At 44.4% G+C, this 144,179-nt stretch overlaps 2 protein-coding genes across 2 annotated transcripts; one reads left to right on the forward strand and one right to left on the reverse strand.

Annotated features, from left to right (window-relative positions):
* The first annotated feature begins 3,617 nt into the window (after positions 1-3,617).
* Positions 3,618-77,148, forward strand: STK4 (serine/threonine kinase 4). Its single transcript, XM_054045501.1, has 11 exons — positions 3,618-3,743; positions 8,599-8,679; positions 11,624-11,752; positions 12,607-12,721; positions 13,282-13,446; positions 13,897-14,064; positions 15,162-15,299; positions 22,265-22,393; positions 25,879-26,065; positions 43,206-43,363; positions 74,918-77,148. The coding sequence occupies exons 1-11, from the start codon at positions 3,712-3,714 to the stop codon at positions 75,074-75,076; spliced, it is 1,461 nt and encodes a 486-aa protein (XP_053901476.1). The 5' UTR covers positions 3,618-3,711; the 3' UTR covers positions 75,077-77,148.
* An 18,880-nt stretch (positions 77,149-96,028) lies between these two features.
* Positions 96,029-120,982, reverse strand: KCNS1 (potassium voltage-gated channel modifier subfamily S member 1). Its single transcript, XM_054045831.1, has 3 exons — positions 120,700-120,982; positions 113,221-114,213; positions 96,029-97,193 (listed from the first exon to the last, which is right to left on the reverse strand). Exons 2-3 carry the CDS (start codon positions 114,184-114,186, stop codon positions 96,741-96,743), a joined length of 1,419 nt encoding a protein of 472 aa, XP_053901806.1. The 5' UTR covers positions 114,187-114,213; positions 120,700-120,982; the 3' UTR covers positions 96,029-96,740.
* Between the last annotated feature and the right edge of the window lie 23,197 nt (positions 120,983-144,179).

Raw genomic sequence — 144,179 nt, forward strand, 5'->3', positions numbered from 1 at the left:
CCAGCTCTGCGCCGTCACCCCCCAGCTCCGCGCTGTCACCCCGAGCCCCACAGCTTCCCCGAGCCCCCAGCTCCGCGCTGTCATCCCTCACGCCATGGCTTCCCCGAGCCCCCAGCTCCGCGCTGTCACCCCTCGCCCCACGGCTTCCCCGACCCCCCAGCTCCGCGTTGTCATCCCTCACGCCATGGCTTCCCCGACCCCCCAGCTCCGTGCTGTCACTCCTCACTCTACAGCTTCCCTGAGCCCCCTGCCTCCAGCTCCATATCTGTCACTCCTCACCCTGAACCCCTATCTCCATGCCTCCCACCCCCTTACCACAGCTCCCCAGCACCCTCTGGCCCCTCACTGTAATCCCTTGGACTCCAAAACATACTTGCACACTCTCCACAGCCCGACACCCACCAGCCCCTCGCGTCATCCCCCTGACACCCTGACACCCATCAGCCCCTTTGCCGCATCCCCCTGGTGCCCAGCACCCACTAACCCCCCGCCACATCCGTGTGGTGCCCAACACTCACCAGCCCTTTCACCGCATCCCACCAGTGCCCAATGCCCACCAGCCCCTTCACTGCATCCAATGGGAGCCCAATGCCCACCAGCCCCTTCATCACAAAACCCTGGTGCCCAACACCCAGCAGCCCCTTCACCTCATCCCATGGGTGCCCAACATCCACTAGCCCCAGGCTGCATCCCCCTGGTGCTCAGCACCAACAACCCCCTTGCCAAATCCCTGTGGAGTTCAAAGTCCACCAGCTCATTCATACCAGCCCCTTCAAGCCAACTAACTATCTTGCTGCAGCTCCTGGAGCCCCTCACTCTCAAGTGTAATCATTATTCAATGGAAGTGCCCCCTTTCTGTGGCCCCTACAACCTGTGCCAACCAGTTCCCTTGCTGCAGCCCCCTGAGGCTCAACACTCACCAGCCCCCACCCTGCAGTCTACAAACCAAGGACTATTTGCAGAATGATTTTGAATAGTGAATAAAATTTGAACAATGTGGTGAATTCTCCATCTCTTGAAGTCTTTATAGCAAGACTGGCTACTTTTCTAATTGAGATGCTATAGCTCTGACAGAAGTTATGGCTTGATGCAGAAATTATTGGGTGAGGTTCTTTGTGTAATGCAGGTCAGATTAGATAATGATTCCTTTTGGCTTTAACAATCTATGAATATCTTAATCTTATCTATAGCAGAGCTGGTATTGTACTATAATTGGAAATGACTGTCTAGGGAAGAGTACTGCAGAAAGGGATCTGAAGGTCATAGTGGATCACAAGCTAAATATGAGTCAACAGTAAGCAAGACACGGGAAGTAATTCTTCTGCTCTACTCTGTGCTGATTAGGCCTAAACTGGAGTATTGTGTCCAGTTCTGGGTACCACATTTCAGGGAAGAGGTGGACAAATTGGAGAAAGCCCAAAGCAGAGCAACAAAAAAAATTAAAGGTCTAGAAAACATGACCTATGAAAGGAAGATTGAAAAAATTGGGTTTGTTTAGTCTGGAGAAGAGAAGACGGAGAGGGGACATGATAACAAAAGTTTTCAAGTACATAAAAGGTTGTTACAGGGAGGATGGAGAAAAATTGTTCTCTTTAACCTCTGTGGATAGGACAAGAAGCAAGCGGCTTAAATTGTAGCAAGGGAGGTTTAGGTTGGACATTAGGAAAAACTTCTGTCAGGGTGGTTAAACACTGGAATGAATTGCCTAAGGAAGTTGTGGAATCTCCATCACAGAGATTTTAAAGAGCAGGTTAGACAAACACCTGTCAGGGATGGTCTAGACTCTAGATAATACTTAGTCCTGCCAGAAGTACAGGGGACTGGACTAAATGACCTCTCAAGGTCCCTCCAGTCCTATGATTCTATCATTATATAAATATGGGGTAAGGAGCAATCTTTGTTACTGCTGTATGCCGTAAACAGGAACCTGGTATTATTCATTTCTTGGGGCTAACTTTGTAATGCAAGAATCAGAGCCAATCAAGGATTAAAGGAAGGGAGAACAGAGAGTAAATATCTCTCTTCTGACTCCCTATTCTACTAATAACAGGGGAGCTCCCACTTCTCCTGGGCTGACATGGTGAGCCTTCCCCCTCCTCTTGCAATTAGCTTTAGCCTCTGGAGCTAGTGTTCATGAACTACACCAGTCACACTGGTTCTCTAGTGTGAATAATTGAGCATCTTCCCCAGTGGCATTTGAAGCACATTCACCCCTGTACTCCACTCTGGTTCCATGGCCTGCTGGAGAGCTGGTGGCTCCTACATAGGGACATGAGCCCAAGTATGTACCTGGTGCAGTTCACAAACTCCCCTGCTACCTGTCCTTTGTGCAGCAAGAGGGAGATCCTGGTGCACATTTATGTAGGGTGCCTCAGGTGCCCTTCTTCCAGCTTCTCCAGTACCTCTTACTGAGGTTCTAGCTCCACTTTTCCCTACACCTCCTCATTTATGCACACACCCCATCCATGGGCCCACAAAGTCGTGAGACTTCCTTGCCAACTTTGTCCTGGCGCTGGCTAAGATGGCCATCCATCACACCAGAAGAAGGAAGCTGGATGGTGGGGTGCTCTGCGACTGTGAGGCCTGTTTCTGATCCCTTGTTATGTCATGCCTGCGAGCAGAGGTCTTCTGGGCAGCATCCACCGACTCCTTAGACACCTTTAAGGAGCAGTGGGTGCTGTTGGGAGTTCTCTGCTCAGGCTGCCCTTCCAGTTCCCTGATTTTTAACCTTTAATCATAACTCCTGGCCCCAAAATTTACTTGGGTTCAATGGCCCCTCGCCACTAGTTAAGGGCCATTAGCTTTGGGCAGTCTAAGGTCCTCTTTCCAGGGCCGCCCAGAGGATTCAGGGAGCCTGGGGCAAAGCGGGTGAGTTTGTACTCACTGGGCAGCGCTCTGAGTCTGCAGCGGGGGGGGGCCCTTCACTCACTCCGCGTCTTCTGCAGCACTGAAGGGCCCCCAGCCGCCGAAGACCCAGAACGACCGAAGGGCCCCCTGCTGCCAAAATGCCGCCGCCAGGTGAGGAAAGAGATTCTTGGCCAGGGCTCACGGGGCCTGGGGCAAATTGCCCCACTTAGTATTCTCCCCCAGGCAGCCCTGCCTCTGCCCCCCAGTAGCCATAATAGGTTGGAGCGCATTCTGGATGAGGTTGACTGGGCAGAGGGCTGGGAAACAGGGCTGCTGGGCTCTACTTCCAACTCCCAGAGCACAGCCTGAAGGGATGGGGGTGGTTCCTAGGGCAGAGACCAAGGAGCTTTGGCACCCATACTTCCGAGTTTGGGGCCGCAAAGTGACTGCCTAATGGAATCAGGATGATACCCATCCAATTGAATATTTAAATATATGTAAACTAGTATGCAAAATAGGTGGCGGCGGTGGGGCTGCTGGGAAATTGTTGCTCCAGTCCTCAATACACTGCCCTGTCCTAGGGGCTGACTCTAAACCAGCCCGGATGGATGAGCAAGAAAACTGCCCGCACCTCCTCTTGAGTGGGGAGCGGGAGCCAGTGGAAGGACCACGCCCCTGCGGCCGCGGAAGGCGGGCAGCGCCTCCCTTTCTATAAGACCATGTGACGATGACCCCGCCCCTTGTTTCCGGTGGGTAGCGAGGAGGCGGAAGTGAAGCGGAAGTGGCCTTGGGAAAGCGCCGGGAGTGAGCGGCTGGAGTCATGGAAGAATGAGCGCGCCCCCTGCCCTGCTGCTCTAGGGCGCCATGGAGACCGTGCAGCTGCGCAACCCGCGCCGGTGAGGGGCTTGGGGTGTCGGGACTAGGGGTTGGGTCATGGGAGGTTGGGGGGTGAAGGAGGTTGGGTCGGTCTGTGGGAGGCGGCGGGGACAAGGGGGTGGGTCGGTCGGTCTGTGGGGGGATGAGGGGATGAAGGAGGGTGGGTCGGTCTGTGGGAGGCTGGGGACGAGGGGGGTGGGTCGGTCTGTGGGAGGCTGGGGACGAGGGGGGGTGGGTCGGTCTGTGGGAGGCTGGGGACGAGGGGGGGTGGGTCGGTCTGTGGGAGGCTGGGGACGAGGGGGGGTGGGTCGGTCTGTGGGAGGCTGGGGACGAGGGGGGGTGGGTCGGTCTGTGGGAGGCTGGGGACGAGGGGGGGTGGGTCGGTCTGTGGGAGGCTGGGGACGAGGGGGGGTGGGTCGGTCTGTGGGAGGCTGGGGACGACGGGGGTGGATCTGTCTGTGGGAGGCTGGGGATGAGGGGGGTGGGACGGTCTGGGGGGGATGAAGGGTTTGGGTCGGGATGAGGGGATGTATGGGTCGGTCTGTGGGAGGTGGGGGAGGGAGATGAAGGCGGTGGTGCTGTGGGAAATATAAATAAAACACCTGCCCACTGAAAGGTTAAATCATCTAAAATCAGCCCAGGTTCGTAAGTGACTCATCCTTTAGATATACCACGTTTTCCCAGGGAGAGCAGGGAGCCGTGGGATGGGTGACATAGCAACCAGCATCACAGGACTTTTCTCTTCAGGCTAAAAATCCTCTGAGGCAGCATGTGTCACTTCAGCTTCACTAATATTGGTGCGTGGACCATGCTGCAGTGGGAGTGTTAGAAATTCATCAAGAAGGGATAAAAACAACTGAAGGGAAATAAATGTAATATGTACAGAGCCCAAGTATAATAATTATGTGAATAAATGATAAAGGACTGGGGTTATTAAATACATGGCAGGGTAATAAACCTTGCATCCATTAGGGATAGAAGAAAAAGAATTTGATAGTGGAGTGGTAAATTCTTATGTTTGCTCCTAAGGTAAAGTTTGCAGTGGCTAGGGCAAGGTGTAGGCGTTTGTTCCTTACATATCTGTGGAAAGAGGTGTCTGTTTTATCAAGTAGGCTGTGTGTGGTTGCATTATGGTAACAAGTTTTCTTAAAGAGGGATTAGATAAATTTAAGAGTAAACATGTGCTGCATCACATTTGCAATTTGTTCAGGCTAGTAATTGTGTTATTTTAGGAACCTTAGTGAAACCCCAAGTCATAGAAAGCTAAGAATAGGATGAAGCTAAGAGACTTCAAGACTTTTCAGTAGGTTAAATATTACACAAGAAAGATGCAACCTGGAGTAATTGCAAACTACTTAATGTAAGTGTGGTAAGTAGAACATAAAAATGGCCATAGTGGGTCCATCTAGCCCAATATCCTGTCTTCTGACAGTGGTCAACGCCATGTGCTACAGAGGGAATGAACAGAACAGGTGATCCTCAAGTGATCCATCCCCTGTTGCCTATTCCCAGCTTCTGGCAAACAGGGTTTAGGGACACCAAATCTTGAAAACAAAAGTTAAGCCACATGTCTTTCAGCAATGATACTGCTATATAAGGCATCTGTCTTATGACCATCAAAAGGGTATGTTAAAATTGTGACTATGTTCAGGGTGGTAGAAGATTCAGAAAGTAGTCGTCTTGCCCTGAGGCATTTACAATCTAAATAGACAACCAAAAACACAGTGGGAGACCCAAAGAAATGTTCTATAAGCCCCTTTTAAGAATAAGCACTTAGAGCTCAAGAAGGTAGGCACTTTAAAAATACCTTAGAAACAATTCTGCCACACTTGTGGTGGCCGTTGCGGGTGATTGTTGTGGTAACTTTCTGTTTCCATTAATGTACATCTCTTGTGAGATTGCACACAGCTTTATCTTTTAGGTTAGATCTGCTTGGTCCACATATTCTTAGAATTTTTCAGTGTTCTTATGTCCATTTGTAAGATGAGGACCTTGGACAAAAGAGGGGGAGAGATGGAGACTAGCTGTAGAAGAACACAACCAATGGCAACACTTTGAATGAATGAGGAACATCAAATTGCTTTAAAGAGAACCCTAGGGGGTAGAAACCTGGAATATTAAAACATTAACTGTTTTTTGTTTTTTTGCCACTAGATTAGTTTAACAGTGGGATCAGGCTTGCAGAGAAGAGAATTTGCAAAAACAACTTTAGCATAATCAGGCCTCCACCCTTTGACGCAACCCTGTCAAGTTGTGGAAAAACAAATGGCTCAAACCTTTTCTATTGAAAAATGGAAGCACAAGTCTTGCACTCAAAAAACAAAACAAAAAACCCCACCTTTTGTACTAAGAGATGTCAAGTCTGCTGTCAGGTTGCTTTTTTAATTGGTTGGGGGGGGAAATCAGATGTTTAATTGCTAACGTCTCCTCTTAATAATAAGTTATATATCAGTAAAGGTCACTATTGCATGTATATTTGGCAAAAAGTGAAATTATGTTAGTTCTTTGCACTCCTGGCTCTTCCATTAAATGGTCAAAATGTTTAGTTGTAGTGCAAACTAATTAGCATGACAAGATGTTTATTCTTAACAGCTATGCACAGAACCGTGTATACTGTTACTTATGTTCCTCAGTGTTCTTTATCTTCTTTGTGTCAGGTACAGCAATGTCTGTTGGGTGTGAAGACGAGTTATATCTTGGGATTTCAGTGAAACCTTTGAATAAACCTGTTGCCTTCCTATCATTTCACTGCAGGCTGTACTTGAGCAACCCGAGATAGGGGATGTTTTAGAGGCATCTCTTCAATTGAATGAAGTTTCAGTTTGTCAAAATGCTATCGGTAGCTTGCAGCTGCTTCTAACGGTATATTTGAATGATGAACTGAAGAGGCAGCTTCCTTTGTTCTGTGGCGTAGATAGCAGTTGTTTTTTTAAATGATGGAGTAACATTTCTACTAGTAGAAATGTGTGCATTTATTTTATAACTCTTTATGCAAACGTTTAACTATACTTGACCCATATTGCAGTGTTCATGTCCATACAGTAATGCTGGTTTTATGGCTTCAACTCTCTCTAAAAATGTACACCGATTTTAAATGATTCGGCTCACTCATCATTGATTCAGAGCTTTTTAGTTAATGATTAAATAAAACTTGAATTTCTGAATTTGTTCGGAATCTGAGTATTCTGGTGGTGTCAGTAGAAACAGAAGTTAAGTTGGCTTCTAATTAACTTGTGTAGTGCTTGGATTTTCTAAAATTCTATCTTGATACTTAATGGTTGGGTCTCATACTAGATGCTTTTTTTAGTATAGTATCTGTCCTTTAGATTTCCACATTTCACACTGCTTGGAAATTGTGACTTATATGGTGATTATCTACTGATTTTTTTTTCTTTCAAACAAGTAACATTCTGTTGGTTCAATGCTTATCTTTGCAGAGAAGCTAGTGACTACTTTCAGTATTTCGCCATTTCCTGAGTCTGCTTGTTTGTAATATTTTCTTCATTTCAGGAAGCCATTGTACATAACGCATGTGTGTACTGCTTCTGCTATATTGCTTTTGTATATAAACATAACAGAAAATGAGCACAGCGTGGCTTCTATTCCTGGTTTACAAAATCTTAATCAAAACTTCTTACATTTTTTAATAGCATCTGATGAGCCACCTTAGTATCACAAATACAAAATCTATATTTGCTGTCTTGATGTTTAGTAACTCCAGCCCATAGAAGCCATCAGATATTTATTTGTAAGTTGTAAGCATACACACGTGCTTCATCTTAACCTGGCTCAAGTGTGGGAATCAAAATTGACTGATAGTGGGGGATCATGCTTGTCTTTTGGATCCACAACTGAGCTCTTTTGGGTTCAAATGGAGGCCATGTATCTTTTCTTGTGTCTATTATATGTCACTTAGTGGATTGTAAAGGATAGGTTTTGAGAGCTTATGTCCTTAAGGACTGTTTAGAACCTTGTAGTGATTGTATGTAACGTACATTAAAGGTAACCTACAAAGACTAGCTTTGTGCTTTTCTTGCTGCTTTGTGATGAGTGAGAAGTTTGTTTGTTTGTTTGTTTTTTCTTCAAATTGAATGAGCATAGGAATCTTTAACAAAGGCAACCTTGCTCCTAAGTGTTTCAACTATAGGAGACTTAAGCAGTCTGACTAAAAATCACTTTCTATCTTGGTTAATGAGATTTCAGTTTCATTGTTGTTGGGTTTTTTTATGCCATTATCCTACCAGTTCTCCAATCATTCATAGTCTTCCAAGATGTACAAAATCTGAATTTCAAGTGTGAAAAATAAGCAAGGAAAAAACCTCCCCCAAACAAACCTTTTCTTTATGCATCACAAAGCATCAAAAAAAAAACAAAAAAAAAAACATGAAAATAAATTTAACAAAATGTTTGTGTGGGTTCTTGGTACAAGCTTTTTCTAAACTATCTTATGCCACAAGACTTCGAGCTTGTTGAAGATTTGTTCAATAAGTGTAAACATCATGATGTTCAAATGGTGTGGAAATGATCCTGAATATATTCTGATACTACTTACTGTTTCCTGCCACTGAGAGGAAATGTAGATCTTTGTGCTTGATAAAACGCTGCCCTCCTGTAAGACTTAGACCTTTTGTAGTAGTAAGAAATAGCAGTACCTGGCGGTCTGATTGTGCTAAATGCAGTTTACTTCACACTACATCTAACCGCTGTATTTTACTCCTCAAGCAGATTAAATTTTATATTAAGATAAAATGTATTTTTGTCAAATTGTCAGAGTTGCATGGTTTAAAATGAGTTTTACTTAAAGTTCTGTTCTCAGAAATAACCAAATTACAGAATCTTAAACTCTTTCATTTCTACATCTCTGTATATATCCAGGCAGCTGAAGAAATTAGATGAAGATAGTTTGACTAAGCAGCCAGAAGAAGTATTCGATGTACTGGAGAAGCTGGGAGAAGGGTGAGTGTCTTATACAATGTGCAGAATGTAAACTTGTCCAAGAACATATACACATAATGGCTGACTATTTGTGAAGACCTGTGGTGTGTTTTTTTTTAACAGAGAACTTTTTGTGAGGCAGGTGGCATTTTGAATATAGTGCTTGTCATTGGAACACCTACATCTAAGCTCCGAGTTGTGTAAACACCAATTTTAAATTGAGGAACTTTTAAATTTAAAAATGCTTGAATGGACACTGGAAATAAAATGTACATTTTTCTAGCTTAAATGTAATGTGTCTCATTTGATGACAGAGCCCTAATATAAACAAACTTTTTACTAGATAAAACAATAAAGACCGTATCAAAACTGTTTTATAGACATACCTACTGCTATTTCAGTGTCTCCATTCAGTGAATGGGACTGTTGGCTTTGGAGCTGCATTTTTAAGGATACTTTTTAGCAGGGATCTCATTGTGAATCAAGTAGACAGAAAGAATCAGCATTCTCACTTGAAAGTATTGGGAATCGGAAAACATAAGTAGTTGTAAATTGTCTAACTTTTTTATCCATTCTTAATCCAAATATTAAAATGTAGAACATAAAATAAGTAATAGAAGAATTAAATTGTTGAGAATAAAAATGACCATTTCAATTGTTGGGCGTTACACACAGTAACCCTTTCATTTTCCTGGTTTTTAATGTACAGGCTATAGCTAGAAAACATCACCTCCTTACTGAAGTATAAAAAGCCGAAATTAATTGTAAATCCAGACAAAGAGGCAAGCAAAAAATATCTAGCGCTAGAATAGCAAGAGTGGGAGGCATATTTCCCCACAAAGTGTAGGAGGGAAAAAAACATACTTCCCTACTCCTAAGTGGAGAACTTGAAGAACTGTATTAACATTGCTGAACATTGAAAACTGAAATTAAATGTTCTCCTTTTCATCTTAGAACCTCTTGTTGGAAGTTCAGTGTGGTGTAGGAGGAAGATGCTAACTAGAAGAAACATAAAAGTTGAGGTTAGCTTGCATTCTGATACTCAGGCACTTCTTTTTAATCCTATCCTGTGCCTGAATAAGATACTTTGAACAAATCATGAGACTGACAACTTCTGTAAACTCAGTAGTCTATTTCAAATGAACCCATGAAACTGACACTGCACTTGTGCCCAGTAACAATATCTAGTTCTGGCAAAATGGATGGACTGTAAATTCTTACTAACTGGCATCCAGTTAAACAGTTAAGTGCTGTGTGAAATTCTGAAACTACAATAACTGAATACAATGTTGAATTCTAAACCTCTGACAATGTACAGACTTATGCTGGAAAAGTATTTTTTTCCATCAAGATAGCTGGAACATATTTGGTCTATTTGAATTACAGTATACCAGTGGAGACAGACAACTGTGTTTGAGACAAGATTTAGGAATAGTTATAGTAAACACTAATGCTGGCGGAAAAGTTGGTGATAAAAAATTGAAAGCCTCAGAAAAGTTAATTCTTATGGCTCTTTTTATTTATTTATAATTTTATAAGAAATTAAAACTTATTTATTCTAAGCCCTTCTGTCTCAAAGTAAATTTCTTATTCCGATCCTCTTGTTCATTGAAGCAATAACTGATTTAATTTTGGGGGTGAGAGGGTTATCCAAATACCTTGATTTTGTAGAAAAACATAATATTGGAATGTAGGGGCAAACATCTTATTTCTTTTTGTCTTTCTAATTTGCTTATCTTGGAACAGCTTGTACAGTGTTTATTGTGTAGTGCTGTGAAATACAGAGACTTTCTTGGCTACGTCTCCACCAAGCCCTGCAGATTTCTCTACTTTAGGGTCAGAACCGTGTCTTGTGAAAAGCCCCTATGTTACCCTATTTTTTCCTGCATCTTTGAAACGATTGCAGTGCTTTACTTCAGTCTGAGATAATCTGGACACCATCACTGTACTTCATGAATTAGATGGATATAAGTGACGGTTTGGTTTACTTCCCTGTTGCCTGCAAGTTTGCCATGACATCCATTCGTTTCTCAAGAGTTATTGTGTATGCATTATAGGAAATCGTTGCTGTACCTTATTTGCAAATGGATGAAAACATAATTTTAAGCATGCAAAATATGAAGCTTCTATACCATGTGCCTATATATAAAAGTATATAGTATTGCCCAAGATGGTCTAAAGCTTTGGGATGAGGACTGTGGTTGACAGCTTCACTCCTCTGGCACAATGAAACTCTCAACAATAAGAATAAAATTCGTTGTGTGGGAGATAGAACTTTCTCAGGCACCGGTCCAAGACGCTGGAATGAACTTGCTCAGACGCTAAGGACCATCATAAACCTCACCACCGTCCATTCCAACATCAAGGCTCACATTTTTTCACTTTGCCTTCTCTAACATAAACATATATCAACAGATATATCTTATATTCGAACAAACAGACAGAAAAATCTACCAAAACAAGACACTCCACTGCATATATTTCTCCCTCTGGGGAGAGGATGAGAGAACAAACAAGTGGCAGATGTATAGTCATGTTGTTCAGTTACTATGGTGATGAGCATGATATAAAAACCTATATAGACCAGTTTTTACTGCACTTCAGTTAAATGTATATTGAAAATAGTTTAGAGAAATGAGTTTGCTGGAGTTTGGGTAAAAAGGTATTTTTAAGGTTATTGGGAATGTGGTGATTAGCATCTTTTCTATGTATTTCTCATTGTTACTATAGCACCAGGAGCCTGTAGATTAACTGAAGTTTTGCAAATACTCCTGTTTTATTATGTCCAAGTTGTATGTGGTGTTCAAAAAATCAACTATTAAGATATTCGTAGTAGGAGAGGTCATTAAACAATGTTCCTTTTTTCCCAGATTATGATGCACCTCTAAGTGTAAACCAAAAAGTGTGCCAGTTTTTAACCTGTTGTATTGCTTGTATTTAGTATTTCACATTTTGATTGTTACAGATCCTATGGCAGTGTATTCAAAGCTATTCATAAAGAAACAGGTCAAGTTGTTGCAATTAAACAGGTTCCTGTTGAGTCTGACCTCCAGGAGATCATAAAGGAAATATCCATAATGCAGCAATGTGATAGGTAAGTGCCTGCAATGAATCCCACCTGCAACCCCTTAAGAAAAGTATTGCATGGGATCTGCTTAGCAGTTGAATCTAGGAAACACTGTGCTGTTGCACTGTCTGAGGTGGACTAGCCAACATTTATCAAAGAAACATGATTTACATTGAGTTTTTTTTTTTTAAATGTTCTTAAACTGGCCTCTCCTCAGTCTAGTTTAATAGACTTTGTTTACAATAAGTGCTATTTGGAAAACCGAAAGAGAGCAGGCGATGTATGCATGATTTTTCTCTCTCTCTCTCTCTCCCCTCGCCCCTCACCTTAGTGTGCCTCCACCAGAGTTCCACTTGTGTGTTTCACTTTGCATATGCACAGGCTAGTGAATTCTTACATAAGAGAGATTCATTCATAGAGCAGAGAGTTTATTTTTGTTCCTTTTATAACTGGTCCATTTTTGACAGCCTTTGGCTTCTTTCTAAAGGACAGAGGGTCATTCTGATGATCTGATACATTAATATATAGAGTAGGTTATTGCTTCTTGGGCAGCCAGGCAGCAACTGTAGATAAGATAAACTGACCTATTGTACTGTAAAGACTTAACTCTTATTAGATAAGTAAAATGCATTATGTCTCAGCATTAAATTGCAGAACTGGGAGGAATGGTTGTTATGGTATTTCAGAGGAAATCCCCAAATGGAGGATCTGAGCATTTCCTGCAAACTCTTAATCTTGTAATATATTCAGCCTTAAGTCTGGGATCCCAAGTCTAACCCTGAACTCTTAGCATCTTTTTTGGTTGTGCTTTATATTGTGCTCCTATTTATAAAATTGCTTTCATCAACAGTATCTGACTCGTTTTCTCTAATTTTCCATAGTCCCCATGTAGTCAAGTATTATGGCAGCTATTTTAAGAACACGGACCTGTGGATAGTCATGGAGTACTGTGGAGCTGGATCTGTGTCTGATATAATTCGATTACGAAATAAAACAGTAAGTCCTTTCCCCTTACAATCCATATTTATACAATGTCAAGCTTTAAGTATCCAGTCTTAAATATTACATATTTTATATTACATTAAGTAGCTTTGTAGTAGTCTCTGCATAGTTCTTTGGCCTGATTTTTTCAGAGCATCCAGAGCTCTCATTAGCTGTCCTGTGAGCTGCAAGCACCCAGAACTCCTGGAAACCACAATGTTTAACTAGGTAGCTAACTTGATCATTCAAGATAATGTAATTGCAGTTTGAGTAAGTTTTCTGATTAAAATGATCTGTATGTCTGAAAAAATAGAATCCTGATTTTCAGTGCTGGGCTTTTTATAGCTGACCTTGTCTAGTTACAGTGGTGGTGTAATAGCAAGTTACCTGTGAAAGGGCCATGTACACACAATACATGAAGGGAGACTGTACTGTGTATAGATAATACTGTATCTTGGTAACTGAAACTGCATAGAATTTTCTGCTAGTTGGTATGGGAATCTTGTATTTGTATTTCAAGGAAATGTTGGTCTTCGGCATGAGATACCAATCTAACTGCTTTTTTTTTTCTTTAGTTGACAGAAGAGGAAATAGCTACAATAGTACAAGCAACCCTCAAAGGACTAGAATATCTGCATTTTATGAGGAAAATACACAGAGATATCAAAGCTGGAAATATATTACTAAATACAGAAGGACATGCTAAACTTGCAGATTTTGGGGTAGCAGGCCAACTTACAGTGAGTAAAATTGTTACTTGGGTTGTGTATGTACAAATTTCTCATTCAGCCTGCAGGTACAAGTGAAACACTTACTGGAGAGAGTATGCTAAATTCAATTGTTTGGCACTTACATGAATGCAGTGCACATGCACTACAATGGGGCCCAGAGGAGGGACAGGCAAGCTGACACTCTGGCTTTCTTGTTCACAGAACTAAAGCACCAAAACAGTTGTGTGTAGAAGCACATACTGTAGTAACACCTACTGTTTTCTACTGAGTCCCCACACAGTTCTGCCAATACATCTCAATCCTAATGTGCAAAATTCCTTATTTCAGTCTTACTGAGTAACTTTTGTGTATAATCTTTAGGGACAGTGTTATTTATTAATGAATAGCTGGCAAACTTGTTTCTTCTGCTTGCCAAATAGTCTGTTCTTCTGCTCCCCCCCACCCCCCCTTCCATTTTAGGATACCATGGCAAAACGGAACACAGTTATAGGAACCCCATTTTGGATGGCTCCAGAAGTGATCCAAGAAATAGGGTATAACTGTGTAGCAGATATCTGGTCACTGGGAATCACTTCAATAGAAATGGCTGAAGGAAAACCACCATATGCAGATATTCATCCAATGAGGGTAAGGACTGAGGCTTCTTCAGATATAACTCTCTCGCAGAATGCAGGTAGCCTCTGTTGGCAGTTAGCTGAATAAACATTTTACAAGATGCTATCTAGCTTTTTAACCTAGAGAAAATGAGCAAGCTTTTTTTAATCTGTGCTTTTTAATATTTAGTAAAATGAAAAGAAAAAAATCTTCAAAGGAAAATCTGCCAACTTGATTCTTTTATGTCAAGGCATGTGAAATGACCAGGTTTGTTCAGAATATGCATGTGTGGAAATGGGTAGTCTTGAGTTTGATCCAAAGTGAATCTTTTTATCACAGCCACCAGTAAACACTATTTTTCATGGTCATCATCATAGCTTATTGGTCCAAAATCTCAGCCAAGATCTAGTGTTATCACTTATCTCAAATAGTTCCTCGGGAGTACAGCACGTTGCTAGAGGGTGCTGTGTCAGTCGGTGCTCCAGTCTTTGCTTAGGGTCTCCACATTCACCTGTGGGGGGGAGGGGGTCCATTCCTCTGCTTTCACTTGGTCATATTGTTTCCAGTCTTTGCCATCCTAAATTTTACTAGATTTAGAGTACACCAATGTTTTTGTTTGAGGTCAGTTCCTGTAAGGAGATGTTCTGAAGGAACCAGGTTCTCAGAGATCATTGGTAATTCCCACCATTTTGTTACTCCATTGCTTTCCACTGTGGTATTTTAGGTAAGGGATTTTTCAGAGGCAAAGCTCTTTTGGGAGTTCCACCTCTTGAGTGGTGGAATGTGTCCATACAGTGGGTATCCTGTATTATGCACCTGTTTTTCTCTTTCCTTTTTAGTAAAGGACTTTTAATGGTTTAAAATGGCAAATGTCCCCCTCTACGCAAAATAGTGGCTTTGCCATAGGAGGAAACGCCGGTGCGGTGTACAAATCTCTTGCCCTCTTTGGAGGGGAATATACATAGCATTGGCATAAAGACTTGAGAAGCCACAGAGGGTTTTGGTACAACAACTTTGCAAGTGTCTGTCCCTATGCTTTGATCAAATGTTTGTCTGTTCTGTGTTTTTATCTTAAAGATTTCCAAAATCAATGAACACTAGAACAATACTTATTTTATTTTTATTATCAGGCAATTTTCATGATTCCTACAAATCCTCCTCCAACATTCCGGAAGCTGGAAGTCTGGTCAGACAACTTTACAGACTTTGTAAAACAGTGTCTTGTGAAAAGTCCGGAACAAAGAGCCACTGCCACACAGCTTCTCCAGGTCTGGTATTTGTTACCCGGGGTGCTCTCAGAGGGTATCAGAGGGAGTTCTTAACTAAACAAACTGCGGTGCAGGCAATGAGTATTTGTGCAATTTGAAATGTTGGGTTTCCCTTCATGCTTCCCCTGTACAACTTCTACAGTGTAAGATCAAGTTGTGTGAGGTTTTTAAACCTTTAGTTTTTTCCCTAGAAATTAGAACATCTCTTGCTTTCTGTTCCCATACTCATACACCCATAATCTTTGTGCCCCCAGGCTTTTGTCAGTGTTTCAAGATTTTGAGAGAGAAATCCTGGCACTTAACTATTAAGCCATACAGTTTATCCCTTAACTGACCCTATGCTTAGAAAAGAGCCACATCTGATTATGTTAATGTCAAAGTCCTCCATTTCCTAGCTATCCCAATTTGCCTCTAGTTGTTCGGTGACCTCAGAGGCTACTACTTAGTGATAAAGCAAAGCTAGTCAATTTCTAAAGCACACTCTGGATTTTAATAACTAACCTTCCCTTTGCTGTCTTTGAGCTGATGGAGGTTACCTGCCCTCTGCACCATGTTAGAGAAGCCTCAGTTCTTTCTTCTAAAGTACCTCTTCCTTTCCCTGACAGAGGTGCATCTTGGGTTCTGAAGCATTGTCAAGGGATTATCTCTGACTTTTGAGTTAATCCTTAGAATGTCAGAAGCAGGTGGCAAATAACGAAGGCAGACTGTTGGCCTCTTACTGGAAAGTGATAACCATAGTGTTTTTCTTCGAGAGATGTCCCTGTGGGTGCTCCACTACAGGTGTTGGTGCGTCCCTGCGCCTTCGCCCGGAGATTTTTGCAGCAGTACTCATAGCGGCCACGCATGCTCAGAATCTGCCCCCCCGCTGTGACTCTAGGGTAATAGAACGCATGCGTGGCCGGTCTCCTCAGTTCCTTCTCAACCGTCCCCGGCCTGAGACGGAGCTCAGCAGACTCATTAGAGAATCCTTCACTATTGCCTTAATTATCCTTTAGAAACCATTTTTTTCTGTCAGTTTTCTCTGTTAAAATAGTTACTTACCCAGTTTATCTTAAAAAAAAAAAAAAAAAAAAAAAAAAAAAAAAAAAAAAAAAAAAAAAAAAAATATTTTCCTGTCAGCCGCGGCTATGCCGGGCTCCACCGGTTTCAAGCGCTGTGCTATTTGTAAGGAAGCTATCCCGTCATCGGACGGGCACTCAAAGTGTATAAAATGTTTGGGGGAAGCTCACATTCCCCAAAAATGTGCCCACTGCTGTAAACTCAGCTCCAGGGCACGGAAAGATAGGGAGCTTAAACTCAAACTGCTCCTGCTTCAAAAATCTATCGGGTCAGTTTCAGACCCAGGCATTGAAGCCGGCTCCGCTACCCGACACAGCCCCCCCCCCTCAAAAAAGCTCAAGAAGTCTACGAAAAAGGGGCACCTTTCCTCACCGAGCAAGACTATGAGGCATAAAGTTTCTCCAGGCAGATCAACGATCTCTCTGCCTGTGATTCCTCGCCTCAGCAATTTTCACGAGCCAGGCTCCTCCGGAACAGCGCAAAAGCCGCCTGAGGCTTCAGCGCCGCCGAGAAGCTCCGGTGCCGAGGCATCAGGCTTCCAGTTGCCTGCCTCAGGGACGGCACCGTTCAGCACCGCGAATGAGACGGTGCCGACATTCTACAGCACGCCTCACCCGAGGCAGCCCGACATTTCTCGCCCGGCACCGACCGCGGCACCGACGCCTGCGGGGCATTCTGACACACAGATCACAGCCAGAAGCCCCGATCGCAGGAATGCTCTTGTGCAGCAGCCTCTGTCGGCTCAGCTTTCATCTCCCGCAGGAGCTGCTTTCACTCATTTTACCCAGACAGCTGATCTGCTAGTATCACCTACCTTGCAGTCTCCGCTCATGAATGCATATTCTGTTTCGATGCCTGAGTCAGGATCTGAGCAGTTTTCCTCCAGTGAGGAGGAAGCAGATCCACAGGGAGTTTTTTCCCCATATCATGACTCACAGCCCCGGACCCAGAGCAATAAGGGCTATGGAAATACTACCTCATCCCACTCTCAGGACCCTGCCCCTTGGGGGATGAACCCCTGGATGGCACCACCTATGCCCTACCCGCCACCATGGCAATACTGGACACCATGGACCTCATACCCTCGGGAAAACATGCCCCGTGGCCATTCGACCAGGCGCAACACTGATCCAGTGCCGTCTCCTAATGCATATGCTAGTGACACGAGACGCCTGGCAACACAGCCACGTTCCCAGGATAAACCTAGCCCTTCTCCTGGTCCAACAGATCCGGAGTTAGCACCGGAGGAAGCATTACTTCCCCTTCCTCCCACTCCCTCTGATGAATATACAAAATTCCAGGACCTCTTTAAGAGAGTTGCTAGTGACCTGAACATTAACTTGGAAGTGGTTCCCGAACAACAGCATGAGCTAACGAACATCCTACAGCCCCCTTCTTCCTCCAGCGTGGCACTTCCAATTAACGCAGCCCTTTTAGAACCCGCTAAGTCCATCTGGCAGACTCCAGCGGCAAGCCTACCTATCTGCAAGCAAGCGGACAAGAAGTATTTTATTTCTCCAAAGGACTCTGAATTCCTTTTTACCCACCCAGCACCAAACTCATTGGTAGTGGACGCTGCGAACCAGAGGGCCAGACAACAGTATTCTCGTTCTGCCCCACCTAACAAGGATAGCAAACGACTGGACCTGTTTGGTCGCAAGGTCTATGCATCCTCCACCCTCCAATTTCGCATAGCTAATTATACTGCAGTCCTGGCAAAATACGACCATAAAAACTATAATAAGTTAATGGACTTTATTGATGACATTCCAGAACAAAGAAAACAACAGTTCAGAGCTATAGTTTCTGAGGGCCAAGCCATTTCACGCACCGCTCTCCAAGCAGCCCTCGATGTAGCCAACACAGCGGCAAGATCTACCGCTACAGCGATAGTCATGCGACGGGGCTCATGGCTCTCCTCTTCCTTTTTTCCTCGCGAAGTTCAGAACATAATTGAAGATCTTCCCTTCGACGGTGACAAACTCTTTGCTGCTAACACGAATGAAGTGCTTCATTCAATGAAAGACTCCAGAACAACCCTCCGGTCTTTAGGTCTCCAGACACCTACGGCAAGAAGACGACAATATCGATACCAACCATACCACCGGCCACGTTATCCCGCATTTACACAACCTTCCCATAGACCGCAGGAACAGCAACAGCCGCAACGTCCACGACCAAGATTCCAGCGACGTCGCCCAAACTCTACAGGGGCGCCTCAACCCCCACCAGCTAATAGACAGATTTGAAAACTTGGTCGAGGGTTTAGAAAGCAATGCCCTCACTTCAGCCGGCACACCAATCTTTGGACACCGCCTACGACCTTTTTTCCAACAATGGAGGAAGATTACCTCCGACAAGTGGGTCTTAGAGGTAGTTACAATTGGATACGTCATCCCCTTCCTCTCCTTACCTCCCACCCACCCACCCTCCCCGTCCCTCTTCAGGGACCCTTCTCATGAGCAGCTACTCCTCCAAGAGGTGCAACATCTCCTTCATCTGGGAGCAGTAGAAATCGTGCCAGAGCGACACAGAGGGAAGGGTTTTTACTCCCATTATTTCTTAACGGAGAAGAAAAATGGGGGATGGCGACCAATCCTCGATCTCAGGCGGCTCAACAGATTCATCAAAAAGCAAAAGTTCAAGATGGTGACCCTCAATACCATAATCCCAGCGCTGGAGCAGGGCGACTGGTTTTCTGCCCTCGACCTACAAGATGCCTATTTCCACGTCACTATACATCCGGCCCACAGACGTTTCCTCCGATTTACCCTTGGTTCCACACATTTCCAATACAGGGTACTCCCCTTCGGACTATCTACAGCCCCCCGTGCTTTTTCCAAACTTCTAGCTGTAGTCACTGCTCACCTCAGGAGACAAGGGGTAATAATATTTCCGTACCTCGACGATTGCCTCCTCAAAGCTTCAACATTCGACGAGGCGCTCCGGTTCACACGACTCACAGTCGAGTGCTTTCTTTCTCTCGGCCTACAAATAAACAGAGACAAATCCACATTACGCCCCACCCAGCACCTTCAGTTCATAGGCGCAGACCTCGACTCTCGGACCGGGCTAGCATCGCTCCCACCCGATCGCTACAATTCCATAAAACAACTGACCACAACTATTCGCAACAGCCCTCAGGTAACTGCCCGAGACTGCCTGCAACTACTAGGTCACATGGCCTCGTGCACTTTTGTCGTCCAGAATGCACGCCTACACATGAGGTGCTTCCAAGCGTGGCTGGCAACGGTTTACAAACCGAATATGCATTCTTTAAACAAGACTCTCTCCCTGCCTACTCCAGTCAAAGACTCGCTACGTTGGTGGACCGTCCACTCCAACCTTTGTTCTGGAGTCCCGTTTCTTCAACAGGCTCCATCACGCATTCTGACCACCGATGCATGTATGACAGGGTGGGGTGCACATATGTCTCATCACACAGTACAGGGACTATGGTCACCAACCGAGACCTCCCTGCACATAAATGTACTAGAACTTCGAGCCATTCGCAACGCGTGCCGTCACTTCCTGCCACTAATCAAACATCATCACGTACGCATAATGACGGACAACATTGCTTGCATGTTTTACGTAAACAGGCAGGGCGGAGCTCGTTCCCATTCGCTGTGCACAGAGGCTATGAAGCTCTGGAATTGGTGCATTGTGAACAACATCCGGGTATCAGCTGCTTATCTTCCCGGAATCATGAACACCACAGCGGACGAACTGAGCAGACGCTTCCCATGGGACCACGAGTGGGAGATAGACGAGAAAACCATTCACAACGTATTCAGCATCTGGGGTTACCCAACAATAGACCTCTTTGCAACTGCAAAGAACAAGAAATGTCTCAATTTCTGCTCCAGAGCAGGACTGGGCAAACATTCCCTGGGGGACGCATTCATGATCTCATGGCACCGAAACCTATTCTATGCGTTTCCCCCGATACCAGTTCTCAACAGGGTTCTGATAAAAATACGAACGGATCGAGCCAAGGTGATCCTCATTGCCCCATCGTGGCCCAGACAACCATGGTTTCCCTTCCTCACCAGAATGTCAATCCAACCACCAATCTCCCTGCCGCTTATTCCGAACCTTCTATCTCAGCAGCACGGTCGTTTTCTCCACCCCAACCTGTCCATGCTTCACCTCAAGGCCTGGTTCCTACGTGGTTCTCCCAACGCGAATTAGATTGCTCCGAACAAGTTCAGGAGGTGCTCCTACATAGCAGAACGCAAGCTACTCGCAAGACCTATCTTCAAAAGTGGAAACGATTCACACATTGGTGTTCTGCCAAACATCTTTCTCCTACCTCGGTACCTCTTCCGTTTATATTGGACTATCTCTTGGGCCTTAAGCGATCCGGCCTTTCTTTCAGCTCCATCAGGGTCCATTTAGCTGCTATTACGACTTTCCACGACAAAATTGATGATACGTCTGTCTTTGCTCACGCTACTACGAAGCGTTTCCTCAAGGGCCTACAAACCTTATATCCAGACATTAAACAACCGACCACCCCCTGGGACCTTCATCTGGTACTGTCTGCCCTAACTCAGCAACCCTTCGAACCCCTAGCCACGTGCTCCCTTTTACACCTCTCCATGAAAACAGCGTTTCTAGTGGCAATTACTTCTGCCAGACGGGCAGGAGAAATAGCAGCTCTCATGGCTCATCCACCATATACGATATTTTTTAAAGACAAGGTTACCCTCAGATTGCATCCCAAATTTCTTCCAAAGGTTCACTCATCATTCCATATTAATGAACCCATACACCTCCCGACTTTTTTCCCGAAACCACATGCAAACTCCTTTGAAGCCTCAATGCATACACTAGATGTTCGCAGAGCCTTGTCATTCTATTTGGATAGAACCAAACCCTTTAGAACCTCCTCTAGACTTTTTGTCTCTGTTGCAGAGCGCTCCAAGGGCATGCCTATTTCTACCCAGAGACTCTCGAACTGGATCTCCCAGTGTATCCGACTGTGCTATCAGATGAAAGGGGTTGCACCTCCAGATGGCATTAGAACACACTCCACTAGATCTCTGGCTTTCTCCATCGCGTTCTTACGCAAAGTCCCCTTGGCTGACATTTGTAAAGCAGCCACCTGGTCATCTGACCATACTTTTGTTAACACTATGCCCTTATTCAAGGCCCTTTATCTGACATACGCTTGGGCAGGGCGGTACTCTCGACGGCGTTCCTACCAGATCCGAAGTCCCTACCTCCTTAAGATACACTGCTTTTAAGTCACCTGTAGTGGAGCACCCACAGGGACATCTCTCGAAGAAGAAGAGGAGGTTACTCACCCTGTGCAGTAACTGACGTTCTTCGAGATGAGTGTCCCTGTGGGTGCTCCACTACCCACCCTCCTCCCCTCTACTTCGGAGTTGGGGGGCCTCCGTGGTAGAGAAGGAACTGAGGAGACCGGCCACGCATGCGTTCTATTACCCTAGAGTCACAGCGGGGGGGGCAGATTCTGAGCATGCGTGGCCGCTATGAGTACCGCTGCAAAAATCTCCGGGCGAAGGCGCAGGGACGCACCAACACCTGTAGTGGAGCACCCACAGGGACACTCATCTCGAAGAACGTCAGTTACTGCACAGGGTGAGTAACCTCCTCTTATCTTAAGTGTTATGAATTACTTCATTTCTAGATATGACAGTTCAGAAATAAAGTAGGAATGCAGGGTCATGCAGAAATGCCCCTGTAGTATGACTCAGTACGGATCTCTCATTCTCCATCACTAAAAAGGTAAATTATGAAATAAAAATTTATTATAAAGTTTTTACTTGGTTGTGTACCCCAACTGTAATTCAGCAGGGATAGGCATAACTCTGGTAACAGCATTTTACTGCTTTGTCTTCATATCTGCTGCTTATAAAATATATCTACTTTTTTAGCATCCATTTGTTAAAAGTGCCAAAGGAGCGTCAATCCTGCGGGACTTGATTAATGAAGCAATGGATGTGAAACTGAAACGTCAGGAAGCACAACAGCGTGAATTGGATCAAGATGATGAGGAAAATTCAGTGAGTGTTTAATGGACACAATAACTTTAAAATATTGATGCTGATATATGTACAAATAGGTGTCTTTCTCAAACTGCTCTAAAGTAGTCCACATATTTGGTAGAGTCTAAAATTCCTCCCTCCTGATTATTGTCGTTGTTTGTATTATTGTAATACCTAGGAGCCCTAGTCTTGGATTAGGACCCCACTGGCTGCTTTAATACAGAAATTAACAATAATACTACATAATGTTCAGCTCAGTCTCTGATCCCAGCGTTGATTTGTTCCTGGGGTTTCTAGCTTAGGACTGCTCAACTCATGTCCTGTAGCTGCTCTCTCTTAGCCCGCTCCGACCTCCTTTATATTCAACCGTAGTGAGCTACATGCCTTAGTGAGTCAGCAGAACATAGACACAACACCTACTACAGGACAATTACTAGCCAAGCAAAATACTTTAAAGATATGTAATAAATTTGTAGAAGACTTCAAATACATTTTCCTAGCTGGATCAAGTTTTTCCTGTAGTAGAGAGGCCTTTTGTTTGTAGTCTTCAGTGTTTTCTATTTTGCCATATAACATAAGTATGTTGTTTTCTTCATACCATTTTCCTGATTTAGAAACCCCTTTATAGAAACTTCATACTGTACAATAGAAACAGACACAAATTTAAGGTGAGGGGATGTGTGCTTAGACTTCTTTGATGGTGTAGTGCTGTGAGCTTGAGTTCTGCGCTTTTTTCAGTTGAGGGAGTGAGATTCCAGAGTTGCAGACCAAGTAATTGCTTGTTCATATGCTATGTTTTGACTTTTGAATAAGTGGTGTTGTGTGAGTGGTGGTTTTTTCAAAAGCATGTCAAAAGCCAACTTGAAGCATGCTCCGTCAGTTTCAACCTGACTGAATAAAATGGACAACAGACGGCAAGCCTCTTCTGAAGCTAGATTTGAATAGCATGATTTGCAGTGAAATATAGGCATGTTAAATGCAGTGTTTCCTCACTGTGACGTTAGGGCTGCATTGTGCTTTGGGATGGAAGTAATCTTTACTCACCGTGTCACCATGATATTGACTCTAAGGTATGTGCAGCTGCTTATATGCCTGAATTGTGATCGCATCACTGACAGCTGGTGCCAGATAGTTGGAGGTGGAGAGATTCCTCTAGTGTAAATGTTTTCCTGTGGCCTCTCTGCCCTGCCACGTTACTGCTGCTAGAGGGAAAGAGTTACCAAGAGCTTCCATGGTGCTGTAGGTTTTCTGCTGCAGCTTCTCACAGTGCTGGAGGGGGAGTTTATTGCCCACCTGCAGTAAAACTTCACACCCCCCCTCCCCCACATTAACTTTTGTAGTTCATCCTTTCCCCAGTCTTCTTGGTTTGGTGTTCAGGGGGTTTGGCTGTGAACTACCGGCACCCTTAGTGGGACAGAGGCCTCAGACATGGAGGCACTAGAGGAGGGCAGGGTGCGCTACCACATATTGACAGTGGTGAGACCTTGTATTGTAGCTCTGTGAGAAGTATGCACATTAGCCCTGTGACACTAGCTCAGATCACAAAGACCACAATCACGTATACAAAGCAACTGGGGGCTTACCACTTATAACAAATGACCTGTGAACATCATGGATGATTTTTTTTTATGTAATTCATGGCAGTGTCAAGTATTGATTTATTTTTTTCCCCACAGAATATGCATGACTGCTGAGTCCTCTCCTCCATTTTCCCCACCAAACTGCTGCAATTTTTTCCAATAGTAGGGAGATAGAAGCGGGCATCTGCATGCGCTTGTCTCTTGCTTAGTGCAGCTCATAGCACTTGGCAGGCATTGTGTTGGAGCAGTAGTTTGGGGATGGGACTGGATTTGGTGACCAGTTTTATGCAAGGAACAGTAGTTGGCACCACAACTGCTTGGAACATGTGCTACGAGCCACACTGAGCACAAAACTGTACATGCCCACTTCTGCCTCCTTGCTATTGGAAAAATTGAAGCAATTTGTCCTTGTCGTGCTCCCTTCTGACCAGTGGCTTTAAAGCTGTACAGCTCCCGGCCTTATATTGTGATATACCCAGCAAGCCAGCCTGCCTAAAGGCCAGTGCCTGAGTGTTGCTTTCTCTCCAAGGGCTGTGAACAGCATATTGCCAGCAGTTGCAAGTTACCACACAACTCTTTCTAAGCAACCACCTTTATTCTTAAGGTAAAGGCATTACAGAGAAAACAGAAGTTTATACACGTGCTCAAAGCTTACCAGAGGTCACCCATCAGTCTTTCTGTTTTAGCAGGGCCCCCATGTCTTTCTACAGACTTTCTACAAGGTTTGGGATCCCTCTTGCTCAGAAGGTCCTGTCCATTTGCTGGATCAGAGAGAAGGCCAAGAGTCAGTTTAAATGCAGTGTTTTTATACCAAAAGCTCTTTCTTTGTCTGTTGGCCTCTGGAGTGCCCACTTTTGAACTAGTATGTGCAAGCCTCCCCAGGGTTGGTATCTCTTTAGTGTTTACAATCTGAGTGATTCACCTTAATCACCCACCACTATTTTTAGTTCCTGATGAAGCTGTGCAACCCTCCCTCCCTCCCTCTGGAGTTGTGTACAGTCCCTGGCCCACAATGATACATGACCAATCATACAGTATGTTCTCCCAAAGATACTGCATGGGATTGCAATATCTGTCACAATGTTAATGTGTGGTAACAAATGGAAAAAAATATTCTCTGGCATTATCTCTTTTGAGCTTCAGCATGCACATACACACTATAGACTGAATACTGCTGCCATCTAATAACTGTTCAGTGATCTCTAGATCATTTCAGAATGGGGTTTTAGTTCAACTATCATATCTGGCAATCTTAGGGCTTGTCTCCACTTACTGTGGATCGACGCTGTGGCAATCAATCCACCGGGGGGTCGATTTAGCGGGTCTAGTGAAGACCTGCTAACTTGACCACCAATTGCTCCCCCATCGACTCCGGTACTCCACCGGAATGAGAAGTATAAGGTAAGTCGATGGGAGAGTTTCTCCCATCGACCCAACGAGGTATAGACACCACAATAAGTCGACCTAAGTTCATGTAGCTGGAGTTGCGTAACTTAGGTCGACTTAACCCCATAGTGTAGACCTGCCCTTAGAAATAGTAAGGGCTGAATGAGTATTGCAACTTAATTACTCCTAGTGATAGGCCATTGGGTCAGGGCTCAGATGCCAGTTGGCTGTGTTGGGACGCTTGTATTGCTAATATCTCTCTTCTGTAGTTAAGTGGAAGACTTCAGTCCCAGCATATTTCTAACAATAGATAAAGCTAGAGGAAAAGGAATGGAGAAGATCTTTCATTACCCATTTGGGAATAGGAAGGAGAGAAGAAAAGGCATAACTTGTTACATCTTGCTGACCTTACAAAATTTTTGTGAGACTCTGATACCAAAGAAATATTGGAAGTTGGTACCAATTCCCTTTGAATGTTGCCACTCTTTTAATAAGATTACTTTGATCAGTAAATGCATGTCTTGCATCCTCCTACAGGAAGAAGATGAAACAGATTCAGGTACCATGGTCCGGACAAGTGGAGATGAGACTGGTACTATAAGAGCTGCCAGTACAATGAGTGATGGAGCCAATACTATGATAGAACATGATGGAACGCTGGAATCCCAGCTGGGTACAATGGTAATAAATACGGAAGAAGAGGAAGAAGAGGGGACCATGAAGAGTAAGAACTCATTTTTTAATGATTATATAGTCCCTAATTCACACAGAGATTAAAATACAAAAATTGAAGTGGGGAAAAACACATTAATGTATGTGGTCAAAAAGTACAATGAGGCCATAGTAGGATGAAATGTCAGCAGAAAGGAGAAAGCTAAATGTAATGGAAAGTTAAGATTATTACAATAAATGTCGTATGTATGGCAGCTAAGGATGTTTTAATTAAAAGTGAGTAGCTTTCAGCAAGCTGCTCTGCCAATGGAAGATATTAGTTTTATGGTAATTTATGTACTTTCACTATACTATTTATTGTAGATACTCTTAGTGTTGCTCTAACTTCCCTTGACAAAACATACAAAATAATTATAAATTACCAGTTAAGCCCCAATCTGGGTTTTCTAATTTTGAATTCAGTTAATAGTTTTTCTATTATGGCATGTCTGCCTCACTTCCTGTTTCTAAGGAGATGTGCTGTCTGAAGTTACTAGATGCTCTGTGTTGTCATGGTTCCACTCAGTAGATGCAAGCATTTTTATTAGAGCGATTTTACTTCTAAAAAGTAAAGTAGTATTGGCTATTTGTATTGTGATTGTGCCTTGGGTTTCCAATCATGAATCAGAGCCCATTGTGCTAATACTGAACAAAAAAGATGATGCCTGCCCTGAAGAGCTTTCAATCTGAGTATAAAATGAGACAACCGGTGTATGTAGCTTACAGGGAGAACACAAGGTAACAACAAAACAGGTCACTGTGACAAGTAGCGGTCACAGCACACCAGCTGTCTAGCACTGTCTGGGAGGGTGGGAGTCAGATGGTGTTTTTTGTAGGCATCATGGTAGAGGAGAGATTTAAGGAGGGACAATGCAGTGGCTTTGCAGATGTTTACAGGAAGTTCCTCCCTGGCATTGAGGTGACAAGGGAGAAAGTGCGACAGTATTATTTTTTTTTAATATAAAAAATAAGCAGTGAAGGTTGGCGTTGATGGAAGAGCAGAGGTGTGGGGGTCTATACCTCAATAGTGTACGGAATGACAGGTAGTATGGGAATAGGTCATAAGGGCCTTAAGTAAAGATGGGTAGCTTGTTTCAGCAGGGAGAGCCAGTGGACAGGAGCAAAGCGGTATATGTGATGTAGGAAAAGCAACAAACCAAGAAAACTACCTTTGCATTGACTTTTTCTGTGGGTATAAGTGGGCCAAGTTTGCATTGACCTAGGCTGGAAAGGAGGTGGTTGCAATAATTGAGATGCAAGATGTGGATCTGGATGGGGAGATTTAGCTGACGGATTGGAGAGGAAAGGCTACATCTTAATGATGTAAAGCAGTAAGACGTGGTAGTCTTTTAAGGCTTACCTTTTAAGCTGATATGGTGGTACAGACTAATGGTTAATTTCTTCTACGATTGTATTTAAAACATGATGGTTTGGAGAAATGCTGGTTCAAATGTGCACCTCTTTCAGCATAATCAGGAGTTGGGGAGATTCAGCCTCAGCCTGACCTGTGAAAGTTTTCCCTGTTGTGGGATTTTCATGACCCAAGTAGAGACCTGGGCTCCATCAGCTGGAAAACGCTTGCTAAGCATAGTAAACATTCTGGGGAGTGGCAAGTCAGTCCTTGAAGGAACACGTCCAAGCCTGTTTGTGGCTTTAAAAATGAACTAGATAATGGAATCTGACTAATTGGTGTGACTTATATTTGCACCAGTCAGTTCTTAGGAGGCGCTACTGCATGCTGCGTGAGCAACAGGTACAGTGGGTTGCAGTTAAATAACACTGATACAAGTGTTCTGGGGAAATGGCCTCCTCTTTCAATAGGCGTGATGAGATTTGTTCAAAATGGAATCATCTTTGTAACACTCAAATGTCTTGTGATTCATTGTCACTTATTCATGAGAGTAATGTGACTATTTACCATTAAAAATGCTGGAGGTCTATTTACTATGGAATCAGTTGTTGTCCAGACAGTAGTGTGGAGCATCAAACCATAAACTTGGTTGCTGCAGGACCTATACTTCAGTCCTCTGGTTGTGTTGTCATTCTTAAGCTCTCTGTTGCATGTTATCTGGTTGCACACATTTTGTAGAAAATTTAACTATAGTGTATATAATCCATGTGGCATAGCTGGTGCTGGAGGCTGAAACTTTTACAAATAATTAGGCATGATGTGGTGGACCCACTGTCAACTTTACTGAATTTTAGTTTGCCCTGGTAATCTTGCGTGGGGAAACAGGTGGTGCAGCTCCAACTCCAACAATTGTGACGGGGACATACGGTCCAGCACTTCCTTCCTTACTGTTCTTCAATAGCTATTCCCTCTAGTTTGAGTGATTTTGACTGCTACTATTTAACCTATAACACTGCATTTGAACCAATTTGGGAGTCTGATTTGTTTAGTTTTGAGAGGTTCATCAGCTGATCTGTCTTATTTCACCACAATTGGAAAAACCTTGGTCAGCATACGAAGTACCTGTTCGGAGAACTGTATCTCTTAGCAGCAGCTTCACTTAAGCTAAGCTATAGATTGGCTTCATTAGTCTGGGTGATGTGCTGCTTACCACACAACCTTTGCCTTTCAACAGCTGACCCTTCATTTCTGGCCTAAAATGCCTCTCTGGGAAAGGTGAAGTGCTTTGTTACATGTGGCAGGCAGTGCTCTCTCTACTGGTTTCATCAAATGTTAGTCTCAGCAAACAGGAAACAACAAGACTGCAAGACAAAATTAGCACTAGCCATACTAGAAATGACTCCTAGTTGAAAAGGTTTAGATGTGGAGTATTTGCATGAAAGAAATGTAGATGATACAGTGACCTTGGGACATAGACTATAAAATGTATCCAAAACTGGGAAGTGAGTCCATGCGTAGCTTAAATGCTTTAGTATTTAGGAGGCTGTTCAAGTATTAGTGATAATCTAGCTCTTATCACTCAGGCTATAGAGAATCCAGTGATGAACAGAGGGACAGTGTTAACGCTTGTCCAAGGATAAAAGGTGTGAGTAAAAATCCTTCATATACTCATATAGCATAGAGTATATTTGATTAGCTTAAGCAATTTTGCAGTCTTAAAAGATGGGTACATGGAATAAATTGGGTTCATTTCCCCCAGAATTCCAGGAGAAACCTGGTCTCATTCTAGCTAGGATTTTTCAGAGTTTGAGGGGAATTAAAAATTGTTTGCAGGATTAGTCCAAAAATCCTTTGATGCCTTAATATAGTGGTCCCCAACCTTTTTGTGGCCAGTAGCACATTCATGTTTTCAGAAGAGTGTGGCGGGCGCCAACAATTTTTCAAGGCTTATTTTGTATTTGTACATTAAATAATACGAAAAATATATTTAATATTACATAATATATGAATCCAGAGAAGCCGCGAGGACAGAGAACACCAGCGCCTGCAGCCCTGGAGTTCTCTGTCCCCGGCAGGCGCAGGGCCCTGGCTTCTCTCCCCTGCTGGGCACTAGGTGGGCCCCGCGCCTGCCGGGAATAGAGAACACCGCGCCTGCAGCCTGAGTTCTTTGTCCCCATCAGACGCGGGGCTGTGGCTTCTCTCCCCTGCTGGGCACTAGGCGGGTGCACATAAATGCCCCTGCGGGCGCCATGGCACCCACATGCACCACATTGGGGACCACTGCCTTAAGATGACCTTGCTGTTGCCATTTTCAGATGTTAGACAAGTCTCTTTTGGAGCTGATGCCTGAGATAAAGGGGCATGTTTGTAAGACAGCAAGTGTCTTGAACGCCTGGTATACAGCTGTGCATGCAAAAATAGTTACCCAGCATTTACATCTCATTGAAGGATGCAGAGTTTAAAATGATGGGTAAAGTTTGACTCTGCAGGAGGCTATACGCTTCTCTACTCCTCACAGATTGACCTGGAAAAGGGTCACTTTGGATGAAGCAGGGGACTGTGACAGTGCTGAATTAGAAAAGTGTGAAGAAAGAGAAAAATCACTTCCTTCCTCCCCCAATTAAGAATTTTTTCTCATGGAAATCCATTCCTGCAGACTTGGAGTTTTGACAATACTGGAAATATTTTATAGATGCTTCAGTTGGCTACAGTGAACATCTTCAGACTCCATGGTTGTCTTGCTCCTTAATCTCTCTCCCATTTGCGCTACCAGCGTGGTCATGGCTAGATTGTTTGTTTTTTTTTATAGGGAAGGTTTGTTCCTTTTTCAAAAGTAAGTGTTTCCTTCCTTCCTTGCATCTTCGCATTGTTTCCAAGAGCTGCACTGGTGATCTGAGTTTAAGTCCTCAGTTACTGAACTCCCATGGAAATGATCAATACAAAGATTTGTGACTTTAGTAGGGGGTGCACTGGCCCCTTCCGGGGCGGCATGGAGCTGGGGCAGGCAGGGAGCCTTCCTTAGCCTCGCTGCGCTGCTGCCCGGGAGCCACCTGAGGTAAGTGCTGCCTGGTGGGAAGGCAAATCCTAGCCCTGAGCCCCCTTGCAGAACCAGCACCCCAATCCCCCTGCCCCAGCCCTGACCTCCCCTCCCAGAGCCACACTTCTCATGCATCCCAAAACTCTGCCCCAGCTCGGATCCCTGCACCCAAACTGCTTCCCAGAGCCTGCACCCCAACCCTCTGCCCCAGGCTCAGTCAGAGCCCTTTCCCACACTGTGAACCTCTCGGCCCCAGCCCAAAGCCCAGACTCCTTCCTGAACCCCAACTCCTCTGCCCCAGCCAGGTGAAAGTGAGTGAGGATGGGGGAGGGTGAGCAAAGGAGGGGGGGTGGAATGAGCGGGGTTTCAGGGAAGGAGTGGGGCTTTAGGGAAGGGGCAGGTAGATCCTGGATTGCCCTTAAATTCAAAAAGTGATCTTGGGTGTAAAAAGGTTGGAGACCACTGGATTAGACCAACTAAGAATAATTGGGTATAAGCATTATACAAATCACTTAGGAAAAGTACGTTTATAGGACTTTTCCCAGGAATTCCTTAGTTCTGTCAAATGAAAACTCTTTTCCACTTGATGGCTTTTTAGACTCACCATCTTCTCTCGGTGAAGACAGTTTTTTCTAACAGTAGAGGGAGCACGTTACAAATTGATATAGAGCTCTGCAAACGCTGGCTTTTCTGCAGAAATTTCAAACTTTGGCAAATATTGATTAGCCATAAGTAATGGGGGAAGTCTGCTTTTATAACAATGGGAAGAAAGGAGACTGCTTTCAAAGCTGACTTGCATTTCAGAGTTAGCATGAATGAAACAGGATAATAATCTGTGACAAGGAGAGAGATGGCAAATCAGGCATCTATGTACAGTAGTTTACTATAATTTAAATGGCTGCCCCAAGAGGATGCGGGCAAGGGCTATTTAAGTTGAGAATACCAGTTGTTTACAAACAGAAAACATATTGAGTTTGTCCTTTTAAAGAATCTGAGTAATATGGCTTCTCAAGTTTTAAAGGGAGCAGAAATCTAAAGGGTTTTTGTTTTTTGTTATAAGAAAAAAGCCTATGATCATTCTTTCACTTTTGAGTATTTTCCCAAACCTCTGCTATCACTTTTTAACTATTCACTAACTTCACACTAAGGGAAGAATGCTACCAAAATTCTGTTTAAACTTGGATGGGAGAGGGAATTGCTCGTTGATGTAATTGATACATTAACTCACAAAGTTGAACAATGCTAAACCCCTTCATTTTTGGCCTCCTTCAGTTCACTTACTTTCACTTACATCGCCTCCTCAAAACTTTGTGGTCCTTACAAACTGAAAGTAAATAGTTCTGTCCTCCAGTTACTCTCCGTATAGAAGATGCACGTGGTAATTTTACTTTTACAGATGAAACACCCAACTTTAAAACCAGCATTTATTTTGTGGTTAGGGACATCCTACAATGGCTACTGCAGTTGTTGGATATGTCTTAGCATCTAACCAGAAGAGGGAGCTCCAGAATGGGCTGCTGGTAGATGCTGTTTGAATTGGAAGCTCATCTTCCAAACACTTGGAATTGTCAGAGGACTTCCTCAGTCTGAGGAATGAATTTGAGGTTCCCGATGCAAGTGCTGTGGCAACATCACTCTTGTGCACACTACTTTCATGTACATGTACATTTAATGCCATAATTTCAAGAGGACCCAGAGCTGCTTGGTTTCATTCAACTCTTGCTGTCAAAGGAGTACCTACTTAAAAAAATTGTCTTCAACACAGTTGGTTTATTGATTTAATCATTTGGAAAATTACCATATCAGGTTTAAAATTTAGCTTAAACTCCTTTTCCTTTCCTCTCCACCTCCTCCAATAGAACAATATTGAATTCCTAAGTGCAGCCCAGTGCACTGTCCATATTAATATTCCTTTGTATAACTGTTTCTTGGGGAGATGGCTAGGCCGCAGTCTCTTAGGAGTTTGCAAATGCCTTTCCTGTGAATTGCCTCAAATGCTCCATTTTTTTTTTTTCAACTTATTTCCATGTTAATGTTCTCTTGATGTTCAGTTAAATTGATTGAGCTGTAAAAAGTCATCAAACCAGCAGCAGAACTCTTTTGAGGAAGGATTTTTTTAAATCTTAAATAGGTGAAATAATGGTATTTTTAATGCATTGGAATTGGAGAATTTTCATTAATTCATATATTAAGTGATCTATCTTTCAAATGATAACTGGTATAGCAATTCATGGTAAAGAGTGTTCAGGTGAATACAGTACGAAGTTCTAAATTCTTTTACATAGCAGCGGTGGTAGAGTAGAATCTTTCCAGGAGCCTGAAACTCCTGGGTGCTTATATTTTTGAGTAACTGCAAAATTGCATCAAAACTGGTTCTCGCCACTCACTCCCCCCCCTTTTTTTTTTTTGCTGTCTTGTACCATTTAGAAGAAACAAAACAAAACAAACCTGCCTTTTAAATGAAATATTGAAATGTCATATTTCAGACTAGGATTTCTATGGAAGTTCTGGGAAACAGTTTCCTCTAGCAACTCATACGATATGTGATGAAACTTTCAGAGAGCCATACCTTCTATTCTTAAATGAATTGGTTTGTTTTTTAGGATTTGATCACTTAAATATACTAGATTTAAAGTGTACTTGTTATGTAATATACAGAAGTACCAAAATCCATCATGTACTAATTTTGGCTGCTTAAATATTTTACAATTGTTTGGTTTTGGTTTTCCAAAGAGATACTCAAAACAAAATATTCAAACATTTGCAAAAAGCAACCTCCCGCCCTTGCCCCAACACTAGATATCCTAGTCCAGGGGTCGGCAACCTTTCAGAAGTGGTGTACCGAGTCTTCATTTATTCACTCTAATTAAAGGTTTCGCGTGCCAGTAATACATTTTAACATTTTTAGAAGGTCTTTTTCTATAAGTCTATAATCTATAACGAAACTATTGTTGTATGTAAAGTAAATAAGGTTTTTAAAATGTTTAAGAAGCTTCATTTAAAATTAAATTAAAATGCAGAGCTCCCTGGACCAGTGGCCAGGACCCAGGCAGTGTGAGTGCCACTGAAAATCAGCTTGCGTGCCGCCTTTGGCACCCATGCCATAGGTTGCGTGCCCCTGTCCTAGTCTGTTGTGCACTAACCCCTGAGTCTTTGATTTTTCTGAGAACTGCAACTATTTAAACTGCACTGCTACACATCTTTTTTTGTTGTTGTTGTAAATCCATTGGTAACCGCTTACTTGATGAGAGTTTAACTGCTTTGGAAAAACATTTAATATTAACATTTAAAAGCTAGCCTTCTGAAGCACTAAGGAAGGGCACTCATTTGTAATATTAGGAACTCTTGTTCTGCTCAGAGACCAGAATAATTATTTCAGTATAGCCACAACAAATCTTTTTATTGTCCTTTCTTGTTAAAACATCTGCTAAACTACACTTCAGCCAGCCATGAGCTCGGATTGCTAGTGGGGAAAAAAAGTTGGTATTTCCTCTTTAAAGATAAATGTCACTAATATTGATGCAATTGATAAGTGTTTGTATTTACTTATTAAAATTTCTTCTCTTATCTCCCAGCCTATTTGTGTGCGTATGTTTGTTAGTAGACGTATTTCCTGCTATTTGCTAATATTCATAGTGCTGGTAGACACTATTGAAAATCTTGTCTTATCCACATCTTGCTTTTATTACTTGCCCATAGAATGGGTAGCACTTGAGATGAGGAAAACTGATACCTTGGATCTTTTAGAACTAAAGAGTAGAAGCATACCTGATGTGGCAGGTAAGATAACTATACTGCCTTCTTGGGCTATAATCGGATCTCTTCCTTCCTCTCACCTTCCATCCTAGAGATGGCAGCATTTCATTAATGAGTGAAAGGTGTGTGTGTGCGCTCTGCAATTTTTTAGGTGAGAAGAGGCATCTGACCTACCTGTCTCCTATAAGAATAATTAGGAGTTTATTTCCTGTGAGGACCAGAATAAACTGTGCAGGAAATGTCCTCCTCCTGAGAACAAATAGTTTCTCAAATAAAATCTTTAAACTTCTTTGATCAAAGAGAGTGCCACTTCTAAATCGGAATTCTTCATACCAGCAATTACTTATGCTATTGAGGCTTTTTCTCCCCCCCAAAAAAAGCAAACAATGTGGTGTATGCATATCAGCTTCCGTCTTAAGCACTGGTAAGTTTTTATGGCCACAAACAAGTAGAGACATTAAAAAATGGAGTTGTTGACACATCTGTATTCTCATTCAGTTTTATACCAATCAGAATTCTTAGATTGTTGTGTGCGAGACCCTGGATATGAGAGATTGCAACACATCCAAGTAAAGTTGCTTCTGGGTAAGATTATGATATGGGCTAGGAATGAGTTATCCAATCAGAACTTGTCACTGTTTTCCCCTTTTTCTGCTTTTGTCTCCAATGCTAATACCTTCAAGTATTTAGTCCAATGACTAAAGCAAACAAGCTGAGAGAGAAGAATTCCTTGTCAGAAAATCCTGTGGTGATGGATGGGGAGGAAAGCAGCCTCTGTCCATTCATTTGCTTGTGGGCTAGTACAATATTATCATAGTTCTTTATAAAACATAGTAAAAGAACATGTCAAAAAGGGTAGTCGTCAGTTTAACTAGCTTTCTTGCATCACAGAAAATGTACAGAGAAACATGTACCATAGACTTTTTATTCTTAATGACACATAAAATATTCTTTCTTTGAATGAATATAAGATACTTAATAGTTTACAAAATAAATTAGTTTGGATGCTTTAAATTAATTGTAATGGTCTTCTGTTGCTTTGCAGTGGTGGCAGGACCCACCAGGCACGGTTTAGATTTCATCTGGGATTGAGAAAACGTTCCTCATAGTCGTGGGAAGATTTATCAGTGTAAATTTAAGGAGTTGTGAAATGCGTGCCTTGTGCTTCATGTGGGTGAATTCCAGTTCATGTTACTAACGGGTAGGAAATTAATAGTGGAATACTTTTTGCTGTAGTTGAATAAATTTACCTCTTTCTGCTATGCTATATGAAATGATGCAGTTCTGCTAATCTTTATTAGTTTCTGTACAAATTATCCCGAGTGGCTTTTAAACTTCAGGTATTGGGGGTAGCCGGGTTAGTCTGTATCCACAAAAACAAACCTTAATTGAATGGGCCCTGTTAACACTGGTTCTCCATTTGTGAGATAACTCCCTTCTCTTCATGTGTCAGTATAATAATGCCTGCATCTGTAATTTTTACTCCATGCATCTGAAGAAGTGGGTTTTTTATCCATGAAAGCTTATGCCCAAATAAATCTGTTAGTCTTTAAGGTGTCACCGGACTCCTTGTTGTTTTAAACTTCAGTTATGGCTCTCTGAGGAAAAGCTTGATGCAAACAGAACTACAAATTCCATTTGAAATTTGCATATTAGGCATTTATTGTATGTAGTCATTGGGCACTATATTGTTAAATGCTTAGCTTAGACCTTTGAGTTAAACTATAAAAGACAGCAATGGCTTTTCTGATTTTTAAAGTTAGGGTTACCATACGTCCGGATTTTCCCAGACATGTCTGGCTTTTTGGGCCTCAAATCCCCGTCCGGGGGGAAATCCTAAAAAGCCGGCCATGTTCGGGAAAATAGGGAGGGCCCGGTGGGGCTCAGCCGGGGTCCGGGGCCAGGAGTGCAGAGCCGGGGCCGCTCGGCCAGGGGCCGGCGGTGCGGGGCCGGGCCGGGCGGGGGCCGGCGGTGCAGGGCCAGGGCCGGGGGTGTTGGGCCTGTGGCTGGCGGTGCTCGGCCGGGGGCCGACGCTGCTCGGCCGGCGCTGCTTGCCCGCGAGCCGGGGCCGGCGCCCCAGGGCCCGAGCCGAGCCGGGCAGGAGACGCTGGGGCCAGAGCCTCTTGGCCTGGACTGCTCGGCCCCGGCCCCAGCCCCAGCTTACCTGTTGCCTCCTTGTTTCAGGCTTCCCGCGAACATTTGATTCGCGGGAAGCAGGGGAGGGGGAGGAGCAGGGGGCGGAGCATTCAGGGGAGGGAGCAGAGTTGGGGTGGGGACTTTTGGGGAAGGGGCGGAGTTGGGGTGGGGCCGGGGCAGAGTTGGGGTGGGCCCCGGGCCCCATGGAGTGTCCTCCTTTTTTAAAATGAAAATATGGTAACCCTATTAAAGTTAAAACTAACGTCACTTGATACATCCTTGAAAGTTTGATCAGGAGCTTTTCTGTACAGGGATGTGTAGCACCATGATCCTTATTTTGGGTCTCTGCATGCTACTACAGAACAATGTTATTTCCAGAGTCCTTGGTGTACATGCTCCTCCTATATGCACCCTATACCCCATTGTCACAAATGCATGCACTCTCTGGAACTTAATTGTAGTCCGCTAGTAGCTTGTCTAGATACTGCAGCTTACTAGGACCATGAGCAAACTAAAGTCTAACAAAGTCAGTCAAGTTCTTTCCTAGTATTCTAGTATGGAATTCCAGAAAGTGTGCCCAGCTACTCAGATTTTGTCAAACTTTTTCTCATTCTTAGTGCATAGGCATATCCAATAGTTTGTTACAAGGCTAAGCCATGATGAAAGACAGAGTACAACAAAAATATTTTGCATTTACAATCTTTTATCCAAGGATTTCAAAGCATTTACCTGAGTGTAGTTGGTGGGAAAACTCCAAGATAATCCTATTTTGATAGGTTCCTCATATAGAAGTTTGTAGTCTAATTAATTAACCACTGGTGATATCATTTGTCACCAAAAAATACTGTCTGACTTAACAAAAACAATTCATGTCCTGGCAGTTTATGCACTAGTGCAACGTTTGTGCATTTGGGCTTTCAGCACTTCATGGTAATGTTTAAAATGAAATAGCTAGTTTTTATCTTCAACATTTTTAATTGAAAACCTTTCTATTAAGTTTAGAGGAAAGAACCAAATTTTTGTTTTGATAAACTTTAGTCTTCCTATCAGGAAAATATACACATGCTCAATATCTAACTTCTCGAATATAATATTGCTAACTTCATAAGCCAGCATTTTATGGTTTTAGATAGAATTATGGTTCTGCATATGAACATGTTCATTAGCAAACTGGCAGGGCTGCAGGTTAAACATTTAATTTTAAAATTTTAATGTACTTGCAATGCTGTTTCCCCGGATCTGATTTGGAATGAGGAACATCTATATGCTTCAGGCATAGGTCTCTTTAAAACAGAACACAGATTTAAAGAAAACGAAAGAGGTTATGTGGTCTTGAAGGAATGTGTGTACTTCTATCATAGCCAATAACAGCTCTGGAACTTGCTTTCGGTGATGGGGGGGAATAACTATAAAGAGGGGGAAATAGTAAAACAAGGATTTTTTTTTCCTAGTGCATTGGTTTCTATTTCCCATTTATTTTAGTAGGAGGGAAACATTCTTGTTATGTTCATAGTTTTACTACTCAGCAGACTTGCTTGAATAATAGGGTGGAATTTTCAAAAGCATTCTATCTTGTCCTATTTCTACTCCCATTGAAGTCTTTTGGTTTTGGAAAATCCTATCCATCAAGTCCAAATGCTATTAGAGTTTATCGGGCAATTCTAATGAAGATTCAAAGCAGTGGCTATTTACCGGACACAAGGCTATATTTAACAGTAATTCTGAAATTAATGTTAATATGGAGTACTTGGTATAGCACTGCTTTGGAATTCACACCTTTGGGTGTGAGGGGAGGTACTTGCCATACATGCTTTGTGATCTGCCCTTCACCTGAGCAGCCAGGGCAGTGACATTTCACTGTTCTGTTTTAACATCTGTCCCAAAATAGATTTTAAACATTAATATTTCTCAGTTTTCAAATAAATTATACCAACAGCCCATTTGAGCGTTTTCTTTTTTCAGAGTTCTTTTTGGGTAGAGATTCTGATCTTTATTCTTCATTTGGCACACTTTACAATAATGTGCTATGAGCACTTATGGTGCTAAATAAATATCCTAAACATGTAATAGACTGGGAAGGCTCCAACAGAGCTGTGGTGTTCCATTTTGTAATTAATATGGCTCCTAAAATGATGACTATATATTTAAATGATGGAACCAGAGGAGCTATATTGATTCATCTCCATAAGAGGCTTTCTTTTTTTTTTTTAAAGGTCCTAAGTACATGCTTACATAAGAAGTTATTCCAGTCTGACATGCATAATGTCCACAGTATAACAAGTAGTGATTCTCTATCTCTCTGCACTTTTACTTCTGTTAAACAATAATATTTTGATATCACCCTGTAATACTAGGAAATGTCTACTTGGCATAAATTGTCAGACCCATCTAGTCTGGTGTCTTTCTCCAGCAGTGGCCAGTATCTGACACCCTTCTTTACAGAACCAGACTTAGTTTTTAGTTTCTTCTTTGATTTCTATCAAAACCGTAAATGGAATTAAACAGGTGAACTTTGTATTGAATTAATAGCAGATGACCTTTCTTCAAAGCTGGTACTGATGTAAGTCAGGATTATAAAAATAAATCTAGCATGCCGGAATGACATTGATTTGGTGTATTGTCTTTCCTTCTCAAGGAGCATTTCTGTCAATCTTGCTAAATAAGCAACCTGACTGAAATTCTAGTAGCAATTAAAATTTATAAAAATCCCCAGAGCTGTGCTAGATTTGTCATTTTACAGTCTTTTTCCGTTCATCATTTCCTTGTCAATTAGTAAATCTACATCTTAATCAGTTTAATAAATTATTCCAGTAAATCAATATTTAAGGTTAAAATATATCCTGTACAAATGTACTTAATTGGTGGCCATTATAGGCTGAAGGTTATTGTGTCCCTCAAAGGACAAAGCTGACTTGATGGCTACTGGTGTCCGGTATAATGTGGATGAGAAGTACAGTACATGTTTTCTTTTAACTATTGTAGAGTTATCAACATTTAACCCAGAAGCTGCTTGTTGTCATTTGCCTTTTATTTGTATCCTTATGTTGCTCTTCTGTGTGGAAAGAAAATGTAGTTGACTAAACATTAGAAATTTGTAATTTGGTTTCACTGAAGTTACCAAAGGACCCTTCAATGACTGGATTAACTAGTGATGTGATTGACTGCACCTACCCACGGATGTTACTGTGAGCGACAGTTGGTGAAGAATAAAATTTTACTGTTCTGGGAAGAGGGGGACGTTTTTTTGTTGTTGTTTTTTTTTAAGGTTACTTTCTGAATTAATCCCTGCAGCACAGCAACTACATCTAAGCAAAATTATCTTTCAGTAAGTATATAAGCTCATGAAAATCAAGTAGTACTCTGTGAAGGAGCATTTAAAAATGACTTTTTCAAACCACTCAGCACTAATTTGTCTGTTCATTATAATATAGATTTTTTTTAAAAAAGAGATCCAGATTACCCAGTATAGTGTGTGTATACACAAATGAGTTCATGCTGCTGCCTCTTCTTTCCTGACACTTCCCTTATTCGGGGTTGGCGACTCTTGTAGCCTTCTTCTAGGCTGTCATGCCGATTGGTCTCTCTGGGAGTCCACTGATACCCGGTCTGTGTACTGAGTCTTTGGTCTCCCCATTAGCCATCTTTCGTCAAGAGCCATCCTACTGATATAACTCTTGGGTCTCCGCTGGATATGCCCATACTAGTGTAGCCCAACCTCCTTCAACTTGTCCTCAATTGGAATTACTCACATTAGGCCCCTTAAACCTCATTTCGATTACTATCCTGGACTGTCCAACATGAGTTCATACCTATTCTACAAAATTCTACCGCATAAAACATTTCTCTATATTCATTGACTATAACATTTATAATGTGCCTCTTGCTTCTAACAGTATCTCGCAGTTGCATAGAATGAGTATGCATAGAGTATCTTCACTCTCTAAATAAATGTTTTGTCACCGCAGTGGTAATTAGATTTCTATACTGCTTCAGTAATTTATCCCCAATATCACAGTATTTCTTAACTTTGCAAACACGTTTCCAGACTCTGAACTTCATGCAGTCTGTCTGAAGGTGGCTTTGTTGATCTCATTCTGTACAATGAGGCTTTTAAAAAATGGAAACTATTGCCAGCAGTAGAATAAAATAATTTGTCTTAACATCTGTTGTTATGATGCAGATGTGTAAGCATTTATTTTCATCCTTCAGCTGTTTGCTGGCTCAGGAAAGACTACAAGATATCCGATGCAGTGATGCCTAGAGTTCTAATGATATTTTCATACTATTTATACAGCCACCCCTTTGTCTCTTTCAGTATCTGAAGCCAAGGATCATGCTAAAATATCTTATTGCTTTATGGAAGTTCACTTTACTCTATATTTAACATTTCTGTAAACACACAAGATGTCCTTGAACTATCAAGTTGGTACAAGAATTCAAACCATTATATCTATTAATAATCAGATAAAATCTGGAAATGAAGTTCTACAATATAATATGTTAGTTTTACTTTAAAGAATAATATCCTGTGACTAAACATGTATGGATTTCCAGATATCAGAAATAAAGCACTAATTAATAGCATACAGTCTCTTGGAAAATTTAGACAAGCTTATGTCTGCATATCTCCTAAATGTGAAACTCTTTGCCAGAAATTGTCTTATGGACATTTGGCAAATCACTTGAGACTATTTTATGTATTTTAAACCCAATTTTTTTAGTTTTGGCAATTATACTTTATTCACTTGTATGGCACTTGATGGTGTACCCTTAACTACTCAGTCTAGACCTGGCTTATGTTTGGCTAATTTTGGTGCCATTTATACTGGCACTTGACCTGGGGTAACTGTTGTGGGAAAGTGAATTTATGAGTTGCTGGCTTTTATGGATATGAGACTTGACCTCTGTAATGGCTAAAAATGTATTTAGACATGATAGATTTATTGCATTGTGTAGAAAACTGTTTTTATCACAATGAAATAACATTCCCTTTTGAAAACGGTATTCAAAATAGGTTAGTTGGCCTGCCCTTACAGAACTAAGTCATATGTAATGTGCACAAAAACCATATGCAGCAATTTATCATAAATGAAAGCAATATTGCATTTAGCTGTGAGTAATCTTTGTAAATACAGTTTGTTTTCATGATCCTAAGATGTAGCTTGCTGCAACAATACATCTTCAGTACAAGCATATTTTTATTCTTATGCTGAGACTCTATATAAAGTATTATCTGCATTATGTCCAGCATGACAAGTTAGATTTAAATTTGAATACATATTAGACAACATCTGAAACTGCACCAATTGCACTAGCAGGTAAGTCTTAAATTTGACAGTGATATCCTTTTATACTGTCAAGAATCCACATTGAAACTTTCAATATTTTGTTACTTCTAACAGTTCTTATATTGTCTGGATTTTTTTTTTTCCTGAGGTGCTTTGAGGCTACAGTCTGTTCACTTTGTCTCTTTTCCCCTGATCCATAACCCCCCATATGGCATCCTAATGATCCTTCAACTGAGGAAGGCTGGGCTCCTCCTAGATCCCATCTCATCTATACCTCAAATATCATCTGTGTTTCAAACCGCATCAGTGTCCTAATTGAATGTATGGCCACACACTTCCACTTTTGACATAAGATGAACAGGTGTGATGGGGATTGGTTGGGTGAATTCATGCTTAAATGTACATGGATCTAGGGGTGCTGTAAGAATTTTTATAGTGGGGGTGCTGATGATGGAAACCATGTATCTGGTGGTGTTAATACTTTAAGCCAAGGGGTGCGGGAGTACCTCTAGTTCCAGCACCACTGCACAGTTCACATTAAACCACAATCCAAATGTAATTGTGGCTGAAGGAAGGCAGGGCATGTTACCGTCCTTATTTCTAATCCAATCTAACGAAACAGCCCATCTGGTCTTTTCCTTGGCAAAACTGGACTCCTACTGCATCATGTCCTCCATAAGTCCACAGTGTTCTCCCTGCCTTTCCTTTTACTTAGATTGTGATTCCTCTAAAGAATGTATAATGGAACTGAGAGGGTCTTAGTAATGGAGAGTTTGAGGTGCATGGCATGTACTTAGTTTTTTGAAATATGAAAAATTTGATGACAAAAAGATGAGGCACTTGTGTGACTCAGTAGGAGAACCTGTATTTGACTAAGGGAAATCTCCTAGCAAAAGAATCTGATAGAATAAGTGTTGATTTTAAAATCCATTTCTCCCCGGCCCCATGCATACCTTAGAAAATTAATAGTCTCTCCCCATGCCTTCAGACAAGGACAGGATATGTAACCTTTATACAAAGGAGCTTACAGGGGCTTTCTTGGAGTGTGGTGGCAGCTGGCCTTCTGTACTGTTACAGTCAAATGGAAAATGTAGCATGTTCTCACTTGTAAAACAAATTTTGGTTCTGGTCTCATTAGTTGTTGAACTTTAATTGATATCCTTTTTTCATATTTTGTAATGAATAAATAAGCTGGCATCCAGCTGGCTGAAGTTTGTATGCGGCTTCTAGTACATGTGGCTGTCACTTAGCAGTTTGGTCTGATGGATTCAGCACAGGTCTAACAATCAGAACCTCTGGACTTCTAATTCTGGCTCTGATGCAACTTGCTTTGTGGTCTCTTAACCTCTCTTACAGATGGGGAAACTGAGGCAAATAGGGATAATACTTCTCTCACAGTAATGGTGTGAGGATTAGCTTTTTGTCTAGTGCTTTCCAAATAGATAGTACTTGGTCAGCACCAAGTACTATTGTTATTAGTGATCTAATTGCTTGAGATAGATTCTGTTTGGTGTAATATAAAATGCTCTAGTTTCCGATTTTTACAGAAGTGACAATTGTTTTACCATTTTTTAAATATTTCCAGGGAGGGATGAAACGATGCAGCCAGCCAAACCATCATTCCTGGAATATTTTGAACAAAAAGAAAAGGAGAATCAGATCAATAGCTTTGGGAAGAATGCATCTGGCCAGACAAAAAATTCCTCTGATTGGAAGGTACCACAGGATGGAGACTACGAATGTGTAAGCATATACTTTGAAATGTATTACGGCCATTTTAAAGGTTTTCTGTTAGTCTTATTATAATAGCTTTCTTATTTGGACAAAGTACAGTAGAACCTCAAAGATACAAACACCAGAGTTACAGACATACTGGTCAACTTGCCACCCTGTGGAACCGGAAGTAATCCTGCAGCAGCAGTGGGGGGGGACAGAGACGGAGACGGACACACCCACACCCCCTTCACTGCCTCGGGGCTTTAGTCCTTAGGCTTTGGGCGAGGCTTGAGGCCGCAGGGGGAGGGGGGTCAGGGCTCCAGGCAGGGAGTGGTGGTCAGGCCTTCTGATTCTTGGGAGCACCAGGGGATTGGGGCTTCAGCCCTGTGGCTCCTTTCCTGGCTTCAGACCTGCAGGGGGTGTAGGGGCTTAGGACTTAACTATGAGGGGAGCGCTGGTTTCAGCCCCATCATGCACCCTCTTTCTGAGTCCCAGCACTCCCCCAAGGTCTAAAGCCCTGAGCCCTAGTGCTCCCAAGAGGCAGAAGCAGTCACCCACTCCCCACCTGGAGCTCTGATTACCCTCCATACCACCCTGCAGCTGCCTATGCATCAAAGAGCACTCCAGCCACAGGATTCTAACTACTCTCTACAGGATTACACTCTGTAGGCCATCTGCCTGGGAGTCAGGGCGAGCCTGTCTGTTCCCTTTTCCTTCCTAGCCTGTTCTTTGCAGATTATGCTCTGTAGGCCATCTGCCTGAGAGTTTTATATAAAATGGGCTCTTCTCCTGAACTGTGGACTACTGCAGGAGCCTTCCTACTCCCTGCAGCTCTCCAGCTAACCTGAGTTATTTGTTGATTTTTATGAGGACCAGGTGATCTTCAAGCTGTCACCTGAATCCTGGCCTCACAGCCTCAGCTGGGCGGTGGCTAATTAGTCACAGGTAGGGTTAGGCTCAACTCCTTTTAAAAGAGTCATCTACCCTCTGACATAATATAACTCTCTCACTCTTACTTTAGGGGGTGCAGCATAACTTCTCTCCTCCATGTGTGCATGCTGTCATTGAATGGGAGTTCGTATTACCCAACAATGTAAGGCTAGACACTTTAGAGTAGTAAGGGATACACATTCCTTTTGAAAAGAGTTGTGGAGGAAAAATTGCTTTCTTCTGTTTTAATTCGAATAGGTTGATGCCAAAATCCATCTAAAAATTTCATATAAACATTTTGGGACTTTATTGAAAACTGTGAAGACACCAATTTATTACCATAGAATGGGGTGTCCTCTTATGGATCAGGGCACATCTAGTTCAATGGGAGTGTGCACACAGTGAGGGAAGTGTGCAGTGTAGAAGGCACAAGGTAAAGGGGAAAGTTGTGTGACATAAGAACAACTATACTGCGTCAGACCAATGGTCCAGCTAGCCCGGTATCCTGTCTTCTGACAGTGGCCAATGCCAGGTGCTTCAGAGGGAATGAACAGAGCAGGTAATCATCACCTGTCGCCCATTCCCAGCTTCTGGCAAACAGAGGCTCAGAACATTGCAGCTTACAGAGAAGAAATATTTTTAGACCTGTGATGAGTAGCTGTTTTGACTCAGTTATATGACCTTCTTTACTGCCTTCTGTTATTACTCAAGTATTGCTGTTTACATAGATTACCAGTTTGGTGAAAACACAAAAAGGAAGCCTTTTGAAAGCAATAAATCAAACATTATTTAAATGTGCTTGGGTCACCCTCCTACATTAATTTGTAAAAATCTCACTTCCAAGCAGTGTACACTTCCTTAGCTCTGTTTTCCTGCCGTGCATGAATATGCCACAGTCTTGCCTTTTAATTCTATAATTGAGCTGACTCTCCAGTTAATTTTCTTTTATGTAGGATAAGTACTTGAAAGCAACAAACATTAATGTTGAATAGACACAAGGGTATTCCCTGCAGCCCTTAAATGAGGGTTATTAACAGTAACATGTTATGTAATCCAATCAAAGACCTAATGCTGAATACCTCTCCTGTTTTGGTTAAAAAAATTGAATAGACTAACCTAATGATGGGCTTTAGGCAAAACTCATCTGTTAAACTGCTTAGTAATTGAATGCCCCAATGTCATAAACTGCTTGAAGTAAGAGTACTTTCACTAGCAATATCAAGCACATTCAAGACTGAACCCAGCACTGGATTAATTCTGCTTTGTCAGAGGGGGTGGACAGGAGCATGCTTTTAATCTTAACTTCTATGGTTCCAAGTAGAGACCAGATCAGTCAGCTTGGAGATAAATATTGGTTTCTCTGAGCCTCAAGAAATGTGATTTGAAATACTGTTTGGTTTGTTAGCACAGTTTAGTTTAACAGTTCTCTCACCATAAGTCCTATATGCTTTCTCCCTCATAGCTTCTATAAACTGGAGACTCCTGGTTTACAAGCAAGCAACATTTAATTACAAAAGAGATTTTTCCCCTTTCCCTTGTGGAAAAACATTTGACCTTTTCCTGGTTAGAACTGTTCCTGTGAAGCCTCTGAAGCAGGCAAATATGAAGTTATTTATACACCACAGCAATGTGATGTTGGATTAGGGTTCCATTATTTTCATCCAGACTTCCTGTTACTTGTTAAGTGTTGATAATGTGCAAGGCACTGTACAAAAAATGAAGGCATTCCTGTCACCCAAGGAACTGGAAAAACTGGGGGAAGGGAGGAAAACTTGCTTTAAAAATGCTGTGAACTCCAGTCACCAAAATGTGCTGTCAACCACGCTACCTGTGCCATGGCAGTGGTCTGGGATATCATAAAGCATCTGTATTTCTAGCCTTGTAATTTTTAAGTGTCCGTCACTACTTCCATAGTCATTGCATGCTGGTGCTACTATTTATCCTCATACATTTCAATGAAGACAAGACAAAAAAAACTTTTGAAACTTGTTCTGCTCTTTTAAAAACCAAAATAACTTTTTTCTTTACTTTGGTTTAAAGAGTGTTTGGGTTTTGTTGGTTTTTTTTTCTCTATCTAAGTAGACCAACGTTTTCATCTCATTTGTGACTGAAGTGGGAGAAGTTTGAAGAGATTAAAATGAAGTTAGAATGGCAACTATCTGACCAAATCTACCACTATGGGCACTTTGATAGAATCTTCTATGACTATTCAGTGTATATTGTAGATCTACTGGGAGTTGTTTCATAGATTCTAAGGCCAGGAGGGACCATTGGCATCATTGTCTGACCTCCTGTGTATGACAGGCCACAGAATGTCCCCAAAATAATTCCTAGACTCTAGAGCGTATCTTTGAGGAAAACATCCAATCTTGATTTAAAAATTGCAGGTGATTGGGAATCTACCACAACCCTTCATAATTCACCATTGGAACAATTTACTCTCCTTGTTAAAAACGTATGTCTTATTTCCAGTCGGAATTTGTCTAGCTTCAACTTCCAGCAATTGAATCGTGGCTAGATTGAAGAGCCTATTATTAAATATTTGTTCCTCGTGTAGGTACTTATAGACTGTAATCAAGTCACCCTATAACCTTCTCTTTGTTAAACTAAATAGATTGAGTGCCTATAAGCAAGGCCGGCTCCAGGGTTTTTGCCACCCCAAGCGGCTGGGAGGGGGGGAAAAGCCGCGATCGGCAGCAGCTCCACTGCACCGCTTTCTTCTTCGGCAGCAATTCGGCAGCAGGTTCTTCCCTCTGAGAGCATCATTCCCACCAAAGAGCCCGATATGCCACCCCTTCCCCTTGGCGGCTTGCTGGGCTGGTGCCTGGAGCCGGCCCTGCCTATAAGGCATGCTTTCTAATCCTTTAATCCTTCTCGTGTCTCTTCTCTGAACCTTCTCTAGTTTATCAACATTCTTCTTGAATTGTTGGCACAGAACTGTACACAGTATTCCAGTAGTGGTTGCACCCGTGCCAAATATGAGTTAAAATAAACTCTCTACTCTTAATCGAGATTCCCCTGTTCGTGCGTCCTAGGGTTGCATTAGCTCTTTTAGTCACAGTATCACAATGGGAGCTCATATTCAGTTGATAATCCTCCATGATAGCCAAATCTTTTCCAGAGTGTCTGCTTCCCAGGATGGAGTCCCCCATTCTGTAAGAATTTCCTGTATTCTTTGTTCCTAACCATATTAAAATGCATATTGTTTGTTTGCTTGCTCCTAGTTTATCAGGTGATTCAGATCACTCTGAATCAATGACCTGTCCTCTTCATTATTTACCACTCCTCCAGTTTTTGTTTACCAAGTCAAATGCCTTACAGAAGTCTAAGTATATTACATTAACATTATTACCTTTATCATCCAAACTTGTAATCATAAAAAAAACATCAGTTTAGTTTGACGGGATCTATTTGTTGATTTGCATTTATTACATTATCCTCCTTTAGTTCTTTATTAATCGAGTCCTGTATCAGCTGCTCCATTGTCTTGTCCGGTATTAGTGTCAGGCTGACAGGCCTATAATTACCCAGGTCATCTTGTTTACCCTTTTTTTTAAAATTGGGACAACATTAGCTTTCTTCCAGTCTTCTGGAACTTCCCCAGTGCTCCAAGATTTACTGAAAATACACATTAACAGTCCAGCGAACTCCTCAGCCAGCTCTTTTAAAACTCTTGCATCCAAGAGTTATCTGGACCTGCTGACTTAAAAAATCTAACTTTTAAATCACTGAAAACCTGTCTTTTTATGTTAACACAATAATGAATTCCTGATCCATGCTTTCTTGGCATCATTACAATACTGAAAGCTGTTCCAGATTCCATGGGAAAGTGATGAGAATGAGATGGGAATAACTTCCCCCACACGCACACTTTTTTAAGTTAATCTGCGTCCTTTTGCTGTAATGTGATTTTCTGTCTAATTCTAAATGTCTCTATATAGCAATGCTGAGCTTTTGCTTAAGATAATATATTACTACTTTGTCTCACTAATCAAAAGGTTGGCCACAAATTCTAGGTAATTTCTTGGAAGTGAGTCAAATTTCACCAATACTTAGTGTTGGACACTATTGCAAAAGCATTTGGATATCATCTTATGTTTCCCTACAGGCACCTGTAGCTATGTCACTTCTACTACAGAAAGTTAGGATAGAAGCAGATTGTCTCAGTACTTAACGCAGGTAATTGTATCTCTCGGAATGTATTTATTAGCACTAGGGTCAATCCCTGATGCCTTAAAGTCTCAAATAAGCATTTTGGGTTTGTTTGAAGCCACCTGCACAATATCTGTGCTTTTAGAGGCCTGTTAGGGGTGCTTCTCTTAAGAATTATGTTAGTTGCCCAGCTGTATTTAGCTATTTATGTTGCTTCTGATTTCCAGAGCTGCCAGTGAATACCTGGCAGAAATCCAGTTGATGAAAATGGGTATGCTTTTTTGTTCAAGGGATCCCAGGAGAGCTTTACTCATTGCCTGTTAGCCCTCATTAAAATCCTCTAAATTCTCTTAAACTAGCAGGAATTCCTGTATTGGCAAGTTTTAGCTCTGTGGCGGGGCAAGGAGACAGCCATCTAGAAACAAAATTCATGGCTCTTCCTTTCAAATAATCCACCTTCTTTGGGAACAGTCTGATTTTGGTTCATGCCTAGGTATTGGTGAATAAGCCCTTTCCCTTCCCTGCAATTACTGAAAGCCAATGTCTGCCTGTCATATTCCATGCTCCACCCCTTGAGCCTAATGATGAGTGTCTTCCTTGATAATCTCCAAGTTTTCCTGTAAACTCTGTGTGTGTGTGTCATTCCTTTCATAAACCAAGTCAGTTATAAAACTGCTGTAGATCACTCTGGAGCATAAATGCCTGGTGCGAGGCAGCAGAGATGACTTTTAATAATCCTCCCTTTGGCCTCCTGTAGAGATGTTTGTGCAAGGACAGTAAGAAGCTGCTACTATACACAGCATTTGCTCACACTAGGGATGTAAAAGGTTAACAGGTTAACCAAAGTTAACTGTTAACCCCAGCAGCCCCACATCGGGCCGGTCCCCAGCAACGGCTGTGCCAACAAGGCCACACCGTGCCGGTCAGCCAGACCCTGGCCATGCTGCGCCTAACCGGGTGGACAGACACCAGCCCCGGCTGTGCCACACCGAGTCAGGCAGCTGGCCGCGCCCCAGCCCTGGCCGCGCCAGCCGGACCCCAGCTACCTCAGGTAACGGTTAGCCAGTTAAATGAAATAATTTTAATCGTTTAACAGGTTAACTTTTTTAACCGATATTTACATGCCTAGCTCACATGTTCACTGTACTCAGTTTTGCATTAGACAGACACAACTTTTAGCCACGTAGCACTCCTATGGAGAAAATATTGTTCTCCATAGTAAATGTTCTCTATCTAGTTCCATCTGAGACGTGTTTTGCAATTAGCTGCTAATAAAACCCCTGCTATGTCTCAGTCATAGAAGATAAGAATTAATTTTTGCCTGTTTAATTGTTGGACTCAGCAAGTCCAGCATAGATTCTATCTCCTCTCTACTTCAGGCTGTCATGTTTCATTTCTGTATGTCTCTTGGGGGGTTTATGCATTGCAATTATTAGGACTCTTCAGAAATTCTAGAAGTAACATGAGAAGACACTAATCACCATTGAGGTGGAAAAATTCCAAGATACAGCTTGATTTCCACATGGCTGACAAAGGGTCAGACTCTCCTCCTAGCCTGCTTCGGCTAGATGGTTATTTTGTATTCCAATAGCACCTACAGGCCCTAACGAAAATCAGGGACCTGCTGTGCTAGATACTGTACAAACACAAAATAAGCAACAGTCCCTGCCTCAGAGTTCACAGTCTAAATAGATGAGATAAAGGGTGGGAGGAGAAATGGAGGCACAGAGGTGAAGAGACATGCCCAAAATCACACAGCAAGTCAGTGATAGAGCTAGAATTTGCTTCCATGTCTCTGAGCCCCAGTAAAGTGCTCAGTTCTTTAGCCCATGTTTCCTCTTTGCTTTTGTCAGGCTGACCCCAGGGATTGTAACTTGGACCAGAAAGCTGCATAAATTGAAAGAGTCACAAAAAAATACAGATGAGTGAGCCTTAGAAAGACACATTCATGTGCTGGATTTTCCTTTGTTCGGATAATTCACAAAGTGATGAAGGAAAAACTGGCAAACAGTTGAAGGAAAAATTACTGTAAAATATATTTGCTTTAACTAATTTAACAAATGTACCCACATCTGTTGTGTCTCTTAAAAATTCCCTGCAATGCATTGGAAATGCAGTTGGTATCAGTACTGTAATTAACAGATGTATCCTGAAAGCAATTAATGGTGCCATCTCAGTTTCCTCATTTAAATTACTTTAAAGGGTGCATATTTAGACAAGACTATTTCCACAGGGCAATATTAACAATCTTCTGTTAGTTTTAGAAGCCATCATCTCCATTTAGGTGTACCTGGATAGAAGTTGTTGTAATTGTGCACGTCTGTAAGCTAGTTCTGGTCCAGAGCTTTTAATGGCCATTGTCCAGGTCAGTTCCCTTCTGCAATATAATGTAACCCAAAGTGAGCCCTTTTTCTTTCTTGAATAGGAATGTAACACTTTTTTTCCTGAGCTGTTATACTGAGAACATCTCAACATGTTTTAAAAACAAAGCATTTCCCCCACTCCCCCTTGCTGTGTCAGGATCCCTTTATAGCAGTGTAGTCTTGGATCCGTTGTATTTAGTATCTCCCTAATTTCTGGGATCTTTAAGTCAAAACAAACATAAAAGAATAGTTGTAATTTTACTAGCAGGGAAGAAGAGAAGGAAAAGCATTTTAAAGATTAGTAGTAGCTTCCTCCTGCAGAATTGTTGATGAAATGCCACTGTGGATTCCCCTCCCCTTTGTCTAGACATACTAATTTTGATTCTATGATATACCGAGCTCTGAACTTAACTCTTACTGAAACATCTGCAAATAATATTGTGAATGGAGAAGAAAAGTTTCTTGTTTTCAGAACAAGCTAAATCAGTATACTGTATTTTAGTTCTGGTGAAACTGAGAGCATCTGCAGGCTGGAATCCACTAGTTATTTAGTTTAGGTACATCCTGGGCAGTGTAAGGTCCAGTCACATTGGCCCATTAGTGTATGGGGTGAGGGGTGAATTGAGGCCCCATAGCCCATTCAGTCCTGGTCTCTCCACAAAAGCTACTGTTAGCATCCTAACATAGTGGCATGTCACTCACAACCCAGTGCAGTTTCTTCTGCAGTGGTAGAATGATAAATTTCAAGTTTTAAGAGTATTTTTATTAATTAAAACTTCAAGCTGTATTACATATTCCTTTCTGATGCACTGGCAACTTCATGGCTTGCAGAAGAATGTTAATGATCTGCTGGTTGTATAGTGAAACCATCCATTTATTTCACTGCAAATGATCTATAAGAGGACCTGTTAGAGGCCAAGTGATTTATTGCTGATCGATCATTGTAAACATGCTTTTCTTTACAATGACCAGAGTGTCTGATACATTATAGTGCTTTGTGCGGGTGTAATTTGTCTTATGAACACATTGGTGTCTACCAATACCTGGTACGTTCAGTTTGCTTTCTGTCTTTCTAAACACTGATGTTGGATGGAATTTATTTGCAACTTCTTGTTGACACTTATGGCTTTCCTGCCTTTTGCCTGACTTTGTGGAAGTTGAGCTAATCAAAGGCGTGGGAATATAGGAAAGAAGGAAGGTGGGTTTTTTGTACACTTTGACACCCCGAGGACGGTAGATAACTGGCTCCACTTCATTACTTAGGGTTTGTCTTCACATACAGTGGTGCAGTGGCGCTGCTCTAGTGCTTTAGTGAAGACACTACTACAGCGATAGAAGTAAGGTGTAGTTAATCCACTTCCTTGAGAGTCCATAGCTGCTGTGATGGGAGAAGCTCTTCCGTTGACATGGCGCTGTTTATATGGGAGGTTAGATTGGTGTAACTACATCACTTGGTGTGGATTTTTCACACCCCTGAGCAATGTAGTTATACTGATATAGGTCTGTAGTGTAGACCTGGCCTTAGGAGATCTGAAGAGCCATCTCAAATGGTGAAAAACCACACCAAGGATGCATTGTGGAGCTGATTGTACAGACAAGGTTTTTTAATTACATTGTTATATGGAGTTTCTGCTATAGCAATCTAGGGACACACTCTGACATTGTGTGAGATGTTTTTGAGCTTGTTTACCACTTAGTTTTCTGCCTCTGATATGGCTCTCTAAATTTTAATTCACTTGTGTTTATGAAATTGCTTGGAAAATAGAAGTCAAGGTTCCAGAGACAGAAAAATACAGAAGGCCCCAAAGAAGTCTTATTTTGTTGGTTCTTCCCCATGACATGGCTTGAATGGATATTCTGGGCTGATGGCTGAAGTATCAAAATCCAATTTGGTGGTAGGAGGACAAAAAATCCCTTCTAGAACAAAAAATCCATCTTGCACATTTACAGGTCTTTTATATGACTTTTAGTATTCTTAAATTAAATTGAATCGTGAAAAGCATATGTGTTAAAATAACATTCACTCTGATTTTTTTAAATGTACTTTTTCTGACCCAGAGCCTTATGCAATGAATTAAGGTTGTTTGTCTCAAGAATTCACTTGAATATCTACAGTTTTTTGAATGGGGCAAAAGGAAGCTTCCATTAAAACACTGCTTTCTTCAACTGCACTGAATGTTTCATGACTAGACCAAATGCTTTCAGTGAATCTAGAGGGATTTCTCTGTCCAAAAATTTCTCTTCTCCATCTATCATGTACTCCCCTTTCCCACTGGCAGTGGCTGGAATAGAAAATACAGCTTAGGCTCTAACTTTTAAAATAATCATACTTTGATCATAAAATGAATTTATGTGGCAAGGTATTCATTGTTTTAACTAGTCATGTCTGGAAACAGTGATGGATATTTCTATCTAGATCAGGGATAGGCAACCTATGGCACGCGTGCCGAAGGTGGCATGTGAGCTGATTTTCAGTGGCACTCGCACTGCCCAGGTCCTGGCCACCGGTCCGGGGGGCTCTGCATTTTAATTTAATTTTAAATTAAGCTTCTTAAACATTTTAAAAACCTTATTTGCTTTACATACAACAATAGTTTAGTTATATATTATAGACTTGTAGAAAGAGACCTTCTAAAAATGTTAAAATATATTATTGGCACGTGAAACCTTAAATTAGAGTGAATAAATGAAGACTCGGCACACCACTTCTGAAAGGTTGTCGACCCCTGATCTAAATTATGCATTACTTCGGCCCTATTCATAGCTGGAAAAAATAACCCTACAGATTATACTGTATTGAATCCATAATGCAAAAGCTGCTTTTGATGGGAAAACACTAGTGCTACAACCTTTCTTAGAAGGAGAGGATTTAAGTTTAAAAAAAAAAAAAAAATCTTGTTTCTTAAGACTGCAGAGGCAGGAAGGAACTGTCATTAATTCCCAAGATTGAAATTCTACCCCTCTGATGGGTCCCTGCTAATCGAAGGAGACCTTTCAGTAAAGCATACTATCTAGATCAGGGGTTCTCAAACTTATTGCACTGCGACCCCCTTCTGACAAGAAAAATTACTACATGACCCCAGGAGGGGGGACTGAAGCCTGAGCCTGTCAGAGTCCTGACGCCCTGGGTGGGGGGGAGGGCAAAGCCCAAGGGATTCAGCCCCAGGTAGGAGTCCTGTAACCTGAGCCCTGCCACCCAGAGCTAGAGCCCCAGGGCTTTGGCCCCGGGCGATGGAACTTTGGCCCCAACAAGTCTAATGCCAGCCCTGGCGACCTCATTAAAACGGAGTTGCAATCTACTTTAGGGTCTTGACCCACAGTTCGATAACCGCTGATCTAGATGTAATCTTCAGTGTGAAAGTTTGATTATAAGATGAGACTTCTTTCTATTGAGGCACTGTTTTATTCATTGGTTTTAAATGTCACGTCTTGGCTCATAAAATTAGCCATTTCCATTTACCTGCCCAGCCCTCCTTATCCAGCAATCCCTGCTCATTGCGTACGATTCTTTTAAGCAAGTGCTGCTGCTACCTTTCTGCATATTTGTCACATCCTTTCCAGCAGTAGTTTTAATCAGTGATGCTTTTATTAAAAGTTGAATATCTTGTTATCTATTAATCAAATGCTCTCCTATTAAAAATGAGCTTTGGCGTAAGAACATAAAAATGACCATATGGGGTCAGACCAATGGTCCATCTAGCCCAGTATCCTGTCTTCCAACAGTGGCCAGTGCCGAATGCTTCAGAGGCAATGAACAGAACTGGGCAAATATCATGTGATCCGTTACCCTGACTGCCAGAAGCTAGGACTGGATATGTCTACACTGTAATTAGACATCTGCAGCTAGGGGCTCGGGCTAAGAGGCTGTTTAATTGCTGTGTAGATAACCAGACTCTGGCCGCAGCCCAGGCTCTGGGACCCTCCCACCTCACTGGGTCTTAGAGCCCGGGCTCCAGCCTAAGCCCAGATGTCTACACTGCAATTAAACAGCCCCTTAGATCGAGCCCCACAAGCCAGAGTCAGCTGGCATGGGCCAGCTGTGGGATTTTAATTGCACTGTAGACATACCCTCAGAGGCTTAGGGACACCCAGAGCATGGGGTTACCAATTGATGCTTTCATATGAGCAATAATGGCCAATACAAAGTGCTGTACATGTGAACAGTTCTGAATCTCCATCACAAATCTATCAGTTCGTTACAAATATGTGAAAACTCAGTAGTGTTACCAGATTGATTCTGCAATAGTTTGCATCTACTGTCTGCACTAATTCAATCCTTTGTTGATATCTTCTGCTCCTGCCTATTCAAAAGATTCCTAACTTCATTATTGCTTATAATCAATCTCTTGTTTGTTTGCTAAATGTGACCAAAGTTTCAAGGCCATTTGTACTGGGAAGGTCATCTTGAACCTGCATTGGAAACCGCATAAACAAATTCATGGTTGCTCCAAATTGCTGATCTGATTTACAGCTAGCTCCTTGTGTGTAGGCTTTATAAAAAAAAAAATTGAGCTCTGAATTCCATTTTAACACAAAATAGGACACATCACATTTTGGATTGAAAACCTTATGGTGACAACATTTGAAATGGAAAAAGTCAAGTAGTTCAGTGGCTTGAATATTTTTTAATATCTGCCATGGAAGATAATCATTTTTTGCTTCCCCCCCCCCTTCCCCCATTGGGAGGAAAACATTTTGTAAAATAGGAGTCATCATTCATTCATGCTTTTTCACTTTGGCACAAACTGACATTGATTTGATTGCAGAGCACTCACTGTTATAACTTGCTGCCAAAGTTACATTTTTGTTGCTGTATCATATATAGCAGTCTGTGCTTGATATATAGCTTAATTTAAAAAGTATCCTTTGGGAGAATTAAAAATTGCATGTAAAATATATAAGCTGCTGTTATGGTTTGCAATGAAGTCTTTTTAGATAGGCTACAGTACAGCCATAATCAGCCCTATTAAATGGAAGTATTCTGAATCTAACACAGTCCTATAACGTTGTTTACAGGACTAAACCTACAAAGCTATAAATGGATTGGCTCCTGGTTACCTTAGAGATGCCTCTTTCCCATGTGACATTGTAACAGTTGATCAGCTGAGGTGGTCAAGTTGAAAATTCCTTAGATCAACCATGAGGGGCTGGGCTAGTGTATTTTCAGGGAGGGGTCCTTTAGTGAAGAATTTGTTTCCTCAGAGCCCAGACTTACTGACCTTAAAGTCATACAAGGTCCACTTGTTCTCTTGGGCTTTTGTGAGTCGTGAGGGATAAGTAGCTAGGTGGGAGTTTTGAAGACTTTGGGTTTGGGACACTTGGCCCTATTTGTGAATTTTCTATGAAGAAGGTAGTTGGCACAAGTGCTTTTTAAATTTATTTTGATTTAAGTGCTAAAACTGTTTGGTGCTGTACAAATCAAAGGAAGAGACAGTCACTGCCTAAGGAGCTTAGTCTAAAATATTTATAAAACATTTCTTGGCTGCAGTCTATAAGTAGCACATGGTTTAGTTTGGACAAATATCTGAATTTCTGTGTAAGGCTGGTCAAAATGTAGTTGTGTCTCATTTCAATGCCTCTCTTCTTCCTTTTGTGTTTGATTCCTCATGATATGTTTATTTCTTCAGTTTTGACATATGAATAGAAAAGTCTAACTCGTGCTCATTCTCAATGATGTATTACAGTGGTTCTCAAACTTTTGTACTGGTGACCCCTTTCACATAGCAAGCCTCTGAGTGCGACCCCCCCCCCCCATAAATTAAAAACACTTTTAAATATAATTAACACCATTATAAATGCTGGAGGCAAAGCGGGCTTTGGGGTGGAGGCTGACAGCTCGCGACCCCCCATGTAATCACCTCGCAAGGGGTCTCGACCCCAGTTTGAGAACCCCTGCTGTACTATATGTGTAATTATTCAGTAGTCTTCCCTGTTTATCTCTCTAAAGCCCCTTTGCTAAGGTTTTATGCTGTTATCTGTAGTAGCGTAGTAGGTATCCTTCAGTCTTGAGACACCACGGGTATGCACCCCTGAGAGGTAAAGAATTTACTCAGTTGGTTTTATGGCAGCCATGGTTGTGGCTGAAGAAACCCAATCAAGAGAGACCATCTCTGCCATATCTGTCACATTTAAAGGTGATGTTTTGACCCTATGGGCTCTGCCTTCTGTGAGCTCTTTTCTCCTTTGCTAAGCTGGATGGCTTCCTCTCATATCTCCATAGGCCTTTAAATTCTTGTTCCCAAAGGCTGCGGTCCTGAGTATGATCTTCCCAGTTGTCCACATTTTTTTTTTTTTTTTTTTTTTTTGAGGTCTCACTTGCACACATCCTTGAAACACAATTTTGGGCGTCCTTTGGGTCTTACCAATTCACCATAGAGAATGTCCTTTGGGATGCACCCATCATTCATTTGGCACACATGCCCAAGCCAGCAGAGGCGTCTCTGAGGAGTGTTTGCATACTGGGTATACTGGCCCACTTGAGCACCTCAGTGTTGGTGACTGTTCCTCCAGGAGATTCCAAAGATTTGACAAAGGCAACACATAGGAAAGCTGTTGAGCCTCTTTTCCTGATGAGACTATAAAGCATATGTCTTGGTCACGTACAAAAGTGTGCTGATAACACATACATGATACACACCAATCTTTGTGTGTTCTGTCAGTTTGTTGTTTTGCCATACCCTCTTGCTCAGTCTAGACATTGTTGTGGTGGCTTTTCCAATGCGGCTGTTGAGTTCTGTTTCAAGTGAGAGGTTGACTGCGATAGTGGACCCCAGGTATGTGAACTCGTTCACCACTTCAAGTTCATAGTTGTTGATCTTGATGGAGGATGCTTCTTCAACTCCTTGGCACATTAGGTTAGTCTTTTTTAGGCTTCTGGTAAGCCCGAAGTCTTGGCAGGCTCTGAAAAAAACTGTCCATGAGGTTTTGGAGACGGGCTCTGTGTGGGTTGTCACTGCTGTGTCATCAGCAAAGAGGCGGTGTTGGATGAGGGTCTCCCGAGTCTTTGGTTTAGATCTGAGTCTTGCAAGATTGAACAGTTTTCCATCAGATCTGTGTTTTTTAGGATATTACTTATGGAGGAGTTAATACAGTTGTTGAATATTTCCAATTAGCAGTGGTGGAATAAAACAGCTAGTGGGATCCTTAAAAGGCTTGACCTGTCATCTTTCATACTGAACTCAGTGAGCAGCTGTTTTAAAAAATTGATTTATTATGCCCTTAGAGTAGAAAGAAAAATGTAGATCCATATAGAACCTATTGAGGTAAAAAACTGTTGGAAGTATTTAAAGTCCCTGAAAACTAACATTCTCTAACGAAACAAATAGTGTTTGCAAGTGGCTAGTCTAGTTCCTTTGTGTTTTGTGTATACCCACAGTGCCATAATAAATAGTTAGATGGATGACTACTAGGAATCAAAAATAAAATTATGAAAATCTGGCTTGACAAAATAGTCATTAACTAGACATAGGTTTCTAGGAGGCCTCACATGGTGATATTGCACTGAAAGGTCATCTGAATCTTTGGCTGAAATCTCAAAGATTTGGCCCCTATTTCAATGAAGAGCACCATCTCTCTCATTCCCGCAAGCTCAAGCTGTTCCTTTGAAAATACCCTATACACTTTGTTTTCAGTGCTCCTTCACAGGATTTTCAAGCAACTCTCATCTCTTTTGCACTCAGATGAAACAATTTTATTACCTTAAATTGACTGAGTGTTGTAGTGGATAGGGGACCCATCAGACTCGCATTTCCAGCAGTACTCCAGAATTGCCCCTTTACTACAAAATGGCCCCATGGGTACAATCCTTCCTCTATAGTACTCCAGGCCTAGGGAGCAAATAGGAGACAGAGATCTAAATTGCAATGATTGTCTCTAATCTATTACCGGCACTTAAGAGTAAGCTTGGAAAAACCACAAGCAGATCCAACTCAGGCCCATCTCTAATAGACATTAAGCTGCCTTGTTTAACTCAATTGTCAGTCTTTATGGGGGGGGGAAAATTCTGTGGAAATTGCAGTGTACTGCAGCTTTAAAGTGTATCAAGTCTTTGGACAAATGACCATAATTCATTGAAGTTATCCCTTGGGCCTTACGCCTTTTACTAAATAGAATTGATTCCAAGCCTATCAGAAGCTCAGCACAATTAGAGTGGGTCAGAGAACTGCAGAATCTATCTGTCCATTGGGAGTGGACTGTAGCTGGTCAAGTGGTTCAGCTCTTGTAGTTCTTGTTTGTGAACTTCTGTTCTCTCCTTTTTTCCTTTAACTAGCTAGGCATTGAGCTTTTGAACAAATTTTCCAATGTTGCCTGTCTTCCAGTAGCATTTTCACAGCAGGGTATAATAAGTATTAATGGAAGCTGTGTGTAAACCTCAGCAGAATGCAAACCGTTGCATTACCACTTAATTATAACACTTCTTCGGTAGTAAAAGCTTGCGGAGTACTTTTCTCAAGCAGTGTTGTGTGGAAGGCATGACGTGAACTTTACTCCATGTTTAATTTTACTGGTAGCAGAAACTTCTGTAATTTATTCTAATGTGTAAAAAGACTTAGAGGATTCTATTTAAGGAAATCCGGCAAATCATAATCACTTTGCAGGGGGAACACATCTGAAATTGCAAGAGAAATCTATCCTTGTGTAAGCACTTTTTCTTAGTGCTGTCTCCAGAAAACAAATCTTCTGGATAAGCAAGAGAGGCTGAGCTCTCCTGTTGGTCCAGACAAAATGACCTTCGCCTGGTTTCTAATTCAGATACTGAAAAAATAGTGAGAACTTCTCTTTGTGGTTTTTAGGATTAGTCAGCTACTTTCTAGGTCCCTGAAGGAGCTTAGATTTTAAAATGCTTGAAATTCAGTGCTACAAAACAAAACTATTGAGTTTGTCACTTTCTTTGTTTAGATGAAGTGGTCTGGTGTGTGTTTTCAGATACAAAATAGGTTACTTGCGCTGATACTTGCTCAGACTAAAAAAGGAAATGGTCCTGGATCTCGTATGATTAAAATGTACTGATCAAATCTGTGTTTAAAAATATCTTTTTGATAATTTCATAGCAGAGAATAGAGTTTTGGAGGCAATTTCCCCTGTCATGTAACTCCTGTACATTACTGACAGTAGTAACAATATGGAACAGCTGTATGAAAGCACTGATGGTAGACCCTCTCCTTTCTCAACCGTTTCAGGAATTATTATAAGCAATATTGAAATGGAATTCTCAGCTAATAAGAGCTAGTCAGTGATGCTCTAGTTATTGATGTGGAGCTGCATGGTGTTTCCTCAGTTTGCAGTTCCCTACAATCTGGATGTGGGTGTCTGATTTGCATAATGACTGTACAGTCACTTCACAATAACTGTGTCGTGAATGTACAGATCTCTACTACTGGCCTCTATGATCCGTCTGTAATTGCTTCCTGTATTTGGAATTTTCTGACTGTTTGCCAGCAACAAAGATGCCATTTTAGCTTCTCATTCCCTTCAGAGGAAATAGAACAATTTCCAATTGGTGAAAAGCAAAGAAAATAAAGCTGTCACAAAGGTGAAAAGGAAATTGTGTTTATAAAGCTACAAATGCTTTTGACTTTTGATCCTCTCATTTTTCTCCCCACCATCCTCCCTGCCAGCTGGCAGGGCCTCTGTATTATTACAGTGAATGACAGGGAGGGGCTGGAATATTCCCATAATGACTGAAAATAATCCAGGAGAGAAGGGCCTTGCTGACCTGTAAGGAGAGAATGGATGTGTATAGATAGGAGGGACAATAGAAATGTGGTGAGCGCTAAAGTTATTGCTGTCCTTGATACAGAAAACATGAAGCCTGAACATAAACTGGCATATACTACTAATCCCTTCAGATAACAAGGGGTCAGAAGGTCAGATAGCTAAGTGGTGAAAATGTAGTGAATATAAAGGAAGATTGAAGTCATTTGGTTGTGGTGTCCGAGTACCTTCACAAGGGGCAAATAGCTTGTACTAAAGGGCTCTTTGATTCTTGTTACGCCTTTCTCAGCTAGATTAATGGCTGAAAGTAAAACCAGAGAAATTCAGATTAGAAATATAAAGCTTTTTTCGTTTTAAACAGTGGAAGGTGATTGTTCCAACTGTTCAAATTACTAAGGGAGGTCATAGGATCTCCATCTTTTGATGTCTTCAGATCAAGACTGGATGCCTTTCTGGAAGATGTGCTTTGGGGCATGTCTTCACTGCAGTTAACCCAAGAAAATGGTTTTCAGTTCTAAGCACCTGGTTAGCCTAGCCTGGATGTGAGCAGCCACACTGCAAAGTTGTGCTGGCTAGAAAACACTAATTCAGTTTTGTGAAAAAATTTTAAGGTCACAAGGGATCCTCCCCCCTTCCATTCTAATGTGAAACAAACAACGAGACCTTTCCAATTTTTTTGTAACACAGGAAGACACAAACACTGGAGAATGGATATCATAGGCTGGCTGACTCTACAGCATATATCTACACTGCAAAGAAAAACCTGTGGCACTTAGTCTCAGAGCTCAGGTCAATTGATTCCGGCTCACGGGACTTGGGCTCTGGGGCTAAAAATATCAGTGTAGATGTTACCGCTTGGTCTGGAGTCTGAGACTCGATTCCATGGGCTTTCTTTGCAGTGTAGACATGTCGCAGGTGGGCTGGAACGCAGCTCACTTTAAGCAACTGCATTTCCACTGAGGTTGTGAGGGAAAGGATCAGGTGATAGCTTGAAGCTTGGTAACTTGAAGTAGCTCAGTTGAGCTGGAGACATGCCAGGAGTTGGTAGACTTCTTCAGGAGACCATGCAGCAGGGGAAAGAGCCCAAATTACATAGGATTATCAGGCAGATGGCTTGCAAAATGTAGTCTACGGGGAGCAGGTTAGGAAAAAGGGAGAAGAGATGGTTGCCTAGACTCCCAGGCAGATGGCCTGTGGACTGGCTACCTGTAGGGAGTAGATAGACCCCTGCAGAAGACCCTGGGAGGTGAAAGGACATGATTGTGTTGAATGTGTTAAATAGCTTTAATTTGAAGAAATAGTACTGAATCCCTGAAGAAAAGGGGTTGGAATCCTGTGGCTGGAGAATGTTCTTTGGTACCTGAGCCAGTGAGGAAGCCCACTGGCTTACAGTGGAGAGGTAGAAAATTTTAGATGATTCCCCAGTCCCCAGGTTTCATGATGGATTTGGGCCCTGGAAGATAGATGCTTTGTTGTGTAGCCCTGATACAGTGAGATGATTCAGCTGCAGTGGCAAAAAGCCCATATTCATGAACAGGAGAGTAGAACTGACATAAATGTACAAGTCCCAAGTGTCCTGGGTCTGTTGTAACATAACCAGTCTGTCTTAAATACCATCACTTGATTCAGCTGGGAGTAGGATTCCAAGTATGCTGAGCTATGTCTTTTCTTTCCTTCATAGCCAGTAAGGTTTGGTCTACACCCAGGTTTTGGGGTGAGGTTTTTTGGGGGGTAGACTCATCTAACTTCAGTTAGGGGTGTCATTGTTATACCAATATAGTTAAACTGGTATGACTCCTAGTGTGGACACAGTTATGCTGGTGTAAAAGTGCTTATTTCCATGATGGGAAATCAGTTTCTAAACCACTATAGTTAAAGCAATACAAAAACTGTGTGTAGAGATGTCTATGCCTACTGTTCAGCGTCAGCCCTCTCTCCCTCGTGGAAATTCTGGCACAAGTGATGTTATGAATCACACCACATGCTACAGCCTACAGTGTGTGTAGCCAGAACACTACCTAAATAATTAAGTTACATTAAAAGCAGAAGCTTGTGCTGTTGAGATTTTTATTTTTCAAATCCTTTGAAAAATTAATATCTGTATTTTAATCTTACAAGAAATCCCACAGTGTTTGCATTCACCCATTGCCTTCACATTATTGAGAAACTTCACTGACATTCTAAGGCTTAAAAAAAAATTGAGATAATTAGTATTTAGCAGAGTACTATGGTTTCTGCTTATTAACTGTAATATCTTTTCATGACTTAATTTAGCATGTTTAAAATAATATACATACAATCAAGCCCTGTGGTATTTAAGGCAAGCTGAGTAAGATTGACTGCAGATGTTTGACCATGTTTATAATTAAATCTATTAGTTGTCCTAGTTCTGTGATTTCTAAAACAATTACTTGCATTGGGCAACTTGTTCTAGAGTGATAAAATATTTAATGCCTGTTTTCATGGGCCTTCATGTAGTTGAGAATGAGTCCTTAATTTTTATGTTAGTGTTTAATATATGCAGGTGATGTTGAGCCAGCATTTCAAGGGAAAGTGCTAGAGAGGAAAAATAGTTGTTTTTAACAAAGCCAAAAACTTGCCAGATTCAAGATCTGAATTCTGTACCACTGTTCAGCATAGGAAATTCCTCTCTGCGTTTACTTTATTTTTGCCAGAAGAATTACAGACTTTTTGCTGGTTGATTGGGACCTCAGAAAACAAGCTGGTAGCATTGTTCAATAATTTGCTGTACTCAAGGACTCTTATTTTAAAAAAAAAAAAAAAAAAAAAAAAAAAGTTCATATATTTGGCATGATGCTTAACCATTGTTTCAGGTTGCAAAAGACTTGTACCAAGAATGGCCTCGGCTTTTACATCTGTCACAGGTCTTATACTTGAATTTTTGAGACTTTACATACTATCTATCTTAGTGTCTGCTATCGTAACACACTGACGTTTGGACTCTTGTTACAGTTTGTTGGGTTGCAAATAACCTGTGTACAAATAGCTTCAAATCAGCGATTGTGGCCCAGAAATAAAATTCATGGTTTACAAATGAAGAATGAAAAGTGCAAAAATTTAGGTGGATAAGCATCGAAAACAGATTAGTAAATTTCTAGGTATTGACCTAGGTTTCATTAAAGAGAAAACATCCTGATAGTATTGATGATCTAGCTCTCTGAGCCAAGGTCATTGAAACACAAGTGCACATAGTCTCTTACATGAAATGCCTTCCATCCCAAAGGATCTCTAAGCACTTAACACACTATTTATAGGAATCCCTTCACCCACCACTGAAATGTAGCCACTTCTGGAGTGAAATGTGGCAACTCTATGCAGCTTGATCTGTATTGTTATGTACAAGAGGCTTAGATACTTTGAGATTCACTTATTTTATGGTATTGCAAATTGTTGCAAAATATCCAGTTCCTGAAGACCTGAAATTTGAGGCAAATAGTTTGGTAACAATTAAAACGTATGCCAAGTTTTATTTTGAATGTGTTCATATGTCTGTCCATCTACATTTAAGGTTCTTTATCTGTTCGCTATGAAGACACAATGTGAACTGGGGTATGTTGTGACTTCTATATAACGTATACGCATTGTATTTATAACCTGCATCCTATGACCCCTCCTGCCTCTCCGGCTACTGTCATATCTCTCTTCACATCCAAGCTCCTTGAGCATCCTGTCTGCTCCTAATACTTCAACTTCCTCTCCTTTCTCAGGCTGTTCTGCAACCAAACTTCTGCCCATCCACTGAGTCTCGCTAATGTCACTTAAGGTGAATGGCACTTGGCTTTGTACAAGTATCTCTTCTCAGTTCTCACCCTGCTCAATCTGTCCACTGTCTTCGAAACAATCAATCACTCTTCCCTTCTTAGGGTATCAGAGTTCTGTGCCCAATTTGTTTCTCTTCAATAATTAATGCAGCATCTGCCTTTGCAGATGGTGACCCTTAACACCATTCTTATTTGCTGCTTGCCCTTCTGCACCCTACATCTGGGTAACCTCTTTATAGTGTAACACTCCTTAGGCAAGATTTTTTTCAAAAGTGACTAATGATTTTGGGTTCCTGAATTTTTGGGTGTCCATTCCAATGATCAGTTCCTTAAAGGGGTTTGATTTGCAACCGATGCACTCGCAGCACTTTTCTGAAAATCAGGAACCCTTTAATGTGTGTCAGCTCAGGCACCCAAAAACAGGAGCAGCCAAAATCACTAATGGGTCTCAAATCTTAGCTTCCTATTCTAGTTTATAGCATGCCATTTTTGTGTAATTGTGTTAGATTTTAATGGAACAAATATAGGAAACAATACTTAATCTGAAAATCCATATCAGTCCTAAAACATGTTGTAATAACATTTTCAAGATACTGTATCTCTAGTAGCATATCACATTTTGGCATTTAATGAGTTAGAATAGCTTGAGTAACTTTTTTTCCCCCAAGTCATATCTAAATTTCTCCTGTCTAATACCCACAAGCAAATAATCAGTTTAGTACCCTGCTGACATAAAAATCTAAGCTGTTTTGAATTTCCTTGGGGCATTTTAGATGGTTGACAGGCATTCAAAGGTTGTTAAATTTGGTGTGTGAAACTGAGCATAAATGGAAAATACATTTGATAAAAGTTTAAAAAATGTGATTTTGTTAGCTTGACTTGTCTGGCTCAGACGTATCTCTACCATCAGGAGCTTCTTTCCCCATGAAGCTTCAACTTTATTCCTTTTGTATTTTAATCTTGGAAACTCCCAATTCTCCTGATGAAATTATTTGGCAAAACCTATTTTCTACAGACAACAGAAATGGAGGTTTGACACTGAGGCTCAGGCCCAGTAAAAGCCAGTCAGACTATGTGGGCAAAAGGTGGTAGGTGAGAATTGGGCACATGAGAGAGAAAACCAGTTGAGAACAAAAAAGTGTGTATGGAAAGATGGAAGAGTAACTGGGGAAGGAAAGGGGACTCCCCTCTGTGTACTAGGTACAAGTACCTTTTCACTGAAGTCCCACTAAAATCCTGTGTTTTTTCTGCTAACAACATTTAAGTTTTGTTGTATTTTCCTGACAAAAATGAATCTTATTAGCAATTAAGTTCTAGCTGTGGCTACTGGGGTTGGCTTTGTAAATGCTATTGGGAACTTCCTGTTTCTTACCTCATGATACTGGCATGAGATGTTAATAGCGCCCTGTTTCTGGCAAGAGGTTTTGCATGACTGCCACCCTTTCGGATTTGTTATTTAAATCTTACCTATCGCTTTCCTCCCACAGCAACTTTGGGATATGTTTTGAGCACAGGTTCGCTGCTTGAAACTAGGTTTAAGCTGCTTGAAGATCAGATGGAGAAACTGTAAATCTGCCTCTCTGATACCTAAGAATAATGGTCAGGTTAACAAGAGTGGCAGCCTGCTGGGTGGTTAATAAAACTGCAAAATCCTTACAATTTCTAACAAATCTTTCTGTGGTTTCATAGTGTCTTGACTTTAGGAATTAATTTATCTTTTTGAAGAGCATTTTGTTTATTTATGGCTTCCTATTCTTAATGCTATCTGTTCTATCATATTTGTGTACAATTCATCTTTGTGTTTGGCTGAGATGCACTGTATGTAGGATGCACTTCAGAGATGAATAACACCTTATTTTGAAAACTCAACTGTTTAGTCAATAGAGACAAAGCACAGAGCTAAGTAATCAAATGAAAACTCTCTAACCAATTTTGAAAGGAATTAAACTGTGTCTTTTCTGCTAGAAATAAAGCACTCCTGTATTAATCACCTTTAGCCAGGATGAAAGACAGTTGGTTATGATGTAACTGCTTCAAACTCTATCATGTTCCATTCATTTGTGACAGGCTGGAAAGTTTATTTTCTAAAATGAATTTTACAGCTCAGTTAAGAATTTTACACTGTAGTTTAGAGGTTAATATAGTTAATAAAACATGAATTTGTTTTGCTACTAAGGACTAAGCATTTTTTATTTTCTGCTATAAAACTGATTATTCAGCAATTGTCAGTTACTGAAAATATGTGTGTGGGGAGCGTGGAATGATTGTTTTTTAACCTTAGTAGTCTGCTTATGTTCCAAAAATCAGTACCTGGTTGTGAATTTGAACTATGATGCTAAAAGAACCACCTGCCCTTATTGGCAATGGAGGACTGGCTGTGCTCTTGTGGAGAAAATGCAACACCAGCTTGTGTAAGGATTTGTGGGACTTGAACCTGGGTCTGTGGGGTTCCAAGTGGGCAGCGCTTCCACCAGGCGACCTTGGCAGAGACACTGTCAACACACTATACATCCTGGAAAACCAGTCACTGCAGGAAGGGCTGCCCACAGTAGAGGTGAGTGGCAACTCCTCCCGTAACCTCTGATTGGTCCAGACCTACTATTTAAGCCTGGAGAGAGTGCCAGGAAGTCATATATGTAAAAAGGTAGATCCCTGACCTGCTGCTGGGAGACACCCCCACCTTGCTTCTGATTCCTGCCACCTCATCTGGCCCCCCAGTTCCTGACCATTGACTCTGGTTCAATTTGCCTACAGCTCTAACCACTGGACCTGACTTCCGATACCTGAGTTCCTTACAGCCTGCTGGCTTTAGAGAGTATTTAAAAAAAAAAAATCCTAAACTGTATGAGACATGGCAAAGATGCTAAGAAAGGGCTTTGTGCTAACTGGAGGATGAGGTTCAATGTTAGCAGATAACGAGAATTGCAAGAAGAATTGGGATTCGAAGCTTTGGCTGCCCTCAGAGACCATTCTGTGTGGCTCCTTGTGCAGTTTGGTGTGAATCTGATTTCATACACTGGAGACAGAGAACTGGCTTGTAGAAATCTTGGCCTGTAGGGGAAATGTATGAATGCTGCTGGTAAATTGCAGTTGCATCTTTTCTATTCCTAACTTTTATTTATTTATATATAATTAGTCACAAGATATGGAGCCTTTTTACATCTGTCACTAGTTCAGATCTGGTCCAGATCCGTAGTGACTTCAGGCTGCTAAAGGGCTGTTGGCAAAAGTCATGTAAAATAAAATTGGTCTCAGACCAGCTCCTAGTAGGCAATGTCAGCCCAACTCAGTTGACACCATCAGTGGCATTCTTGTCACAAATGAGACATGACTCTTTCCCCTTGCTCCTAGAAATGGTCCCTGAAGACCAGGATTAAGGTCAATTGCCAGGGAAAGCTTTCACTATCACTGCTGTACCTGTTCTCTGGATAATAAAAGGACTTCACTGTGCTATTTAATACAGCTCCTGCTTGCTTGCTTCTTTCTTTGGATTTTGATTAATTTATATTGGAATACTTGCACTCTAGTGTTCCCTGTTTTTACTTATTTAGAGCAGTGGGGAAGGGTGGTAATTTTCCACCCTTAATTTGTGTTTTTAAGGTAAATTGCACAAAAGATTTAAATCTGGCATAGTCTGGCAAGAAAGAATGTAGCTGTTATAGACTGTCTCTGGAGCTGACAGAATTGTGGAGGTATAAATTACAGAGCACTCTGCCCTTGGATATATAACCGGTGGCTGTGTCTAACGTGTCTGCTTAGATCCATTATTTATTCTCTTTTTTTCTGTTTAGGATCTTTTACATTCAATAAAATTAAACATTGCAGTGACACCTCACTTGACTAACAAATGAGTCTGTTAATCTTTTTCCTATTTTTTAAGGATTGAAATGAAAAAACAGTAACTCAGCGAAGCAGATTGATGGTGTAAACATTACATGGCATCAGGTAGAGAGTTATCCATAAGTCTTCCTGATCTGACTGCAAAGGGATGCCATGGATGGTTTTCTTCAGCAAGTGAGGGCGTGGGTATAATCTATCTCTAAGGTGCCGGTCACCTTATTTAATATAGAGATGCAGAGATATTGAAAGGCAATGTAGTCACCTTTATTCTGCAATTTGAAGGACAAATGTATAAATATACAATTGGTTGGGCTGGAGAGACTTCCTCATGAGCAGTTGCATCACTGATCAGACGGTTTGTCTCCTGTTGTGTATCAATGTGATATAATAAGGTCATTTGAAATATCCGCAGGAAAAATAAAGTTGTTAATTCTGAGTAGTTATAAACTAGATCAGAGAACTGCTAGGTAAGCTCCCACAGGAAGAAAATATAAGGAAGAAAGGAGTTCAGGAGAGCTGGTGGTTTTTCAAAGACACAATATTAAAGGCAAAACAGCAAACTATCCTGATGTGACAGAAAGATAGCAAGAATAGTAAGAGGCCAATATGGCTCGATCAAGAGTTCTTTAATGACCTAAAAATCAAAAAGGACTCCTACAAGAAATGGAAACATGGACAAATTGCTAAGGATGAGTATAAAAGACTAGCACAAGCATGTAGGGACATGGCACAAATGAGGTGCATCTAGCAAGGGATGTAAAAGGCAATGTAGTTTCCTAAATATGTTAGGAGTAAGAGAGAGACAAAGCAAGGTGTAGGTCTACTACATAACGGGGAAGAAGATGACATCAAGAAAATCAAGGGGTTTAAAATCTGTTTTTCTTCAGCCTTCAGTAAAAGGTTAATGGAAACCAGCTACTCAACATAATTAATACTAACAACAAGGGGGACGGTAACACAAGCCAGAATAGGGAAAGAACGGGTTAAAGAATATTTAGATAAATTAGCTGTATTCAAGTCAGCAGGACCTGATGAAATTAATCCGAAGGTACTTAAGGAACTAGTTGAAGCAATCTCAGAATCATTAATTGTCTGAGAGCTCACGGAGGACGGGTGAGCTCCCAAAGAACTGGAGAAAGCTACTATATTTGCCTATCTTTAAAAAGCAGAGGAAAACAGACCTGGGGAATTTATAGACCAGTCAGCCTAACTTCAATACAGGAACACATTATTAAAAAGTTTGTAAGCACTTAGAGGATAATAGGGTTATAAGGAATAGTCAGCATGGATTTGTCAAGGACAAATCATGCTAGACCAACCTCATTTCCTCCTTTGACAGGGTCACTGGCTAAGGGGTGAGGAGAAGCTGTAGATGTGATGTGTCTAGATTTTCAGTAAGGCTTTTGACACAGTCCCACATGACATTCTCATAAACAAACCAGAGAAATGTTGTTGTCTAGATGAAATTACTATCCAGTGTGTACACAACTTGTTGAATGACCATACTCAGAGTGTAGTTATCAATGGTTTGCTGTTAAACTTGGAGGATGCATCTAGTGGGGTCCTAGTCAATATTTGTACTAATGACTTGGATAATGGAGTAGAGAGTATGTTTATAAAATGGGTAGATGACACCAAGCGGGGAGGGGTTGCAAGCACATTAGAGGACAGGATTAAAATTCAAAATGACCTTGATAAATTGGAATATTGGTCTGAAATCAACAAGATGTAATTCACTAAAGACAAGTGTAAAGTACTACACATAAGAAGGAAAAATGGAGTAATTAGGTAGTAGTACTGCTGAAATAGATCTGGAGTATGTTCAATTTGTGAGCCAATGTGATGCAGTTGCGAAAAAGCCTAATATAATTCTGCTGTGTATTAATAAGTGCCATATGTAAGACATGGGAGGTAATTGTCCCGCTCTGCTCAGCACTGGTGAGGCCTCAGCTGGAGCACTGTGTCCAGTTCTGGGCACCACGCTTTTAGGAAAGATTGTGAACAAATTGGAGAGAGTCCAGAGGAGAGCAACAAAAATGATAAAAGATTTAGAAAACCTGGCCTATGAATAAAGGTTAAAAACGATCCTGGACTTGTTTAGTCTTGAGAAAAGAAGACTGAGGAGAGGGACCTGATAAGTCTTCAAATATTTGAACGGTTGTTATAAAAAGAATAGCGATCAATTGTTCTCCATGTCCAGTGAAGGTAGGACAAGACGCAGTCAGCTTAGTCTGCAGCAAGGGAGCTGTAGGTTAGAAATTAGAAAGTTTTTCTAACTATAAGGATAGTGAAGTACTAGAATAGGCTTCCAAAGGAAGCTGTAGAATCCCTGTTATTGGGGGTTTTTAAGAACAGGTTAGACACACACCTGTCATGGATGGGCAAGATACACGTGGTCCTGTTTTAGCACAGGGGACTGGACGAGACGACCTCTACCCCCAAATATCTGCATTGTGAGACAATTTTTCCTTTCTTTCCTATCATGTTGCCTCTGGCATTTTTTCCTAAAGAAAAATAAATTCCAGTAAGAATAAATTCGTGGGATACTGAAGTTTGTGACACTGCTCCATGACAGATATGTAGAAGGTAAAAATGTAATATATTGTAGAAAATAATGGTCTGTATGGTTTGTATTGGAGCCCCAATTACCCAAACAGGGGCCATGACATTTTTTAGGCAAAAGAAGAGTTTATTTTGGTAGAGACACACTTTGGGGGTAGGGGACAACCTTAATAAAATGACCTTTCAGATTACAGGACTTGTAGTGGATTTGAAATCCATTATAATTACTTGTGATTACTGACATATGAAAAGGATTTACACTAACCACATAGGGTCTCAGCAAAGATCTGCATCTTATATTGATAGCTCCATTTCATTTTATTTTAAATGAAAGTGAAGGACTCGTAGCCCTAGCTCTGGGTAGGTGTGATTTTTGTATCCTTCCCACCACTCCACCAATGCATCTCTCGATACTGACCCACAACACCTTTGCTGTTCCAATTTTTCACCTCTTTTCAGGTTCTTGTACCCTACCCAGCAGCATGGTGTCTGAGCATCTTCCAGAGATGCATTAAGCAATATGTGCTGTATAGGGTACCTTCTCCATGTCTCTCCTCTCACTGAGGGGAGAAATAGTCTATGGATTTTATTTTGTTATGAAGTGCTATGTGCTTTCATTTGTGAAAGCCAAGTCAAAAGCACACCCTGCACTTGGCTGGAGGCAGGTCAGGTGTGTTCTTGGTTTCTGAAAGTGAGAGTTCTGGTCCTAGATTGGCTCCAGCACAAACAAGTATTATGCTTGCAATAGATAGTTGCTTTGTGCATAGTTGACAATTGTGGTCTTCATCCCAGATCGAGGTTATTTAAGTGTCAGTAAGAGCCTTGAAGATGAGGACTGAGACTTCCCATGTACTGTGTTGTTGGGAACATAGAAAGTGCCATTCTGAATGGTAGTCCACCTATTTTAGCATCCTGTCTCAGGCAGTGGCCAGCATCAGCTGCTTCAGAGAAGGTGCAAGAAACCCTGCAATAAGCAGATAGAGAATACTCTCCTCAGGGAAACCCCCTAACCCCTAGTAGTTAGTTTGGCGTAAGCCCTGAACCATGAAGTGTCATATCATTTCTAAAACTTTCGTTTTGTAGTATTAATGCTGGCTGGTCTGTGGGGAATGACAGCCATTTCAAGGTTTTCCCTCTTTGTCTGACTTTACTTGACTACGTTATAGTCCCCAGACTCCTAAGGGGGAGAATATTGAATAATTATCTTCTCTAAAACAAATTATTAAATCAGCATGAAAAGTTAAGAGGTGCCTTACATCCGCTTTAGACTGCTGTCTAATAAAGTTGTATTAATGTGTTTAAAGTATATCTTATGGAGAAAACACCTTGTCTTTCTAGTGAACAATTTTTATACTAGATAAGCAAAATCACTCTGTATCCTTGCCAAAAAGCTTTCTTGTGCTAGGATCGTTATAATGTATGTATTAATAATCTTAAAGTAGCTCCTGGTGGGAAATAATATCTTGCACAAAAACACTAATGAAATTCCAAAATCTGAGTCCTGCTGGATGTACTAACAGATAACCTTGTGACTTCCAGGAAATCTCACTCTACAATCTAAGACAAGTCTAGCAAAGGAGTACTTCATTTGCTAAACACTTAAATAACTACCTGGATTTCTTTTAATATTTTAGTACATTGAGGACTCTGAAATTACAGCAATTGTCATTCAATAATAATTTGCCAACAGTACCCTTATACTTCTGATAGGAAATAATTGTGTAGTATTGGTTGGTAAATGACTAAAAACAACCACTGTAGCTGCATAATTAAAAATTAAACATTTGGAGCAGTGCCATTTGCATTTAACAGAAGTAAAGAGAAATACTCTAATTCAAATGTTAATTAAACCTCTAAAAATCAGTTTTGTTCACATAAAACCACAAATTCTATTGCATATTTTATTTGCTCTTCCATACCTTCCTACAAGAAGTTCTGCAGCAAGAGTGTTGTCAATCGTTGTGCAAATATTTATAGAGGTAATTGCACACAAGTGTGTGGCCGTTTTGGGGAGATGGAGTTGGTAAATATTTTTTGAACAATCCACAGGCTGAAAGGATCACCAAAACCATTTATTTAACAGATTTAAATAATAAATAAATCAAGTCTGTGTGTAACTTATGAACAATTTGCAACATGGTAGACCAGTGTTGGGGCACAGGAGTTATACCAAGGAACAATGCATATCACCAAGATTTCTTATTACATTCAGTTACCATAATCACAATTCTTTAGTACCTCAGATACATTCATCATGTTTCCAGTACTCCAAGGATTAAAAGCATGTACTAGTCTTCAGACCCTTTGAAGAGTGCTATCCCTGATAGTTGAATACTTTGGTGTGAAAGGGACAAACTTAAAATATCGAAAGTAATTGCTTAAAGTTATTTCTTACGTCACTTTTTGGCTAGTTTGTTTGGCCTTACAAAGGAGAACACGCAAGTAGCATTACTTATTTAAAATCCAAAATATGGTTACTTGAGGTCTCACTCAACAATGTAGACTCAACAAGACAACTTTCGATTATTTATACGGAATTATTCTTTCTGTTCTTTACTTTCTAAAACAAACTCTCACCACTTCTTAGCCCTGTGTAATCTTGGAGGAGGGAAGTGCTGTTCATAAGGCTGGTCCGATTTCTGAAGCTTGCTTGAGGGTCCAGTTAACTCTGCTTCATCCTGTAACCCTGGAGGAAGGGAGAGGCTGGCTGTGGAGTTTCAGCAAACTTTGCAGTCCCTGCAGTGGCATCAAGTTTATAAACCCTGTTTCCAGGTTCTTGGAGGAGGGCACTTCTCTTACTTTCTGTTGGGCACTGGTCACCTGGACACTCAGATTGCAGTTTCTCTCTTGCTTCTGCCAGTATCCAGTAGATGGCGTCAGTGTACAACAAATTTCTTCAGTGCTTCTCTTGGACGGAGGGTTTTTATGTTTGATTTGCTTCATGGATTGTATTTCAATATTAGCCCAAACTAATGGGAAGTTTCCCCATTTTATGAAATTTCTTCTAATATTTCAAAGTTAAACCCTGATTAGGTGCTTATCTTTTCCCTTCTTATGCTATACAATTCCTATCATTTTACAAAGAAAAAAAAATCCCTTTGGTCCTCTAAATCCGGTGGACACATGGTCCATACATACTTTTTCATTTCACGTCTTTCAGGGCTTATCAAATACATGAGAAGCTACACTAGAGGAACAAGACACATTATTCAGATAGAGAGATGTATATCTGATAACACTCTTTCCATTCCACTAGTAAAATCATCACTGAGAAAGTTTGCAGATTACAAAAATTGGAGGAGTGATAAATCGGGTTGCCACCCATCCAGATTTTACCCAGACAATCTGGTTTCTGGCTTCTGTGTCCAGGTGCCATGACGGGTTGCCAAGAGCCTGGTTTTTGAGTGGAAAGTCCGGTCAAAAAGGGGTCCTGGCAGTCTCCAGTCAGATGTACTGACCGAACACCAAAAGCCTGGTTCCCAAGATTATCACAATGGTCCCTCCTGGCCTTGGAATCTGACTTGATTCATAAGGAAGATGAATGTACTATTTCTGATTTGGAATGAAAGATATATGTTGGACATTGTAGGGTATCACTAAGTTTGACCTCTGGGACTTCTGGCTTTTTGGGTCTATTCCTAGCTGGTTTTAACTTACATTTTCTAAACTTCTCTCTGGTTCTTAATTCCTTGTAGCTAGACAATCAGGTGGGAATTCTTGCCACATACACCTCATGAAAGGTTCCTTTCTAAGGGTTTATTATAGCTTGAAGCCGACTCTTTGCTTTCCTGGGAATTGTGTAATTCAGCTTTAACTTAATTGATGCTCCCCAGTCAAGATGGCCCACCTGTTGTGATGTGCATCTTGAGTCCCACTCTCCTGCTCCAAGAAGCAGCTTAATTTTGGAACGTGCGTGGGGGGTGATTGGCAGTAATCCTGGTTATGAAGAGAGAAAGGTGCTTGCTTCCAGGTTATGTAAATGGAGAGGGTTATAGTAATCCACATTTGGGCATATTTGACATGTATACATTTTACAAGCATGTCACTTGTCCTTTTGTTTCTCAATTAACCCCTTACTGCTTTTTTCCTTGGTTAGTTCAGAACCATTATACTGTTATGATGCTGTGTGAATGTTTATAATCTGTCAGAGCAGAATTCCCTGCAGAAGTGTTGATCTTTTCTGTCAAGTATCTGCACAGGCTCTGACGTTGGTACGCATTCTGTTTCCTTTCTGCTAGTTAAAGAGCTGGGGCGTAGAGGAACTTCAGAGGAGACTCTCAGCACTCGATCCCATGATGGAACAGGAAATTGAAGAGATCCGCCAGAAGTATCAGTCTAAACGGCAGCCAATCCTTGATGCCATCGAAGCCAAGAAACGTCGGCAACAGAACTTTTGAGAGCGCCACTGGTAGAATAAATGTCCACCCTCTGAAACAATCAGAACCTTGCTTTTATGACTACTACGCAGATTGATTTCTATTGAAATGTGTTAGCAAAGTAGGGAGCAAAACTTCTGCTCACTTATTTTTCCATAGCACCTTTCTGAACTCAGGAATGCCATTAAGTGGGACATCCTGATGGATGGATAATGGTATGTTTTAATGTTGGATATATTTAAAATAGAAAGTGTATTATTTCAGTTGTTACTGTTTTTAGATTAAACTTGTTTTAAAGCAGGGGAACAGATACAAATAAGACTAATGTTGGTTCATTTTCTTAATGTAACTTTCAATAGTCCATTTTCTTCCTTTTGAATTTAATATGTACTGTGGTGTTTAATGGCTGCATCTCTTTTTTTTGTACAGGCTCAGTTTCAAACATTTTAACTGTGTCTTACTACTGTTAAGGTACCGTGGAAAGTGTTAGCAAATTGGAGAGGTCACTGAAAAGAGTAGACAAGAAGATGCAGAAACTATTCCCACCTTTGGAAAGGAACAAATCTTACTTTTTAAAAGCCTGTAATAAGCCCTATGCCTTACCCTGTGCGCTTTAAGCAAGTGTTTTTTGAGCCCGTAGCGTTGTCTTGTGTGTACTGTATAAATTAATACTGGTAGATTAAGCATGTTGCTGTGCTTCCATCAAATGCTATTCTGCAGTTTAAAAGCCTCACTGACTTAAACCAAAAACCAAGCAGAGTTCCAATGTAAAACACAGCAGATGTTCCTTCATCTGCATCCTGGGAAATATCCTTCATTTAGTTCCTACTAGCATTGGAGTGCTAAAAAGTTGTGTGTGAACCCTCTCTTGGGAAATTAGATAGTTTTTGCTCCACGAAGGAGAGGATTTAAAAATATTTCACTAATTATGGTGATTTACAGGGGTTTAAAATTTCAAGCTTCCATCTTTAGATGAAAAATTAATTGCATAATGTTTTACTTAGGGGTCAAGTACAGCAGAAAAGCTAAGCTGAAAATAAAGATAGGTTACACAAAAGATTAAACAACAATATATTGACGCCAGATGAGTTGGGCGACTGAAGTTCCAACTTAACCTGTTCTGCATTTAATATGGCTAAGATCAACCTCTTCCAGTTTTTCTGAACACACTGATAAATAGTGTGTTTTCTGTCTGGGATAACTATGTAAAGTCTGCCTTTTTCATGGTATTAACGGGTTCTGGAAAATCACCAGACTGTGCATTTATCGTCAGTGTGAGTCAAGTTACCTTGAAATGATTTAATAAACTTACACTGACATGATAAAGAGCAAAACAGAAAAAGTAATCCAGGTATCTCCAGTTATAGATGCAAAGACCTAACAGTGAGTGTGCTGTGCATTGGCAGCAGTAGAGCAAAGCTAATGTTGGATTCGATTTTAGGATCCCCGTGTAGTTGTATCTAGTTATTCCACATAAGATGAAATGTTTGTAAAGAGCAACTATGTCAATTATTTTCTTTCTCTGATAGAGGGACTAGTTTTCATGTCATCCTTCTGAAACAGACCTTGGTACGACACACACAATTAAATATCAATGTCTCCTGAAATCAAATGCGTCTAGTAACAAGAGAGGTTCCTGTCATAGCTGGTAGAAGCATTATAGTTTTAGACCCGTTGTTTCTTGGGATTGTACCCTCAGCTGCTGTAAATCAGTGAGCTCCGTTGGCATAGAAGGAGTCGTGCCAATTTACACCCCTGAGGATCTGGCTTTTAACATCTTCAGTTTATTCCTCAGCTGCAAATAGACAGAGCTATTATAACTGACTGCAAGAGCTCAGCAGCCTAGTCAGGCAGACTCTGGAAAGAAAGGGAGGCAGTCGGCAATGTGTTCTGGTACAACATGGGAACAATATTCCATACGTACCCACATTAACCAGCTGTGGGGAAGTCATGATTTTTGATAGCCTCTAATATTGCAAAAGTTTCTAGCATGAAGATCTTGAAAGAAACCAAGTAAATTGAGTTAAAAATCACTTCCACAGCACAAGCTAAATAATTTAAACCTCTGTTTTTGTTAGTAGATGACAATCTCTGGCAATTTAAATGAACCATGCAGGCTAGTAAGCGCCTGTGTTGACAATACAGCACACTAATAATGCTGGACACAAACACACCATCTGCAGTACTTATTAAAAATTCATCCAATGTGTGTGTTTTCTCACTTAAAAATATTTATTAAAGATGCTCAAATGTTTTTTTTTTTTAGGGCTAGTGTTCATTACATTCCCTTGCTTAAATGAAGCTTCCAGTAACAAGATGCAATTTTTTAATTTTAAATACTGGATCATGGCTTAGTTACTTCTAGTACGTACGGATTTTGCCTCTAGCATGATTCACATGTACAATACGAGTGACTTGGTAGCAAGCTAAGTGCATTGCTTACATGTCAAGTAGACCATTCTGTTAGGAATGGTTTGTCTTTGTACCATATTTACCACTGATAGACAAAACTTCTTTTAGCAACAGGAAGACATTGAGAAGCCCATGTTTTACTTAAAACACTGAAGTTGGGTGCTTGACTTCAATTTTCACTTTACTGAGTGCATAACTTGATTGCTATAATTGGTGCTTACAGCCTAATATAGTGTTAGTGAAATAACTTTCAAATATTTGGGTTCTTTTGCTGTGATTTTTTTCATAGCCAACCATTTCAGTGAACGTAAGAAGTGGTCCAATGGTTTAATTTTCTCTTAAATCTGCCTTTAATGCCCATAAGAGTTGAGGCCTACAACTAGATTTGCTACTCTGAGTTTGAACAAAAATGGGAATTTTTTCACCTTCAAGAATTTGTAATCTTAACTAGAGAAAACATTTCCCTTTTCAGATCCCCTGCAGGAGCCTCTCCTATGCTCACTCCTTAAATTCCTCCAGCTTGTGACAACTGAGGCTTATATCCTGAGGGAAGGCAATTCAGGCAACGTTTTTAAGCAAAATGTTCATTTAATTGTAAAATTATATTCACCTGCTTTATGGGTCCATATGCATTACTGAAAAGTGTTCTGGACAAACTGTCATCTTCACTTTCCAACCTGCAAAGATGCTGATGATGTCAGTTACGTGAGACTTAATAATGTGAAGTTTGTAGCTTTAACTTTTTGTAACAAATTAGTGACACTGGCATAAAGTGCTGACTTGAAATGCTATTTTGTAAGAGCTGACTGTTTGTATATATTAGTATTGTCATTAGTTTGTATATGTATGAAATAGTGACTTATTGCATTTCCTTAAAGTTTGATACAGGAGATCTTGTTTGAATGATCTTGCTCAAATATCTTGCCTTATTTGTTCAAAATGACAAATAAACTGCCCTACATGAAAGTCACAATGCCTGGACTATTTATGGGGAATTTAAGTCTTAATAGTACAGTATTTTCTTGCTTGAGTCATAAGCACCAGAAACATTGAAAAATCCTCAGATCTTTCAGAGCAGTTTTCTTAAGGGCAGGTTGTTTCAGAAATTGGTAACAAGATGTAGAACCTGTTGCCACTAGAGAACTGGTTCCAATCTATTCCTGTTCAGCAGTGGGTCCATAAATTAACCAGTGGATGACTCTTCGGTGACCTAGGAATTGGGAGTTGAGTCCAGTTTCTATTGGACATTTTCTACAGAAATCAGTTAGCACCTTTTGTCAGTAGTCTCTACAGAAGTCAAGTGCGTATGGAGACAGAACTCGTTCACTCTGAGGGGTACCTTACACTGTCCCAGCTGCTTGCTGTACTTGTTCTGTGCCTAGGACTTCACTCTTCAAACTACTTTCCCTTTGTGAAAGTAGACATAGGTGCTGGGGACTTAAGTGCTTGAAGCCCAGATTTTCAGTGCTACAAAACCCTGGCTCATCTGGCACCTAAACACTCTCCACCTGCATTTTTGCTGTACAAGTCCCATAGGCACCTAAATTTCTGCCTCTGGGCATGCAAACTACTGCTTCCCTCAAGTCATCTGGGCACCTCTCTCACGCTGTAGCTCCAGCATGATCCTCAAACCAGGTGAAGATGAGCACTCACCCAGACTGTGGAAGAAGCAGGGGAATGCTTTAGCCAGGTAAAGTTATAACGGAAGCAGCATGGGGACCACCACTGCCTCAAATGCCTTAGATGTCTAATCTGCCTGACTCCAGGAGAAGGATTCATGGCTATGGTTTGCAAGCAAAACTAGGTGCCTCCCTCCAGCCCAGATTTAGATGCTTAGCTCCTTGAGAGGGGCAGGGTTCAGGATACACTTCATCAGCACCTCCCCCTGGTTAATTTAGGCAGCTGCCTGCTAAGTATGTTGGGTTTCTCAGACACCGCTCGCCAGTGAAGAGGGGGTAGGGGGAGAATAGGGCACCTAGGCACAAACGCAGCTTTTGGGCATCTTAACTCGATGGAATCCATAAAGCCTGGGTATGGCCATGCTCAGCATCCCCGTGCTTGTTCTTTTGTGGTTCTGGGCCATTGGTGAGCGAGGGAAGAGTTTCTTTATCCAGCTTTATACTTTGTCCCCTGCGGAAGACCTGGGTCTGCCCTCCTTAGTTTTGTTTTACAGTTTCTGGGGATGGAAGATGGACATGTTAGATATACAGAGTTTATAAACTACACACTGACCAAGTGGATCCTCTGTCTCTGTAGAGCTGAATGAAATAATTGTTGGGGGGAGGGGAAGGGTTGTATCTGAATATTGGGTCATTTAAAAACACGGGGAGCTAACTCATAATTCCTGAGAGCTTGAAATTTGAGTTAGCAGTAAATTAAAGAAACAGTGCCATGCTTCTCTGCCAGTGCACTCTGTATTCTACACTATTTCCTTGAACTGCTGCTGCAGTTGGAAAATCTATACTGGAAGGATGACAAAGTGAAGCAGAAGAAATTAAATTAGGTCAGAGCATTTAAACACAATTCCTGAATTAAAGAAGAGTGGGGGACACTGTAGGTATTACAGCAAAATGACTAATGCCTGGAAATGGGGTATAGCATTGGCCTATTCAGAACACAGGTTACTGGCACATTTTGGAAGGGCAGAATGAAGATAGGAGTTGTGTAACTTCTGCTGTAGCACTGACATCACCTTTGAACTGTTGTGTGTCTCAAATACTGACTAGTTCATGTGCATAGAGTTAATCTAGGAGCATCATGCGCATTGGAAAAATAGCTATGGATGGCAAAGTATATAGCTAGCAAAGGTTCAAGAGTGCACAAGAAGCTGCATGAGCCAGGGGCTGGTACTTCGACCATCTGCCCCTGAGCTTTGTCCCATGTAAATGGGAAATATCTAGCAAGGTAGGTAGTTATAACACCTGCAGGGGGGGCCCTCTCTCCCCCTCCTGTGCATATAAAACAAATAGCACAACCTAGCAGTTTAGTGAGACTTGGAGATGTAAATTAAATGTAAACTCCCAGAACTGTTAATGCTGCCCTAACAGGAAAACCGTCGTTTTCTTTAACCTTTCGATAAGTTCCTGAGGCCACATTCGAATAGTGAGCTGGGAAGTCTTGCACATGAGTTCTGTGAAGGGATGAGAGCACAGGTCTCCTGGTTCAAATACTGACCTGGGTAGTTCAGCATTTCATTGGGTGTCACAGGAGGAAAGGGCCACAGGATGGTCCTATTCCCAGTCATCCCTCCAGTCTCACTTCATCCCTTTTGCTCTTGTTTACCAGCCCGAAGGCTAGAATCTGGCTATAGAAACAATGTTTGACAACGCTTCCATCTTCCTCTTGGATCCAGCTATTTTTGTGCCAGAAGGAGAACAAAACCCACCTTTGCTCTGGTGAACAAACACAAAAAGCACAATCAGCAGAAACATCCTCAACCTCCCAAAATGCCAGTCAGCTACTTCGAAGCACAAATTGATTTAATCCCTGTTAAGTGGTTAAAGTCCAAGCAGACAGCCAGTTTTTGTTTCAAATATGAATGGAATTTGGCTCCCCCTGCACTCCCAGCCCATTCCACTTCACCACTCTCCCCATAAAATAAATATGCTACGGCTGCATGGACACCAGAAGCCCCATCACCATCCTTTATTGCAGCATCCTTTGCAGGTTACTTGATTGGTCAATGCAGCTGAATGGCATAACCCTGAGCCTCCCTCCTTTTAATAAGTGGCGTGTTAAAGTGGGGGATGTCCTGATCACTGAAAAAGTTGAACTATAAGAATTACTTATGTTCCACCACCGCAGCCACTTAGCTACCATTCACGGAATATAGGAATGATCCTGCTACAAATAAGCCAAAGACTTACCAACTTTTCCCTTTATTAATAAGTAAAAGTTTGTTACAAGGAGGAGGAAGGAAAACAATTTTTCTTAACCTGAGGATAGGACAGGAAGCAATGGTCTTAAATTGCAGCAAGGGAGGTTTAGGTTGGACATTAGGAAAAACTTCCTAACTGTCAGGGTGGTTAAACACTGGAATAAATTGCCTAGGGAGGATGTGGAATCTCCATAATTGAAGATTTTTAAGAGCCGGTTAGACAAACACCTGTCAGGAACGGTCTAGATAACACTGGTCTACAATTTTTGAGAAGTCGTCTGCTTCAGAGATAAAATGTGCTATTTATTATGTATTTTGATGTGCTGAATTCAAATATGACAAAACAATTGATTGGCTACTGTTTCTAAGATATTTAAGTTTTTACATTTTATGTCTATGTATATTGTGTAGATAGTAGAGTTTTAATCATAAATTGTAAACCTAGGTCTTTTCATGTGTTTATGGTTGCTTTACATGATAATATTTCACCTGCCAGGAGATTCCACTGCTGTAGTCTGGAGCCCAACAGCTCTGCCTTACTCTTGGGTAGTTCTAAATCCCTGACAAGGTCACTCAGTTCACCTTGTGTTATGAGGTGTGGTTCAGAGGTGGAGGATGGGAGAAAATGTGGGTCCTGTGACATTGATGTTTCAGGACCAGAAGTTTCATCCTCTTCCTCTTCCTCGTCTGACTCAAGTGAGAATGATTCTGGTGCATCAGGAACCGGCAGTCCTTCTCCGTGGGGTACTGGGCGTATAGCTGATGGAATGTTTGGATAATGCACAGTCCACTTTTTCTTCTTTGACACACCTTTCCCAACTGGAGGCACCATGCAGAAGTAACAATTGCTGGTATGATCTGTTGGCTCTCTCTCCAAATCATTGGCACTGCAAAAGGCATAGATTTCCTTTTCCTGTTCAACCACTGGTGAAGATTTGTTGCACAAGTGTTGCAGCATATGTGTGGGGCCCACCTCTTGTCCTGATCTCCAATTTTGCAGCCAAAATAAAGGTGATAGGCTTTCTTAACCATAGTGGTTATACTGCGCTTTTGTGATGCAAAAGTCACTTCACCACAAACATAGCAGAAGTTATCTGCACTGTTCACACAAGTACGAGGCATCTCTGTTCACTTTGGCTAAACAGAAATGTGTCCCTTTGCAAAATCAAACACTGACAAATAAGAGAGCACGACACTGTATGATTTCTAGAGCTGATATAGGGCAATTTGTTCAGCAGAGTGATGTAAGCTTTGTTATGATTGCATCATCCATGTCTTCTAGGAATAACATGATGCAATTCATATCATGTATGACGCAATACCAGCTTCAGATTGCATCATTCATTGTTTTGCCTAAAAAGCAAGTACTGTCCAAACCCAGTCATAGATCCTGTCAAAGATGTATTTTAGTCATTTCTGGTTTAAATTGAGATCCCTTCCCTTTATAACTCACTTATCCTCCGCCATTCCCAAGTCAAGGGTCGTATATACTGACCCAATAGCATATCTTGAAAACTAGAGCCAATCAACAATTTTAAGCATCATTTTCGTTCTCAGTGACCCAGAATTAGTAAAGTTTGACTACATTTATTTCAGAAGCATTTTGGGTGTAGAGCAGTGTAATTAGTCCTGCCATGAGTGCAGGGGAGTGGACTAGATGACTTCGAGGTCCCTTCCAGTTCTATGATTTGGAACTGTCTAACATCTTGATGGACTCATGATTTGGTTGCATGCATGTTTGTTGGAATGCAGTGTCCCGCTCTGTCTGCTCCCTTATTTGTATTATTGTCATTGTGCTTTTTCTCTGTATTGAAAATTTATACCTAATAGCTCAAAATTCTTCCTAGTAGCTAGTTCCTTAGTAGCTTAATCCTATGGTTGATCCAACAATCTCAAAGAGAGAACTTTAAATCTAGTCAAAAAATTAAGAGTGGTTTTAATTAAATTTGTTACTAATGCTTATAATGCAATTACTCATGTCATGGATATAAAACTGGACATGCAAACATGCATGTGGGAGGATTCCCTTAACACTAGAAGACTGAGTGAATATTTGTATTAAAACTATATCGCAATAAATGCAAAATTTAAAGTATAACATTGTTTCTTGACTGATGGCTTTTTGGACTCCAAAGCCACTATTGGAGATAAAATACAGACAACATACTGATTTAATATCTATACCATGGAATTGTGTAAGAATTGTGTAAGACTACAAAAATACTGGGGGAAGATATACAAACAGCAAATGGACTGTGGGAGAACTGAACATTTTTCCACTGCATCCAAAGATGTTCTTTTGGAGATTCTTCCTGAAGATTGCTGTTTCTCAAAGAAATTTCTATATTCTCATGCAATCTTATGTATTGCACAGCGATGGAAACGAAAAAAGACCCCAGTGTTACAGGCATGGATTTCAGTCGTCTCCAGCACACCACCACTGAAGAGCTAGTTCAGAAACTGAGATACAATTTTTACAAAATTAAAGATTCCTGAGCTAGGGACAATGGTATAAAATGGACTCTTCCCCTGCATGCACAATGAATCAACTCAGCTACAGAACACACTCATCTGCAAAGAGCTACTTGTTTATCTGCATGAGCTCTACCAGAATCGCTAGGATATTACCATTATATGCACATTGCAAAAACAAGCTGTAAAGAGCACCGGGTCCTCCCTACCATCTGTTGTGATTTTACAATAACATTTTCCTATTTATTTTATGTTTGCACTCCCCCCTTGCTGTGTGAAAGGCTCACAAAAACAAGAGAAATCCGACAGACTACACACAAAATGCTATCAAATGCATAAAGCAAATAAACTGCAAAAATATTTTCCTTTAGCAGAATTTTCTATATTAGTGAGGCTAATTCATAATTTTATCATGAGGCTGGAGAGACCTGATGTCTTACTTAAAACCCTAGGACTTAGAGAGACATGACTAAGAGAATCTCAGCTTTCATATTAAAGAGTTTCTACCCTCATTGCTGTAGAGAAAAGTCTGGTGCTGTGACCCAACTGTAATAATTTAAAGGCTCAAAAAAAAAAAAAAAAAAACACAAATAACCCCAAATGTTTGGGATTTGCATGTTTTTACTCTCATGAGTTTTTGGGGGGCCCGACTCATAGTTTTTGAACATTTGTGGTAGGTAATATAGTGATAAAAGTAGATAATTAAATTAACTCTCCTTTTATTCTTAGTTTTATAATCTTTAGCTTGAAGAAAACACTTAATCAGATTACCTTTTCTTCATCATCATCATCTCAAGGCAAACTAATAAATAGCATCAATCATTTTTTCTCAGCCTGGAGAGCAGCTTTTGTAGCAACAACTTGATAAAGTGTTTAATTGGTTTACCTCCGGTACCACATGAAAATACAATCATTCTTATGAAAAGTGATTAGGGAATTTGATTAGCAAGATTATGAAGACTGCACCATCATGTCAATGTTCACTTAAAGGGGTCCCATGAAAGCGAGTGAGTCTGCTACTGTTCTTACAAATTATGCTTTCAATCCTAGAGCCGTTTTTTGCAGCCTTCTTTTGCACTTGGATTCACACAGTGAAGCAGGGTTGGTAACACAATGGGCTCTAATCACTTATTTCTTTGAGTGACACAGTCCAACCTTTATGCTCTGGCTTCTTTCCAGCTCTGACAAACTCTAGCACCACAAGTTTTATCTCATGCGCTAGCCATTCGGATTTCCCAATAGGCTTCCAATCCTGATGTAATTACTTAGTAATACAACTCCTTGCATCATCACAAAGAGCTGGAGAGGCTCAAATCATCCTAATCTTCAATCTCATTCGGTGGTTCTTAATTGAGCAAAGTGCCCTTTGAAGACAATGGTTCAATCGTGGGCTGCAGAATTTGCCCCAGGGGTTACTAGTTTTGCTCTATAACTAGGGTTCAGACAGGTTTTCCATTAGAAACTCTGGTAAAGATAGGGTAGCATTGTCATTTCATAGAGCACAGTGGGCTGGAATTAAAACAAGGTGTTTTTAGATATAATTTTTTTCTAGCTGTTAAGTAGGTGAAAATTAAATCCCAGTTTGTTGCTAATCATTTGGTCAATTCTAGCCAAAAAGACCAGCTTGATAACTCTTTAAACAGGAGAGGCCTATACATTACAATTCCTTCCCGCCAGAGTATCAGGAATCACTCCAGCCCTTCTGAGTTTGTCATTTGAGCTGTCTGCCTGGAACATTTCAAGGCCAAGGAGTCAATGTCAATGCAGAGAGTCTCCTAGGAGAAGAGGGTGGGTTTTGGTTTTTGGAAAGCAGCAATGGCTACTTCAGAGATACAGCTGATTGATTCTGCCAACTATAAAATGCCAGCAGCAAAAAGGTATGCTAGGGAAAAGTTCCTATAAAAGAGGGCAAGCGTGCATTATAAAGCATGAGTAGGAGGGTATTCTTAGTGGATTGCTAGATCACAGTTACAAAGTGGGGTTGCTAATAGCTACACCATCCAATGACCTGTGAGGATTAACTGTTTGATGCTTGTGCAGTTCTCGGAGGGTATAAAGCACTATCTGAGTGCAAGGTCATTGTTCCCGACCTATAAGCAAGATGGACCATGTTGGGTTTTCTGACTCTTGTTAAAAGCAGGGGTGACCAAATGCAGCCTGTGCATTACACAGCTTGGCTTGTAGCCTCTTTCATCTTGGATATGGTGATGCTGGCATGGAGGCTACAGGGCCTGGCTTGCAATGCTCAACCTGCATCCCAGCAGCCTGTCTGGGACCTGGGTGTGATGTTGTGCAGTCTATATGGTTTTATAAAAATATGATAAGTGAATATAATGTAACTGGGATATGCTTCATGCGAAAGGTCTCTTGTAAGGTATCATTACAAAGTTTATAATCTACTGAGTGTGATCATCCTATCTGTATAAATGTACCACTCTTGTATCTAAAACTAGAAATATGAAATATAATTCTGAGGGCCTATTGTAATTATGCAAAGTGGGGGCCATTAATGATGGTTTGGAATCTTGATGACTCCCATTAACCAGGACCATTGTCTGCAGATGGCTCTGTTTTACCTGTGAGTCTTCCTGTATATGTGTGTGCTGGCAAGTGGGTAATGAAGTCTTGCAGTGACATGTGATCATGTCACCTGAATTGGAATCCATCTTTAACCTGGTGCTTTTCCAGTCAGGGTGGGTGGAAAAGGGTTCCCGCCTTATGCAAAAGATATATAAAGGGGTGGGACAGAACAAAAGGAGGAGAGAGGAGCCATCATGAAGAATCCCCTAGCTCCCACCTGAGCTGGAACAAGAGCTGTACCAGGGGAAAGAATTGTGCCCAGGCCTGGAAGGTGTCCAGTCTGGGGGGGAGGGGGGAAAACCTTACTGAAGCATCTCTGAGGGTGAGATTATCTGTATTCAGTTTGATTAGACATAGATCTGCACATTTTATTTTATTTTGTTTGGTGACTTACTTTGTTCTATCTGTTAGTACTTGGAACCACTTAAATCCTACTTTTTGTATTTAATAAAATCACTTTTTACTTATTAACTCAGTATGTATTAATACCTGGGGGAGCAAACAACTGTGCATCTCTCTTTATCAATGTTATAGAGGGCGAACAATTTATGAGTTTACCCTGTATAAGCTTTATACAGGGTTATACAGGGTAAAATGGATTTATTTGGGTTTAGACCCCATTGAGAGTTGGGCATCTGAGTGTTAAACAAGCACACTTCTGTGAGCTGCTTCCAGGTAAACCTGCAGCTTTGGGGCAAGTAATTCAGACCCTGGGTCTTTGCTGGAGCAGATGGGAGTGTCTGGCTCAGCAAGACAGGGTGCTGGAGTCCTGAGCTGGCAGGGAAGGCCGGGGGAAGTAGTAGTCTTGGCACATCAGGTGGCAGCTCCCAGGGGGCTTCTGTGATCCAACCTGTCACACTGGGATTTTCCATGAGCTACACCTTCATAGAAAAGAAAGTAGCTGCCCTTCTGCTCCATTGTGTGATGGATCCTTTGTCTCTTCCTCAGGAGCACACAGCCTCTTAATCCACAACCCTGCAAATTGCTTCTTTGTTTCCAAGAGCTTCTGATAGGCCTGTGAAGTCAGAACAGCCTTTTCATGGGTTGAGGGAGGCAGAGTTCCAACCCGCTGATGTTCCCTTATAAATACTCACAAATGCCTAAGGTGGCTTTTAAAAGGAGCTTATCACAAGCCCTCTCCAATGGCCCTCTCTCTGCAAATCAGGATTCAGACCCGGGTACCAAGTGGTAAACAACAAGGCATTGCCATGAATATGCTGGTTTGCTGTGTCCATCGGAAGTAATTGTGGAAATAGGAAGTTTGCCCCCGGCTATTGACGTTTCAGCCAACCTAACGGTCCCAGCCCAAACAAGCCAATTTAATTTTGCATAACATTAAAGCTCTGAGCTACCCCAGAAAGAGAACCAGGTTGCAGAGTGGGTCACTTAGCTCTTTAATAAAATATACAGTTTGCATTCCATGCATAGATATAAAATTACTTTACATGCTTTTTACTTATTTGCATAATTCTTTCAATTAACACAGTTTTCACATTTAAATACATTTTGCTACTGGAATATTTAAGGAGTGAAGGGAAACCCCTTCCTTTACTGTGTAGCAGGAGCTGGTAGACTCCCAGAGCAGAAGGGTAATTCCTCAGTGATCACTTCTCACTGAGAGAAGGAGTGAGGCTTGGATCACAGCTATGTTGATTTCTTGATACTGGAAGACTCCGATGAATAATATCAGCGTCTAGCTACCTTTCATCCCTCAATGTCGCTCTTGGAACCAGTTTACAATGCACCCCATGTTGTCCTTCCTGCAGTGGAGTTGAAGGGACTAAACAGCTATTTCTCTTCTAACTCTTCTCTCTGAGCAGCTGCTCCTATGTTGGCGTGTTGCTGAGAGCTGCCATCCCTACAGCTGAATGAAAATCGGGTGTTGTTGGCAGGGGTTTTAGGCCCAGATTTTCACACATGCACAGGCACAAGTGTGCATCTGCACATTCGATTCCTTTGAATTAGTTAGCAGCTGTGTGCCCATGTGCACTACCCTAGCTGCGTGCATAGATGGCCAGTCGGGACATCTCACTGCAGAAACTACACACCTAGGTTATTCATCTGCACAGATACGATAACCTGGACTTCATTGGATTTGTGACCATATCGTGTTCTTAGACCTTTAAATGATGGAGCATCCACATTGTCCTCCAAAAACCAATCTTTTAAATATATTTCACTATTCCAACTAATACTCAGTTTCAAACTAGAGAGCCTGGGATAAGAAAAACATCTATGTGATTAACACTCAGCCAGGAGCTCTTCTAACAGCAACCCTAATAGGAAACCCCTTTGTGTGTCCATTTGATCCCTCGGTCTGCAGCCTTTGCTGTATTTCTTGTCTGGTCAGTAATCTGCAACATCCTAGCACCCGAAGTGATTCTAGGCTTGAGCTCAGGGCAGCTCTTTGTACTGCTGAACTCAAACTCAACAGGCGAAGTCCTCAGTCCCCCTCTCTGGTAGCTGAGAGGGGAATTCTGGCACCTACTCCAAGCTCCCTCCTCTCTACCACTGTAAGGAGCTGGAAGGGATGTGACACTCCAGCAGTCTCTAGCTGGCAGAGTGGTCCCTGCTGGACCAGTCCCCAGCCCATCCTGGGATCAGGGGAGCAGAGAGGTGGCTCAGAATCACCTTTCCCAGCTCCTCATGTCCCACACGGAGCGCAGCTCAGTCAGACCCAAAGATACAGCTCAATATTTACAGCCTTTGTTTCTGCAGCAAGAAAGCTGCCTATTAAAACCCAGCATCCTTGGCCTCTACATGAAGAGTCCGCTCTCTACAGGGCTCTGCTTGGTTTCCAGGGAAACACCCTCTCCCCAGCATCAAGGTGCACAGATACTATGGTGATCAGGGACCATAAAGGGGGAAGCAGATTCCACAGCCAAGGAGCCCCTGCAGCAATGGTTCATTCACAAGTAGATGGTGAGAGCTCAGCTAGCAATTGGTCCCAGGATTTAGAAGGAGCCTTGGCAGGAAGCCCAGGACCATGCACTATGGATGGTAATAAATTAAAATCAGAACATCTCAGTTTAAAACAACCACCACCACCACTTATTAATTCTAATGCGTCCCGAGGTCTAGTCTTGTCACTTTCCCCTTTAGTTCTAACCCGCTTTTCCTCATCTCGGGTGGCTGCAGGGTGATTAAATCAGCCCTAGAAGTCAATATTGAAGGTTAATGTAATGTAATTTTTTCAGCTGAGGTCACAGAAACATAAATTGGCTGTGGCTACAAGAAAATTTTTAGAGCTTTGACCTTCCCAATGCCCCTCCCCCTGTCCCCTGGCCATACTGCACTAGTGGCTCAGACGTGATGCTTATTGGTCTGCTCCAGTGGAGGGCATGCAATCGAAGCATTTCTATTTGCATATAATTCATTTAGAACATTAAGGGCAGATTTTCAAGGCCTATAGCTAAGCAATTGCAGGCCTGATTGGCACAGGCATTTCCTGCAACTCAGGTCACTGCAAACGCAAATGGCCAACTCTGGTCACCTGCACAACCAATGACCCAATCTGCACAGATGTGTTATCACACACACACACACCCCTTGCATGTGCAAGCAGATGGCTAACTGTTAGCAAAAGCAGCCTGCACATCTTCCTACACTCAGTGTGGAGTAGCACAGCAGTGTCATTCCATCCCTACCCACCTCCACCTTCTAAGCTTTGCACAATACTCGTTGCCCTTGGACAGAAATAGGACAACTAACCTAGCAGCCGAGCAATGCTGAGCTGTGGTTTGTGGGATAAAGCCTCCTACTTTGCAGCAATACAGGTCAAGGAACGTCCTAAAATCAGGTTGTGTTTGTTTTTTAAATCTTTTGGAGGTTTCCCAAATTCCTCTCATCTCTCTAGGCACCTGGGCTGCCTAGAAGCTACTTTTGCACTCGAGAAAGATGATTGTCTCCGTGTCCCGTGCAAACATGACACCCTTGCAGAGCATTAGAAGGGAGCAAATCCCATTCATTTAGAGGGAGTTAGCATTTCCCTCTGGTTACAGGAGGGCAGAGGAGCTCTAGAATAGCTATTTTCTGCACTTAACTACAATGGGTAAGAGCCTCAGTTGATGTAAATCAATGACGTTCCTCTGAACTCAAGGGAGCCGTGTCAAATTGATGCCAGCTGGGAGGGTCTGTCCCTGGGTCTCATGGAACAAGAGACTCAAGGGAAATCTTTGCTAACATTTATAAAGCAGACTGAACCAAGTTAACGCCTTGCCACAGGTTACAGATCCCTAAATGTTACAAAGGGGGCCTGGCTTCTACAAGATAAGAACGAACCTTTACCCTGGCCATGAACAAGAAATGTTGGTGCCTTCCCAGAGCTGCTAGTCCTGCTGTTTGTTAATGGTTTGGTTTGGGACAGGTGGTACCTGTCGGGTGGGAGGAGGGGTGACCAGTGGAGGGAGAGGCACTCACATATTGTATTTTCTGCTCTTGATGCTGAAGACCCTAATAGCTAAACACATGGTACAATGCACCCCTATGCTGGCTCCAGCCCCATGTCGAATGGGACATAAGGAATTGCTTTCAAAGACTAAGTGCTCCAGGAAGGGACAGTGCCGGGTGTACCTTGCCACCTCCAGTCTCTGGGGGATTACAGATGCAGAGAGGGTCTTTCCACTTGGACTTTTCTGGCTAGATTTACTCTAGAAGCTTCCAGAAAGCATGGCCAGTGGGGCTGGGTTAAAGCTGAGCGCCTCTGGCAGTAGCCTCTGCAGCGCATGGTGCAGCGAACACTGCTCTGCCCAGATCCCAGACAGCACCCGGTCTAGTCCAGCGCAGCGAAGGCCAGGCCGGGCCCAGCCCAGCTCACAAGGAAGGCTTGGCCTATTGCTTGGCTTTTCAGCAACCCTTTCACCACCATCACCCACGCAGCAGCCTTTCCCTCACTAACCAGCTGCTTCATGCCAGCCTGGGTTCCTTTGCCAGGTGCTGTCTCCAAGGGGGCAGCTTCCAAGCAGCTGTGACCCATACAGTCCAAATGGACCCCACACCCTTTCTCGCTGAGCCCAGAGAAGGCCCGTTCTATCTCTCCTACCCTGCCCTTAAGGCCCTTGAGCAGGGGCAATGGAGCATTCCCACCTCTGGTGGCCCCCTGCCCTGAACTCTGCTGGGTTCCTTTAGCACAATTTCACATGCACACCACTTGCCTTTGTGAGCAAGCTAATCCCCATCTGCTGGGTGTAAGGCTCTTCATTGGGGGAACACCACGAAATTCATTACAGTCACTCAGGGGGCCTGCTCTGGAGCCCACTGAAGCCAATGGAGAGACTCCCCTCAACTGCAGCGGGCTCTGGGTCAGGCCCCAAACAGGGACAGAGATTAGCACTGCATTTTCAGAAACCCCTGGGCCAGCCTGGCTGTCTCAGACCCTCATCACTCTGGGTGGCCTGTCAGTCTGAGTGGCTGTTTTCCCAACTGCTCCCTGCAGGAAGCCCAGCCTGCTGATGCTATTGGAGAGCAGAAGAGGCAGCTCAGCGTCTGACACCGTGACCAGCGCAGGGGACTCGAACGTGGCTCGAGGGGAAGTGCTTTTATTTTTAGAAAGACAAATTGGTTATTTTTTCCCCTTTGATGACGTTACCAAGAAACGTGACCTAGAAACCCAAAAGCCACACAGGAAACAAGGCAGAGCTGTAGAGAGCCCAGCTATGTCAGTATCATGGGGGTACACTCACCACAGGGATGCCGCCTTGAGTCTCATCTGGGGATTAGCTCTTGATCAGTCTGATGCCCCCTCTCTCTGCCTCTGGACTCAGGTTACTCCCACTTTGTGACTCAGTCCTCCAAGCAGGTCACTAGAGTCCTCCCCTTTGAGAGCAACAGAGTCCCTCTAGACCACCTTGCCAGCTGGTCATCTCCCACAATCCTGTGCCACTTCCCAGCAGCTGGTAGGGGAACACAGGCCCACCTGCTACTCTGGGTTCTAGTCCAGGGACCCTATAATCTGCAGCTAAGGTCTGCACAATCCTTCACCTAGCTGCTCTTTCCCTGGGCTCCTTCCTACTACACCTCCCACAAGCTTTCTTCTCCATGCTTCTGGGTAAACCCTACCCTCAGGGCCAGGGTCCTGGGGCATCTCTCTCTAGGTGTCCTCTTTAACCCACAGTTTAACTGCCACCTTCCACACTACACCCCCTTTCTATCACAAACATCCCAGCTGTATACCTGAATCATCCCCCCATCAGTCATTAGTCATTTTTAATCAAGCCTGACTCTCCACCGGGTGTGGCCTGCAGGGTTAATTGGACCTATCTGTCCCATTTTAACCCCTCAGGGCTGATGTGGGGTGAACACCCTATCACAGGCAGCTAGCACTGATATACCATCAGTTGCCATGAGTATATCATTTCTGCTCCTGATTTTCCCCTATGCAGAAGACACCTGGCTAGTCAAACTCAAACACTTAGGCCCCCAGTCCTGTCCATGCTTAACTCTATGCACTGTGAATTATTCCAGGGAAATAGCTGGACGACTCCCAGCCTGCAAAGGTAAGCAAGTGCATAAATCCTGGCTGCGGCATTACACTTAAAACAAACCAAAGTATTGGATGTTTCAAATGCCCAGAGAACTCACAAGGGATCAGATTAAAACGAGCTCCTTCACACAGCTCTGTTTTTTCATTTATTTTTGAGAACTAATATTGGGCTTGTTTGGTTTATGCAGGGAACGTCCCTTACCAGTTTGTAACTGGCTGGTTTCCCATTTGGTCCAAAGGCGAGCTGCATTTTCTGCGTCTTGACCTATATCATCAGACGTGTCAGAACTGCATCTCTTATTGGAGAGTTATTGATCTTTTTTTTTGAAATTCTGTTTAAGAGGTTTTATCAATAATTTCTTCTGCCTTATAGTTGGTTGGAGTGGACGGAAAATCTCTTACATGGGTCAACAGGCCAAATCTCTCCCTGGTGTGACTCTGCTGAAGTCAATAGAGTTACACCAAGGATCAATGTGTGTGTGTGTGTCCCTGAGTGTTTTTAATTGCTTCTGTCTGTGTTTATTTCCATTTTCTCCTGGCTGTCAGGGCAAGGATCAGTGATGAGTAAGGCTACGATTTAGTCACAGAGGTCATGGATTCTGTGACTTTACTCGGCCTCCGTGACTTCTACAGCTTCAGGAGGTGGAGGCGGGACTGTGTGCCCCTGCCCTGCCACTGGGGCTGGCTGGAACTAGGACCCTGCAGCCCCAGCCCTGTGGCTTCTGCCGGGGGCTGCAGCCAGGGCCGTGTGCGGCTTCTGCAGGGGGCTGCTGCCAGGCCACACACCCCTGTCCCCCAGCTGCAGACCGTTCTGGAGCCGGGGCTGTGCTCCCGCTATGGCGGGAGGCTTGGCCTGTCAGTCCCCGCCATGGGACTCCATTCATCACCCATACCTAGCCCTGCCCCCGATTATTTTTAGTAAAGTCACAGACAGGTCACAGGCAATAAAAATTCACAGAGCCCGTGACTTTTACTAAAAATACCCGTGACGAAATCTTAGTCTTAGTGATGAGTTTTCAGAGGATACTAGAGAACTGATGTCTTTGTTGCCCTGACACCACATCCCAGCCCTGAGAAGTGGAGGCAACTGGGAAAGGGACACTGCAGAACTGCAATGGGGTGGGTGTGTCCAGGTCCGGATTGCAGAGGATGGGCTGCGCTGCATGCTGGAACCCAGGAATGGAATAGCAGTGGGGTACAGGTCAGAAGTGAGGGGCATCAGCAGAGCTGGGGGCAGGGAGTCCAGGGCTGGAATAGCACAATCAAGTTAGCATTTTCTCAAGTAATGTACTTGTGAAAGGTGCAGCCTGGCAGAGCCTGAAATTCTGCTAAACACACAGACAACCAGTGTCTGAACTTCCCCCATCCTCATCAAGTGCTCTCTTCCTTCTGCCAACGTGTCTCAACCTTCCTTAACCCACGGGAACTGCCTCTGGGATGGTTTACTCTCCCCATCCACATTCAGGGCTTAGCCTCACTGAGGGCTGGAACTGCCAGCAATCTTCCCCACCCCCCCAGATTTCCTATCCATTAGTGAGCTGGTAAATCGGAGACCACACACGGTAGTCAATGGTATCTTGTTTCAATCTGGGGTCAGTCAGATCACCCACCGGATGTGCACACTGTTCTGGAGCTAGTGCCCAGTTCACCTCTGCTAAATGAGAAACTCTGCTGTAAGGAATGGGGGGGTGCAGGAGCATTAAGGGACGAGCACCTGTGCTTGTGGGCAGGCGTCAGGAGGGGGACAGTGATGGTGCAAGAACGTGCTGGGCAGCTTAGATTCTAAAAGTTAGGGATAGGAAGGGGCAAAACAAGGCCTTGGCTGCGTCTAAAAATGTGACTCTGGAACCAAAGATGCATCATGGCAGAGATCTGGGGATGGACGTTAGCCACTCTCTGTATGCAGGTGTGGGGCGGGGAGCGGAGCAAGACCATGTGACTGAGGAGTTTCAGGGGGGTGGGTGCTGGAGGGGCCAAGAAAAAGCCTTGGAGGGTAACAGAATTAGAAAGGACTGGTGCATATCCAAGGAGGCAGAGGAGGGCAGGGGAGAGCGGGGGGGGGGGGGGGAGGATCAGCAAGAGATGGCTGAATTTGGAACCAAACTTAAGTGTGGAGATTTCACAAGCCCTGCCCAGACACAGCGGAATACCCTGTCCAGCAGATCAGTGCATTGGAGTTTTGTTTCACTATGTAACTAGCCTGCAGCAGTCACTGCACACAGCGGAATGGCCAGCACTCGGCAATTTCGCCGGAGGTAGGAGGCTGTGAGAACGAAGGCAAAAACCCCTATAGGGATCAAGGAGCATGTGTCTAGGTACAGGCTATGGTTTATCACTCTGCTTTAGGGCATCACGCATACAGCAAGGACATTGTCTCTTCTTCCTACGTCTGTCACATCTCTTGCAAAGCTGCTCTCTCCTGGGCTTTCCTATCAGAGCACTGGCAACCTCTGCCAACAAACACACTCTCTACACATCTCTCGGGGCAGATTTGGTGTGAGCAGTGGGTTTGCTGGCTGTCTGGCCAATGCACACCATGTCTGTTTCACACAAGGTATGCTATGTGGCTCAGTGCCAGGCTGGGGAACATGTGGGGAATGCTGGCAAACATGGAGTCGTCTCACAGACTTACTGAGAACTCTCCTAGGACTTCCCACGTGGTGTCAGAGAGTCCAGGGCAAACCCAGCCTTCTGCCTCTCCCCAGAACATTGCACCTTGGGGGATGACGCTCTGAACACAGCAAGTGTTGTGACTGCATGTCACTAATGAAGGCAAACGCATGCACTGAGATGAGGGTCCTTCCAAGGGCACCTGAGGATGATTCCAGCTTCAGCTATGCACTAGGAGTAAAACAGGACATCCTATGTAACTCTCTCTTCCTGGTACGCCCCTCACCATGGTATCTAGGCCCCATTAACTTTATCGCCCTTATTTTTCCGCTTTATTCACTGAAAGAATATGACCAGCTTAGGTTCTTCCCAAGACTGAAGCTGTAAAGAGGATGGGACCCAGCCTTTATATCAGCCCTGGCTGCATACCCACAAGGGAACCAGCCAGTTCTGAGGTGGGCTTACGCATCACACTCCAGTGCTGCAGAGAAGACATTGTGAGGTCTTGAATTCCAACCCCCCCCCCCCCCCCCGGCAATTTTCTCTGTTGTGAACACTATTGCCATTTGGATTTCACTTCTTCTCTAGGGGAGGGCGGGGAAGGGGACTAGGGGTTGGGCATTAACATTATGATGGACAGCAACAGAACGTTAGGCTGCAGGATGATTGCCCTTAGCTAACCAAGGACTCTGGGAGCCGTTCCTGGAAGCTAGTTGGATACATTGAGGTCTCCCTGTTTCTTCCGTGGGTTTCCTTTTCTAAGTCCATTATGTTTAATTCCAAATTTCCCAGCACCTGCTTATAGGTCATTTGGGGGGCACTGACAGCATTGCCATTAATACAGTAAATACGGTAATTCAAGAAGTGCCCAAATGGATACAGCTGCTGTGTGCTGCCCCACTCAAGATGACAAACAGCTGGCACCTGATGGGCATACTGCTTTGAGCCCTTGGCTCTGAATGGCCCTGGCTCGGCAGAGGATGAAGTCCAACATTGTGCGGAGTGCTAAAGGAGGCCAGATGGATGTTAGGAGAGTTTGGGTACCACAAAGTCACTCTTGTTCTAGTTCTGGTAGCTTCATCATCCTGGCAGAAGGACAATTCACCACATGAGCAGCATCTGCAGTCTCCACTCCTGTTCACGTCCAGTGAGAGGGGAGAAGGGACAGTTCCATACAAACCAGATCCTTGCTGCCATGTGTCTCCAGGACAGAAGGTGCCAGAGAGGAGCCGTACTCTCTAGCCTCAGTAAGGTCAGTGAGCCGGAAGGGTGTCTCTGGTCAGGTCATGGAAATCCTCTCTGCCTCCCTCCTGGAAGGCTTCACCCAGAGCCTCTGAGTCATGGTTCTGGCTGGGACAATTCTCAGAGTCCTTGGGCTCCTTGTCGCTGTTCCGCACGGCAGCCTCGAGGGCCTTCTGCCTGCGGTAGAAGTGGGAGAACTTGTTGAAGATGATGGTGATGGGCAGAGCCACCACCAGGATCCCGCCCAGAATGCACCCCGAAGCTGCCAGCTTGCCGGCCACGGTCACCGGCACCACGTCGCCGTAGCCCACAGTCGTCATGCTGACTGTCCCCCACCACCAGCAGGCAGGGATTGTGTCAAAACCAACGTCCTCTTCCTTTTCCGCTGTGTAGGCCACTCCGGAGAACACAGAGACTCCCACCGCCAGGTAGAGCAGCAGGATGCCCACCTCTCTGTAGCTGTGCTGAAAGGCAAAGCAAAGGGAGAGTCAGCAGAGGCCCTGACACTGTCTATGGGGCCAGAAAACAAGACCTAATGAGCATGAATACAAACCAGGCTTGCTTCCGACATCCCTCCCTCTCGCTCCCTAATATTCCGACTGGCTCTCCTGCCTCGTGTCTCATGTTCATTCCCTGGAACTTTGCTCTTTGCCTTGGTGTCACACGGGAAGGCAGGAATCTATTCCATTGAATTAGAACTAGCAGTCTCTCTCCCTTCACCCTGGTGTGTGGTACCTTAGAGGATTCTAAGGTAGAGGATTTCAGGTTCCCACCATATGGGGAAAAGGCATTTCTTTGGGAATGTGGGAAGCCAAGCTGGAGACAGAATTCTGCACTTGTTGGGTGGGGGAACTTCGTTGCTATTCTAATTGTTTGCAATTGGCATTCTTGAGCCAGCTGCTGAGTAGAGTGTTCACTTGCCATCTGTCCAAGAGCTGGCACCAGTTTGATCTACATATATGGGCAAATGAGGCTCCCTGAAATCCAGGCCTCGCTGGGGCACCTCTCTGGGTCTGACTCAAGCTGCGCTGCTAATTCCCATTCCTGCCTATTGCAGGATCAACCAGCAATGCCCAGGCCATTTCCAGTGGGGTTACTGTGAAGGAGGAATGAACCAGGGAGGGACCAGTGACTCCCCTGCCTAGTGCTCATGGAATTTCTGCACGGAGCTACTGGAGTCCAAATGGCCCGAGTGTCCACTGATGCTTTAGACTAGACTCTGGTTTGTATGCAGCTGAGATGTGAACCTGTCTGGGGTCTGTAGCGTAAGTCAGGGACACAATTGATTTCCCAGTAGCAAATCAATATCTGTCATTCTCTTCCCTTTCACCACTTGTAAGCCTGCATTCATAATAGGAAGGAAGCACCTCCATGGAGCCAGATCCCAGGCAATGAGCAAGGCCCTGCCGGCAGCCATACAGCTCAAGGGAAGGGCATGAGCCAGGCAAGGTGTGTGTGGTTTTCTCTCATCATTTGTCACAGCCATTTTGTGGGACGCATGTCTGGGAGCCCTCCATACCACCAGGCCCCATGAGGGATGGCTCCATCCTTCTGGCAGAAGAAAGTTAGAGACAGTTAGTTTCCTGGGGAGCTGGGGAGCAATGCAAGGCGCTCTCCGTCCTTGGGAGCAGAGCATTCTGCCTTCACAGAACTCCCAAGCCAGGAGGGCCAGGGGGAGGGAAGTCGTGTCTGAGTTTAGAACTGATGCAAGCCCCCTGCATTACACTAGATTACTGGGCGGTGCTGGAGACTCTGTGACTTTGGTGCTCTCTAGAGCCCCACAAACATCTGCTCACTGCTGCTGTTCCAAAGATCCAACACTGCAACTCGCAGTGTAAGCAGGAACTGCAGATGGCCGGGCAGCTGTGATGGGCTTGGAAAGAGGATGGAGGGTGAAAGAGGCGCAGGTGCAACTGTGGGGGTGAAGGCAGGCAGGGCACAGGCAGAGATCAGAATAGCCCCAGAGCCTCTTTTCCATGACCAGCAGCTCAGTTCTGCCCCCTGACCCACTCAGTCCAGCCCTACAGTGCACCCCATACCACTGCCAAGACTATCAGTGCTTCCAGACTCCCCTGAGGCTTAGAGGTAGGACGTAGGCTGCGAATGAAGGCCACAGGAGGTTTAAATGCTGTAGGCTTCACTTCTTTAGCACAGATAACACTGACCAGCATTTTCAAACCCGGGGGTCTAAACTTATGCTCCCACATGCAGCTGTAGGCACTTCAATGTACGTGGCTGGATTTTTAGAGGTGATGAGGATCCACCGCTCCACTGGAGTTTTAAGTGAGGGATGGCTGGAAGCTGACAACTTCCAGTCAGACCCAGGTCCACTGTGGCCTGGGGTCACTGTCTCTGCTGTGGGAAGCACAAGGGGTGGTCAAGGTTCAAGGCTGGAGCCCTGTTAATTCCCCAGGCTGAGGGTTTGGTTTCATCAGCACGGTTTGGCAGGGCTCCTGGCACTGCTGCCACATTCGGGCACAGAGGAGCCGAGGACAAGGACTCTTCTGCTCGGCAACTGCCGTGTTCAAGCCTCAAGACAGGCTGCAGTGGGCAGGGAGCCTTGCACATGCACCAACCACTCTGAGCTGCTGTCATGCCAACAGGTCTGTTGTGTGTCAATCCGTCAATGTCACCGCTGCATGTCGCGCTGTCACATGTCAGGTGGGGAAGAGCAAGTGCGATTCATCAGAGGGGAGGAATGCACAGTCACGTGGGCTGAACGAGAGCAATCGGGCAGCCTGCTATTTATAGGCAGGGACTCAGTGACAAATCGGGAGGGACAGCGGCATAGTGACAGCATATGGAAGGCAAAACACAGAGCAGTGCAGACAGCTCAGAGATACAGATCTCCTCCTACACAACATGGAGCTAGAGGGTAGTGCGGGGAGGCTGCTACAGGAGGAACTAATCAAGGCACAAGAATCCAGAGGTCAATGCAGCAGAGAAGGGGTTACAGGAAATAAAATCTCTGGATGTGTATGTAATTTACACCTGCTGGAGCTAATGGGAGGCAGCCTCCTGAATCAATACTCTGCTCTAACCATTTTATAGCAATCATTACTTTACTTTCAGCTTCTACTCCTCAGCCTTTGGGGAGCAAACAAAAAACAATTTACAGTGTGGGGAGGAGGGGAAAATACTCTTCCCAGCAAAGCTTCTAAATAGAGGGGCTTCCCCCACCACCCCTGCTAATATGGTGTCCTCTGATTACACTTGGACACATTCTCCTTTTATCTTGGCAGGACTCTGGCTATCTTCTAATGGGAAGTTTCCCCCCCACTGAAATAATTTTCTTGTGGCGTTGGCAGGAGAGGAAGCTTTGTGTTCTTGGGCAGGAATAGGAGTGAGGGGGACTGCCCCTAGCAAGGGAAGGGCTGTTTGCTTTAGAAACACCCCATCCTACCGGGTGTTGGAGAAATGGCTAATGAGAGCTGTACTGACTGAACTGATGAACACACCGAGGCTGGTAACATCTTCAAACTTTTCGAATAAGCTCATGCTTTTGGTGGAGATTTATTTCTATTCCCATGGCAATGTTTGCTGTATGATCCCAAGGGGAGGTGACAGGCAGAGTGACAGCTTCTTCTCTTTAACAACCTCCTTTCTTAAACATGGGCTGGCTGCTTTTGACAGAAGCATGTCATCTGTTGTCACTTACCAGCCCCCAGGGATAGTTATCTTGCACTGATCTGGAGTCCTTTCCTGAGTCATGGTAGATCAAGGCAGGAAGGAAAGATGGAAATCTTTAGAGATGGGATGTTTTCTACATGGCTTGTTTACACAAGGAAGTCACGCTGGTATCACTTAAGGTGTGAATTGAAACTGAGGGTACGTCTACACTTACCGGAGAGTCCGGCGGCAGGCAATCGATGTTCTGGGATCGATCCCGGAAGTGCTCGCCGTCGACGCCGGTACTCCAGCTCGGTGAGAGGAGTATGCGGCATCGACGGGGGAGCCTCCCTGCTGCGTCTGGACCCGCGGTAAGTTCGGACTAAGGTACTTCAAATTCAGCTATGTTATTAACGTAGCTGAATTTGCGTACCTTAGCCCGAAGTGGGGGGTTAGTGTGGACCAGGCCTAAGAGTGGTTTAGCTTATGTCGATTGGAAACAGGTTTCACTGAACAGAAATAAAGCACTTTCCTAGCCAGGAGAACTCTATGGCCAGCAGAGTTAAGGACAATGATTTTTTTTCCCAAGTATATTAGGAACAAAAAGAATCCTAACACTGGTATTGATCCATTACTAGATGGAAATGAGGGAATTATCACTAATAATGCAGAAAAGGCAGAAGTGTTCACTAAATATTTTTGTATGGGGGGGGCAAATGATGTAGTTATATCATATGACAACTCCTTCCATTCTACTCAGTAGCTGCTGTTTAACATCCTCCTAAAGTTAACCCTTTGTAAATCAACAGACCCAGATAACTTACATCCCACAGTTTTAAATAAGATGGCTGAAGAGTTCACTGGACCATTAATGTTGATTTTCAATAAATCTTGGAATACTGGGGAAGTTCCAGAAAGCTGGAAGAAAGCTAATGGTGTGCCAAGATTTTTAAAAGGTAAATAGGATAACCCGGGTAATTTTGCCTTGGTATTTGGCTTTGTGAATATTGTGTCCAGTTCTGATGTCCACAATTCAAACAGAAAGTTGAAAAATTGGAGAGGGTTCAGAGAAGAGCCACGAGAATGATTAAAGGATTAGAAAATCTGCTTTATAGTGATAAACTCAAGGAGCTCAATCTATTTAGCTTAACAAAGAGGTCAAGGGGTGACTTGATGACAATCTGTAAGTACCCACAAGGGAACAAATATTTGATAATGTGTTCTTCAGTCTAGCAAAGGTATAACATGATCCAACGGCTGGAAGTTGAAGATAGGCAAACTCAGCTTGGAAATAAAGTGCAAATTATTAAGAATGAGGGTAATTAAACACTGGAAACATTGCTTTCTTTGCTCGCTCTCTCTCTCTCTCTCTCACACACACACACACACACACACACACACACACACACACACACACACACACACACACACACACACACACACACCCCCCTCTCCGCCACCCCCCATCAATCCCTGAGCCCTTGCATGTGCAACCAGTCCTAGGGCAATCCCTCAGACCACATGGCCTATGCTTGGTCTACAGTTAAGTTAGCTGACATAGCTATGATGCTCCGGGGTGTGAAAAATTCACACCAGAGTTGTTGCTATGGTGATCTAACCCCCCCATATAGACATAGCTAGGTCGATGGAAGAATTCTTCCGACTACCTAGATACTGCTGCTTGCAGAGGTGGATTACCTACAGCAATGGGAAAACCCCTTTGTTGCTTCAGGAAGCGTCTACACTATGGTGCTACAGTGCCGTACATGTGCTGCTGCAGCACCTGTAATGTAGGCATGGCCTTAGCCCTATTCAAGCTTTGCAACCAGGGATTTCCCTACACCCCCCCTGAATTTCCCCAACACCCCCTCCGGTTTTGTGAATTAGTTACCTGCAGTGTTGCTAATTTAGTAATTGGAAATTTGAATTGAAATTGAAACATTAATACATACACTTTATATGCTTTTAAAGTATGATAAAATACGTCTATCTGAAAAAGTATAATAGATTTGAAAAGTATGAACATAGACTAGCTTCCTGATACAGCTGTTGTTTTTATGACTATGTCAGTGCATTCATTACGGTGATGTCGGCCAAATGATGATTTGTAAGCAAAGTCTAAATGAACTCTCCCTGACAGCTAGTGATGAGCTGGGGAGGTGGGGGGGGGGGAAAAAGATTCAGGACCAGATTGTATTTACAAAAAGAACAGGAGTACTTGTGGCACCTTAGAGACTAACACATTTATTAGAGCATAAGCTTTCGTGGACTACTGCCCACTTCTTCAGTAGCCCACGAAAGCTTATGCTCTAATAAATTTGTTAGTCTCCAAGGTGCCACAAGTACTCCTGTTCTTTTTGCGGATACAGACTAACATGGCTGCTACTCTGAAACCTGTCATTGTATTTACAGTCACACCTAATCTACCTAGGTATCCAGCAAACAGAGTTGTGTTGCCCAAGTGATAGATTTTGGCTGGGGTTGGGTTACATATCACTTGAATGCGGGGGGAGGGGGGAGTGAAACGTTGTTCTTCTTATTGTAGGAGTAAAGGACAGTAGAACTGCACTTAGCCTGTGCTGATTGAGGACATCAAGAGAGAGGGTGGGGACAGGTGTTTTGCTTGATGGTCTGCCTGAGTCACAAGTACTATTTTGACCTGCCCCTCTCCACTGTTTAAAGACAGAGTTGATTAGGCTCCATAGATAGTCTTTTGTTTTAAGTGACCACTACAGCTGAAATCACTGATAATCAGCTCTAAGTGGAAGAGAGGGCCCTGCCCCATCCACCCCCCTGCTGTCTGTCCCCTGACCACCCCCGGACCCCAGCCCCTAACTACCCCCTGCCACCCCATCCAACCCCCCCTCTCCTTCCTGACTGCCCCCCAACCCCTGCCCTATCCAACCACCCCTTCTCCCTGACCACCCCTGGAATCCCTGCCCCCATTCAACCCCCCTGTTCCCCGCCCTCTGACCCCTCACCCCATCCACACCCCCGGCCCATGACCACCCCCCGAACTCCTCTACCCAACCCTCCTCCACCGTTCCCTGTCCCCTTACCACACTGCCTGGAGCACCGGTGGCTGGCGGCACAGCTGCACCAAGACAGGACCCAGCCATGCACCGCACAGCACAGAGCACCAGGTCAGGTGCTACGCTACCCCAGGAGCTTGCAGCCCCGCTGCCCAGAGTGTTGCGCCGGCGGTGCAGCGAGCTGAGGCTGCGGGGGAGGGGCCGGGGGCTAGCCTCCCAGGCCAGGAGCTCAGGGGCCTGGCAGAACGGTCCCGCGGGAGTTTGCCCACCTCTCTATTAACACCTTTCAGCAGAATGATATTAAACAAAACGAGATTAATCTCCATTTGCTTTTCTTCTCTTCCTGCTCCCCCGCTGCAAAGAGTCTCCAACTCTCCAAGCACCTCGCAGGCTGGGGAGTCACTCCCCCTCAGTCTTATTCAGTACTGTTCTTTCCTATGTTGATTTTGTGTCAGTGAAAGGTGCTGACCTGACAGCCCCAGAGTTGGTTTATCCATAGAGCAGCACTCACAGCCACAGCAGCATCCACCACTCAGACAGCTCAACGTCGGCTAGCGATCAATGGTCTCAAAAGACCTGGCATTATCAGTATGGAAACTGTCTCCCATCCATCACTCAAATGAGACCATCCATCACATGGACCAACGTCATCTCCAAGCTGTTCCGGGGCCTGAAACCAGCCAGAAACAAGCCAGAGAATCTTAGTCTGTCCAGATGTCCCTGGCAGTAAGCTAAACGGCCACTTGACTTCATAGGTGCTGGAACTAGGGGTGGCTTGAAGTGGTTTCCATTATATGCAGGGTTTACAGTTTGGTTCAATGGCTCCCAGCACCCCCACAATACAAATTGTTCCAGCCCCCCTCCTTGACTCTGTCTTCGATGCCTTAAGCACAAGAACAGAATCACTCCTAATGGGAGACTCTCACAGGACGCTCCTTGTCCTGTGAAGTTTACCCTCCCCCTCCCTCCCCCCAGTAAAGCACTAGATAGTAGTTAAAACAGAAGAAATTCCCCTCCTTTCCCACTCATCAGCCTGAGTTGAGCGCTGGGGAGGTGTTTTAAGGCCTTTGCCCCACACAAGCCCCGTATTCAAAGAAGATGGAGAAGAAAGACACTGGCTCTGCCTTGCTCAGGTCTCCAAACCAAAGAAGAGGCGTTGCCAGCTCTTACTGTTCTCACTGAGAAGAGAGTGCATCGGATTCCGAACTAACGCAGAACTGTAAAGGACTGGATGAACCGCCACCAGCAAGACAACAGCCATTCCCCCTGTTTCTGCCTCTGGCACAGGAAAAGAAGTGTGACTTCTGCAGGGGTTTCCATGCAGTGCTGAGGAATCCATGCCATTTCATCACTCCAGATCGTTGGAGGTGATGGCATCGCTCATGTGTGCGTCAGTATCACGGGTGCACAACAGAACTGCTCATTCAAACGGATCCTTTTATGCTCTGACTTTTTAAATCAGAAAAATCAATGATAAGACAACAGTGCAGAAACACCAGCTGGGGATTGTGGAAGTGTGAGACTTCCCCTGTCGTTTTCATGCTGAGGAAGGCTTTTGATCTGTTAAGACCAGTGTTCAGGCCCACAGGGTGTTGTGTTTCTCACTTGTACCTAACTGCCTGCGATGCTGTACTTTATCATCAGCTGCTGCAGAATCCCAGGACCCTAACCTCAGTCCTTAGAGGGTAAGCGCAGGAGGAAATGGCTTTTACACAACTGAGTTTTAAAATGTATTTCCTTGTGATCTGGAGCACAGAGAAGCAAGACACCCAGCAGCTTAGACACGGAGAAAAACTGACAACAGTAACTTCCCAGTTGAGCTGACCAAGTCAACCTCTGTACCATCTGTAGTGATAGCATTCAGCAGCTTTCACTTGCCTGAACACCTAGGTTAGGTTAGCAAGAGATTGCCAGTGTGTGATTGAAGGAAGAGGGATCAATGATGATGGGTAGGGCCCTACCAAATTCATGGTCCATTTTGGTCAATTTCAGTGTCATAGGATTTTAAAAATCATAAATTTCACGATTTCAGCTATTTAAAAATTTGAAATTTCACAGTGTTGTACTAGTAGGGGTCCTGACCCAAAAAGGAGTTGTGGCACGGTCGCAAGGTTATTATAGGGGGGGTTGTGGTACTGCTACCCTCACTTCTGCACTGCTGCTGGCGGCAGCACTGCCTTCAGAGCTGAGCAGCTGGAGAGTGACGGCTGCTGGCCAGGAGCCCAGCTCTGAAGGTAGAGCCGCCATCAGCAGCAGCAGGAAGCGCTGGGAGAGAGGGGGAGGAACGGGCGGTATCATATCTGGGGCCATCGGCCCCACTGATCAACTCCTCCCACTCCCTCCTGCACACCCCAGAACAGCTGTTCCCAGGTGTGCAGGAGGCACTGGGAGAGGGGGGACAGGGTATACTCAGGGGTGGGGGTGTAAAGAGGCAGGGAAGAGGAGGGGTGGGGTGGAGCCTTGGGAGAAGGGGTGGAGTGGAGCCAGGGCCTGGGGCTGAGCAGGGGGTTTGGAGGTCCGTGGCAAATTTTTAAATCAAAATGGGGGTCCTCGGGATGCTAAAGTTTGAGAACCGCTGATATAGGGCAAAAGCACACAAAAGACCAGATTTCACAGAGAGGGGAACCAAATTTCACGGTCCGTGACACATTTCATGACTGTGAATTTGGTAGGGCCCTAATGATGAGTGATAGGAGGGGCTGGGAGGGTGACCAAATGGGCGGATGGGTCAGTGGCGGCAAGAGCTGATCAGGATATTTCTGTCAACATTTTTGAATGTTTTGGTTTGTTAAACAGAAGCTGCTTTTTGCACAAAACTGAAATGTTCCGTGGGATGTCTGTCTGGCCAAAAATTTCAACTTTCCACTGCAACAATCAAAATGAAGAATTTTGTTGTGCATCAGGTTGACCTGAATCGATACATTTTAGTTGGTCAAACCAAATTGAAATGTTTGGTCAATTCCACATTGATCGACATGTACTTGAGCTACTGCAGTGCCTCATGCCGCCCATTCTCCTCAGTGGGCCAAGGTTGGACTACATCTCCCATGGTGCACTGTCATCTCCTCCCACCCCTGGCTGGACCACTGCAGGACATCATGAGTTACACCTGACCACAGTATATCATGGGAGATGTAGTCCAGACAGGTAGCTTGGCCTATAGAGGACAATGGGGACAAGTTACCCCACCTACAACTCCCATGAGGTACCATGACAGCTCAGAAGGACACAGATTAATGTCAAATCAAGACAACACCAAAACATTGACATTCCTGAATCTTTCAGAATTTTCCATTTCACAAAACATTTCAGGATTGGAAAGTCAGATTGATTTGGGACAAAAACAAATGTTAAAATATTGGAATTTCCTATAGGATGGAAATGCCAAAGAGCCCAGGAGGGGGACTGAAGGAGGATTAATCAGAGATGGTTGACCCTCCATTGGACTGGATTTTCTTTGCTTGGTGTTTGAGCCAATTATGGCTTCTGAAGTGGTTTGTCCATCTGCTGGGATTGTGTAAAAACAACTACAACTCAGAAGGCTCAGGTCAGAAAGGGAAGACATTCTGGAAGCAGAAAGGATAGTAAGTGAAGACCTCCAAAACCAAATGAAACTGAGGGAAGAAATCCTGCCCCCATTAAAGTTGACAAGAGTTTTGTCATAAACTTCAGCATGGGCAAGATTTCACCTTGGGAGTTGTGCACGCAGGGCAGCTGGGAACCACTCTGTCTTCTAGCCCTGAGAGAAGGAGCTAAGCCAGTCAGTATAGCAAGGATAACTCAGAAAAAAGGAAGCAACTTCACTTGTTTTCTTACCTTATATAAATTCACCCAACTGCTAAAAGGGACATGTTTTCCAATGTGGGCCAGTACGGGGATGTGTGTGCAGGTGGATAGCCAGATGACAAAGCCCAGGGGCTTGTTCTGAGTGCAGCAGTCCTAACTGCATCACACAGTATTTTTGTGTGTGTTCATTTTATAGATAAGGTCATGGGCATAGTTTGGAGGAGTGGGGGAGCATTTCCCCCCACCTCCTAACTATAAGCCTTGGGCAGGCATGGAATTTGCCTCCTCATATGTGGCCTCATTGGCCTGACTGGAGCTGCCCCCTGCCCTCAGTGTAGAAGTCAAACTGCCTATGGAGAAAGTGCTGCTCATAACACCACATGTGTTCAAAATGTGAGGCTAAAACTAAGGGTGTCTTCACAGCAGAGTTCACTTAGGTGATTGGCAACTGGGTCTGAGCACCCAAGTTAGCCTGGGCCTGGTGTGAGCAGCCACACTGCAAAGCCCTACCTGAGTTACTGTGTCTGTACTGTAACTGTTCCACCCCCCAATCGTGTGTTGCTAGGACATTTGGGGACATATCCCATGATTCTTTGTGCTGTACTAAGCTGAGCTGCTCTGATCCTTTCCCAGTGAATAGTGGGAGAACTTGTCTGACTTTCTGGGCCCACTGGGGAAGTGTGGGTAGGCACTGGAGGATTATCAGCACTCACATGAGTCAGCCTATGTTCTTGGTGCAAAGTGGGTAGGTTACCAGCCTGAAAGTGGAACCTGGGCTGTAACCCAAACCCCCAGCCAGGTCAGCTTGCCTAAGGTTGAAAGCACCATCAAACTCAGGTGAAAGGTGTGTGTGTGTACGGGAGGATGGTTATGGGCAACACCTGGGTAAGAGCCTGAGCTAACTCTGCAGTGAAGACATACCCACAGAGATGGACAAAACAGGCATGAATCAGTGCAGACTGTGAAAAAGGAAAACCAACCAATGTAGAGCTAAACATTAAGTGACTAAGAATTAGCTGAGTTAAGAGGTATACTTACCTGATGCTAGTCAGAGTGTCCAATGCCGCACGTGGGAGGGTTCCTGATGCAGTTCAGTAGCTTTCTGATTGTAAATGGTGACTGTACTTAGATTTTTTTTGTGTGCAGTGATGTGGCACCTGCCAACTTGCTTTTCACCCGCTGGAGGAAGGAAGTTAGAATGTGGATGTTCAGGTGTCCAGAACTTCCATGGTCCAGACAAGAGACTAAGGAGGCTGATTCCACAGCAGGATGCAAACAAGGCTTTGCTTAGATTGCTATCAGAAACTGCTCTGCTCCTGCCAATAATTCCAAGGAGGAACAATCTAATCTTCCTCTACCATCCCCTGCAGCTGTGGATGCCAAAGTGACATCCTGTGGGGAAAGCTCGGTCAGAGTGTGCAATACAGCCCCTGATTTTCAGGGACTTACCAACTGGCTATAAAACACTTGCTCCAGGCTGGAACATAGCAGCACCTCCAACAGCCCTAGCCTGGCAGCAATAGAGAGAAAAATTGTTTATACATTTTTAAAGCGTATCTGTTTAGCCACTGGGAGTTACTGGAGGGCAAGAAAAGTAGAAGTCATGTGATTCTGTAACTCAGACATTTCGGTTTTACAAATCGCAGCCAGACTAGAACACGGGGGCTGGAGGAATCTGAGATTGTCATGTTTGGAAATTGGCTGCTGCCTGTGCACAGTCATTGGTTTTCAAAATGCATTGCTCATTGGTAACTCCATAAGAACACGGCTGCTTCTAGTAAGTGACTGCAGGAGAGACTGTCAGTTTGGAAGAAATTACTATAATCACCCCCAATACCAGCTGCTTTAGAAGCCTCCCTACTATGCAACTACTGGAGCTAAGCTAACTGGCTCTGATGAAATCGGAGCCCTAAAGCCAGAGAGGTTTGCCCGTAACTGGGCTTTACGCTAGTCAGGGTAGGGCTTTTTCAAAGGAGCGCACAAGATATTTTCTCTAATGCTATAAAGGAAAATCAAATCAAGGTCAGCTTCCATCTTAGGACATTAGGGTCATGATACAAATGAATAAACAAAAGGGACTGCAGTGTGAAGACTGGAAGTCACTCCTTGGCATATTCTGTTGTGCCCATGTGGTATAAGACTCTGGAATCACGGTCCCTGCCCAGGCACAAGTGAGAATTAAGGGGAGGAAGGATGTTCTCCTGGATCAAGCACTGGACTGAGACTCAGGAGACTTGGATGCACTTCCTGGCGTAGGCTTCCTGTGACACTGTTGTAAATCTAACCCTTTGTACTTGCCCAGGATATTTAGGATCTAAAGATACAGATAGATGCCTGCTGGGATTTACAAAAGCACCCAAGTTAGGCACTCCCACCGACCTTCAATGAGAGTTAGGCACCTCACCTGTATCTGAGAAGCATGATAGCTGCATCCAATATCACAAATTGGCCTTTCAAGCCTGACAGACTAATTAGAGCAGAGAGGTTCTCTGTTCGCTGCCTTACTGGCAGCATCTTCTGGAAGTCAGTTTCACACAGGCAGCCTCTTAGCAGCATGGAGTGCCAGGGCCAATTGTTCAGAAAGAGTCAATAAAAATAAAAGGCTGGAGGGACAGAATAAAGTACAATAGCTAGGAGCAGACAATGAGGTAGGGGCGCAGTGTGGCTGGGTCTGGCTTGTAGCAGATCCTCTTTCACGTGGACCTTTGTCCCCTGGAGAGGCTTTGTCGGAACCAAGAGCTGGATCCAAAGACCACAGAAGGCAATGGGAAGGGTCATTACTTTAATGGGCTTTGGATCAGGCCCCGGGTGATTTGATGAACATCCAGAGTTTCTTGACAATAAACAGCAGAAATCTCCCTGCTCATGTCTCTGTGGCACTAATGCTAATCAGTCCACTTGCCAAAGATACCAACTCCCTACTTCCCTCTTCTATCAATGGGCTTTCGTTCCTCTGATGCTGTATGCTCTTGCAGAAGGGAGGAAGATAATGTTAACAATACTTTGTAATTTACATGCCCAGCAAAAAGAAACTTAAATCTGACGCAGCGGTTTGGTGTTTTCAGTGAGATTTCAATTTCTCCCAAAGTAGCTCAAGAGAGACTTTGCTCAGCATCCTTCAGCCAATTGGTAGTTCAGGCTGAGTCAAAGCCCAGGAAAATCCTAGTTCCCTAGGCTTCACCCCTGCATAACATACAATCAGCCTGTCAGTCCCCACTCTGTTGCGCTGTCATTCACACTTAGCTGCAACACGGAAAGAGTTCAGGGAGCCTTTCCCACATGTACAGCTTTATTGGAATTCTGCAACCAAGAAAGTAACAATTTTACATTATGTTTATAGCCATCCTTTGCCAGATTCCTCAGCTAAATGCTCACTTTTGAGACAGGTTTTCAGAATGAAATGGAATTGTTTTATCTACTTATGTAACAAGAACAACTATTACTTTAGAAACAGAAATCTTACAAACCACTTGAAAACATGGGCCTTAAGACATGTGTTGTGTTTCAGGCCTTTATAACATGTTTGTGATTTTAAATCACACTACTTTTCAACTGTACTGGTCTGTGTAGGGGGCCTCTCAACCACATACTGCAGAACCACATATGGGAATCATAATATAGGTCCCTGGGACCCTGGCACTAACTATTTTTGTCTCTGTGCATGTCCAAGAATTAGTCTTCCCAGTTTCTCAGGTTTCGCAGCCATTCCACCAGTCAATCCAGTCCTCCTGACCCCAAGCCAGTTTTGGGGCGTATGCAGTGCTGGAGTGGCCACAATACTGAAAAATAAGAAATGAAAAGAGTTAAAAGCCACAGTGATATCCCATCTATCCCTAGGAATTCCAGGATTTATTATTTGTATGCAGGGGGGTCTATGAGTCCGACTCATGAGCCAGGGCCCTATTGTATGCCATACAGACATGCCAAGTGACAATTTCAGTTCAGATTTGAATTCTAATACCTTCTTGGAAGGTACTGTCTCCTTGGCTAGAGACGATAAAGGGCATACAATAGAAAATAAGGATTAAATTAGGAACATAATATGGGGTGCATGGGATGGTCATTTTGTATGACTAACAATGGAGACCAGGCATTTGAAAACAACTCTTTGCAGAGGGCCCATCAAGAGGGAATGAGAGAAAACAAGGGGGGGGGGGGAGAAGTCTGATAAATTTGCACTGGTGAACTAGTCACATGGACGAGGAAATAGGAAGATCAGCAGGATGTGTGTTTCTGTGGGAGTGGAAGCAAATATGTATAGCCTCACTCTTTGATAGCAAGGAATCTTTACGGATTTTTGCTTTATGACTTTTTTTGGACATAGCTGCCAAGAACGGGAGAAATATACAGGCTAAGAATAATTGGTATCTCCATTAGCTTTCTAAAGATGTATTTGCTGTCCAACAGTAGGTGGGGTGGGCAGTATAGTTATTCCCCCAACTCTCCTGGGATGTGGTAGTTTAGATGGCAAAAGGGGAGTAGGACTGTTTCTCTGAACAGTAACCAGAAAGACAATGAAGTGTGTCTGCAGGTAAAGAGAACAGCTGCCTGGTACTTAGGTGCCTCTGTCTGGCATGTGGACTGACGGGATTCAAAGGAAAGGTTTTGGCCACAGTGCCCAATATGGAATTTTTTTTACAGTAAGAGTCTCTACTGTTTAGACTATAGATGATTGCTATTATTATGATTGATTGTTTCTATTGCAGTAATGCTTGGGAGCCAGGCAAGTGGGGAGCGGACCTTGAGGAATTACAGCAGGATTGAATTGACTGGGCTGGAGAGCTCAGCAGCTGCTATTTATGTGGTGGTGAATGGAGAATGGCATGGGGGAAACTGGTATGGCCAGGAGGCGAGTGGAGACTGGGTTCGGGTTGGAGATTTTGGCCTCATGAGGGTCCTTATACGGACACTAATCGCAGGGTTTGTAATGACCTCCGAAAACTCTTCCCCAGCCCCCATCAGTTCACAGTAAAGAGCTGCATACCTGCTGTAGAGGGCCCCTAGTCTGTAGACTCCTCCTCTTCCTGCCAGACTTGCTTAACCGCTGTCTCTTCTGCTGTGTCTGAATCCTGGTCCCCTCAAAGAGATCAAGTGTCTCAGGCATCTCCCAGTCTGGACCTGTGTCCTGCTGGCCTGCTCAGGACAGGGTGCTAGTGTTCTCCAGCTCAGCTCTCAGAATTGCAGCCTGAGAGACTACAGACTGTGTAGAAGGGAAAGTGCCCAGAATTCAGTCCTGCTCTTTGTCAAAAAGCTACGTTTTCTGCCTTGATCTGGGCCTATTGTTGTGTCCCAGGCCCTGTTATACTGGATGCACCTTCAGTCTTTTGGCATTCTCTTGGCACCTGCTTGCCACTCCAAGCAATGCCCATCTCAGCCAGTCACTCAGACCACTAGAGCATTGCAAGCAACTGAGCTGAGCTGGCCCAGGATCTCCTCATCCCCTGGAAGGAGGGGCACCAATGCTTGAGCGTTGGCCTCAGGCGAGCTGGCAGCATGCTCCTAGGAAGGCCCCCCCCTCAGCCATGCTGGAGACAGAAGTAGAATGAAGCTGAAGAAGCTGGGTTTGGGGAGTAGGTCCACAGCTGAGCTCCATGGTGCGTGCCGTATTATTAGAACATTAAGTGGCTTCTGACTAGCTTGGCCCCTGTGCAGCTTGTAAAACACACACAGGCCAGATGAACGCAGGAACTATTCACACCACTGGCTCTATTACACCTGTGCTTTCTGACCACTCTGGTACTGTATGGTGGAGTACCACATGGCCATTAGCTTTCCTTGAAGCACATCTACAAATCCATATGTGAATCCCTGTGTGCCTTTGGGAGCCATATATGTGGATGTAAGGTACTACAGGCATTCTAAGGGGAGCACACAGTGCCTAGCATGCCAGATTTTTCTAGTATACTGCAAGGTTTGTGACATTACCCTAAGGAACCTTCCAGATTCTATGAGCTGGGACCCCAGTGGAAGTACTGTAGATACCTCTACCAGCTACATCTTATTGAAATACCAAACATCTTTCACACCTAAACACCACAGTGATAGATAAGGAGCAGCATTTTACCTTCAAGGTGGCCCCTAGCGACCTCAGTCCAGTTGAATGCCGAGCCAGCTTCAGCACCCGGAATATCCTCATGAGCCGGAACACCTGCACCACCTTGCCCAGGTTCCCCAGCTCTGAGTCACTGCCCAGAGTCACATCCACCAAGAGGGTGATGTAAAAAGGCAGCACTGAGACAATGTCAATCAGGTTCAGCGGGTGCTTGAAGAACTTCTTCAGGTTGGGTGCCAGCAGCAGGCGGGAGGACACTTCAAAGGTGAACCAGGCGATACAGAAATACTCCAGATTGTGCAGGACAGGGTCGTCTAGCACGTTGTCATCCTCATCCAGTACCTGGTACTCGGGCATGCTGTGGATGCACATGGTGGCTATGGAAACGAGCACCACGCTGATGGACACAAAGCTGAAGAGTTTGCTGGGGATGGAGTAGCCTGGGTTCTCCATGGTGAGCCAGAGGCGCTTACGCAAGTTGCCGCAGCACAGGGTGCTGTAGCGGAGCAGGTCATGGTTGAAGTCAGAGATCTCGTCGGGGGATGTGTCCACGCTGCTGACCTCGCTCTCCTCGTCCCAGTTGTAGTGCCGGCTCTCCAGCTTACGCTCATGGTAGCGGTAGCTGCAGCAGGAGTCCAGGAAGAACTCGTTGATACCCCAGTACTCTATTTCCTGGCAGAAGGAGAAAACGCACAGCTCATCCATGACATGCAGCTTCCCAGTCTGGTAGAAGTGCAGCACATATAGGAAGAAGCCTGGATTTCTATCAAAGTAGAACTCCCTGGCGCTCACATCATAGTCATCACAGAGCTGCAGGATGGACTCCTCCGAGTCGCAGGTCAGCAAACGCCCCAGCCGGGTGTTGGGGAATTTAGAGAGAGCACTGGAGCTGAGCCTTCTTCGCAGACCCCCAACGTTAATGTTGATGACATCGTCCTCAAAATCGGGATCCCAGTAGTTTATGGTCTTGTTGACCATGATCAGTGGAGCTGCTGCTGGTTCAGCCTGTAGATAATACACAGTGCAGTTGAAGTAAAGAGGTACAGTCTCTATGCAGTGGTCTTTAAAAAAAAAGTGCAGTTCAGCTAAAAGTCATGGGCTAGATACATCCTGGGTGGCAATGGATTCATTTCCCCATGTTTTTAAAGATGATCTGCAAAGGACTTAAAATTGCAGGGGTTTTCATGACGTTACCCAGAAGGCCTGAAAAGATTCCCCGCCCTGCTTCCTGGAGAGGTTCCTCCTCCCTTCCCCCCCCCCCTTTCTTTTTTACCTTCAAAATGTGAGCCTCCAGTTTTGTTGAGGGCTATTGAGACATAAGGGAGTTTACTGTGATCTCCAGCACCTTAACTGAAAGGATGGAGGTGATTCCCCTGTTCAAAGTGATAATTAGCAATTGATGATATATATGGTTTATTTCCCTACCCCCCCCGCCCGCCCCAAGAAAAGAGTTTTAAACAGTATGACTAAAAAAACCCTCTTCCTCTTCGTAGATTAAAGTTTATACTGTCAGCTCTTGTAGCATCACCATTTCATCAATTGTCCAGTCAGAGAGCCTTACAGCCTTAAGAACTCTTTACTTTCTTATTAGAGCTGGTTGGGAAAAAAAAGTCATCGTCCATCAGAAAATAAAGTTAAATCAGAATCAGGATGTTTCATGGGAATGTGCCTATTTCAATGAAATTTTTGGTGGAAAATTTGCCACTAAAATCAGAAATTATGAAAGTGAAGATATTAAAGTCATCTGGACACACTTTCAGAGGGATGGCTACCTGGCTTCTGCTTGTGAACTCAAAACTGTGCACCTGCCTTTTGTTGGTACAAACACCTCTGGAATCTTTAAAAGATTCTGCAGGTATCAGAATCTGCACCCATAAAGCCTGCTAGGGCGAATAGAATTTGCACACAAAATTTAACACGAGAATTCTTTCAAGCTCACATGCACGGGTTTGCATTGCAAGATGCACACTACCCTATCTCAAAGTAGTCCTTTGGTGGGATGGAATGGGATGGACAGGAGTGCTGGCCTCTTTGCCAGACATTAGACTGGTGCTTAGTTTCAGAGATTAAAATTTCTCCATGGACAGTTTCTCAGGGTCTTCCCTTGATGGTTTTGATCAGTCTGGTGTTAAAAAAGTCCCTTTGCTCTTCTGCATCACAGTCACACGGTGAATTTCTCAAGCACACAAGTTGCACAAAAACAAAACACACCACACACACAGGCCATATATCCTGTGAAAGACCAGGCAGTAATAGTGACAATAGTGAACCCTACTGTGCAGCACAATGGTTGGAACTCTGATCAGAGAGTGATTCCCTTACAGCACTTCACAGTGACGATAGTAGAGGGATATTGCTGATGAGGTATTTTTCCTGCTCTGAACTTCTTTTCAAAAGATCTCAATGTAATATTCCAAAGCTTGCTGGCTTCAAAGTGGAGCTGCTGATGCTTTGAGGTTCCTGTAAGTGCTGCCAACCTGTGATTTCTCTCTGTGAAATGGATTGAATGAGATCAAGTAATATCCGTTAATTATTAATCCTCTGAGTGTGGAGCCCATTTTTCAACAGGGAAGGAGCAAAGAGTTTGCAATTGTCAGGGAAGAGCTTGCGTATTAACTTCCATCTTCAGCCACATTGCCGAGCTTTACTCACCACACATTACACAACTGCATCCCCAGGGCATGTGCTTTTTATAACACTGAGAACTCGACATTTTTAGATTTCTAATGAGTTCATAGGTCACTGGGCAAAACACTAAGGCTGGGAGAGGCTGGATGTAGCTTCCACAGGTCTCTGAAATCCAGTGAGAATGTTTTGTCAGTCAGGGAGGGATCGCTTATGTTTCTCACTTCTAAGGCTATGTCTACACCAGTGGTTCTCAACCTTTCCAGACTACTGTACCCCTTTCAGGAGTCTGATTTGTCTTGCGTAACCCCAAGTTTCTCCTCACTCAAAAACTACTTGCTTAGAAAATCAGACCTAAAATATACAAAAGTGACACAGCACACTGTTACTGAACAATTGTGGACTCATTTTTTACCATATATTATAAAATAAATCAATTGGAATATAAATATTGTATTTACATTTCAGTGTACAGTGTATACAGAGCAGTATAAACAAGTCATTGTATGAAATTTTAGTTTGTACTGACTTCGCCAGTGCTTTTTATGTAGCCTGTGGTAAAACTAGGCAAATATCTAGATGAGTTGATGTACCCCCTGGAAGACCTCTGTGTACCCCTGCTTGAGAACCACTGGTTTACGCTACAGCTTAGGTTGGCATAACTTATATCGCTCAGGGGTGTGAATAAACCACCCCTCTAAGTGACAAATTATACCGACATAAGTGTTCGTGAGCACAGTGCTATGTTGGTAGGAGAGCTTCTGACATTCATGGAGATGGTTTTATTAGGCCGACGGAAGCGCTCTCTCCCATCAGTGAGTATCTTCACCAGATGCGCTGCAGCAGCACAGCTGCATTGATACAGCTGTGCCGCTGCACGTATAGACATGGCCTGAGCCTGGAATTGAGCAGGGAGCCTGCAACTTTTGCTACAGAAGGATCCTTTTAATCTTAGGTGGGTAACGGAGTGACCGTTAAGAGATGCAGGCACAAAAAAGGCTGAAAGGGACTTTGGAAGTTCCCCTTTTCCAGGCCATGTCTAGTCCATAGGAATAAAAACCAGAGGCAGGTTTGAAATGGAGGGTCTGGGAGAGAGACTAACAGCCTAGCAAAGGCATGCCTCTCTGAACCACAGCTCCTTAAAGAAACATGCTCATCAATGCATAAAACAAGCCCTCGCATTTTACTATGTCTGGAGGAAGTGATTGTCTGTGATAAGCCTCAGAGCTTAATTGCATCACTCTCTTTCCTTTCAAGTCCTTTCAGAATCAACATCTTAAAAAAATACTAACATGGGGAGGTAGTGGGGGTATGTTACTTTTAAGGGAGAAACTGGAATTTCCATGACCTATAATCTTCTCCATGGAACACTTCCTCACAGTCCATCTGTGGCAAAGTGATGATTAATCCAGGTTCCTTCCAGAAGGATGTTTGTGAATTCAAGCTTCTGTGGGGAAGAGACACATCCCGACGTCATGCCTGAGCATCTGCATACGCCCCATGAAGCAGCAGCTCGGAGGACCTGAGCCAGAGGTCACTGAAAACAATGGAAACTTCAATTGACTTCAGTGGGCTTTGGATCAGGCCCTCGGGGGAACAGGCAACTTGTGCAGGCTCAGAGGTTTGCATCTGCAGTCAATGATGGTGTCAAAAGCATTTGAATGCTGTGCTCCATCTTAGAATTCCTTTTAGATGTGATAACTTCTTGTAGTAATATCTTCAGATATGAGGAGATGTGTGCATCACCCTTTAAAGCATCAGCTAGCCAGGGCCAGCCTATTTCCCAGCTTGGAAAAAATGGGCCTGTGGAGGTCGCAAGCCTTTTGTATTAGAGGGAAAATCCTCATTCCTGCATTGAAAATATTGGGGTGGGGGTGTGTCACGAACTATCTCAGCTTCTCTCTTCTGATGTTAGTTTTCTAATGGGTGACATTAGTTCTGCCCACGTTTAACTCCGCTGTCTAGAAATGCAACATAAATAATACTGTATTTTGATGGCTCTCCCTGGGGGGGGGGTTTCATTGTTTTTTTTCTTGCACATTCACATTAGTGACAATGTTCAACTTAAAAAAAAAACCAAAGCCCTGAGCCAAGACCTTAGCACTATCTCCAATATCAGGTATTAAGACATGGAGCCGTTTTACACTTAGAGAAATAAGCTTTTGTTTTCTCCTGGATTTTGGGAGGGCTTTTTTACAGCACAATGGACAATGAATACCAATGAGACTGTCTGGAATTATATGTAAATTTGCAAAATTTCCCCATTAGTTTAAAGTATTTATTCAAAAATGTATACCTTAATGGAAAAATACATTGGGATAATGCTGGTCTCTTCTTGCTAAATTTACATAATATATTTCAAATGTTTTAAGGAGATAGTCATCAGAATTACACAAGTTTCATATATATGGATGCTAAAAATGCATTGTGCTTTTAAATGAAAAACAATCTTGTGAAAACATTCACCTTCTGAAGCAGGTGTCTGAGGCAGTGTGTGTATATATATATATATATAAGTGCATCCATACAACATGCTAAGTTTCCTTGGACAACACACTTTTTCCAAATAAAACTTTCAAATAGAAGGTATATACATTTATTCTAAAATGGCCAAGACCTTTTTTTCTCTGAAAATATTGGGAAGAATGAAATATGTATTATGCACTTGCTGAGAAGCTTAAAACTTGAATCTCAGCCCAGAAGTAAATGCATATATGTATTTTTCTTTACAGGCAGGGCCAGTGCTACCATTTAGGCAAACTAAGCGGTTGCCTAGGGCGCCAAGATTTGGGGGCACCAAAAAGCAGTGCCCCCAATTTTTTTTTTTTACAGCATTCCTACACCCCCTCCCCGAGCGCGCGGTGGTGGCTCCACTTCTCCCGCCTCCCAGGCTTGCAGCTCCAATCAGCTGTTTGGTGCTGCAAGCCTGGGAGGGGAGGAGAATGAGTGGGGGCTGCGTGCTCGGGAAAGAGGCGGAGCAGAGGTGAGCTGCCACACAGCTCCCGGGGGGGGGGGGAGCTGCCGCAGGGGGGCAGGGGGGCGCCTCAGGGCGGAGGGGGGGCAGGGAGCTGCCGCTGGGCTGTGGGGGGCACAAGGTAGAAGTTTCGCCTAGGGTGTGAAACTTCCTTGCACCGGCCCTGTTGACGGGTAAAGAGTGTTTTAGATTAACAGCTTTCAAAACTTTGTCCAACGCATGGATACTTCCCATTTTGACTGAGATTAAAAGCAAATTTCCCCAACAGAAGCAGTTAGTAAGGCTGGTATTTTTTAGTTTTAAGGCACACTTCCTTTCATTGTAGGTCACTTCTAAATCCTCACTCCTGCAAATTCTGTGAACGCATTTTTGACAAACTGCTGCAGACAAATCCTAGAAATGTTTACATGGTACGTGAATTATGATGCACCAGGTATGAAAGTCACCTGTAAAGTGTCCCTTGGTGCGGGGAGGGAGGTAGTGCTGATTGCATTAAAACACATGGCTGCAATATCTAAGCTGGTTTTCTAGTGTGTGAAGACTAGGAAGCAGATCTTCAGGGGCTGTTTGGGGGAAATGTGCTTTGGGTCCAGCAGCACTCATGGAATTCTTAGCAGTCATTTTATTACATGCGAAGTGCCTTTGCAGAGTCCTCCCGCGTCTTCCCCTGACTGATTTCTGTTTGTCAAAGGACGCCCATTGGGAGCCTGGCCTGGACAGCTGCAGTTTGCCTTTAATGGGCACTCCCCTGGGAAGGGAGAGGGGCAGGGTCCCTGTTGCAACCTTTGCCCTCCTGGGCACCTGCTTTGTTCTTTGGAGGCCTGTTGCACTGAAATCACTGGAAAGATTCCCATTGATTTTAATGGGCGTAGCCTTCCATTGACTTGAATAGGCTTTGGGATCAGGCCCTGGGAGGTTCTCTGGACCCCAATGGAGAAAGCAGTCTCCCAGAGGCTGATGCCATGGCTCAGCCAGGTGCCTCAAGGGGCCAGGGCAGAGGTGCTCAGACTGCTGCATTAGATGGGGATGAGCAGCTCGAGGTTTTCTGCAAAATCCCAGGGCCGAGGGCTGGGGATCCCCATCCCTGCTCCCTCCCCAGCTCAAAGAGGTTTCCCCTCTCCCTAGCGTCCCATCCAGATGGCTGTGGCAGCAAATGCGCATCAGCCTCACTGCAATGGGGATGGGAAACACCAGATGCTGCCCGGGAATCCCTGCATCAACTGCAGGATTCCCCAGCCCAGAGCCACCTCCCTCCTGCTTCTCAGCCCCTGCTCCAGGTGGGAAGCAGAAGTGCCAGAAATTGCCAATGGGAGCCCCCTCCTCCTTCAGCCTGTGGCTCTGCATGGAAAGCATGTGAGTGACTCAAGCGCCACAGCCCAGGGGAGCCAGAAATTCCTGGGCAAGAGGGGAGGGAAAAACAGGCTGCCACTAATGCCCGCCTGTGCCTGGGGAATGGGCCCCTGGCCAGTGTCCTGGCACATGGGGTGCTGACCAGGGGAGGGGAGACAGAGACCCTGCAGGGGGTGTGCGCGTGTGTGGGAACAACCCAGGGGAGGGGAGGCAGAGACCCTGCAGGGGGTGGAATGGGGTGCCACCCAAGGAAGGGGAGGCAGAGACCCTGCACAGGGTGTGTCTGTTTGTGTGTGGGGTGCCACCCAGGGAGCCAGAGACCTTGGCACAGGGTGGGTGTATGTGTGTGGGGGGTGCCATCCAAGGAAGGGGAGGCAGAGATCCTGGCACAGGAGGTGGGCAGGTGCCACCCAGGGAGGGGAGGCAGAGACCCTGGCATAGGGGAGGGGAGGCAGAGACCGGAGAGTCCCTGGCACAGGGGAGGGGAGGGGATGCCCCTAAAGCCGCCCCGAGGCGCTGGGCACCGTGTGCCCCTCTCTTACCTGATAGCCCAGCAAGCCGCAGCGGTGCGTGTGCGCCTCCCGGACCAGCCCCTCAGCCCCTGCGCCCTCTCCGGGGAGCCTAGGCAGAGCCTGGCGCCTCTATGCTGGGACCCTGCTTCTGCCCGGCCGCCCCGCGCGCCCAGCAAGCGGAGCTGGGAGGGCTCCGGCTCCGGCCCTCGCTCCTGCTCTCCTAGCGCCCGGACTGCGCGGTGCCTGCTCCCGGCTCCCTCCGGCCGCTCCTGCGCGCGCTGCGCTGGGTGAGCGCGAGGCACCTGCCCAGCCTCCCCGGGAGCGGGCTGCCCGCGCCCATCCTCTGCCTTTTAAAGCCCAGCCCGTCCGCCCCAGGAGCCAGGGGCTGGCGGACAGCTCAGCGCTAGGCACCGTCTGGAAGTTCCCCCTGTATCCATTGCAAGAAAAACTCCTTAGGGATCAGGGGGCATTTGACGCGCTCCGAGCTGCCATCTGCCCCTCTCGGCCGAGCGCGGATCTCCCCTTGTGAGCTCAGCAGCAAATCCCCGAGAGCAACCAAGGCTGCTCGGGAGCCGGCGCCCTGGCCCGCTGCTGCATTACAGCTGTGCTGCCCGGGCGGCAGCCTGGACCCCCTTCCCCCTCCCCGGGGGCGGTAATTAATTAGGACAGGTGGTGTCCGAACGGGAAAGTGCCCCGTAAGGGTCTCTGACAGAATAACCCCTCACAGTCAATAGCTGCTGCATTTGTTTCTTATTGTGCATCCGAGAGAGAAAGAGATTCCCGAAGCTGCGGCCTCCAAGCAGCCCCCGGTAAGTGTCAGACATAAAAGTCAGCCCCAGGAAGGAGCTCCCCAGGCTGGACCAGGCAGGGCATCTGCTGGGACGACCGACCGAAAGGAGCCCAGGGGGAGGAGAGAGGGACAGAGGGACTACGGGGCTGATCCACCGTTCACCAAACCAATGCCCATTGGTGCCGGTGAGCTTTGGATCAGGCCCTACAGGGATAAGACATGCATGTAGTGGAGTAGTCCTTGGAAAAAATAAACATGCATAACATTCAACGTGTTCTTCCAGGAGCACTGGCAGCATAACCACGTATGATGTGTGAACAAACCTGCAGGGGCTTTAGGGGAAATGACAGCTCTCCCCCACCCTCCATTCAATGAAAGTTAAAGGTCTGGATTAATTGTTTCCAGTGAGGATATAAAACTTTTGCCTCCTTTGGCAAGGTTAGGACAGACAATTCCCCCTTGGCACAGCTACAGGTGGTACTAGCAGTGAGAGATGCCGCGTAGCCCGGCATTTTAACACTGTCATCTAACCCTGCTCAGACTGACCTGCCATCTACACTACAGCTTGTCTAGCTTGTGAAAACCTCCTACCACCAGTGCAGCTCTCCTGAGCTCCCAGCACTGGCAGTGGCTGCTCTGAGCAGGATGGGATAGCACCACCCAGGGGCTAGTCTAGCACTGGTGGCGGAGGAATTCTGGACCCTCTTGCTAGTGTGAGCAAATTGATCCTGGGTGAAACTATCTGGACATCAGTGGAGTTATGCCAGGGATGCATCTGTCCCAGAGTGTTCAGGCTCCAGGCGCGTGGTCACCACTGTTCACTGGCACACCCAGCACAAGGATGTGACCCTGGCAGCAGTTCTTGTCCACGTATTGCTAAACTCTGTGTTTGGTGGAAAGGTGATCTCAGGAGAGTTAAGACAGTGGGCAGTCTTCAAAATGCATTTAGAACCTTGCAGAACCATGAGGCAGCATTGTGCACATCTGGGAAACCAGGCTATGCCTCATGTTTGAGATGCTCTCAGGACAGGACATTTGGTAGGCATCTTCACTGACTTGGAATCACCTAGGCAGGGAGGCTTAGGAGGACACCCCACTGTCTCTTTAAGAGGAGATTGTTGTAGGATGAATGAATCCAGAAAAGCCCCAGGCATGGCAGTCATCCCATTTCAGTTCACTGGGCTGCCTTTGCCACCCAGGGCAATCTCTATGAATCAGGAGGGCCCAGAAACTATTACAATCCTACCCATTATATCAGAGTTCAGTTACCAGGGTGGAGTGATAGGAAAGGAAAAATCTTAGCGCTCTGTCGGGTGAGGGCTGGGGGTTACATTTGAATGCAACATGGCTGTGTCGGTATCTATGAGAGTCTGTACAGGTGATCTCTACACAATCAGCCCAGAATGAGACTTCATACTAAGTTTGGGATTTTATCCCATGTCCTCTTCGTTCCAAGTCGGGTGGCAGGTCGCTACCCTCTCTTGCCTTTCTTCCAGGTTAGATGCAGTTTTCTCTTATTGCTTTTTGATAAAAAAATGTATTTGTATCTTCCTGATAGTTTGAGGAAACCTCTGCTTCTTGCTCCCTTGTGTTTCAGACACAACTATTATTATTAGTAGGAGTAGGAGTAGTAGTCTCTGTAGTCACTCTGTTATAGCGCCTAGGGGCCCTAAACAAGGGCCCCATACTGCTAGGTGCTGTACAGGTGTGCAATGAAAAGATGGTCCCTGCTCTAAAGAGCTGACAATCTAGTTTGTGCAGAAAGTCAATCTCTGTCAATGTTTTCTGAGTCACATTTTTTGTGCCATCTCTCCATTTTGTGTTTGAACTGTGCTTCGTGTCCCGCTGGTCCTGGATTGTAGTTTTGGTGAGAGCCTGCCTGGGCTTTGCACGTTTCACGCTGGTGGGTTGGTCACTAGTGTAATAGTTTTGTGTAGCAGAATAAGCTCGTTCCTGTTGGAGGACCTGTGTGTTTCCGTGTGTGATGTGTCAGTGTCTCTGTGTGTTTCAACCCGCTTGTTTACGTGGGAAGGAGGCAGCATGGGGGAGGGAGTCTTCAAGGGAGGCCTCAAAAGACAAAGGGAAATTCCTCTCTGCTGTGATATGAAGCAAAAGTTATTTATTTTTTATGGTAATTAGGGATGGCTCAGCAGTCTGGAAACTGGGGAGTAAATGTATGTGAGTTCATCTGAATAGAGCATCCCAGAATAAATATGTGTCCGTAATTATGGTGGCAGATTTAGCGATTCCCCAGCCCTGAGAGAGGGGTCAGGGATGTATTTTAAATTCAGTTTTCTCAGCATCTCCTTTTTGCATGATAGTCAAATTGGATTTTCTTTTTCCTCCAAATATTTTTCAGACAGCCATTTTATTGAAGAGGAAGTTTGCCCTGAGGCCCCCGCTTTATGACCCTTTGAGTCGCATTATTTCTTTCTTGTATTTAGCTGTAAAATATGCACTGCCCATCAGTAGCCTCTGGTGCATTTACTTGAAAACCACCGTCCAGCAAAGATAACCAGTGGTGACAAGAGTCCAGCATAAAGCAGAACTTCAAGCCCTGCCCAGAATGAACCCCACCCCACAACTCCCTTTCTAACACTCCAGCTGACAGATGAGGCAGTGACTCTTGTGAAGAGGGGTAGATCCCTTATTATTTATTTATGGAGAGTCATCAGTGCCCACAGGGCTTTGCGGGGACGTGAAAATGTCAGGGGGGAAATCATGGCCCTGTAGAATTCAATTGGAGTTTTGCCATCAACTTCCATGGGGCAGGATTTCACTGCAAATCGTTGCCCCGAGGAGTTTGCAGTCGGAAATCAGGGACTCTGGAGTGCCACAAGGGACTCCTCTTGCCTTCATTTGATCTTTCTACCGAGGGACGGGGCAGTGGATTCAAGCTGGGAAGGGCCACCGGCACCCTGGGCATTTCTTGATACTTTCTATTGATGCCAACTACCCTGTGGACCCTTTGACCATGAGAAGTCAATGAGGAAAGGGCACATTTGGGGTGAAAGTCACCCCGTGAAGAAGGCCAGCACAAGCCCTCAAAGGTCTTAACTGGGACTTGAGGGCTTAACTGGGATTTAAGTGGTGCACAGACTTTCTGCTGGGGTGAAATTCCCTCTTGCTGCTCAGATGTGGGAGAGAACGTTCTCCCCTGTTAGCAAACCAAGGTCTGAGCTCTTCTTTCCACAAGGCCCTTTCACCCCACCCCACAGGGGCCTTGCAGTGAGCAGGACTCAGTTACTCCCACTTTCAGGCCCCTTATGCTGCCAGAGCCAGGGGCTACAGTGTCACTGAGAATCAGGCCCCCCTCTCTATTGTGAGCTCTCTATTTGCGTTCTCCAGATGCCACTGTGTATAGCAGCGCAGCGCGGGTATGTGTACTGAGCATGACTTTTCTGAACTAACTCGGGATGATGTGGAGATGGAAATAGGCATGAAAGCAGGTCAACTGAAAATGCCTTACCATCTCTTCCTTGCAATCCTGCCCCCTTCTCTCTTTGTGCAGACAGGTGTCTCTCCTCCCACCGATGCCCACTGGGTTTGTGTGGCTATCCCCAGGGATGGCAAATCCCCTGCACAGAAATGAGAGAAGAAGCCTTTTTCCTGTGTGTTCTCTACAGTTTAGAAGCAAATCACAGAGGTAGGGATAGTCTGAAGCAAGCAGCCATCACAAGAATGCCGTGAGTCACTGCAAAAAGCACTTGGCTTACGTCGGCTTTGTTGCCTCTCCATTGCCGATGGTAATGTAGCAGTAAATAAATACAGGGGAGAGGATAAAAATGAATCTAGTGCATCTGTATCACTCCTTTCAGACCAGAAGGATCCTAAAGCACTTCCCAAGCAACAAACTGACCTACCAAGTACACACAGGGATCACGGAAAAGCAGCCACCTCTGGGGCGAAAAGCCACAACCGTTTGACAGCACGTAGCTCCACAACCTGGCAGTTTAAGACAGGAAGGGAAGAAGGATCCTGTATCTAACTGAAAATGCAGGAGGAGCTTGTGAGGCAGAGAGCCATCACCAAACTGGCATTCGATTAGCACACTGGCTTTTAACATCTAGGTGTAAAAATAATAGTAATCCCTTTCCGTTCAAGAAAACTAAATTAGGGCAGAAGTGGAAATGGCTTTTGTTAGTCTTCTCAGCTCATGACAGCTGGGCTCTGCACCAACAGACCAGTTTGCCCCCCTTGTGTTCTTGTGAGCCTTTTCCACAAGGGACTGTTCACACTCTATAATGATGAGGCGTGGCTCTGGAAAAAAAAGATATTCTGCACTTCTACTCCCCCACCCCCCATCTGCTGCCTGACTTGCTTCTCCCCATGCCATCATCTAGAGTCTCACTTCATTGTCTCTTGGGATTGTCGCTACAGGAGGCATCCTGTGTGCCGGGCTGTGAAGCTGCAGCTTGCAGAAGATAGCGTATTTCAGGCCATACACAGCTAAGCTGCCTTCCTCAGGCCCTGAGTTTAATTCCCCTTCTGCAAGTGCAGAAATGCATGGAAGAGGCAAATGGCTGCACGGTGGGCTTGTCCTCGGTCACATAGGGAGCCTGGGGTGGAGCCGGGGTAGAGCCCAGGTCTCCTGACTCTTAGTCCAGTAGCTTACCTGCTCAACCACCCATCCTTCCAAACAGGGCCAGCTCTAGGTTTTTTCCCGCCCCAAGCAAAAAAAAATTTTGGCTGCCTCCCACCCCAGCCCTGGACTCTCTCTTCCCCCCTCCCACCCACACCTCCTGCCACCCCAGTCCTGGGCTCTCTCTTCCCCCTCCCCCCCGCACCCCCTGCTACCCCAGCCCTGGGCTCCCCCCCCACACCAGTGATGACTCTGCTCGCTCCCCCTTCACCTCCAGCCGGTCCGGCGCTGGCAGGGTCGGGGTAAGCAGCGGGGCTCCCAGGCCGCGCCTCAGCCCAGGGTCCCTCCATCCAGGGCTCCCATCTCCAGGACCAGTGGGGACCCGGGAGGGCAGAGCCGGGGGGCCGCCCCGGCAGAGGGCTGAGGAGCCGGGGCAGGGTAGCCCCAGAGGCAGCGGAGCTCCGGGGAGTGGGACGCAGGCCCCGCATGACAGCGCCCCGCCCTCTATGGCCCCACTGCTGCTGCTGCTTCTGGCCACCCTGCCACAGTCCCTGGGCGGCTTGGGCTGCTTCGCCCAGCCCCTGCTGCAGAGCTGGGGGGCGGCCGCCCTGCGGCACCTGCAGGCAGCTCCATGTGCCCCGTGGGGTATCCCCCAGCCTGAGTGTCCCCCGCTCGAAGCCTGCCTGGCCCAGCCACAAGATGTGGGCGCTGCTCCCCTGAGGTGTGAACTGCAGCGGCCCCAGGGCACCCCCCGCGCACGACACGCTGCTGCTGTCAGGGCCGGCTCTAGGCTTTTGCCGCCGGAAGCACCAAAAAAAAAATGGTCAGAATGCTGCCCTTGAAAATCATAGAATCATAGACTATCAGGGTTGGAAGGGACCTCAGGAGGTCATCTAGTCCAACCCCCTGCTCAAAGCAGGACCCATCCCCAGACAGATTTTTGCCCCAGATCCCTAAGTGGCCCCCTCAAGGATTGAACTCACAACCCTGGGTTTAACAGGCCAGTGCTCAAATCACTGAGCTATCCCTCCCCCCCCCCCGTGCTGCCCCAAGCATGTGCTTGGTTTGCTGGTGCCTAGAGCCGGCCCTGCTTCCAAACCAGCCAAGGTCAAGCCCTGGTTCCACTGAAGTCAATGACAAAACTCCCATTGACTTCATTGACTCCCATTGACTTCAATAGGGCCAGGACCAGGACTTAAATTCAGCTGGAGCTGTCCGGAGTGGCGCTCCGATACATATTTTTAAACCCGTGGGGCTGAGGGCCCAAGCCCCCGAACCTCCCACAGGGGAACTCCGGGAAATATTCTTTGAGAATTTAAGCCTTGAGTAGGACTAGTGCACTAGGGCCTCCAAGGTGACCTTGAAACGTCAAAGCTGCAAGGATTGATTACCATAAATAAATGGAAATCCCACAAGCATAAATAGCCAGGAAATGGAAACAAGCTGGAAGAAGCCACAAACCTTAATAAGTGCTGGAGCTTTCACCACACAACCCTGCTGGCTCCTCTCTGGCCTGCCTCAGTGCTTCAGGCCATCTGCGGTGCCTTCAGTGTAATGATGATGATGAAGATGATGGGCTCTTACTGTGCTCAGCGGTCAGTTGTAAGGAGATCGGTTAACACAGAGAAATAAGAGTATTACCAAAAACCACAGGAGAGGCCATCAATAAATCCATTCAGACTCTCTCGTTGGGGTTGTCTTTTAGAGGCAGAGCGACTGCTAGCAGCAATGACATTTCTCATCCTGTAATACAAATAGTGAGATGTGATGGGCCTGGGACATGCTTGGACTCATTACCTGGTAACTGGTGATAGCTATGACATGGATCACAGGGCCTTAAACTTTTCCAAAGTCTGGATCATGTTGTATTCTTCCCCTTCCAGTCCCAAATTCACAACCTCCCTGGGCACCTACCGCAATTCCTTGCCTACAGCAGTAACAATAGGAAAGTATTTCACGTATCTTTGGTTGTCTTTAGTGCAATAAATGTTTTATCATTTTTGAAAAATATGTAGATTGCAATGTCTACATTTACTCTTCATTCAGTCTCCCTCTCCTATCTGTTCTTTCTTGCAGCTGGAGGCAAGGAAGGGAGCCCATAGCATGGCCAGTATCTTTGAAAGTTCACGGCTCCCACATAGGCACCAAAATAAGGGAGTAGGAGTAAAATTGTCAAAAGCGCTTAAGTGTCTCAGGAGGCCGACTTCCATTTTCAAAAGGGAATGTAGCCTAGTCTCATTGAAAGTCAGTGGAACTGGTTTCTAAGTCACTTAAACACTTTTGAAGATTGTACCCCAGATTTTTAAAAAAAGTTTAGCCCTTTTGAATGCTGAGCCCCTTTGAAAATCTGGTCAGAAGTGAGACCGGCTGAGCCCTTTTGAAAATGTGACCTCATGTGACCAGTTTTCTCTCTGCAGGGGCCCTGCAAGCTCCCCTTGCAACTGCAAAATCAGTTATTTGCTCAGCTCTATTGACAGGCCTATGGAACATCCCCTGGCAATTTTCATACGACTCCGAGTTTATCCGGGTGCAACCAATGCAAATCTCACCTCTCCTCACCCAGTTAGTCATGTCTACAGCCTGAGGATGCCTATCTATCTGTGATGATGCAGTCTGATATTTCCAACTAAAATTATTAATTGCTAATTAGTTGTCAATGATCCTGATATTTGGCAAGTGGGAAGTGCCCCAGTGGTTTTATGTTTTCAATAAGCTCGTATCTTCTGTTCCAGAACAGCCTCCAATTAACTTGGTGCTTGACTGTATGTTTGAAAACAGACTCTGTTACCGTCTGAAGATTAATGCAGCTCCAGAGCACAGATCCAAGAGGAAAGTCTCAGCTGTTTTCCCCTGGATAGATTTTGCCAAATGCATCCCCCACTTGTGCTTCCTACAGCAAGTTTTCAGTGGATTCAGAGCTGGTGAAAGACGCCCCTTGTGGATAAATACCTGCATGACACAGGCACAGTGAGTGCAAGGGATGTACCTCCATCTGGGGGAGAGGGGCATTCAGACTCCATGGCCCCATTCAGTCCTTGTCCTTGGCACTAATGCTGCCCACAAAATGAAAAAGGCAAAGGGGGAGCAGAGCAGGGAGGGGGGAAGACAGGATGAGAGCCCAGCAAAGACCCCCACCCCCATGTTTCCTTTGTGAAGAAGCAGCAGACATGACAGCTGTCAGTGGAGAAGTAGCTGCAGGGACGCTGGCAGACCAGGTGCCAGCTCATGCCCAGGTCCCCATGTCTCAACTGAACACTGGCAAATACATAACTGGAGCCAGTCTGACTCACCTCTGTGGTCAGAGCCGGCGCTTCCATTTAGGCGACCTAGGCGGTCGCCTAGGGCAGCAGGATTTGGGGGGGCGGCAATTCTGCGGGGGTGGGGGGGGGTCCTTCCGTGCTCCGGGTCTTCGACAGAAATTCTGCGGCGGGTCCTTCACTCACTCTGGGACCCGCCGCTAAAGTGCCCCGAAGACCAGGAGCGCGGGAGGACCCCCCGCCTAGGGCGGCAAAAACCCTGGCACCGCTCCTGTCTGTGGTGCAAGCATCGTTATAGACTCACAGACTTTAAGGTCAGAAGGGACCATCACGATCATCTAGTCTGACCTCCTGCACATTGCAGGCCAGAGAACCTCACCCACCCTCTCCTGAACTAGACCCCTAACCTCTGGCTGAGTTACTGAAGCCCTCAAATCATGGTTTAAAGACCTCAAGTTACAGAGAATCCACCATTTACACTAGTTTAAACCTGCAAGTGACCCGTGTCCCATGCTGCAGAGCAAGGCAAAAAAACCCAACCAAAAAAACCCAACCAACAACCTGACCTGGGGGAAAATTCCTTCCTGACCTATTGTTAAGGTAGGTATTAGAATTATAATAATGTGTTTAGTGTTTAGACTTTATTGTTGCTTGTGAGTTGCTGCCTGCATTAATCTCACTTATAGCATCTGTATTCCATATTGTAAGATAATATTTAAGCATTTGTATTGTAAGCCTCTGTGACTGTGTAACAAACTCACCAGACAGGAGAGAAACATTAAGTAGTATTAAGTGCTGATCTCCAACAGAAGGTGTTACATCTTGGCCACCAAGGAAGGCCCATTGACGCCAGGCGTACCATTGAGGAACATTAAAGAGGACAAAAGACTTTGTTGCTCATCTCTTCCCCCTCACCCCAGGGAGATGAGTCATGAAAGTGGATTCCTTCCATCAGTTGAGTTTGCAGCTCAGAGCACATGTGGGGAAGGGAGTAAAAACCCCTCACAAGAAGGAACGGTATCTCTATGCTGCTTGGACTCTGGGGGGCAGGTTTTCTAGACATAAGTAAGAGAACCCCAGTGCTTAGCCAGGGTTAGCCCTAAAGGACATATAGAGCTCGCTGATTATAGAAGCTTCTATCACCTTTTGAAACTTAAGATTGTAACTCATTTGTGTATCTGTGTATCATTTGTGCTTTAACATTATAAATAATTCTCTTATTTCCTTTTCCTATTTAAGGAATATGTGTACATTTTATTATAGGATTGGCTACAAGCATTATCTTTAGTGTGAGATCTAGGATACAATTGACCGGGGGTATGTGACGGGATATTGCTGTGATTCTTGGTGTAAAGAACCACCTATCACAAAGGTAAGTTTACCGGGGTGGCAAGATAGAATGGAAGTACCCAAGGGGATTGTCAGTGACTCTATATTAAGGCTGTTATAGGGCCTGGGGAGTTTCCACCTGATAACTGGTTGGTGAAATAAATACAAAACTCACAGCCAACTTGGGATTTGTACCCTGCCTCTTAACAGTCTGCCCTGAGGTGGGTACTCCTGCACTTGAGACACTGCAGGGCAGCTTGATAAGGAGGACTCAGCATCACTTCCCAGCTCTCGGCAAAGCCTTGGTCCCAGTACCACAGGTAATGGTATCCTCTGTATGAATCCCAGGGCTGAGGAGGGTCAGGGGCTACTGGGTTAGGCTGCCTAAGCAAAACTGCATCAGGAAGCCGCAGAGCAGCTGCAGGACGCAGGGGGTGAATGGAGGGCTAGCAATGATGTTCCCCATGTGCTGCTAGTTCCATTGCAGTGTGAGATTGTCAGCTGTTAACTGCCCTGGGCAAGGGCCATGCTCTTACTAATCTTAGTTTGTCTGCTGACAGATCAGTTCTCGCTTCATGTTTACAAATCCCAAACAAGGTTTGGTGAGAGCTCCAGAAAAGGAACCTGTGTGCCAGCAGGGACCTTGCTTTATGGCATTTGTGTTACAGCAGTGGAGGGAGACTCCTCCAGGGAGGCAGAGGGGGGCTTTGACTTCCCTGCTAGGTGTCAGAGCTAGGATAATCTCCTCCTGCTGCTGGAAATTGGCTTTGAACCCCATCGCTTGTCAGTTCTACCTCCCTGCTTGCAGAACTTCCCTAACTAGGACCCGAGCAGGAAATAGGGAACTTGCTGAAGCCCGGTTGAGTCAATTTGGCAGAGCCTCTGACAGCTGGGAGGCCCCTCCTGTGAGCAGCAAGATGGACCCAGCGGGGCCAAAGGCAAAGACTGGTTTGCTCCATCACACGGAGCACGGACAGGCCTCGCATACGAGCTCTGATGCAGGCAAAGTGGAAATGCAGCGCACATGTGGGAGAACATCTGTGTCCTACGCACAGTCCTGCCATCGCCCAGCAGTAAAAGCCTTCTCCTGGCTAGGAACCACCTGGAAGAGATCTTGCAAATGCCTATCAGCAGGCTGCAGGTACTCGCAGGCAGCATATGGTGTGTTTCTGAAGGCTGATCAGTTGCCAGGGGAGTTGTCTCAGGCCCCAGATGCCTCTCCATGTGGCTGTTCATCACTCAGGCCTCACACAGAGCAAAGACTGGTTTCTAGGGGGCTGTTTGATAGGTCTGGGGCAAGGGCATTGTGGGAGAGCAGTTGCCATGGACACATGCTTTAGGGCAGGGGTTTTCAGGACACATTTTTTGGTGGCCTCAGAGTGTGGCCACCAATTCTTGCTGGTGGCCGCTCTCACACTTTTCCCTAAAATACTTAATTAGCTTTAGGAAAAACAAATAAACATGCACATATATACGTCCAAATCATTGTAATTTATTTATTGCTAGCTAGTAAGTCTGCAAGTATCACTTTTCACAGTAGACTTACTCAGCCCTGCCAAGCCCGAGGACAAATTAAGCCCTGGATGAGGGGCTGGGGGAGGCAGCGGGGGGCTAGAGCCTGAAGCCCCTTCCCCGGACCCTGGGGCCTGCCACCGTGCAGCCTGAGCCTGGGACAGGAGCCCGAAGCACCACAGGCAGAGCCTGCCACTCTGCCACCCCAGGGTTGAACCCCAAAGCCTGAGCCTCATCACCTTTGGGAAGGTGGGGAATTCACGGTCTGCCTGCTCCTCCAGCGTTGTGCCCTAGCTGTCTCCAGAGGGGGGCAGAACCCAACCCCTGCTGGCGGTCCCAGCAACCAGCACCAAGGGGGTGAATCCAGGAGCAACAGGGAGAGGGAGGCGCTGTTACTTCCCCCCCTCCCCCCCCGACACACACACACATACACAGCCCAGGGGACTGTGGCAGCAAGGAAAGCCCCTGGCGGCCACATGTGGCCACCGTGGCCGCATTTGAGAAACACTGCTTTAGGGTTTGGTAACTGGGGGAGGGATCAGGCAGTGCTTCAAAGGGTGTATGGGGGCAGGGCTTCAAGGGGTCACAGGCCCAGCCAAAAAACCAATGACACATAAATATTGAGCTGGCTTTTTAAGCATTGTCTTACCAAAACTGCTGCTTCCATGTGATGATAGACACCCCACCTCCCTTCTTTCAGACCGCTATCGGGGGGCTTCTCCTGGAGAATGCAAGAGGCTCTGATTCTAGGAAGGGAGTCAGGCAGGGGCGGCAGGGGACTTGTCCCTGGAAGGGGCGTGGTGGGGAGAAAGCTGCAGGTTCTGGCAGAGGGGAATACAACCCAATGGGAGGAGACAGGGAGATGGTGCTGGGAATCAGACACAAGCAGCAGCGGAGGAGCAGAGCTGCAGAAGCTCAGTCCCACACTGCAACTCAGGCGATGTGGTGGTAGCCACACAGTGCGGCTTTGCAGTGTGACCCCACAGTGCGTGGTGGCTGGCCAGGGCTGCCCCATGGTACATCCCTGCTGAGCGGCGGTATATAGGGAAGACAGCTAAGATTACTTTGCCCTGGGATTGACATTTCAACGGTGATTATTCCAGGTTTTCTCTGTGTGCTGAAACCCAGCTCTGCTCTTTAACTATTGCCAAATTTAAACCAAATGTCAGTTCCAATCTATCCTGGAATCTTCCTCAGTTCATTTGTTTCCCACGAGAAAAAGCACAGCAGAAAATAAACATCAGGGCCTGTTAGATCCAGACTATCCCAGCTACAACCACCCAGCTCTCTCAGCCCCCTCCTGTTTTTTTCCATGCCAGCTGCACCTGCTTTCATTCCACCCCTTGCACTTGGAACAGTTTCCCAATCACACTGACAAACCTACCTCTCTCTTCTCCTTCCAGAACCAACTGATCACCCACCGGTCCTGTGAAGAATCCCTCCCCACTCCCATGGTGTTCGTCTTGTCCTGCAAAGTTGGGGCTCTTTGGGGGCAGGGCCCTCTTATTGGCTGGATGTCTTTTACCCGTTGTGCTCTTACTATGCTATCGGGCTGAGATTTTCAAAGGCCCCTACAAGAGTTAGGCACCCAGATCACACTGAAGTTCAACCAAAGATGGGCACCTAACTCCTTTAGGCTCCTTTGAAAATCTGAGCCTGTACACATTAATAGCAATAACCACAATATTCCCTGTTTCAGGCCCTCCCTATAACTAGAGCTGCCCTCGATCCCCAATGTGACCCACACTTTAGATCACAAACACTTCCCCTCCAGTGGCTCACTCTGTGCTGACAATAAATTCATCCTTCAACCCAGCTCTCGTTGTCTGAGATGACAATGGGACTCGAGCAAGATTCCACAGCCAGATGCACCGGGAGAAGCACAGCTTTGGCCAGTCGCGAGCCCAGCATAGGTTTGGCTAATGTCTGCCTTTGGAACTCTGACCCGCTTCCTGTCCGCGAAGTGGGATTGCTTGAGGGCTTCTGACAGGAAGCCTTTGCAAAAGATGCCTGCTAACAAACGGACTGTGTGGGTAAATGAGAAAAGCATGTTGACCCTATGACTAGACTGTTGAGTCACTGGGTTGGCATTTGTAGACCAACCTGCTAAATGAATGAGCTGGCCAAGAAGATGAACACTCCGATCATTCAGGGCTCTCTGACTCACTCCCCTGTACGGTGGAGGGCTGCAGAATCAAGACATTTTGGAGCAAGGCTGTTTAACAGCTTTTGTCCCTCATACTGAATGGAGTTCATTGACGGGCACTTTTCTAAATCTGGAACGTGCTACGTCAAATATAGAACTTCCCCCGCTGTACAAATGGCTTGGTTGTTTGTCAGGTGTATTTTATGAGGCGTTGAGTTTTAACCAGCGGAGGGGTAGTGTACAGAGTGCTGGAGCTGACATAAAGACAAGACAGAGAGCAGAAACTAGACCCAGTGTGACAGAACCAGACTGTCTGTCCTCATTTGCTCCCAGCACCCAGAGTGGTGTCCTAGCAGCGAGGGATCACTGGAGCGCTGCTGCACTCTGTCCCCGCCCCCTACCCCCAGTCACGCCTCCTATGCTGGGTTGGAAGTGGAGCATAGAGCCTGCTACACTATTTCTGTGCTACCCTTATTCTGCGATGACCTTGTTTTGCGGGAATTGTCAGGCAGGGCGCTAAAGTGGCTTTGCTTCACAATGGGGGCTAAGGGCTGGCTTTTTACAGGGACTCAAGCATGGAGAACAGAGCTGTTTGGAAAAATGACAATTCCACTTCATGACAACTTTTGAGGTTTTTTTTACTTTTCTTTTTTCATTCCACATTGGAACAAAACCAAGAACTTTCAAAAGTTTTTGCAAAATGAAATAGTGTTGAAACGTTTTGGATCAAAACAGCCAGGGTTTTGTTCTCTCTCTGTAGCTCTTCCACCTCCCCCTCTCCGAGAGTCTACCCTGGACCTGAGAAACCATCCTGTCAAAATTTGCGTAGAAAAGGATACGTTTTCACAATGTTTTGTTTTTGATGCAATGGGACTTCAGCAAAAAAAATGTTTAGTCAATAAGTTTCCAAACCACGGTCACAGAGAAGTAACAAGTGTGTCATCCTGGTTAGATCCCTTCCATATTTCTGACTTGGACTTTGGAACAACTGAAGAAGTGTATACTGCCTACGAAATCATCCCAGGTTTTACAGCAAGCCTGATGCATTGTGGGACAGGATTGTGTGTTTTATAGTCACCGCTTGGCAGACGCCCAGTAGATGAGATGTGTCCAATAAAAACACTTCAGTGAAGTATTTTTTTAGTCATAGGTCATAAGGCTGATAATTAGTTACTTTAATACCAAGCTGTAGTGCATTGATCCAGTGAGCTTTTGGAGACGAGAAACAATACAAAAAGCAGTCGTGCATCTCGTAAGATGTTCATTATCACAGAGCCAGCTGCCCATGCCTTATTAATAAGAGCAAGTCACAGGAACTCCTGATGCAGGAAGATATTTGGGTGATGGACCACTGCCTGCATTTCATATCCCATCAGCCAGGCTCTGATCACATTGGACCTGGGTATTTCTCTGTTTGACACCATATCTCTGATCTTTCCCAGTAAGTATGAGCCACATCTCTTTGTCTCTCTGGGAATATAATGTTATCATCTGTAGTACAGTACACTTTTGCCCATTTCTCCCCGATTAATGTTAAATCCAGTGTCATGAATAATTCACAGAGCCTTATTTAATCTAATTTTTTCTGACATCCAGTGGCTGGGAATAGCATCTTGGGACATGCTATTTGCAACCAATGATCTCCAGAAATAATGAATTGATGCTTATCCTATGTGAACTGGGAGCATAGAGTATGGGAGGGAAATAAAGAACAGGAGGCCTGTATCTTCCAAGGGAATCACTGATAGCTCTTTAATAAGGATAAAAAGCTGTGAAAAAGCTAAATATTGACACAGCGTCACAGTTTTCTGTTTCTTGCAGTCACATGGCACATTATTAACCTATATAACTGTCAGACACATTGGCACATTGACACAAAGAGGTCAGACAAGACAGGATTTCCCCTATGTGGCGGTGCTGGCACTTGGGGAGGTGTGAGGCCACATTCAGAAGGAAACTACACAGTGTGAATTGAAAACAATCTTTGATGACTGGAGGACTCTGGGCTCTTCCATGCCATCTTTGCTACAAAACCACTCTGCGTTTCCAAAAAGTGACTTGCCCCAGTATGACAGTTTGTTTTTGATATGTGATGTCCCTGTGTATGTGTGAGATGTGCATTTGCCTGTATCCCGATGCAGATAGCTTCTGTCATATATGCACAGCTGTGTGGGTGTGCAGGATCCCAGGTGCCTAAGCTTAGTGGTTTGTGTTGTGTGTAGGTGAGTGATCCAGTACAGCCCCTGTGCAGATAGATATGTGTTCAGTGTGAGTGCATACAAGTGGCTGGTACTTGTGCATATTGGTTTGTGTTGTGTGTGGTTGTTTGCATGCGGAGGTGAGGTCGCAGTGCTTCTGCATATAGGGGGTTGCCACATCAAACTTCACACACCCATGTGGTGGCCTCCTCTCCCCATTTTATAGGGGGAGACTGAGGCAAAGAGCTATGCTTGACTTGCCCAACAACGCACAGCATTTAGTGGCAGAGCCAGGGTTAGACCCCAGGGTTAGACTACCTATACATGGCACCAGCTCTCCTTTGTCATGTGATGTGACTCCTGCTGTGCTTGTGTAGATATCATCATTGTTATTTTTTGCTAATTACAGAGCCCCCTAGATGTGCCTGGTACTTTACGAAGCACATACGTTCTGCCTACCCAAGTCACTGACAGTCTAAGTGAAGGATACAACAGGAGGAGAAGAGAAGAACACAAAGAAGGTAAGGCTGAGAGTCAGGCTCACCTGTGAAACTAATGCAGACCACCTGAGGGTAATTAAAGTTGAATGTACTAATTTGTATTCAGTCCTGGACACACGTGTCTGTGCCAGTCTTTGCCATTTTAACTTTACTACGTTAAAAATATAAGTGCTTGTGAAGTGTTTAGAAAGGGCTCGGTGTCGCTTTCTACTGAGCCAGAGTTACCTTCAACAAATGCCCAGCATGAGCTCCCTTATCAATGCTCCCGGCAAAAAAAAAAATCTACAGCCGGTGACAAAATGGACCAGCTCCATTGGCCCCACTGGCTGAGGGTCCTGTCACATGTCAGGGTGGGGCAATAGATCATATTGTGCTCATTCTACTTTCAAGTGCTATTTCTGTATCCAGACTATTACAGGGCACTGATTGTTTTCTTTGTTGTGCCTTTCCATCTCTTCAGTACTAAGTTAAGAGCTGTTATTCTTGGCTTGCAGTAAATATGATATAATAAAATCCCAGCTGCGTCTAGCAAAGGAAGGAAACTGAATGAAGGAATTAGGAGAAAACGCTACTGGCCAGACCCTGCTGGCAAGGGTGTAATTATAGGGACAAGGGGTGGAGACATGTAGCCCCTTTCAGCCTAGCAGGAACAGTGTCTTCTCCCCAGCATCTTTTGGCTAGCTGTGGAGGTAAGGGAATGGGGGGGACTCCTGCACAGGGGGAAGAAGAGGAGGGTCTGAGGATAGTGTTGTTCTTCTTCAGCTGTTGCTGTTCCCTAGCCTCGGTCCGTGGCTTTGCTACCTAACCACGCTCTCAGGAGGTAAGCCAGCTGCCTCCCCAGTAAGAAATCCATGCGGCTTCTCAATTGTAGCAGCAGGTCACCAGTTGGTTGATTTGGCTGATCACAGCCACTGAGATCTCCAGATCCTGAGCTTTCGGTCAGCACCACGTCCACATGAACCCAATGGGGAAAAGATTCCTCGCATGCGAGAATTGGACATGAATGATGGGTTATTTTGCCAGCCTGTCTGGAAGATGAGGGAGCAAGGTGTGAGACGGGTTGTGACGTAATAACCTCCACAAAAACAGCCGAGCAGGGAGAGAGCACAAGGCTGCCACTCCATCCTGGCAGCAGCACTGGGCTTTCGATTTGGAAGAGCACAATGGGCGTGGGATGAACGGTCCCTGGCTAGCTGAATGCCGTCAGTGCCCTTTGCAAGGTGCAAACCTATTGTTCTTCATCACTTTATAGAACCCAAAGGCTTCTGCAGCGGGTGATGTGGTTCTGGCTTCTGTGGAAAGCTGCGTGACACAGATCCCGGGGAGATCTTCGTAGGTTTAATTGGGGTAGAGAGCCAAGAATCTCAGCTTAGAAATACATAACTCAAACATTTCTTGGCTCTCTGCAATGCCACTGTATGCTGTAAGCTCGAGACTTGGAGCCTGTTCTGTGCTAGACTGAGGTGACGCTTAATGCAGTGCATCTGAAACGTGGCTGAGCTTTGTATGGGAGATGAATAGCAGCAGGTTACTAGAGCAAAGAAGACATGAATTGACCCCCAGCAAGTCACTGTGCATTGTTCTGTTGCTGTGCAGGATCCCGCTGCATTCGGAATTCTTGGGCCACAACTACAACACGGAAGAGAGCATCATCCAGGGAACCTACGTGCAGGAACCTAATACAGAAACAGAGATCGCAGTGACCTCCTCAAACACTTTCTGCTGTCAAATCCCAGCTCCACTTGCCAACCAGAACTTCTCTCTGTTCTTTCAATTAGAGAAGATATTCTTCATTTCCCTGCCTAGAAACTGATGCTGGTGCAAATGGTTGCCCTGTTCTAATCCAGAGGTGGCTGCATTTTAGTGATGTCTGAGTAATCCTTATGTATATAGACAGCCTGTAAAATGCGCTAGGACTCTCCAGGAAGAAAGATACTATACTGATCTCTGTTATTATTACTATTGTTATTTCTGCTCCTCCGCATAGACGGGTATCTATCAGGCTTTGTTCTATACATTAGAAGTAAACCATAAAGCTTATTGTCTGCAGACAATAGCTGCTGCTTTTGCATCTGTCTTGCTGAATGTACACATGTATAGAAAATGAGCTAATGATTTTTGCATGTATTTTATTCCTGTGTAGACCAGAGCAAACATTCCATTGCCAGCAAATTGATAATCATCAATATATCGATCATTACATATAACCACATGTCAGACAAACCATTGGCAGGTGGGCTGTAAGTCATATGCACATTGGGCTGAAGTCCTAGGAACACTCTCTCCCGTGTGTGCTGGCGGGTCCTGAGGAGAGCTTAGGAAATTCTGTAGAGTAAGGCAGCATCCTGGTGTTGATGGTGCGAGCTGTTGAAATGGAGAGTCCTACCTATACATGGCACCAGCTCCCTCATAGCTCAGGGGGCCTCATAAGCTGAGATCCCAGCAATGAAAGAAAAAATCCCCCCAACTCTTAGCAGCTGTGATGACAACCCTGAAGCCAGCATTAGGAGACAGCATGCCCAATTCTCCATGCAAAATACCTTCACTGATGTAAATCAGCACTGCTCCACTGAAATCAACAGTGCTACATGTGATGTCACTACTGCCCTGGGTCAGAGATCAACTCCCAAGGCCAGGGAAACTCAGAATTAAGCTCGCAGAGGCTCAGTCCATAATTGCCCCAGACGTCTCTGGTTTTGAGTGTAAGGGTATGCCAGCCTCCGACAGTATCTAGATAGTAATGAATAGAACTGGTTAGACAATGGGGATTTTCTCCATGGACAATTTTGAGCTTCATCGAAATATCAAAATTTAGAATATTTCCATTCTGAAATGCTTCTGCAGTGCCTCATGGGAGTTGTAGTTCAAGTGCTTCTTGCTACCATTCTCCTCTATAGGTCGGACTACATCTTCCACGATGCACCATGCTCTGCCCTCGTGGTGCATCATGGCAGTCACATGGAAAGCAGACACTTCTCATGGCAAATGTCATTTAGTTGAAAACCCAATTTTCTGTTGAAAAATGGTTTTGACAAAAAGTTTTCGACCAGCCACTACCGGAGAGCTAGGCCTTAGGGTGCAGCCTCTCCCTGCATTCCCTTAATTTTGTGGGATGAAGCCAAATCCTTGCTGTCCCTTTGATGCATTTCTTGTAGTTTGATAATAAAGCGACTTGTGCCCCTTTTTTCGTGTTGCTAAAGGAAAGGAAGAGATGTGAGACAGAGAGAGAGCGGATCAGATCAGCTGCAGCAAACTGGCCCTTTTCCCTCTTTTTGTAGATCGGCCAAGCTGGGGAAATAGGGTGGGTGACAGGGCTTTCATTTCCTTTGCCTTCTTACCCGTTAATGGCACCAGAGATTAACAGGGGGCAGCCAAGGGATGGAGAACTGGGAGACTGCCTGGATCTAGTGCTGACCAGAAGGTTCCAAAGTCGCCAGATTCCTGCATGGCCTCAGGTCTGTGAAAAATGAACCTGAAAAGCTTTTGCAAAATAATACTAATTAAAAAAGACTAAACCAACCCACTGCAGATCACAGGGAAAGCTGGGATGCCACGGAATGGATAAGGATGGGTCCTCCTTCCCAGCAAAGCCCTGAGTGCAGGCTCCTGTGTCCACCTGTGACACATGAGGTTGGTAATGATGCTCAGCACTGAAAGAGCACTTGGCCCCAGGAAAGTACATTACAGACATAAACAGCTCCATCTTGAGAGCATGCCCAGGAGAGGGTGATTATTAGCACCCCCATTTTACAGGAGAGTTTCTGACACTCAGGCGTGTTGTTCTTTTTAGCGCCCAGAGAGCTTGTATTGAACCCTCAGATCATTTTTTGTGAAACATTACAGAACTTTAACACAACAGCAACCACTGCCCGGTGTGGATGACAGCCCTCTGCTCCCTGCAAGCCAGAACCCTGCCTCTCAACTTGGAGAATGTCCTGTAGTCTCTGCAGCCACATGCAACGAGAGCAGCTACTCCCCAAGAGTTTGGTGCTAAATTTCCTGAGAACCTAACAGAGGATCCAGCCCTTCTGCTTTTGTGTCTCCCCATCTGCTGAAACAATTCAGGATCTCTGCTCCACCAAGGCAATTATGTGTGTATTATCAAAGCTGCTATTCCAAAGGGTTTTATGTGGTCATTAAAATAATGAAATATGAAGGAGGATGACTAGCGGCAGCCGCTGAGTAATGCGTCTCGAGAGCTGGATTTGAAGCTTTTTCAATTTCCATTCTCAGTGTGTGCATTGGTCTCCGATTAAGCGACAGCGCTTCATCTCCACGCTAGCAGATTGCACAGTTACCTTTGAAAGGCCCCAGGAATGCATAACAACAAGGAGCCACTCATGCTGACTGGGAAGAGGCTGAGCTAGAGGAGACATCTGTGGTGCATTGCGAGGAACAAGCCCCACATAAAATACACTGCATTTAGCAAGGTCTTTACAGTACATACTCCAGGCAGCGACCGGCTGTTCACCTGCGGCCTGCAAGGGCCTTCGTGGGCATGAGGCCAGCTAACAGGTGTTACTTTGCCCGTCTCGGAGTGGGGGAAGAACAAAAGCTGCTCCTCACTTTACCAACAGTTCAAAGTGAGAACGAAAAGTGGTTTACTTTTTCACAACGTTTGCCTTTTCCTGTTTCCTTAGCTCCGAGAGTTTGTTTAGCCAGCTCAAAACAGGAAGCAGTATGTGAACCAGTGCTTTCTCACCACACACCTGACAAGGCTATTCCAGGTCTCACACGCCCACAGGGCTGACTCAGCCTGCACATCTGGAGTGGCACAAAGCTGATAGAGTGGATGGCTCTTAGTCTCTATGCACTTGTGCCATCACGCACAGAAGTCAGGGAAAGGGGAACACATTCTTGTATGACTACTGTTCACTGTGCTTTTCTCAGTGTTTTATATCCTGCAAATGAAGGGTTAATGAGTTCTAAAAATATATGCGTATGGGTTAAACAGATCTATCTATCTATCTATCTATCTATCTATCTATCTATCCCATACCCATCATCACGGTATCTGAAGCTACCTGAGCTGCTGTTTTCCTGTTGGCTAGAAATGCCAGGGAACCCGCTGAAGGTGATACCTTGTTGCAAGCTGTGCTACTCAGCCGCTGTCTGTTTAATTAGCCGGAGTCTGGTTCTCTCTGCATGTCCCTGTTTTTTCAATACACGCCAAGCACGGCTGTCAAGCCAATGATTGAGGAACAAAGTTTTTGTTATTATTATTCCAACTCCAGTGTCTGCTTTAATTCAAATTAGCCCTGATCCTGTCTTTGGGATGTTTGATCCTTGTACAAATATATTCCTTCATTTTCATTTCTTGAAGCAAGCTGCCATTTCACATCACAAACCCAGCTCACTCCTGAGATAGTACACTCAAGAACAAAGGAACCTAGCAGCCCCTCCTGAAGGCCTGGCTGATGCTGTCACAGATTAGGCTCTGATCTGAACACATACCTTTTACCGCAGATTGCACTCTAAACACACACATGTGGGTCTGGGTTGCAACCTTAAGCTACATGTGTCATCTCTTCATCTGCCTCCGAGTACCTGGCCTTGTAATAGTGAAATACTAGGGGAGATGGGACAGCTCCCAGATTTACTGCTGGTCTAACTGGCTGTTTCAATAGCTTATATATATATCTTACCATCATGCCTTCCATTATCCTTTGGTGACAGAGTGAACTGTCACAATGGGGGAGAATAAAAAACCCCAAGCAGTTGACTCCAATTAACCAATCCTCTCAGAGGCTTCTGCAAGTGGGAGGGACTAGGGGAATATATAAACCAGGTCCACTTCATTGCAGAAAGAAAGACAGATAAGGAACCAAGACAACACAACACCCAAGAAGACTGGAAGGCTGATGATGAGGGGGAAAATCAGCTCCAGAAAGAGACAGGAGCAAGGTGATCACCTTGTTAAAAAGGTACTGAGTGTGGGGACGGTTGGGCACAGACTGGGGCCTGCCTCCCTACGAAAAGGTGGATTTGCCTGAGAGGTAAGAGAATTTATGGGGGGATCAGACTAAGGTCTTTGGGTGTAAATGATGACAATCATGATGATGATGATGATGAAAAGCTAAATGCTGACATACCACTACTCCTACATTCTCTCTGGTGTCCTTTTTCTCCCCCAGCCTCATCCTGGCCCACCCAGCAATGGTGACATGGGGAACGGTAGGATTTGGGGCTTAGCTGGAGGGCCAAGTCGTGGTAGTGATTGTCTGCCAAACTCCTTGGGGCTAGCTGAGACTGCAGATGGCAGCATACAAGCCGCCTATTTGATCTGAGCAACCCAGGTAGCCATTGCATGGGACTGGGACAGAGGGACCTAAATATCTCTGAGGATCTGTGGCTACATCCTGGCCCACCCGGCAATGGTGACAGTGGGAACGGTAGGATTTGGGGCTTAGATACTCAGTAGCCACAGATCCTCAGAGATATTTAGGTCCCTCTCTCCCAGTGAGAGTCAGGCACCTAAATACATTTGAGAATCATAGTCTCTGCTCTTCCATAAGAATATGGATGGGGTGACGTCTGCTCCATTCTGTTCCAATCCTTTGTGTCCCTCAAGCTCCTGACCTCTTGCCAATGTGGCCTGCTGCGGGGATCCGTGTTTGGAGGAGGAAGAGATGGTGCCTGTGGAATACCTATAAAGAATGTTCATTCTGACAGGACCCTGTGGTGTCCATAGATTCATGTATGTCAAGGTTCCACATTGTCATCAGAACAAAGAGGAGGCTACCTACAGTGATGGGGGCTGACATGCAGACAAACTTTATCTTTACTGAGTCATGATGAATGGAAAGATGATGAGGCATTTGAGGCATATTCAAGTCCCAGACTGTCCATCCCTCTCCCACAGCACTGTTTATATCTGGCTTTGTGGCGAGTTATTATATGTTGTGAAGGGTTAATGGATATTTGCATCTCTTTGGTCTGGATGTTTTGAATTGTTTGTGAGGCTCCCAGGCAGGGCCTTTAGAAATAAAGGATTTTTTAAATAATATGATAAAAATATGATTTAAAAAAATGATCTGGATTTCTGTGCCCTGGAGCTGCACCATGTGTGTTTGAAGAAGGCTTGTCATGGTACGTCTACACAGCAAAAACCCAACAATCCTGTGACAGAGAGTCTGAGTCTGGAGTCAATGACTCGGACTTGCGCTGTGGGGCTAAAAATAGCAGTGTAGGGGTCA

Source organism: Malaclemys terrapin, chromosome 12, assembly GCF_027887155.1.
Source record: "Malaclemys terrapin pileata isolate rMalTer1 chromosome 12, rMalTer1.hap1, whole genome shotgun sequence".
NCBI lineage: Eukaryota > Metazoa > Chordata > Testudines > Emydidae > Malaclemys > Malaclemys terrapin.

What these genes read in the sequence shown, in the direction of transcription:
- KCNS1 (XM_054045831.1), bottom strand. Translation starts at nt 114,186, where the DNA reads ATGGTCAACAAGACCATAAACTACTGGGATCCCGATTTTGAGGACGAT. An exon ending in CGCTAGGGGCCACCTTGAAG is followed by an intron (nt 97,194 to 113,220) that starts GTAAAATGCTGC and finishes TTTGCCTTTCAG; the next exon opens with CACAGCTACAGAGAGGTGGG.
- STK4 (XM_054045501.1), top strand. Translation starts at nt 3,712, where the DNA reads ATGGAGACCGTGCAGCTGCGCAACCCGCGCCG. An exon ending in AGAAGAGGGGACCATGAAGA is followed by an intron (nt 26,066 to 43,205) that starts GTAAGAACTCAT and finishes AAATATTTCCAG; the next exon opens with GGAGGGATGAAACGATGCAG. An exon ending in AGGATGGAGACTACGAATGT is followed by an intron (nt 43,364 to 74,917) that starts GTAAGCATATAC and finishes CCTTTCTGCTAG; the next exon opens with TTAAAGAGCTGGGGCGTAGA.